The sequence below is a fragment of the Bombina bombina genome, chromosome 1, assembly GCF_027579735.1.
Source record: "Bombina bombina isolate aBomBom1 chromosome 1, aBomBom1.pri, whole genome shotgun sequence".
Lineage (NCBI taxonomy): Eukaryota > Metazoa > Chordata > Amphibia > Anura > Bombinatoridae > Bombina > Bombina bombina.
The window spans coordinates 71,855,296-71,999,474 of NC_069499.1; the positions used below are offsets into that span (position 1 = coordinate 71,855,296).

At 38.6% G+C, this 144,179-nt stretch overlaps 1 protein-coding gene across 1 annotated transcript; it reads right to left on the reverse strand.

Annotated features, from left to right (window-relative positions):
* Positions 1 to 44,432: 44,432 nt before the first annotated feature.
* On the reverse strand, positions 44,433 to 101,345 carry DLK1 (delta like non-canonical Notch ligand 1). The gene is made up of 5 exons (XM_053689310.1): positions 101,171 to 101,345; positions 91,429 to 91,492; positions 85,433 to 85,563; positions 58,348 to 58,489; positions 44,433 to 46,546 (listed from the first exon to the last, which is right to left on the reverse strand). Exons 1-5 carry the CDS (start codon positions 101,235 to 101,237, stop codon positions 45,811 to 45,813), a joined length of 1,140 nt encoding a protein of 379 aa, XP_053545285.1. The 5' UTR covers positions 101,238 to 101,345; the 3' UTR covers positions 44,433 to 45,810.
* Between the last annotated feature and the right edge of the window lie 42,834 nt (positions 101,346 to 144,179).

Sequence of the window (144,179 nt, forward strand, 5' to 3'; positions counted from 1 at the left end):
TACATGGCAAAGGTGGTGAATAATATTCTGGCAGCAGTATTAGTCAGACTACCTGAAATTAAAGGAAAGCAGTTAGCTCTGGGGGTAGATACAGAGCATACAGACGCTTTTAGAACCATGTATGATACTACCTCACAATATGCTTAGTCTGTGGGTGATTTTTTTTTTTTTTGACTCAGGGAAGATGATTTAACCTGATTCTGATATTTCTACATTTAAAATTTATGCTTGAGAACCTCCACTTGTTGCTCAGGGAGGCTTTGGCTGCTCTGAATGAATGTGTACAATCGCAGGGCCAGAGAAATTGTGTAGACTGGATAAATAATATGCAGTGCCGGTGTGTACTGATGTTTTTCCAATACCTAAAGAGGTTTACTAAAAAATTTTTAATAAGGAATGGGATAGACCAGGTGTGCCGTTCTCTTCCCCTCCTATTTTTTAGAAGAATGTTTTCTAATAGTTACCACCACACGGGACTTCTGGCAGACAGTTCCTAAGGTGGAGAGAAGAGTTTCTACTCTAGCTAAGCGTACCACTACCTCTGACGAGGACAGTTGTGCTTTTTAGATCCAATGGATAAAAAATGTTTATTCAACAGGGTTTTATCCTGCAGCCCCTTGCATACATTGCTTCTGTCACTGCTGCTGCGGCGTTCTGGGTTGAGTCTCTTGATGAGGCTTTACAGTTAAGCGACTCCATTGGATGAATATATTTGACAAGCTTATGCTAGCCAATTCCTTTGTTTTCTGATGCCTTGTTCATTTGACTAGACTAACGGCTAAGAATTCTGTTTTTTACTATACTGGCGCGCAGAGCGCTATGGCTTATATCATGGTCAGCTGTCGTGACTTTAATAAATAAGCTACTTAACTTCCCTTCAAGGGGCAGACCCTATTCGGGCCTGGTTTGAAGGAGATTATTGCTTATATCACTGGAGGAAAAGGTCATGCCCTTCCTCAGGATAGGTCCAAATCAAGGGCCAAAAAAAAAAAAAAGAAAAGGTCTAATTTTCGTGCCTTTTAAAAACTTCAGGGCAGGTGTGGCATCCTCTTCCTCTAAGGCAAAACAAGAGGGAATTTTTGCTCAGTCCAAGGCGGTCTGGAGACAATCGGACCTGGAACAAAGATAAGCAGGCCAAGGAGCCTGCTGCTGCCTCTAAGGCAGCATGAAGGAACGGACCCCTATCCGGTAACGGATCCTATAGGGGGCAGACTTTCATTCTTCGCCCAGGCGTGGGAAAGAGATGCCCAGGATCCCTAGGCATTGGAATTTATATCCCAGAGATATCTTCTGGATTTCAAAGATTCCCCTCCCAAAAAAGGGGAGATTTCGCCTTTCACAATTATCTGCAAACCAGATAAAGAAGGAGGCATTCTTACATTGTGTACGAGATCCATCCAGTTCCAAGAGAGGAACAGGGACAGTTTTTACTCAAATCTGTTTGTGGTTCCCAAGGAGAGGGAACCTTCAGACCTATTTTGGATCTAAAGATCTTAAACAAATTCCTCAGAATTCCGTCATTTAAGATGGAAACTATTCGTACCATCTTAACTATGATCCAGGAGAGTCAATAGAGGACTACAATGGATTTGAAGGATGCTTATCCTCACATTGTGATGCATAAAGATCACCATCGTTTTTTCAGGTTTGCCTTTCTAGACAGGCATTACCAGTTTGTAGCTCTTTCCTTTGGGATATCTACAGCCCCAAGAATCTTTATGGAGGTTCTGGGGTCGCTTTGGCGGTCGGGGCATAGAAGTGGCCCCTTATTTAGACGACATCCTGATACAGGCGTCAAACATCCAAATTGCCCAGTCTCATACGGACGTAGTACTGGCATTTCTGAGATCACATGGGTGGAAAGTGAACAAGGAAAGAGTTCTCTATCCCCAATCTCAAGGGTTTCCCTCCTAGGGACTCTGATAGATTCTGTAGAAATGAAAATTTACCTGACGGAGTCCAGGTTGTCAAAGTTTCTAAATTTCTGCCGTGTTTTTTTCATCCCATCCGCGCCCTTCGGTGGCTCAGTACATGAATGAAATCGGCTTAATGGTAGCGGCAAGGGACATAGTACCGTTTGCACGTCTACATTTCAGACCGCTGCAACTATGCATGCTCAGTCAGAGGAACGGGGATTACACAGATTTGTCCCCCTGTTAAACCTGGACCAAGAGACCAGAGATTCTCTTCTCTGGTGACTATGTCGGGTCCATCTGTCCAAGGGTATGACCTTCCGCAGGTCAGATGGGACAATTGTTACAATAGATGCCAGCCTTTTAGGTTGGGATGCAGTCTGGAACTCCCTGAAGGCTCAGGGATAGTGGACTTAGGAGGAGACCCTCCTTCTAATAAATATTCTGGAACTGGGAGTGATATTCCATGCTCTTCAGACTTGGCCTCAGTTAGCAACTCTGAGGTACATCATACTCAGTCGGACAATATACACGACTGTGGCTTACATCAGCCATCAAGGGGGAACAGAAGTTCCTTAGCGATGTTAGAAGTCTTACAATAATTCACTGGACAGAGACTCACTCTTGTCTATCAGCTATCCATATCCCAGGTGTTGAGAACTGGGAGGTGGATTTTCTAAGTCGTCAGACTTTTCTTCCGGGGGAGTGGGATTTCCTCCGGAGGTCAAGACCAAGCAGGAGAGGGCTTTGGTGTTTTTGACAGCGCCTGCGTAGCCACGCAGGACCTGGTATGCAGATCTGGTGGACATGTCATCCTTTCCATCACAGTCTCTGCTTCTGAGACAGGTCCCTCTACCTCAGGGTCCTTTCAACAATCTAAATAGAATCAATCTGAGATGGACTGCCTGGAGACTGAACGCTTGATGTTATCAAAGCATGGCTTCTCCGAGTCAGTCATTGATACCTTAATACAGACATGAAAGCCTGTCTCTAGGAAAATTGAACATAGATATGGTGTAAATATCTGATTGTTATGAATCCAAGGGTTACTCATGGAGTAAAGTCTGGATTCCCAGGATATTATCTTTTCTCCAAGATGTTTTTGAGAAAAGGGTTGTCAGCTAATTCCTTAAAAGGGGACAGATTTTTACTCTGTCTATTTTTTTGCACAAGCGTCTGGCAGGTATTCTAGACGTTCAGGCATTTGGGGCTCCATGTACTAAGCAGTCAGCGAGCTACCCGCAACAAATCTCGCGTCAAAACTCGCAAACTGATATGTACAAAGTCGTCAACTATGTTCAAACTCGCATCTTTAAAATTGCGAGCGTACTTATCCGCCAAACCTCGCTACCTCTCCATTTTTCACTGTAATTAGACACATTTGACCACCAACTCGCCAAAAACGAATGTACTAAAAAATCTATTTGTCCGCTCGCTACAATTTCCGCTCCCACCTCGTTATTTTTGCCTCGCCACCTTTTAGGTGGCGGGCAAGGTACAAAACAATAGGAAAGTCAATCTAGACGCCAGTCTAGACATATATAAAAGGCAGTAATATCAGCATTGTACAGCATAACTGGCGTCTAATTTGTCTCTCATTTCCATGTACATAAATTGCGCCAAATTTGTCGACTGTAATTAAAGAGTAATCTATATTTTAAATTTGTATTGTATAGTTGTCAATCTTTATAATTATTTTTATATTAATATTTATATATTATCAGATCCAGATGAAGCCATATCCAAATTGTAAATAAATATTACAAAAATAACGCTCTGTTATCACTCTTCAAAAAATTTAGAACAATAATAAAGTTGTTTAGATAAGTTGAACTTTTATAGGAGCAAAATTCTATTCCCGCGACTACTATGATGTTCGTGACACCTTGCATGTCACGTGTTAATAATTGGCCAGACAATTCAACTGAAAGTTAAAAGTACATCAGCTTAGTCGCGGCGAGCGAGACGTCAAATTTATCAATAATCCGCCACTGCTCGCGGCGGGCTAGACTTGTCTATTTATTGGGGGATTATTAGTACATAGTGACAGCGGACACCATTTCGCCCGCGGCGAGTAACGGCGAGTTTATCCGCGTCTAAAATGACGGATGAATTGACGGCTTAGTACATGGAGCCCTTGGTCAGGCTTTGGTTAGATCCAAGCCTGTGTTTAAAACTGTTGCTCCGCCATGGAGCTTAAACCTGATTCTTAAGGTTCTTCAAGAAGTTCCGTTTGAACCTTTTTTGTTCCATAGATATCAATCTTTATCTTGGAAAGTTCCTTTTGGGTAGCTAATTCCTCGACTCGTAGAGTCTCCAAGTTATCTGTGTTACAATGTGATTCTCCTTATCTGGTCCTTCGTACGGATAAGGTAGTCCTGCGTACCAACCTGGGTTTTTTCCTAAGGTGGTATCTAACAAGTACATCACTCAAGAGATAGTTGTTCCATGCTTGTATCCTAATCCTTCCTCAAAGAAGGAACATCTATTACACAATATTGGACGTGGTTTGTGCTTTAAAGTTTTACTTACAAGCTACTACAGTTTTCATCAAACGTTCACCTTGTTTGTTGTCTATTCTGGACAGAGGAGAGGTCAAAAGACTTCAGCAGCTTCTCTGTCTTTTTGGTTAAAAAGCATAATTCATTTAGCTTATGAGACTGCTGGACAGCAGCCTCCTGAAGGGATTACAGCTCATTCTACTAGAGCTGTGGTTTTCACTTGGGCCTTTTTTAAATGTGGCTTCTGTTGAACAGATTTACAAGACGGAGTCTTGGTCTGCGCTTCATACTTTTCAAATTTAACAAATTTGATACCTTGCTTCTTCGGAGGCTATTTTTGGGAGAAAGGGTTTTTTACAGGCAGTGGTAACTTCCGTTTAAGTACCTGCCTTGTCCCTCCCATCATCCGTGTACTTTAGCTTTGGTATTGGTATTCCATAAGTAATGGATGATCCGTGGACTGGATACACTTAACAAGAGGAAACATAATTTATGCTTACCTGATAAATTTATTTCTCTTGTAGTGTATCCAGTCCACGGCCCGCCCTGTCACTTTAAGGCAGGTAATTTTTTCATTTGAACTACAGTCACCACTGCACCCTATGGTTTTTCCTTTCTCTGCATGTTTTCGGTCGAATGACTGAATATGGCAGTTAGGGGAGTAGCTATATAGCAGCTTTGCTGTGGGTGGACTCTTGCAGCTTCCTGTTGGGAAGGAGAATATATTCCATAAGTAATGGATGATCCGTGGACTGGATACACTACAAGAGAAATAAATTTATCAGGTAAGCATAAATTATGTTTTTTTATAAATCCTCCCCGATAAAACACTGGGAAACCTCCCTAGCTCTTACACATGAACTACAGCAATGGAGGATCGCAACGCAGCTTACCAAAAAAGCCATACATTGTACAACCTTGTATGAGCTGTTTCTTAAGGTTTTGCTGCAATGGCACATGACGCCTCTCCGCCTATTTAAAATCTCGCCCGTCAACTCCCCCAAGTGTTGGAGAGGATGTGAGGCATTGGGGACCCCCATTAAGCCGCTTTGGCAAAAGGCACTCCAGTATTGCACCTTGAAAGGTATTCAGATACTTAAATCACCAAGCATCTGCCTATTCCACATTCTGCCCACATGCCTGACTTTACCGCAGAAACTATTTTGTATCTACCTATTTCTGGCTGTAAAATTGGCCATAGCCCGGATGTGGCTCCAGCGGGTCTCACCCTCTTGGGAACAAGTGGTTGATATTTTAAGAGATGTAAAGACAATGGAATCATATGTTTCCCATATACATGGATCGGAGGACCTCCAGATTATGATCTGGCAGTATGGCCCAGATTAAATTTAGCTGCGAATCCTACTGCCTCTCTAGTGCTCTCACACTGTAATAATAGCCCTGCTTGTCTCCATCCCCATCCTTTCCCTGATATGAAACCACCCTCCCCTCTACCCTCCCCCTTTTTTTTTTTCTCTTTCTTTTATAACTTGACACCGATATCAAAGGTCATTTTTGTATTTTATATTTCAACATACAATGGTTAATTTATGATGTTGGTAAGAACAGTTATGTCATGATTTTATGTAATATATGTACAATGCTGTTCCACCCAGACAATCGGGACTGAAATTGTCTTTCTATGGAAGATTGGTTCACAGCACTCCCACCTGGATTGGTGGGAAAAGTTTGGAAACTCATGGACAATAGATTGTACAACTCAGCATTTCTTCTTCTAGATATCTCCATTTTTTTCTTTTTCAAATTGTGACACAGCGAGATTATTATGTTATGTGATGATGTTATTCACTTGTTTGTTCTTGCTGTTATTATGGTCATTTATCTAAATAAAAAAACATATTTAAAAAAAAAAAAAAAAACTTTGTGAAGAACTCCACTATTTTTCTTTTTTTTTTTTATTGGAATGATTGACAGGTGACACAAGGCTCATAGGAGGCCGAAGCGATCATCTGGGGTTGTCATGTTCCTTGTTCAAAGGAGAATTGCCTGGTATTTTGGGGCTGGACTGACCTTACTTGGTGGGATCAGACTGATATGCTTCAAGAACGTTTTCCTTTGTGAAAAGCACAATTGGGCTAAAAGAGGCTGCTCCTAGGTGGTAACTCATCATAGAACAAGCTATTGAGCTGTTGTTTGTTCCTGGTAGAGCTCTTCTCCCTTTGTATGAATTAGGCACAAGGTGACATCCTTGTTCAATATTAAAGGGGCATGAAACCCCCCAAAATTGAATTAATCATATAGAGCATGCAGTTTTAATCAACTTTCCAATTTACTTCTAAAGTATTATCTAATTTGCTTCTTTCTCTTTGTGTCCATTACTGAAAAACATACCTACGTAGGCTCGGGAGCATTAGCTAATGTCCTTTGTTAAACAAACTTGGAAGTGATACATTTTTTATGACTGCTGACTAGGTACAAGCAGACATAGTTTTATTTCAAATAGATACACTGTATTACCAGTACTTTTTGGAGTTCAAAAGCACCAATGGATGGTCACATTATAGTAGAAAGATTTTATTGAAGGCTAGTGAATATCTCCTAACATGTGCCGGACTAGTGCTGAGCATTGTTCCCAACAAACTTCACAAATACATTTTGTTACAATATCTTAAAAAGAAGTTTATATCTATCCATGACCTTTTGAAAAAGGTTAAATACCACAAGTGGATAGAAACCTGGCATTCATCACTGCTTGATGTTCACCTACAACACATTTTATTGAAGTAATTGTATCAAGCAATTTCCTTTTAACACTTTCAGATACATTACACTGGGAGAAAATATTAAATATAAGTCATTATATTATATAAAATAATATATATATATATATATATATATATATATATATATATATATATATATATATACACACACACACACATTATTATACTCATATCAATAAAAGATTATAGATATGTTTTTGTTTGGTTTATGCAAAAGAATATGATACTTAACCCTTTGGTTGCTAAGCCATTTCCCACCTGGGTGCTAAGCTGGATTTGAGCTTTTTTTTTTTAATAAAAAAAAAATATATATATATTTTTTTTTTTCTTAGATCCCCAAGACATATATTATAATATTAGGCGATTACCTTTCCAATGGTGGGTCTTGGGGGTCTGTAGCTGCTTAGATGCCTGAGATACAGGCTTCTAAGCAGCATGCCCCCATTTCCCTATATTGTTCATTGAAAATTTTAAATAAAGTTGCGCTGTGACGTCATCACGTCATTCTGCGTGATGTCACCACACGAAATGTGAAGCCCTAGCAATGCCTGTCACTATACAGGCCAGATCGCCAGGGTGGGAGTTTGTGGGAGCCCCCAGATTACCCTCAAGGTGGGTGATTGCTAACGGCTCTGAGCCGTCGTCAGCACCTGACTGGGACAATTTGCGACGGCTCAGAGCTCAGGCAAACAATTCCTTCCGGCAAAGCAAATATCATGAAAAAATTTTTTCTTTTGTTTGTCTAATATTCATAAAGGGTGTGATTCAGAATTGGTTAATACAAATCAGTCTTCTATTTCCTATGTGAAACATTGCAGGGCAGCAGATACGTTGTAGTTTATGCTACTGCTACACACCTGCATCTGCACATTAAACAGATTTTTTTTTTTTTTTTGAAGGGATAAAGCTTGCACACCTATTAGCTGAAGCCAGAGTCAAATGACTGACAAGAAAATTATAGTTATTTATTAGTGTAACTTTTACATTTTAAGCCTTTTTTCATGTAAATAAAGTGCATTTTTTGCATGTATTTGTTTGTTTGTTTTCATAAAGAGCCATTTGTTTATCAATTTGTCATGACTGCAAAAAAACTGAAAAAGTTGTCTTTTTTTTTTTTTTTAAATTAGTCTAATAACTCTATTATAAGAATTTTGTCATCTCAATGAGTTGAGGATTGATTTATTTGAATGCAAACTACAAAACAGCCTGTCAATAATTTAAAAGTGTCTTTAACATATTCCTAGGTTTCTCATTTGTAAGCTTTTACATTGTATCAAGTCATTATGGCCATATACTACATATAAAGGTTTTAAATTATTTCTTCTCTATCTCGTTTCCACACTGTGAGCTTGATTACTTTTTTCGTAAGCGAAAAGTCCGCTAGGATTTTCATTTTTGCACTTTTCGGGTTGCTTTCATATTACAAGTTACAAAAGAACTTATTTTGCGCTTGCGTTAACCCAAACAGTGCAAAAAACCTAACTTACGTTTTTGCGTGCACTTGCATGTATTCCCCCTTAGAGATTAATGGAGAGAAAAAAGTAAAAAGAAACAACACCCGCGATCGTTCAGCCCCCAAGTGTCTAATCTATCTCTATATTCTACAGGCTGTTGTAGCTATAAAGCAACTGTAACATTACAGAAAAACAGATTACATTACCCAAAGCTCACTGTTATTTGTTGTTCTAAGTAAGTGAGACTGGCCTAGTGCCCACGTCACAGCAGGCATTGGTGTTGCCCAATAAACTGCAAATATGCAAATTCCAAATGTTGTTGCAGCTATAAAGAAGCTGTAACATTATAGGAAAATAGTTTTACATTACCCATGGCTCGCTGTTATCTGCAGTTTTCAGTGGGTGCAGCTGGTTGTGCCCAAAAAGGGGCAAGTGATATAACCGAAAAGTTGTGGCTTTATCTTGCTGCTACTCTAAAATTATAGAAATTCTTCACACACAGTTTATTGCTATCTATTGTTTTCTGTGGGCAAAACTGGCCTAGTGCCCACTTTGTAACTGGCATTGTTGTGCTACTGCTATATTCCAAACGTTGTGGGTGTATCTTCTTGCAAATATAAAATAACAGAAATAAAATTCACGGCTTACTGTTATCCATTGTTTACATTGTATGTGCTCATATCTCAGCTGCCACAGGTGTTCCCAAAAAGTGGCAATTGTGTCATTTTAAAGTTGTTTTGGCTTTAGTATTTTTGCTTATAAAATGTTAACATTGGAGTGATAATAACATAGATAATAACATGCACTCCTATGATAATGCACACACAAAACTGATAGAGAACCTGAAGAGGAAGCAGCAGTTTCCCCAAAGAAATCCACCCTTCCCTTATAGCCACCAGCCTCTGAATACCCTTGAATGGGGCAGAGTCAGACAAGCCCCAACAGCACGAGTTTACAGAAGTGTAGCCTACTTCCAATGGAAATTGTGTTAAAGCAACAGTCAGCAGTGACACTACATTGTGCATTTTAATAAATTGTATTTGACACTTTTGTGATTCCAAGTGTATTAACTGGGGTCTGGAGGGTGTTATTTGTCACTGTGGGAACCTTTGACATCACTTAATCGTTTGGGAGCTAGCTGGGAAGCTCCAAATTTTCCAGACTGCTTTATTGAGCACTTTGTGATAAGTGCTTGAAGCTTGTGAGTATAACTCCTATAGGGGCCATTTCATGTGGTTGGAGGGCTCATATCCTTGAGATAATACGCAATTGGAGCGCCTTCTCCTTTTTATATCATCCTATATTATTCAGATTCATTGTTCCAGTGAAGAGCTGCCCTTTGGTGGAATACCTGAATCACCAATTACCCTTGGGTGTCGCCTCTATGATTCTTCTTATTAACACTGTGTTAACAGTGTGAACTGAGTATCCATCATCTTCTATTAACTCCCGAGTCCTAAACCGACAGCCCCCCACATCACAAAAAAACTTGGATGAATTAGTGCCCGATTTTTAATAAACCTATTATAAACAAGGGCACTTTAATTCATCAAAATTGAAATTTCACTCCTTTTCTTCAAAAGCTTACCTTTTAATCCTGTCAGCCGCTGCAGCGCTTCCTCCGCCCGTCGCAAACCCTCTTCATGGGTCCAAAATGACGAATCTGGCTTCCTCCAATCACGGTGTTGCATCAGGCCATGGTCCCCCCATGGGGAAAGCCGTGATTGGAGGAAGCCGGATTCATCATTTCTGACATAAGAAGAGGCTTCTGACAGTCAGGGAAGTGCTCCAGCAGTTGACAGGATTAAAAGGTAAGTTTTTTAAGAAAAGGGGTGAAATGTCAATCTTGATGAATTAAAGTGCCCTTGCTTTTAATAGGCTTATTAAAAAACGGGCACTAATTCATCCAAATTGACCTTCACTTTAAATTAAAAGTACAATAGCCCTATCTTAAAATAAATAAAAACTTACCAGTGAAATTAAAAAAAACCTACGTTTAAACTAACAATTAACCTAACATAACTATTACACTAAAATTAAAATAAATACCAATTAAATTAACTAAATTACACATTAAAAAACCTAACACTACTAAAAAAATGTCTAAAATTACAAAAAATAACAAACACTAAATTACAAAAAAATAACAAACAAAATTATCCAAAATAAAAACAATTACACATAATATAATACCCTTATAAAAATACCCCCCCTAAAATAAAAAAACCCTAGCCTACAATAAACTACCAATAGCACTTAAAAGGGCCTTTTGTAGGGCATTGCCCTAAAGAAGTCAGCTCTTTTACAAAGACCCCCAACAGTAAAACCCACCACCCAACCAACCCCCCAAAATAAAAAAAACTAACTCTTACAAAAGCCTAAGCTACCCATTACGCTGAAAAGGACATTTGTATGGGCATTGCCCCTAAAAGGGCATTTAGCTCTTTTACATTGCCCTTAAAAGGGCAATCAGCTCTTTTTAAAAAGCCCAAACCCTAATCTAAAAAAAAACACCCCAAAAAAGTAAAAAAAAACTAACACTAACCTCCGACGATCTACTGACAGTTTCTGAAGTCCGGACATCGAGAAGTCTTGATCCAGGAGGAGAGGTCTTCATCCATCCAGGCAGCGTCTTCAATCTTCATCCAGGCGGCATCTTCTATCTTCATCCTGGTGGCATCTTCTATCTTCATCCCGGCAGAGTGGAGTGGGTCCATCCTTGAAGACATCCGGCGCGGAGCGTCCCCTTCATACGGACACCGCCATACACTGAATCTTCAATCCAAGGGAGCCTTTTCAAAATGGCGTCCCTTGCATTCCTATTGGCTGATTTGATTTTTGAAATTCAAATCAGCCAATAGGATGAGAGCTACTGAAATCCTATTGGCTGTTCAAATCAGCCAATAGGATGAAAACTACTGAAATTCTATTGGCTGATTTGAATAGCCAACGAATAGCCAATAGAGGTTTAGGGGTTAATAACTTTATTTAGTGGCGGCTATGTCGGGGAGCAGTGGAATAGGGGTTAATAGCTTTATTATAGAGACGGCAATGTTGGGATGTGGGAGAATAGGGGTTAATAACTTTAATATAGTGCTGGCGATGTCAGGGAGCAGCGGAATAGGGGTAAATAACTTTTTTTCCTCCATACATGCTAAACCCAAACTCGTTCACTATAGTGCCTTTCAAAGTTCTTTCACCTACATTACTGACACACTCATGACAGTGTTTGGAGGCACATTCCCTATAAAAACACAATGGCACAATCTTGTTTCAGCATTCTCGTAAGAAGATAAAATGCAGCAAGGCAGTGGTGTTACGAATTACAGGTTAAAATATGTTAGGTTTTCATTTGTGCAATATAAAAAAAAAAAAAGTTTGCAAATAGCCATGAAATAGTGTTAAAGTTGCCTAAAATGCCCATTCCAGGACTTATTAAGTGCCTTGAGGTGTCGAATTCGAAAAGCCAAAACTCTGCTCAAAAAGACATTGAAAAGTAGCTCAAAAATGTATTGTGATCGACAAGAGCTTTTTGGCTTCATAAGGAAAATAAGGGTTTCATTATGGATCTGAAAACCCTTTTGCAGCCAAAAACACACAACTGTTATCACATCAAATCAAAAAGTAGCCTTAGTAGCCTGAAAACTAGCTGAAAACCCAACTGCCAATAGATTATAATTCAGGCCAGAGTTAGGTAATATTTCTTCCCATTCATTGAGGTGAGCCAATAACATGAGGCATCTATGTGCAGCCACCAATCAGCAGCTCCTGAGTCTACCTAGATAGGGCTTTTCATCAAAGGATATCAAAAGAATGAAGCAAATTAGATAATATAAAGTTGTTTAAAATTGCATGCTCTTTCTGAATGATGAAAGAAAAAATTTGGGTTTCATGTAATATACATTGCATTTAATTTGGTACCAACTCTGTTGTTAAATCAGGAATCCTCATGTTTGGCTGGAACTATTCTGTAGTTCTGACTCTATTCTTGACTCTGCTCTACCTGTTTTAATACAATTGTCCCTCACCCGCCTTCTTCCTCTGTTACTCCACCCATATATATATCTTTTTTGCTCAATCCCTCTGCCACTTCATGGGCTCCATGTATGAATTGGGGATGCAGATTTGGAGCCAGAGCATTGCAGGCTCTAGAAATCAGACCTGAATATCTTAAGACCTGTTCAGCTCTGCTTCCCACTCAGTGCAGTGCTGGGAGGACCAGTTTCCCATATGGGAGTCTTGTCCCTCCGGTGTTTGATAAATGGGGGCCCCTATTTTAGCTTTCACTCTATTGCCTCTCTGTTATCTTCTGAATGCTCATCTTACCTGCATTTGTGTTACCCCTTTCTCTGTCAATGTTTTTGCTTGGACAAAAAAAGAACATCATAGTTGTGTACTTGTGTTTCAAGATATCGGGGCCAATTTATCATGTGTTTGACGGACATGATCCGCTGTTTCAGATCATGTCCGCCAAACATCGATAAATGCCGACATTTATCATTGCACAAGCAGTTCTTGTGAATTGCTTGTGCAATGCCACTCCCTGCAGATTTGCGGTAAATCGGCCGCTAGCAGGGGGTGTCAATCAACCCAATCATATGAGATTGGGCGGATTGATGTCCGCAGCCTCAGAGGCGGCGTATGAGTTAAGGTCTTTAGACCGCTGCTTCTAAACTAGATATGTGCAAGATCGAAAAATTTGTTTTCGAATTTCGTTTCGGATCGATTCGAATTCGGAAAACTTCGAATTAATTCGTTTTGAATTTGTTTCGGATTCATTCTGATTCGAAAAAATTTGGCTGGATTCGGTTTGATTCGGTTCGGAAATTCGGAATTTCGGTATGTGTGCGGTGTATTAGACTAGTATTATGTACTGTATATTAGGTGTAACCCATAGCAGAGTGATATAACCTAATATACTGTACAATACTAGTGTAATCCATGGCCATCCGAATTTACTGAATAAATCCGAACTAATTTGGATTTATTCGGTAAATTCGGCAGTATTTTAATTCGGAAATTCGGTTCGATCCGAATCTCCGAATTTTCCGAATTTCCGAATCAATCCGAAACGAATTGCACATATCTATTCTAAACTCCTGTTTCCGGCGAGCCTAAAGACTCGCGCGGAAACATATGTATTTGGCCTCATTCAGGCCATGATAAATCAAACCCATCTTCTCCAAATATTTGTAACTTTTGACAGAAAGACAGACAGATAGATAGATATATAGATAGACAGATGATAGATAAATGTAGCTTTATAAAGATAAATAAGGTATGTCCATTTCTTTACATCAAGATCTTGTTATTGCAAATCTAGTTTTGTTTCATACTGAATGACGATGTTCTCCGTGCAGTAAACCTTTAACCTGTGTGATAAAATCTGATTACCTGTGTCACCAAATGCGTCATACAGAATATGATGAGAAATTTAATTAATTATCAGGAAAAACTTATTTCCTCACACTCTATCATCTGCGGTGTTATTTGTACTTTACACAGGAGATGACTCTGAATCACTAAGCTTATGTCAGAATTAGTGTGTGGAGGGGTCATTTTTTAAGATTAAAAATTGATTTGTTCCATCATCTTTTTCACATTGAAGGTTAAGGTGCACAGCGGAAACTTGTGATATTTCAGTTTTTGTAGTATCATGAGATAATGAAAGGTCATAAAAGGACTATCTCTGTGGCCAGATGTTCGTAGAAGAATATTAAAGGAAGAGCAAACACCTTGCAAGTTTAACAGTTTAGAAATGCACAGGGAAACAACTTTGCAATATAATGTATTTATTTATTTTTGTCCCTTTACATTTTAACTCTTAAACATTTGGCTCAGAACTGAAAGAACACACTGTAGACTTCTCAAGGCCATGCTACATACATTTCCCTATTGGGCTTTAACAGATAAGAACTGCAAAACAATGCTGCTTATACTAAAATTATGACTGTGGTTAGCCTTATTAGCTGCTGACTGAAGCCCAAATTGGCTCCTTCAAACAAGGCAAATGCTGAATGGAGTTTGGCTATTGCCATTTTAGCAAACATGATGTTAATTTGTTTTTTAAAGTTTAGGTTTGGCTGATATGTTATTCTATAGCAAGACCTAATAACTACAAGGTATTTACAGTTCCTTTAAAAAAAGATACTTTGCACTTTGCACATGCTCAGTAGGAGCTGTAGCCTCATAAAGTGTGCATATAAATAAAGAATGTGCATGTTTTGATAATGGAAGTATATTTGAAAGCTTTTTATTAAAAAAAAATTAAATTGCGTGTTTTATCTGAATTATTAATCTTTAAAGAAACATGAAACCCAACCTTTCTTTCATGATTCAGATAGAACATACCATTTTCTTATTCTCTTGGTTACCTTTCTTGAAGAAACAGCAACGCACTACTGGGAGCTAGCTAAACATATCTAGTCAGTCAATGATAAGCAACAACTGTGTGTAGCCACCAACTGTACACATGTACGCAGACGACACAGTAATCTATGCAAACAATTCCGATCTGCCGCAGCTTGAAGAAAAATGGATCTCAAAAAACAAACTCTTCCTAAAAACTGACAAAACTGTCACAATGATCTTTGGAACGGGACCTAAATTGCACAAATTACAAAATTCCCATCTACGCATCAAAACAAAATCCAATTGCACGCTGACCGCAGTCCACTCTTTCAAATACTTGGGTATGTTGTTAGACCCCAATCTATCTTTTGGCCTCCACATAGAAAAACTTGCATCTAAACTTTACCCAAAACTAGGTGCCCTGTACAGAAACAAATCCTGCCTCAGCCCTAGAGTAAAGGAAAAGATTGTACAGCAAATGCTGATGCCTATCATGGATTACGGGGACGTAGTATACGCACCTGCACCGCAAACTCACCTTAATAAACTTAATACATTGTATAACTCATTCTGCCGCTTTGTGCTACAATGTAACTACAGGACCCACCATTGTGACATGCTAAAAGAACTAAACTGGCTGTCACTGGAATCCAGACGCACCCTCCATCTTTCCTGCCTTGTGTTTAAGAGCCTTTCTGGGAAGCTCCCACCCTACCTGAGCAGAATGCTCTCCCCGGCTATTCCCACCTCCTATAACCTCCGATCCAATACCAGCACATTATTTAGTTTGCCTCAATACAAAAAGAAAGCAGCTCGATCCTCCTTTTCCTACAGAGCACCACAATTATGGAACGACCTCCCGCACACTTTCAAACCTTCCCCAAGCCTAATATCCTTTAAGAGATCCCTCTCTACATATCTCAAAACAGAATGCACCTGTCATGGTTGATTAATTACCTGTTCATGTTAAATTTTGTATATATTGTGTATTAATATTGTTTTTGTATTTTATTGTACCCTATTGTATCAATGCAATGTCTTGTGGACCCAGGACATACTTGAAAACGAGAGAAATCTCAATGTATCCTTCCTGGTAAAATATTTTATAAATAAATAAATAAATAAATAAATAAATAAATAATTAGCAGCTAGCTTCCATTAGTTTAGGATATGCACATATTCTTTTTTAAAAAATAGATACCAATAGAAGAAAGTAAATTTGAAAGCAGAAATTAATTTAAAAGTGTCTTAAAATTGCATGCTTACTCTGAATCATGCACGTTTCATTTTGCCTTTCCTATCCCTTTAAATGTGTCCCTTTAAGAATAAACATAAATGATCTTTTGTACTGGCTAAAGGCTATTGGCTAGATTTAGAGTTCTGCGTTAGCCGTCAAAACCAGAGTTAGAGGCTCCTAACGCTGGTTTTGGGCTACCGCTGGTATTTAGAGTCAGTCAGGAAAGGGTCTAATGCTCACTTTGCAGCCGCGACTTTTCCATACCGCAGATCCCCCTACGCCATTTGCGTATCCTATCTTTTCAATGGGATCTTCCTAACGCCGGTATTTAGAGTCTTGGCTGAAGTGAGCGTTAGAAATCTAACGACAAGACTCCAGCCGCAGAGAAAAGCCAGGAGTTAAGAGCTTTCTGGGCTAACGCCGGTTCATAAAGCTCTTAACTACTTTGCTCTAAAGTACACTAACACCCATAAACTACCTATTTACCCCTAAACCGAGGTCCCCCACATCGCCGCCACTCTATTAAAATGTTTTAACCCCTAATCTGCCGACCGCACACCGCCGCCACCTATGTTATCCCTATGTACCCCTAATCTGCTGCCCCTAACACCGCCGACCCCTATATTATATTTATTAACCCCTAATCTGCCGCCCCCAACGTCGCCTCCACCTACCTACAATTATTAACCCCTAATCTGCCGACCGGACCTCACCACTACTATAATAAAGTTATTAACCCCTAATCCGCCTCACTCCCGCCTCAATAACCCTATAATAAATAGTATTAACCCCTAATCTGCCCTCCCTAACATCGCCGACACCTAACTTCAAGTATTAACCCCTAATATGCTGACCGGACCTCACCGCTACTCTAATAAATTTATTAACCCCTAAAGCTAAGTCTAACCTTAACACTAACACCCCCCTAAGTTAAATATAATTTAAATCTAACGAAATAAATTAACTCTTATTAAATAAATTATTCCTATTTAAAGCTTAATACTTACCTGTAAAATAAACCCTAATATAGCTACAATATAAATTATAATTATATTGTAGCTATTTTAGGATTAATTTTTTTTGAATCATAGGTTTTTATTGAGGTTTGATCATATAACATTGAAATGCAAAATATGTTCTAACATGAATATAACATTTACATGAGTATAGATTCTATAAAATAATTTTGAACAAGTTACGATACACATCCACTAAAACATATTTAGCTAAAGAACCTCAAGTTTTTCATTTTTTTATATACCCCCTAATCAATTCTGTAGGTCACTCTTGAACCCATCCCTGATATATTATGACGCTGGAGGTGAATAGTATGATATATAACCCCTTATGGGTATGAATTATAAATCTGAGTAAATGTGAGGAAGCGGGTTAATACCGCAAAAGAAAATTCACCACGTTGGGTGAATGGCTAATATAACCCCCCAGGAACTCGCGTTAACCCGGAGGGAGGGGGGGGAGGTGGTTTGAATATAGGCAGTGTAGATCTATCAGCTGTTTTTGGTCCCCAATGGCTCTATATATCTTATTGATTTACCTACTCTGTATCTAAGTACTAAGCACCAGCGAGGCCTTTCTATTCATATGACTTCATTTGTTCTGTACCCACACATTATTCTTTTAAGTACGCTAGTTGTGAAAACCTGGGTAGCTACACCCCCCAAAATACAATCGCTAACAGGGTAATAGAGAGGATGAATCACCCTCCTTGCAAGGGAAGGACACTCAACATACATATCTGAAAAGCATTAAGCATATAAAAAATAACATTTTGCAAATAAAAGTATGTATGCATTACAGTTTCCCGTACATATTAATAGCACGCAACTATCTCATTACAATAAAATAAAATAAAAATAAAATAATAATACAAGGAAAATATCTAGATAGAATCCCATGAGTAAGAGTAGAGGTAGTGTTAGAAGGGCATAATTCCATAATCACATAATGTTCTTTGACACCTGTGAACAATACCAAATCCGCTGGCTCGGCCGCAACCAGCGGGGCAGGTTTAGGTTAATATGCTGAACCCTCCCAAGGAGACACTCCATAGACCCAGGTATTATAGTGACCTAATATACAGTTGGCGTGTCTATAGTGGGCTTTCCAACTCAACAAAAATCAAAAATAAATACGAGAGTTGCATCTCTAAGGTTAGGGAAGTCTAAGTAAGGAGCTTGAGAGATACACAAATTAAGGAGTGTCTAATCCCAAGTAGCATAGAGATTCAAATGGGGAAAAAACATAGCCACCCAAATATAACAGAGTGAGTGAAAAGTGAAGGACTACAGTATAATGAAATAGTGACATAAGTGGCTCAAATACAATATGATGACCTAATATTTCATCTAGCACTCATCAGCGTACCATGTTTCCCAGCTAGTATGTAGTAAAGCACCTACTGATGGGGTTATATGTTACATATTATTGTATTGTTAAGGGTAACTCACTAGACTATCTGTTCACATTTGTGCCAATTTTTATTCACCTGCATAGTCCCATAATAACTGATAGGCTCAACTACTGAAACACCAAAATATAACAGGTGAACCAACTTGAACCTTGATAACTTTAAAACAACATGCACTGCCTAGCAGTAGAGTACATTTTGAGCCGTGAGGCTAGAGAAAGAGAATGAAGCGGCTTCGTATTTACTGGAGAATGTCAACCAGTGACACGTCCCCAGCAAGCTGAATGGAACTGTTATAAGGAGCACTGATTACCCCTCCTAAATCCTATAATAAAATAAAATAAAGTAAAGTTCTATGGAAGCAAGAAACAGTATAAACATAAAATCACTGTAACTACACCTCCATTAATGGCATCAGAGCTATCCATATTTATAGTTATAGTTTGGAGGGAGATAGAACATTTAAATTATAGTTCCAGTTATTACTCTATCTTCCATCAGACAATAAGGTTTGATGGTAAGCTAACTTAATATAATAATGGGGCTAAAGTGCATCTCCAGACAACTTTAAAGCTTGGGTAATAAACAATAAACTTGTTGTCACAAGTGCACAGTCACATGTATTGGAACGGTTAGTAATGTCAGCCGATACCCCTTTTCTGAGAATGTCCCACACCAGATGCATTAGGGAGCGAGTAGGTCAGTTTGTAAGCGTTCAGCAACTCTGGGCACCTGGGTTGAGAATTAGAGATTGCATGCCTGCGCTTGTAGCCATGAAGTTATATGGTAATCATCCTGTAATGACTTCATTGCAGTGAGACTCTGCAACTCATCGGTATGTATGATATCCAGAGCTTCGTTGAGGACTGGGATCCAGCTCCCCGGTAAGAGATATATGCCGTTGGCTTGCAGTGGAATAATAGTTATTCGTGACGGCCTGTCACCAACACATAGCTGATCTTTAACCGGCTCAGATGAGATTGGTTTCCTCTCAGCTGCAAAGCCCCCGTCTGCGCCGAGCTGTGTCTCCTGTACAGAGGAGCTCAAGTATGTCCACGGCAGTTCTAGTGCTGGGATTGTAGCTCTGTTATTGATCTGCGCGGTCCCAACTCTCTTGTCAGGATTAGGAGGAGCCGCCATTTTAGATAAGGTATTAGCCGCTGCATCACACTGGCCTCTGATTACGAGTGTGAGATCCTGGAAGTTAACGTCCATCTTCCGTGTCAATTTCTCTAGTGACTCTCTCACTAAGTCAATAAAGTCTGCCATGTTCGATGCTGTAGGTTAGAAACTAAAGCGGTATGTGTTGTGGCTATATATCAGGTAATCACCGCTGCCACATGGAGCTATCCTGTAGATTGTCGCCGCTCTAGGGTCAAAGTAAATGCTTAAAATTGCATTAAATAAGGTTGTAAGAAAGTTGCTTTCCCCCTTATGTTAAAGGGAATCTAGTGTTGAGTTGAAAAAATCAAATATTAAATGTCCCATATACTGGATACTTAAAGATTTTGGAGGAGCTCAAAATGTAAACGTCCTGTCTCCTCTGCAGTTGGCTCCGCCCCCCTTTAGGATTAATTTTTATTTTACAGGCATCTTTGTATTTATTTTAACCAGGTACAATAGCTATTAAATAGTTCATAACTATTTAATAGTTACCTAGTTAAAATAATTACAAAATTACCTGTAAAATAAATCCTAACCTAAGTTACAATTAAACCTAACACTACACTATCAATAAATTAATTAAATAAAATACCTACAATTATCTACAATTACACCTAACACTACACTATCAATAAATTGATTAAATACAATACCTACAAATAAATACAATTAAATAAACTAACTAAAGTACAAAAAATAAAAAAGAACTGTTACAAAAAAATAAAAAAATATTTACAAACATTAGAAAAATATTACAACAATTTTAAACTAATTACACCTACTCTAAGCCCCCTAATAAAATAACAAAGCCCCCCAAAATAAAAAAATGCCCTACCTTATTCTAAAATTAAAATAGAAAAGCTCTTTTACCTTACTAGCCCTTAAAAGGGCCTTTTGCGGGGCATGCCCCAAAGAATTCATCTCTTTTGCCTGGAAAAAAAAACATACAATACCCCCCACCAACATTACAACCCACCACCCACATACCCCTAATTTAACCCAAACCCCCCTTAAATAAACCTAACACTAAGCCCCTGAAGATCTTCCTACCTTGTCTTCACCCCGCCGGGTTCACCGATCCATCCACCGAAGTCTTGATCCAAGCCTCCGAAGTCTTGATCCAAGCCCAAGCGGGGGCTGAAGAGTGACGTCCATCATCCGGCTGAAGTCTTGATCCAAGCGGGGGCTGAAGAGGTCCATCATCCGGCTGAAGTCTTCTATCAAGCGGCATCTTCAATCTTCTTTCTTCCGGCTCCATCTTCATCCCGCCGACGCGGAACATCCATCCTGGCCGACGACTTCCCGACGAATGATGGTTCCTTTAAGGGACGTCATCCAAGATGGCGTCCCTCGAATTCCGATTGGCTGATAGGATTCTATCAGCCAATCGGAATTAAGGTAGGAAAATTCTGATTGGCTGATGGAATCAGCCAATCAGATTCAAGTTCAATTCGATTGGCTGATCCAATCAGCCAATCAGATTGAGCTCGCATTCTATTGGCTGTTCCGATCAGCCAATAGAATGCGAGCTCAATCTGATTGGCTGATTGGATCAGCCAATTGGATTGAACTTGAATCTGATTGGCTGATTCCATCAGCCAATCAGAATTTTCCTACCTTAATTCCAATTGGCTGATAGAATCCTATCAGCCAATCGGAATTCGAGGGATGCCATCTTGGATGACGTCCCTTAAAGGAACCTTCATTCTGTTTTAGGATGTCGGAAGAAGAGGATGGATCCGCGCTGGAGGTCTTGAAGATGGAGCCGCTCGTCATCGGATGGAAGAACATAGAAGATGCCGCTTGGATGAAGATGTTTGCTGGTCCGGATCTCCTCTTCTGCCCGGATAGGATGAAGACATCTGCACGATGATGGAATTCTTCAGCCGCCGCTTGGATCAAGACTTCAGCCGGAGGATGGACGTCACTCTTCAGCCCCCGCTTGGGCTTGGATCAAGACTTCGGAGGCTTGGATCAAGACTTCGGTGGATGGATCAGTGAACCCGGCGTGGTGAAGACAAGGTAGGAAGATCTTCAGGGGCTTAGTGTTAGGTTTATTTAAGGGGGGTTTGGGTTAGATTAGGGGTATGTGGGTGGTCGGTTGTAATGTTGGTGGGGGGGTATTGTATGTTTTTTTTTCCAGGCAAAAGAGCTGAATTCTTTGGGGCATGCCCCGCAAAAGGCCCTTTTAAGGGCTGGTAAGGTAAAATAGCTTTTCTATTTTAATTTTAGAATAGGGTAGGGCATTTTTTTATTTTGGGGGGCTTTGTTATTTTATTAGGGGGCTTAAAGTAGGTGTAATTAGTTTAAAATTGTTGTAATATTTTTCTAATGTTTGTAAATATTTTTTTATTTTTTGTAACTTAGTTCTTTTTTATTTTTGTACTTTAGTTAGTTTATTTAATTGTATTTATTTGTAGGTATTGTATTTAATTAATTTATTGATAGTGTAGTGTTAGGTTTAATTGTAGATAATTGTAGGTATTTTATTTAATTAATTTATTGATAGTGTAGTGTTAGTTTTAATTGTAACTTAGGTTAGGATTTATTTTACAGGTAATTTTGTAATTATTTTAACTAGGTAACTATTAAATAGTTATGAACTATTTAATAGCTATTGTACATGGTTAAAATAAATACAAAGTTGCCTGTAAAATAAATATAAATCCTAAAATAGCTACAATATAATTATTATTTAAATTGTAGCTATATTAGGGTTTATTTTACAGGTAAGTCTTTAGCTTTAAATAGGAATAATTTATTTAATAAGAGTTAATTTATTTCGTTAGATTTAAATTATATTTAACTTAGGGGGGTGTTAGTGTTAAGGTTAGACTTAGCTTTAGGGGTTAATAAATTTATTAGAGTAGCGGTGAGGTCCGGTCGGCATATTAGGGGTTAATACTTGAAGTTAGGTGTCGGCGATGTTAGGGAGGGCAGATTAGGGGTTAATACTATTTATTATAGGGTTATTGAGGTGGGAGTGAGGCGGATTAGGGGTTAATAATTTTATTATAGTAGCGGTGAGGTCCGGTCGGCAGATTAGGGGTTAATAATTGTAGGTAGGTGGAGGCGACGTTGGGGGCGGCAGATTAGGGGTTAATAAATATAGGGGTCGACGGTGTTAGGGGCAGCAAATTAGGGGTTCATAGGGATAACGTAGGTTGCGGCGGTGTACGGAGCGGCAGATTAGGGGTTAAAAAAATATGCAGGTGTCAGCGATAGCGGGGGCGGCAGATTAGGGGTTAATAAGTGTAAGGTTAGGGGTGTTTAGACTCGGGGTTCATGTTAGGGTGTTAGGTGCAGACTTAGGAAGTGTTTCCCTATAGGAAACAATGGGGCTGCGTTAGGAGCTGAACGCTGTTTTTTTGCAGGTGTTAGGTTTTTTTTCAGCTCAAAATGCCCCATTGTTTTCTATGGGGGAATCGTGCACGAGCACGTTTTTGAAGCTGGCCGCGTCCGTAAGCACCGCTGGTATTGAGAGTTGCAGTGGCGGTAAATATGCTATACGCTCCCTTTTTGGAGCCTAACGCAGCCCTTCAGAGAACTCTAAATACCAGCGGTATTTAAAAGGTTCGGGGGGAAAAAAGCCAGCGTTAGATACGCAGGTCGTTACCGACAAAACTCTAAATCTAGCCGTATGAATGCAGAATGCACTTTAGCTTCCAAGGGGGAGTGGGGAAAAACACAATTTTTCAGAACAAAATTGCAGGTAAAAACAGATCAAAACAGACATTTTAGTGTATTAACGTTCTGTGACCCTTTAAAATTTATTGGCTACACCTTATGGCTGTGAATGGAAAAAATATAACCCTGCAAAAATATCTATAGCTGTGAGTGTGCCTTTCTATTCATCATACTGTGATGTTGCTGATTTGGTGCACCTGGCAATCAAGACAGGGTTTAAAGGGACAGTCTACACCAGAATTGTTATTGTTTTAAAAGATAGATAATCCCTTTATTACCCAGTTTTGCATAAGCAACACAGTTATAATAATATACTTTTAACCTCTGTGATTATCTTGTATCTAAGCCTCTGCAAACTGACCCTTTATTTCAGTTCTTTTGACAGACTTGCAGTCTAGCCAATCAGTGCCTGCTCCCAGATAACTTCACATGCACGAGCACAGTGTTATCTATATGAAATACGTGAGCTAACACCCTCAAGTTGTGAAAAACTGTTAAAATGCATTCTGAAAAGAGGTGGCCTTCAAGGTCTAAGAAATTAGCATATGAACCTCCTAGGTTAAGCTTTCAACTAAGAATACCAAGAGAACAAAGCAAAATTGGTGGTAAAAGTAAATTGGAAAAAAAAATTTAAATTACAGTACATGCTCTATCTGAATCATGAAAGTTTATTTTGGCCTAGACTGTCCCTTTAAATGGTCAGTAAATTCACACATAGTAAAATCATGGGAAATGTTCGTCTTTGCCATTACATTTGAAACACATTATTTAATTTGAATAAACAATATTTTTTCAATGTTTTATTTGATCTGTAACTGTTAATGGCCGTTCGTTTACCAACCTCTCAATGTCATCTCTAATATGGGCGGTCTAGATCTATTCTGCTCTTCCCACATGCAAATTTTGCAACGCCTACATTTCCTCCCACTGAAGCTCGCTCACGCTTATGTCTTTACAGAACAGCTTTGTATGTAATTACAATTGCGCATGCATCAATATCGTAGCTATGCGCAATGGAAAAAAAAAGAAGGAGCATTCTCTGTTATATCTGATGTTCTAAGCATCGATCGCTTCACGTGAACGTCGGAAGTTGTGCATGTGCATAACTTAGTAAATAATAAACGAATCTAGCGCACGTTCACATATCTTATCCATAGCGCAACAGATAATTTTACTATAGGTGGATGGCAAATTATTGAAAATAGTGAAGAAAATGCGGCGGATCAGTAGGCGGACTGTTAATATACAAGAAGGGGTAAGTTTTGTGATAAAATGAATAGTTAAAAAAAAAAACTTATTTAAAATGTGATGAATAAAACTTATGTTTAATATATCATGCAAATGTAAAATCCCTTTAAACAAGAGAGGGATTTATTGCCAGGGCAAGTGATCTTCTTCTCTTCCCTCCAATCATTGCAGGTTATTGTATCTCACATATGTCATGTCACCCTGACAAATCTTTTCTTCTACCTATTCTGGGTTTCAGCTGACTTAAAGCTAAAAGCCTAAAATTATAACACTAATGTTCTCTCACTTTTTTTATGGACTGCTTCTTCTGTGAATGCCATTAACTATCACGAATACTTACGTGTCTCTTTCTATCATGAACATATGGGGCAGAGGAGTCTTAGGTAGCAATGTTGTGGTGGAACTTCAGAAACACTTTAGGATACACAGCAGGGGTCAAGTCCTACAAAAAAAGTGTGGGAACTCACCAAGACTTCCACACCTCCTCACAATTAATATTGTTTTATATACAGTATACACACACACACACACACACTGTATTTGTATGTATATAATCTATACACTTTGTTTAATGAAAGCAAATAAAATCCAATAAAGGGTTGAATGGTTGCCCTTGGGCCTGAGAATCCTCCTCTGTCATAGAGTCTCACCCACTTAAGGTGCAATAGTCCTATTTCTGCTGAGGGGAGCTAAATAACCCCAGAGCAAGCCATACAGAAATGTAAGCACCATGTGTTCCCCACAGTGCAGGGTGATCACACAGCAGGACCAGTGACAGGCTTGCATTTAGCATTGTAGAAAGTTTTACTGCCCATTACTAGAGGATGTCACTATCCCTCTAAACAGACTGTGCTCCATCTTCTCCCACCAGCAGCAGCATTGTTTACAAAAATAGTGCAGGAACTCCGTTCCCATGCATTCCTACTTGACTTGACCCCTGATACACAGATTTGTGGCACTAATAGTCGTTGACTGTGCACAAGCATACACATGAAGACAACAAGACCCTGTGTTATTACCTGTGCTCAGTTGTTAAGGATTCTGCCCCTATCATTTCGTTCTTGTAGTACTTGTCTGACTTTGGTTCTGACAACTTATCCAGATGCCATGTATGATGAGAGCAGGAAGTGATGTCACTAGTTTGGGGGCAGGGCTTAGGTCCGGTAGTCTGTGTCGCAGTTAGTTTAGTACAATCAACCTGACTAGATGTATGTTTCTATGCTCTGCAATAAAATAGAGTTGTACCATCATTGCTGTGTCCTGCATATGTCCTGCATCTCATGACATGTTGTCAGAAGTTCTGGCCTGCGCTTCTGTTCCTGATCGATGACAATGTCAAAGTTTACCCCACCTGAGCCTTTTGATTTCTCTCAGCCTGCAGCTTGGCCCACATGGCGTCAGCAGTTTCAGCGCTTCAGGATTGCTTCCAAACTGAACAAGGAGAGTGGTGATGTACAAGTTAATTCTCTTACATACTCTATGGGGAAAGATGTGGAGCCAGTGTTCAATGCTTTTACTTTCCAAGAAGGGGAAGAAGTTAACTTTGATATAGTTATGGATAAACTCAGTGCCCACTTTGTGCCCAAAAGAAATGTGATTCATGAGAGAGCTTGTGTTCACAAACGTAATCAGCGTGTGGGAGAATCTGTGGAGTCATTTGTGCGCAGCCTGTATGAACTAGCTGAATTCTGTTAGTTTGGTGTTGCTAAAGAAGAGCAAATCAGAGACAGAATAGTTATTGGAATTGCAGATGCTGAAGTCTCACTGAAGCTGCAGTTAGAGCCTGATTTAACATTAGATGGGGCTAAAGTGCTGATCTGAGGTTTGAGAGTATTGTGGATGAAGTGCAACAGTCCAGGAAAACTGCTAGTGAAAGGCACAGTGTGAGCGGTGGATCTAAAATAATGGAAAGGCCTAGAAGTGGATGGGCGCAGCATGCCCGAAGCACACGGTGCTACCGTGCCCATGATCAGAGTGTTATATGCCCGGCCAGAGATAAAAGATGCAGAAAATGTAACAGAATGGGCCATTTTGAAGTGGTGTGTAAAACTGAATACATTAAGGAGATGCAGGTGGACAGTGACCAGGAGGGTCAGGAAGTGTCTTTTGTGGGGTCCGTTGTGGAACGGCCAAGCTCAGAGGAAGATTGGAAGGTTACTTTTACTGTAATGGGAGCCAAAGTTGATTTTAAGATTGACACAGGAGCAGATATCACTGTAATGTCTTTTGCTGTATTTATGAAACTGCCTCGACAGCCCCAGCAGAGAAATTTCTTGCCAGCTGTGAGTACAAGCAAAGGAAGTTCACTATGTGGGTGCATGTGATTCGAGGTCAGTGTGTTAGCAATTTGTTTAGTAGAAAAGCAGCCTGTGACTTGGGCCTCGTGGCCAGAGTGAATGAGATCTCTGAAGATATGTTTGGCGAATTGGGCCTACTGAATTGCAAACCAGTCCATATAGCACTTAAAGGGACAGTCAAGTTAAAAAAAAGTTCATGATTTAAATAGGGCATGTCATTTTAAACAACTTTCCAATGTACTTTTATTACCAATTTTGCTTTGTTCGCTTGGTATTCTTAGTTGAAAGATAAATCTAGGAGGTTCATATGCTAATTTCTTATACCTTGAAGGCCACCTCTAATCTGAAAGCATTTTGACAGTTTTCCCCACTAGAGGGTGTTAGTTCATGTGTTTTATATAGATAACATTGAGCTCAGGCATGTGAAGCTCCTAGGAGCAAGCACTGATTGGCTAAAAATGCAAGTCTGTCAAAAGAACTGAAATAAGGGGGCAGTTTGCAGAGCCATAGATACAAGGTAATCACAAAAAGTATATTATTATAACTGTGTTGGTTATGCAAAATTGGGGAATGGGTAATAAAGGGATTATCTACCTTTTTAAACAACAACAATTCTGGTGTTTACTGTCCCTTTAAAAGTGACGCAGTCCCATACAGTATTTCTACTCCCCGTAGAATTCCGTTCTCGCTCATGCCTCAAGTGGAGAAGGAGCTTATGCGCATGAAGTCTATGGGAGTAATTGAAGAGGTTGTTGAAGCGACTGATTGGTGTGCCCCCATTGTTCCTGTTGCAAAGAAAAACGGAAAAGTGCGCATCTGTGTGGACCTGAAAAGGTTGAATGAGGCAGTGAAGAGAGAGAGATTTGTGCTGCCGACATTAGAAGATATAGCTCCAAAGTTGGCTGGGGCGAAGTTCTTTGCCACATTAGATGCTTCTAGAGGCTTTTGGCAGATCCTCCTGGATCCAAAGTGCCGCAAACTGACTACCTTTATCACACCGGTAGGTCGGTTCTGCTTCTGCAGACTCCCCTTTGGGATATCCTCTGCTCCTGAAATCTTTCAAAGGGAAATGAGTTCTCTCCTGAGTGACCACGTGGGCATGGCAGTCGTCATGGACGACATTCTAGTGTATGGGTCTACAGTGGAGGAGCATGATCAGCGTTTAAGTTGTGTGCTGCAGGCTATCAAAGAGTCTGGGCTGAAGCTGAATAAAGAAAAATGCCATTTTAAGGAAAACTGAATTATGTTACTTTGGGCATATCATCAATGGGGATGGCATCAAGCCAGACCCCGAGAAAATGTGTGCTATTGAACAGATGATAAGTCCTTCTGATGTACATGAGCTGAGACAGATATTGGGCCTTGTAAATTATGTGGGCAAGTTTCTTCCAGATTTATCAACAGTTTTACACCCTATCACAGAGTTGCTAAAGAAAGACGTTGCCTGGGTCTGGGGACCTTCACAAGAAAAAGCTTTTATGCAGGCCAAGTCCCTGCTGGGGTCTGCCCCAGTGCAGGGGTTCTATGATCCTTCCAAAAAGACTGTGGTTAGTGCTGATGCAAGCAGTTATGGGTTGGGTGCTGCTCTCCTGCAGTTAAATGAAAATAAACTACAGCCCATCGCCTACTATTCCCGCACACTGACGGCTGCGGAGTCAAAATATGCTCAAATTGAGAAAGAGGGCCTGGCTGAAGTTTGGGCCTGTGATCGCTTTCAGCGTTATCTAGTGGGTTTGGAGAAATTTAGTCTGGAGACTGACCACAAACCGCTAGTGCCTCTAATCAACTCTTATGATATCGACAAAACACCCTTAAGATGCCAGAGACTTTTAATGAGACTTCTCAGGTTCAATGTTCAGGCAGTGCATGTGCCGGGGAAACAACTGGTTGTGGCGGATACACTATCCAGGCTCCTGCTGGCTGCTGCTGAAGAATCCTCCACTGAATCTGATGTGAAAGTGTATGTTGATTCAGTTCTGGCCTCTAAGTCCATTTCTTCAAGGAAACTGGAGGAAATAAAGAAAGAGACATATTTGGACACAGATCTGCAAGAGGTTATAAAGTACATAAAAGAAGGCTGGCCCGAGAGCCGGGCAGCCTGGATGTCTTTAAGTTCTTACCAGCCAGAGAGGTCGCAGCTCATGGAGCTGGAGGGGTTGGTGCTGTTCCAAGACCGCATCGTAATTCCTGTCAGCAAGAGGAAGGAGATGTTAAATAGGATTCACGATGGCCACTTAGGCATTACAAAGTGCAAAGAAAGGGCAGCTACAGCTGTGTGGTGGCCTGGGATCAGCTCCGATATTGCAAATCACATGTCTAAATGTGCCTTTTGCAGGGAACGCCGGCCTACTCCGAGAAGGGAGCCCTTGATTTCTACTCCGCTGCCTGCGGGGCCGTAGCAGAAAATAGCTGCTGATTTGTGTGAACTGCATGGGAAAAAGTTCCTTGTTGTGATCGACTACTATTCCAGGTATTTGGAAATTGCACCTCTGAATGATATCACAAGTCAAGCCGTTATCATTCGTCTGAAGAGCTTGTTCGCCCGGTAGGGCATTCCAATGGAGCTGATGAGTGATAATGGTATGCAGTTTGCTTCTACAGAGTTCAGTGCTTTCAACAGGGAATATGACTTTGTACATTCCACGTCAAGTCCACATTATCCGCAGGCCAACGGAATGGCTGAAAGGGCAGTTCAAACAACAAAATTCATTCTAAAGCAATCTGAGCCGTGCCTAGCCCTCTTGTCATACAGGGCGACGCCCATTCAAGCCACTGGGTTTAGCCCGGCACAGCTGATGCTAGGACGCCAGATTCGCACCACTTTACCCTCAGTGGGTGTCTTCAAGCCGCCTGGCCCTGTTCCTCGGGACAAAGTCCTTAGAAGGGATGAAGAGGCCAAAAAGGGTTATTGTTTCTTCTACGACAGGAGACATTCTGTCAGGCCCTTACAGGAACTGAATGTGGGGCAAACTGTCAGAATTAAACTGGATGATGAGAAGAAATGGAAGATGCCTGCTACGGTGATTGGCCGCTCTCCAGAACCAAGGTCTTATGGAGGGACGGTTACACGCCATAACCGAAGACATCTTCAGCCTGTACCTGAGAGTCTGGAACTGGATGCCTCAGTACCACCGCAGGTGGAATCCCCTGTTCTAAAAGAGGTGCCTTCCCCTCAGCAAGATCAAAGCGGGGATATGTCTTTGCCTCCAGCGGACTCTTATTCACCATCTTCTGTATCAGAGGACAGTTCATGCAAAGTTACATCAAGCGGAAGAGTGGTGAAACTTCCGGCCTGATATAGGGACTGACTTTAGCTAGAACAGTGATGGAAAGTATGGGCAGAATAATCCCATGGTCACTGTGGTCTAGGGTAGTCTACCCCGATGTCCAAGTCAGGATGTAATTAATGTTGTTCATTTTTCTGTAACCAATTTACTATACACTGTTCAAAAATGTTGTTGTATGCTCTTTGTACACTCTGTTATTTGTTATATTTAAATGTATCCTTCGCCCTTCAAAAAGGGGGAAGATCTGATGAGAGCAGGAAGTGATGTCACTAGTTTGGGGGCGGGGCTTAGGTCTGGTAGTCTTTGTCGCAGTTAGTACAGTCAACCTGACTAGATGTATGTTTCTATGCTCTGTAATAAAATAGAGTTGTACCATCATTGCTGTGTCCTGCATATGTCCTGCATCTCATGACACCATGTATCCTTGTTGTCTGCGCCCTTTCTTTTACTGCAGTTTTGCTCTGACTGACCTCCTAAATACTGACCCTTTGACCAATTTACCAACTCTGATTATCTACCTGCAAAAAGCAATATTTGCACTCAACTAAGTAATACCAGTGCACACAAATGTGCACTGGTATTACAAGTAAGGTGCAATGCTGCTTTCATCCTATTGGCTGATTTGAATTTGAAGAATCAAATCAGTTAATAGGAATGCAAGGGTACCCCTATATAAAAGGGGTTACTTGCATTCAATCTTCAGTGTGCGGCCAGAGATCGCATAACGAGGAGCTCCTTGTCGATGCTCTGAAGAGGATCACCGATGTCGCCACTGTCCTCACAGAAGACATCACAGCTGTCACCGGGATGAAGATAGAAGATAGAGCGCCGCCCTTCATCATTGGTGAGTAACAATTTTGGGGTTAGTGTTAGATTTTTATTTTATTTTTGTGGTGGATTTTTTTTTTTTAAAGATTAGGACTTTTTTATTTTTAATAGGCAGCAAAAAAGCTGAATGCCCTTTTAAGGGAAATGCCTATCAAAATGCCCTTTCACGGCAATAGGTAGATTAGGGTTTTTTTAGTTAGGATTTTGTATTTTGGGGAAGTGGGGGGTTGTAATTTTAGGGGGTAATTGTTTTATTTTTTATGCAAAAGAGCTGTTAGCTTTAAGACAATGCCCTACAAAAGGCCATTTTATGGGCTATTGGTAGTTTATTTGTAGATTAGGGGAAGGGGGTTATTTTGGGGTTGGTATTTTTTTAGGGGTATTAGAATAGGAATATTTTTTTTTTGGATCATTTTGTTTGTTATTTTTTGTAAGGGTAGGTTTTTTATTTTCTGTAATGGTAGGTTTTTATTTTCTGTAATGGTAGTTTTTTTTTTGTAATGGTAGGTTGTTCTCTTTATATAATGGTAGTTTTTTTTTTATTTTTGTAATGTAGTTTTATTTTTTGTAATAGTTTTCTTTTAAAGTAATTTTTTTTTTTTTTAGTTTAAGCTTAGGTTTTAATTTTCTTTTACAGGTAGAATATTTTTAATTTATGTGTATTTTAATTGGGGTTAAGTTAGGAGCTGTTAGGTTAAGGGGTTTAATTATTAATTTAATACTTTGCGATGTGAGTGGATAACAGTTTAGTGGTTAATAGTTTTAATTAGTGTTTGCCAAGTGGGGGGATGGCAGTTTAGGGGCTAATAGTTTTATTTAGTGTTTGCAATGTGGGGGGATTGCACATAACTATAGCTCTTCGAGTGCGGAATGGATTGACAGGGGAAAGACTTACTACTTGTAATATTAAATCGATTAACATTACAAGCGCAAAGACAATATCGGGAACAGAAAAGCCATACCGCTTGACTTGTAATTTTTGTCTTAGTGAGCAACTCAGAAAGTCCCAAACAGATAATTACCATATTGTAAGTTTGTATCGGAGATGTCTGTAGTTGTATCGTGTCTCCTGCATATTATACGTTTGTATCATAGATTATATTTTCACCCCCGAATCCATTTTTTTTGTGTAACACAAATAGTGCCTGACATAAATCAAGTATTGCATCATTCCTGTACACATTCTAAGCATATTTATAAAAACCTTAAAGTCTAGTCTAAATTCTACATTTTAATCATTTTAAAAAACAAAAACTGTACTCAGCAACCTGGATTTCCATCACACTCACGCTGATTTATTTCAGATTATAAGAATATTTCATGCTGCTATTAGTTTATCATGAACGCTTGTATGTCCAGATCAATATTCAATTCTTTTGGAGATAGACAGATATATCCATTTAGTCTCACTACATCTTAACTGAATTAGGGGCATATTTATCAAGCTCCGTATGAGGTCCCTTGTTTCCGCCCTCAGGCTCACCGGAAACAGAAGTTATGAAGAAGTTATGAAGCAGCGGTCTAAAGACCGCTGCTCCATAACTTGTTCGCCTGCTCTGAGGCAGCAGACAGAAATCAACCCGATCAAACACGATCGGGTTGATTGACACCCCCTGCTAGCGAATCTGCGGCTGGCAGCATTGCACCAGCAGTTCATGCTGTCGGCATTTATCGATGGACAGCGATGTGCAGCGGACATGATACGCTACTTCGTATCATGTCCACTCGCACATTGTTAAATATGCCCCTTAGTCTTTATTCTTAAATTTTATCAGAGGGAATGTTTTCTAAGATACACATTTTCAGACCATGGGGTTTTTCTTGTGGTGTAATCTAAAATGTTCTGATATGCTATGTTGCTCAACTCCATTTTTTACATTCTCAACATGTTCATAGAATCCGTTCCAATTTGGGATGGAATCTCTTTTGTAGATCTGGTTGCATATAATGCAATTTGCCTTCCTGGGTTTATATGTTCCAGGGTTCATCCCTAGCCAGTTGGCTAGAATAGATTTTTTATCTTTTTTTAACTGGGAGCTTGGATGGCACTTATATTTTGTCCTAATATGGGATTATAGAGCAGCATGTTCCAATGTTTATTGTATGTGGTAAAGAAACTTGGCATCATTTGAAGTATTGTTAAGAAACCTATTTTTTCTTTGATGGTTAAATGGTTGATCACGTGACATTGTATAGTTGGACTGACGTGCTTTTTCCCCAAGATCCTTATAATATCCATTTTCAATAGGTTTTGTTTAAATATATCTGCTTCCTGCATATATTTTTTTATTTATACTAGGCATTGCTGACTATTGATAATAAAAAATTCAAATAATAATCTGAATATTAGAAAAAAACAGGATTAATGCTTCAAAATCAAATATTACACTTATGAAGCAGAAAGTCCAATCTGGGTACTGATAGTCTCTAAAATTTAGATGTTATGAAAATTCGATGTGTGTTCAATCTTCTAATAAAATGGCAGCTCCTCAAGTCGGAGTCCCATCATAGACCCATAAATAAAAGTACTGAAAAAGAAAAAGTTAGAAGAGAGCACAAATGCATCTAAGTGCAGATTAAAATTATCATTTATTGACCAATAACCCTATCCAAGAAAATCACTTGCAATGTGATATATAATAACAAGCATATGATATAACACATATATCGGCAAACCAGCTCCAGCGTCAGCGTCCACCGAACTGTGAAATCCTCCTCACATGAAGCGATCCAGAGGGTGGGTGTGTATCCGGATAGCCAATCGACTCCAAGCTGAGCAGGGCTGGATCCTCCTCCTCTATCTGATAGCTCAAAATGGCAAATGTGTTTCTTTATAGAGCTGACAAATCCAGAATTGCTTAAAAACAACCCTAGATATGTATGCACCAGCTCAATATATGATGTCCAGAGTTAACAAACGTAAATGTTCTAAAAATAATTATAATACACAGCTAATCCCTTGGCTCACGTTGTAGTCCAGCGGTAATGCTGGTACAAAACTGTAGCCTCACCGGGAACAATTTAAAAACATCAAGCACTCAACGTACGTTTCGTTCCAGCTCAGAACTTTTTCAAGAGTGACTACAATAACTTCCTTCCTGCCATTTATAGGCAGGGCTTGGGTAGGTTCTCCTGTTAACCCTTTCAGGCTCACACTTAAAGGGACACTGAACCCAAATTTTTTTCTTTCGTGATTCAGATAGAGCATGCAATTTTAAGCAACTTTCTAATTTACTCCTATTATCAATTTTTCTTCGTTCTCTTGCTATTTTTATTTGAAAAAGAAGGCATCTAAGCTTTTTTTTAGTTTAGTACTCTGGACAGCACTTTTTATTGGTGGATGAATCTATCCATCAATCAGCAAGAACAACCCAGGTTGTTAACCAAAAATGGGCCGGCATCTAAACTTACATTCTTGCATTTCAAATAAAGATACCGGGGGCGTGTCCATGCAAGCAACATGGCCGGTCGCAATTTCTAATGCTCCTAAGGAAGATCAAGTACTCCATCAAATATTTATAGAAATACTCAGTACTTCTCGTTCATGCAGTCATATCACGAAGCCTAAATATCTACTGCACAGACTGAGCTGAACATCTCGCCTGATTATTCATTTTTGAGCTTCTTTTGGACCCTTCCTAGACGACGGCCTGACAATCCTACCTTTTACCCTTACCCATCCACATGGGCTAAGTGGTAAACGCATTAACTCTCCATAAAGCGAAAGGAATCAATATAAGAGAAGAACCACAATATTGATGAAAGACATCTGTAACATAAGTGAATATGGAGGATACGCACTGCCTAATAGCTACTTTTATTCAGAACTTTGTGCAGGAATACTGTACGAGAATGACGGATTTAAGAACTGTGCTAAAGTCAGAGATGGGGATCACTTATGGACATCGGCACCAAATAGCTTCTATCACAGCCCCAACCATTCTAAACGAGCCACTTCCGGAGACCATTACATCCTCTAATTTCCCAACTGGGAAGCAGCTATACGTCTTACAGATCACTAAGCTGACTCAAACTGCCGCGGCCAATAGGGACCAGTCTTGGAGCGGTTCACGGCTTTTGCCTGATGCAGGTTCCGGGGAAAAAACACCTAAAAATGAGCGAGCTCTTCACAGGAGAGAAATAGCACGGACCTGGGAGGATGTGTCGGAGAAAGCAGCCGATCCTCTGATACACCGATTTGCTGCGTCTTCAATGAAACACCTCCCCAGAAGTTGGTATCGGACCTGGCGACACCTGCATTCAAATCTCCCATCAACAGTAGGAGGCTTCTATCTGACGGCGGTCTGTTTTCTCCCCTCCTCTATCGCTGCCCCGCTTGTGCACTGCATTAAGACCGGAGTAGGGTAATGCTCTCTGTGACACCACATTCCCTCATGGAACTTCACTTCTAGGACTTTTCTTGCTGACTTTTTAATGACGACTGTCATGTCTGCTTAGCACAATCAGCTGAACATCACAAAAGCATACGATCGGCCTCCTAAACATTATCGCTCACTAAAAGCTATATTGGTTCCTTTGTTGAGATTATCTGTTTGTTGTGTTTGTTTCTTTTTACTTATTTCTGGTTCAGCAAATATATATATATATTTATAGAAGTAAGAATATTCCCTATATATGGTATAAGTGTTCATGGCATGTACTCGAGTCAAATCATATTGACCATACTTAATATGAATCATTTGTAAGCAAACTAGCTATTTTGTGAATATTTATATTTCATGCTCCAACACACCCCTCTGCTTAAACCTCCACGACAACAACTATTTAGTAATTGGTGATCTATGTTATACAGTTACTATCTATATACAGCTGTCTATGCTTTGGAGTTAAAAGATGTACCAAATGTGACTATTCTATTGAAAGTTGTTCACACTTAATGTACCAAATGGTGATACTTCCCTGACTTTTTATAACTCGTTAGCATATTTCAAAATGGGTACCAACTGTCTCCCTTGCATGAGGGAGAACATCTACATTCCTCACAAATGTTAGAGGATAAATGGATTTAGTGTTCATAGACTGGTCTGCAGTACTACCATAGCTTACCCTGTAGCAACAACGTAACTATTACCCTATATCTCCATAAAACCCTTTCTATGACACTATGGTTACTGATTCTGTACCCTATGGATAAACTTAAAAAGTGTACCATAAACCCATGTGGTCTTTGGTTTGGGAGTTATTGATACCATGTTCGTAGCTAGTTATATACTAGTCAGTATGACAACTGTTTTCCCCCTTACCAGGAGGATAATCAGACATATTTGATGGGATTACATGGGCACTCAGTGTGTGCTTGTTTATTTAGATCTATATGCTATCTCCATTATGTTTTGCTACATCTTAACCATAACCCCCTATTTAAATATTATATAGTCTGAAAGTAACAAACCATCCCCTGGCTCCTACTTTGATTCCATACGCCCAGAGATATAACTTACATATTCTACACCTATTCATAAGCCCAACAATCAGAGCAGGGGTATGACTGCCCATACTTTACGTTAGGTTACCTATAATATTATTTGATCATTGCACTGTTTGTCTACTGGACTCAAGCTCAGTGATTTCTTACCTACATATAGCCCCTCTAAGAACCTGAGCTTTTGATTAAGCAATCTATTTTTCTTTTTTTCTTTTCTTATTAATATTGACACTAGACACTCACTATTTTGCAACCGCTCAGTCACCATATATTGGGGAGTATGTTATGTAATGTGTTTTGCTGACTCCAGATAGCTATTACCCCTTCTTTTTTCTGTTTACCTACCTCAAACTGATAGTACAGCTCTGTCATGTATTAATATATATAATAGTTTCATTTACAGTACCTGCTCCATATATGAGAATGCTGAGTCCCTTTCCACTCTCCCTAGTCAATGCAGATATACCCTTAATTTTAATACCTGCTTCCCCAAACTGAGCCTTCATTACTAACGGCTGTTACACCTCCAAGGTAGTTAAGCATTAGTTCATTTCAGTACAGCCTGAAAACTGGGGCAATAGTATATACTCTTCCCTCTATATTCTCATAACTAATATCCCCTTCATCTCACAAACCTCAACTATACTATGATTATAGGTAGTGTGTATCACATGAGTTAGTCAGTATCGTCTTATACAAGGCCTCGCTAAGACAGTTGGTACTACTCTTTAGCTGTTATGTTACTCCTATCTACGACTCCCATTAGACCCCTCTCCTCCCTTTCCCGCCGGAATTTACTACCTGCGGGTCATACCCCTACTCCTTTTACCCACATCGCTTATAGCTGGCATCTCCCCAGGAGAGGGGTTCATACAGTAGTCCCCTGCTCTACATATATACAAATACCTCCCCTTGTACATACTCCTCTCAGGGAGCTATACTTACACTTTTCTTGCATACAAAAAACTTAGAGGCACAAAGCTCTGCCAGTCAGCGTATCAGTGGCTAACTTCCAATCACTTTCCCCCTAGCCCAAATAATAATCACTTCGTATGCTAATCTCCCTTCATTTAGTTCCTAATTTCAGTAAGGCCTCAGAGTGGCCCTTGATGTTTTAGGAGGAAGACTTACTTCAACCACCTTTTTGCCCACCTCATTAAGGTTATAATGAGCTCAATAGAACTAAATCACAACAACAATACTGTACCTTTCACACACCTGGACGCGCCCCCCCCCCCCTGTTTCCCCTTTTTTTTTTTAACCAGAGTGGCTCTGGTCCACTGACTCCCCCTACCCCCGAAATAAAACCTTTTTTTTTTCTCTAACCCCATCTTACCTCAAGCCACATAGATACATTACTCTAAGGCTCTCACAGTAAGTTGGGGATCATTCTAACTCATAATAAGTCAAAGGTTATAAAATGAGGTCTCTCTACCATATGTACCAGTCAATCATCTCCACTGCACTCCACTTTTACCTTCACATGATCCACATTTTGGACATACTTTCGTACTCCTTGTCAAAACTTACCCTCTCCTCCCTAGACCTGTGCTTTGGTTATTATGTATAGTTTAAGTTTACATTTGCAGACTTGTTATGTATCTGGACATATGTTCTGTACCTATGTTATTGCGCATTACCTCAATAAAAAAATTTGTTTAAAAAAAAAAAATAAAGATACCAAGAGAATGAACAAAATTAGAAAGTTGCTTAAAATGTCATACTCTGTCTGAATCACAAAAGAAAAAAATTGGGTTCAGTGTCCCTTTAAGAGGCTAAATATCCTATCCCCATATATTCAAGGTTCCTAATTTAAAAATAATAAAACATGATTAAGACAATAATACAACACTAAATAAGTTTGTGAACAAATTTGTGAACATATTTCATGCAGCATAAACCAGTCTGTATTATTTAGAAATTGATTATGAAACTAAAAACAACCTTCTCTTATTCCTATTCTATATCACCACGTTTCATGTATTCAAAGAAACATCTATACATAAGATTAGATTTTTTCCTTCCATGATATACTTATGAAAGACCTAAAAAATGTAGGTTTAGATTTAGGGGGACCTATTGCTTAATATATCTTTCAATAAATGAATGGCAGTACAGAACCCTAAATTTTAGTTATAATATGCCTAAACAGATCTATTTCAAAGAACCCTATAGCATTTGAACAGTGGGCTTTTCCTTATATATTAAGGGGACAGCGTGAATCATACAAGAAAGGACTGAATATCTAAATCCACATTTAATTAAACCCTTCGGTTGTAGACAGTCCAATTTTTGAATCCAATACGTTTCACGTTGCCTCAATTTAACAATCTGTTAGTATCCCAGACATTCGGCACTATCCATTCAATAATTGTAATTTCTAAGTCCTTGGGATCCTTATTGTGGGCTATTGCAAAATGTTGCGAAACACTATGTGTATCCAGTCCTTTATCAATGTTAGTTAGATGTTCCCTGAAACAGTATTTGACCTTTCTTTTTGTTCGCCCTACATAAATTTAATTACATCTACATTTCAACTGATACACCACATAGGTGCTCATACATGTGCACCGACTTTTTGTCCTATATTTCCTAGAACTGTCAAAGTTAACAAAGAATTGTGTTCTGCTCCAATATGTGGGCACATTACACAATCTTTAGTCTTACATTTGTAAGTGCCTGGAGTGCTCCCCCAATCTGCAGATTTATTTCTCAATTTAGTAGGAGCCAACATATTTTTCAGACCCCGATTTTTTCTAAAAATTACCTCTGGTTTATCCCCTATAGATTTTTTAAGAATTGGATCAAGCTGCAATACCTGCCAATGCTTTCTTAAAATGCTTTTAATTTAGTGATAAATTTAGGATTTGAATTATTAATTTGTACTACCGTTTTTTTAACTAGATTTTTCTATTAGGGACCCCCTATCCATTTCGTCTACCCTCTCTTTGGTACTTGCCAACAAGCATCTATTGTATTCCTTCTCCTCAAACTTTTTAGTAAGTACTCCAGCCTTGTGAATGTAATCTTAATTTTTTGTGCAATTGCATTTTATACATTTGTACTGGCCAAGGGGGATGTTGTTCTTCCATTGTTTAAGGTGGCCACTACGTGCACTAAGCAGCCCATTCCTATCGGTTATTTTCCTATAATTCTTTACTGCTACCTTCTTACAGACCTGATCAATATAGAGGCCTCTAGTTATTATGGTCTGGCGGACCTGATCCGACACTGTGGATCAGGTCCGCCAGACCTTGCTGAATACGGCGAGCAATACGCTAGCCATATTCAGCATTGCACCAGCAGCTCACAAGAGCTGCTGGTGCAACACCGCCCCCTGCAGACTCGCGGCCAATCGGCCGCCAGCAGGGGGTGTCAATCAACCCCAGAGCAGGCGGACAGGTTATGGAGCAGCGGTCTTTGTGACCGCTGCTTCATAACTGCTGTTTCTGGCGAGCCTGCAGGCTCGCCAGAAACACGGGGCATCATGCTCCATACGGAGCTTGATACATATGCCCCAGAGTGTTAGATCCAAAAAATCTATTTGAACTTGTGAATGAGTAAAGGTAAATTTCAAATTATAATTATTTGTGTTCATATATTCCACTAATTTTTCTACATCTTGAGGTTTGCCTCGCCAAACCATTATGATATCGTCAATGAAGCAATAATACTTAATTATTTGTGATGAAAAGGATTATTATTCCATATTATCTCATTCTCGAAATTAGACATATATAAATTTGCGTATGATGGGACAAAAGTTGCCCCAATCACTGTTCCTTATATCTGTCTATCGAATCTATTTTCGAACATAAAATAATTATGTGATAAAATAAATTGTATGGAGTCTACAATAAATTTGATCTGTATTGGCAAAATCTCCTCTTTTAGACACTCGTCTCCTATCACTGATATACCTTTCTCATGTGGAATGCTCGTATATAGAGCTGAGACGTTGCATGTTACCCATGTATAATGTACTTCCCAATCCATCCCTTCAAATTTTCTAATGACATCCACAGTGTCTCTTAGGAACGCTGGTGTGTTCCTCACTAGAGGTTGTAGATAGTAGTCAATATATTTTGACAGATCATCACACAGAGAACCAATCCCTGACACAATTGGTCTACCTGGTGGTTGGGTGACACTCTTGTGTATTTTAGGAAGGTGGTAAAAACATGTGATTTTAGGGTATACTTCATATAAATAATTAAATTCATTCTGGTTTAGAATGCCATCCTGTTTGGCAGTTATTAGAAGATTTTACAGTTCTTTCTTATACGTAGTCGTCGGGTTAAATGTCAAAGGTAAATATGTCTCCCTGTCATTTAGTAGATTGTAGGCCTTCTTTAGATAATCATGTCTGTTCTGCCCAACAATCCCACCTCCCTTATCTGCAGATCTATATACTACCTCCACATCACTCTTTAGGTCTCTTAGGGACTTTCTTTCTCAACTTGTGAGATTGTTCTTTCTGTATCCTATTATTATTGAATAACTTGTTTATATCCTCACATAGCAATTTATTGAATGTCTTTATATACTCGCTTTGCATATTTTGCGGATAAAAAATTGATTTATGTTTGAGTGGGTAATGTTGCATATCATGAAGCGATATGCTTGTAGGCTCATCCTCTCCTTGAGAGAGCTGAAGCCCATTATCCCTATCTAGAGACTCTAACATTTCCAATGTATCTGAATAATTTTCGTTTATAGTATTTTTCCTGTACATATTATTTTTATCATAATACCTTTTAAGTGTTAACTTCCTGATATATCTTTGAATATCATTAAATAACTCAAACTGATTTGGTTGTGTAACCGGAGCAAAATTTAAACTTCTAGATAAGAGTCTCACTTCATTATCATTAAATATTTTATCAGATAAATTGAAAATTGCTTTCTCCCCTCTTTTTAGTTCCAGTTGTTTCTGTTCCTTTTTTTGTTGTTTCTTACCCCCTCTTGTACCTCTATATCGTCTAGTGTACGTTTGGGTTTTCTTGTGGTCCCTAATACATTTATTTGTGTCTCTCTGAAATCTGGTCATCTTTCCTGTTGTCGCCAGGGTGGTGTCCCTAAAAAATGCCCCTTCTTGTAACTATCTTGTCTTTTTAAAAAAGGGGAAGGGGGTTTTTATCTGTTTATTATGCCAGTTGCCTCTAAATTTAGGATTTGCCCCCTGTTGGTTCCATTTAGGACTGTCCTCTGTATTTCGGATCTATTGGGGGTCCCTGTATTCTGATTATTATAATTACCTGGTGCGCGTCCCCCTGTTCTTTCAACCTGTACCTTTCCTTTATATTGATTCTGATATCTATTTTGTTTCGTATTGCCCTTATTTTTGTTGGTAAATTGCTTGTTATTCCTGAAGTTAACCACTCAGTGTGAACCTGGGATACTCATTGGTGTATTCAATTCTTGTCCCTCATCACCCTTAACCCGTTTTTCATATTCAGCCTGAACATTGCCATTTTCTTGCTGTTTATATGTGTAAATTTTATTTGTTCTAAAGTCCTTCAAATCTCTTCTAAGTTTATTTGATTCCAATTCTTTAGAAAAACTGTTGATCTTTACTTGTATATTATCATTGAATTCTTTCCATTTCTCTATGCTTTTAAATGGTTGTATTTTGTCAACTACACTATCTATTTCAGACTTAAGACTCTCTAATTTTAATTCCCGGTATTTAATCAAGATCTTAATTAGGGTGATTGAACACTTATGTAGCGCCTACTGCCATTCGATTTGGAATTCCACCTCATCTAGTTCAAAAGCCGGGAATTTAAAAATTCTCAAACCTCTAGGTACAATATCATGTATAATATTATTGTTCAAAAGGACCAGATCTTGTCATTCCTTTGCATCCTTAAGTAATAGCTTCTCTAGTTCTCTAAATAGTTCTAAAGGGTTCTCTGTCTACATAGATTCAGAACTACCCACTAACAAATTTAAGGATCTTTGTCTGTTACACCTCAGAGGAACTTCATTAGTAATGACAGCTGTTGCTTCATGTATGACTGTCGTTAATACTAGAACTGATTAGTTACCAATAACAGAATATTAGTACAAACAATAAAATATAAGATGCTGCCCATATGGTTAAAGGTAATGGTTACAAGACATACATATAAAAAAAATATATACTAGGCGCTGTTGGAAGTCATCTATCCTGGAACAATTTCTATGTATTCTCTGAAACTGACCAAATGGAATGTTTGACTTCCAGCTGGGAATATGACCACTGCTAGCATTCAGAAATCCATTTCTGTCAGAGGGTTCTCTATACTTTCTCACCAAAACTGTTTTATTTAATGGATCATGAAACATAACCAGATCTAGGAACTCAATTTGCTCATTAGAAGTATTTGCTATGAATTTTATATTATATCTATTTTATTTATGTGACCCATAAACGCATTTGCCTCTGATTGAGTACCCTTCTAGATGATAATAATTTAATCAATATATCTTAGATATCTTATTAAGTTGTTCCATATATACTGGTCTTTAAATTGGGCCATATATAGTTTTGCATAAGTCTGGGTCATCATAGTACCCAATGCTGTCCCCTGTATTTGTATGTAGTGTTTATTTTTAAAGATGATATCATTTTGATATAAGACATATTTAATTTAATTAAGAAAGTTAATAAAGACTTCTGTATATATCCCCATTTATACACTGGGATAGATTTAACAAGCAGCGGATGCTGCTTTCTATGCTTAGCGTTTCAGGCTTGCCGGAAATAGAAGTTAGGAAGCAGCAGTCTTAAGATCAGGGATAGTTAACACCCCCTGCTAGCGGCTGATTGGCTGCCGGTGAGCAGGGGACGGCATTGCACAAGCATTTCACTAGAAATATGCTGTCAGCATTTAGCAATGTCTGGCGGACATGATTCGCTACATCACTTGGTTAATTGCGGAATACTTGTGTATAACGCTGAAATGTCACCGGAGATCTATAGAAAACTCTCTTCTCATACCAAACCTTCAAACTTTTACATCTGTCCTTTAGATACAATCTAATATTTATTATCATTGGCTGTAAGTATCAGTCGATGTAGATGGATACATTGCTACAAATAGGGGCCGATTTACCAAGCAATCTATTGGCCCCAATGCAGCTGTTTATGCACGAGCCTTCAGGCTCGCAGGAAACAGCAGTTAAGAAGCAGCGGTCTTGAGACCATTGCTCCCTAACTGGTTCACCGCCTCTGATGCGGCGAACAGCAATCAGCCAGATCAAATACGATTGGGTTGATTGACACCCCCTGCTAGCGGCTGATTGGTTGCGAATCTGCAGGGGGCGGCATGGCACAAGCAGTTCACCAGAACTGCTCGTGCAATGCTAAATGCAGACAGCGTATGCTTTCAGCATTCAGCGATGTCGTGAAATGTCTTGAAATAATGGGAAGGCCCGGAGGGTTAACAGAGTCTTTATGGACTTTATAGAGATGGTAGAAAATGGGAGTCCTTGGATTAGTTGTAAATATAAATTTAAATTCTTCCCAATTTATAACCTCTGTTTCCATTGCTTCTGCTAACAAGTCATGTAGTTCTTTTTTGTAAAAAAAATCCCAAAGATTTTGTGTGATTTCTCTCTATGCTGACGAGGTTTTGAATATCAGGCCCTCAATCTCAGTCTACCACCAACTCTATCAGCTAGGGGAACCCACCACATGACACTGCATAATGACCTGAAAAAAGTGGAGGGCAAACTTAGCGGCTGGGTTGTCACATAAAGCTGCATTATTTGAGTTTTGTACTTTTGTCTAATGGCAGATTCTGTCCTACCCGCCAGTCATATTTAAACCAGGAATTGAAAAAAATGAATGCACCCAACAATATAATAGAGTTGTTTAATAAAATTATTTCAATATTCACATACAGAAATCACATACAACTAAATGCTATTTTTTACAGAAAATAGTATATTTTTTATCAAACTTTTTCACTTATCATTTAATGCATCTTAGAATTTGACTTCAAATCTATTTCAATGAGAAGGGCTGGGAATGTTTATTCAACTTTCTCAAGTCATTTGAAGCACAGAGTCACAAATATATTTGTATTACTTTTACAAATAGAGTATTCAAGTATGAATCACCCCCTGCTGATGTTGTAATTTTCTTTAAAGAATTAAATACATAAAATTAAAAAAAAAAAATATTTAGAAAAAAAGTGCAAAGAAAAAAAAATTAGTTTAATAATATAAAAAGCAGAACAAAAAAAATATATATATTTGAAAATGTTATTCAGTATATGTTCACTTAGGTTAAAGGGGTTAGATGACATTTAATATTAAAAATAATGTATGTATGGATGTTTGTGTGTGTTTAAAAGTGGGGTTTTTTTCTTTAAAATTTTTAAAAAATGCAATAGATTGAGGGAGAAAAAGAAAAAGGCTAGAACAGAGTTATTGAAAGCATAAATTAAAGGGAAGAGGTGTTTAGAAGTAGGGGAGTGAGGAGTTGTGATTCATAGCTGACACATATAGGCAAAATGGGCCAATGAGAGAGAGAAGGAGGGAGGGGGGGAGGACAAAACAGGAAAAGGGAAACATAAGAGAGATAGATAGATAGATAGATAAAGAAATAGAGACAATTGAACTGAAGACACAGAGAATGTGCAATAACCCTGGGTTTGTGCTGAACTCATTTGATGTTTACTGCCCCAGGCCATATTGACATTAGTGAAAACTGAGAGCTATCTACTATACTGTATTTTCAAGGAATTCCATGACTTCGAAACTGTGTCCTACAGTTTCTCTTAACTTATTAATGTCCCAATTTCACATATTGAAATCAGTAAACTCATAAATTGAGCCCCACTGTCAAAATGCACAGCAGTACCCTTAAACTAACTAACTCCAGCAGCCATACTCACTAATTTAAACAACTTAGCTCTGCCTTCAGACAACAAGATCTCACGACTTTTTGGTTTCCACTCAAGCTGGTTGGACTTTTTTCTAAGGTGTAACAGTTAGGAGGTAAGAAAATGTGCCAGTAATATATTGTATTACCTTTTTGGCTATAGCAAAATGAAAATAAGCAAAAATGTACTGAATCTGACAACACTATAGCACGGTTATCACAATACAGCAAAATATGACCACCACACCTATCACATTTATTGTAGGAACGGCTTGATGGGCAACAGCTGATTTTTTTTTTAAATGCCACCTTAAATAAGGAGAACGCATAAAAATCAATAATTTTTAACATTAAATAGAAGTGTAATTTCTACTGTAGTTTGCAATCTTGACTTTCTCTGGAAATATTATTTTTACATCATGGTCCCCTTCAGTGCTGGTCTTCATGTAGAAATCCTTTTTTTTGCGTAGCAGGTGGCTGTATTTGGCATTGGCTATCCAGGTTTCGCACTTGGAGAAAAACACAATTCCAGTAGTAATCAGGACAATAAGGCAGGTGAGCAGGCCCAGAACAATGAAACAGACAACTTGACTTCGATTAAGAAAAGGGTCTATGTTATGAATGGTCTCCTTGACAGTGATCTTCAGCACTTCATGTCCTGGATGCTGCATGGACTTGTGATTTGAGCCTGGAGGGAAGAAGTAGGCATGTGTCTTTGATGAACCAATCGCATAGGTGCTCTTGTTTCTATTGATATAAGTACATGTGCTCCCTGTATACTCAGATGGACACATGCATTGAAATCCATCAGGTTTTTCATAGCATGTCCCTCCGTTTGAACATTGGTTACTCTTGCACAGAGGCATTGGGTCATTACAAGATTGTCCCGTGAAGCCAACTATGCAATGACACAGAAAACCTGAGTCAATATTTATACATCTTCCCCCATTGTGACAAGGATTAGGATTGCAGTTATCCCCGTCTATTTCACAAAAATTTCCAATAAAACCAGAGGGACACTGACAAGAGGGATGAGATGCAAAGCCATTGTCATCAATGCACGTCCCACCATTCTGACAGGGAGACCTGATACAAAATAAAGACACAATGTTAAAGCCATGTTAAATATACAGTGACTAAACAATTACTACAATAGAAGCAAGAGAGTTTGTAACACCAAATAATATTCTAGCATACAGTAGTATGTGCACATTGTTAATGTATTAATTTTTTGTATTATTAAATGACATTCTAGTGTAAATTATGCTCTAGATATTTAGCAATGTTATAAAGCTTTACAACAGGTTTCCAACGGAATTTTTTTTTTTTTTAAATGCTTGCTTAGAAGTTAGCTGGTGCACACAGTCAAGTTGGCACATTTCCAAGCTTACAGATAAGTTGACTGGCACTTACTACTACCACATAAAAACATGTGTTGTGCTTATTAGAGATGTACATAGGCAAAAAAAATATTTTTAGATTTTTCCTGTTTGTTTCATCAAAATTTCAATCATGCAGGTATTTTGTCATAATATTCAATACGAAATTTGTTTCTAATACTAATACTAATTTCAACAACAAAAATAAATATATATATATATATATATATATATATATATATATATATATATATATATATATATATATATATATATATATATATAAAATATCACCATCTGTAACATTTGTTTAAACTTGTTAGTGCTTTCTCTTTAGCTTTGTGCATTTGAAAGGAGAAAATGATTAGAACACTCCAGAATCACACAACTAAACTTTCCAATAGTTAAAAAGTAAATATCATTGAAAATGTATCAGCTTCACCTAGTCTCCAACCTCCCTATACTAGGTTAATGATTGATTGCACAAGCCTGCATTACTAAAATCAACAATTATTTCTTGACTGGCTGTCCCTAACATCAATCATTAGTACTACTATGGCAGGACTATATTAGGGACATTGGGCACATGAATGGACAGACAACCTGTGCATAATTGCAATTTAAGAAGCTGATTAACCAAACAATATCAGCCCCTTTTCCTGCCCCTTTGTATGGCGCCTAACGAAATAAGCAAACATATTGATTAGTTCACACATTTGCTTGTTTATCATTTTTTTCCTTTAGTATTTTATTCAGTGATTTAATTTTCAGAGAATACACCAAATCAGTATCAATTTGGAAAAATAATAATTCACATGAAGCTGAATGCACATGTTTAGAGAGTATACACAAATCCATACATAGGGGCCGATTCATCAAGGGCCGAATGGCCCCTTATGCCTTTGTTTCCACACGAGCCTTCAGATTTGCCGGAAACAGCAATTATGAAGCAGCGGTCTTAAGACCGCTGCTCCTTAACTGGTCCGCCTGCTCTGAGGCTGCAGACATCAATACGTCTGATCTCATACGATCGGGCTGATTGACACCCCCTGCTAGTGGCCGATTGGTCACAAATCTGCAAGGGGCGGCATTGCACAAGAAGTTCACAAGAACTGCTTGTGCAATGTTTAATGTTGATAAAGTATGCTTTTGGCATTCATCGATGTATAGCGGACATGTTGCGGATCATGTTGGACGGGCTGATAAATCAGCCCCATACACTCTGTCTGTCTAGATTTGGAGGTGCCAACATTTGATCGCAAATCTAAATATCAAGTGCAAAGTTAGAGTTGAAGGATCTCATCTTCAGCTGCATATTCCTATCTTTATAATATATTTATGTTTGAAATCTCCTACTATTACCTCTATTTCACCTAGATTTAGAGTTTGGCGTTAGCCGTCAAAAGCAGCGTTAAGGGGTCCTAACGCTGCTTTTTACCGCCCGCTGGTATTTAGAGTCAGGGAGGAAAGGGTCTAACGCTCATTTCCACACCACGACTCCAAGCTACCGCAGATCCCCTTACGCCAATTGCGTATCCTATCTTTTCAATGGGATCTGCCTAACGCCGGTATTTGGAGTCTTGGGAGAAGTGAGCGGTAGACCATCTACTGACAAGACTCCTACCGACAAATAAAGTCAGTAGTTAAGAGCTTTATGGGCTAACGCATGAATATAAAGCTCTTAACTACTGTGCTATAAACTACACTAACACCCATAAACTACCTATGTACCCCTAAACTGAGCCCCCCCCCACATCCCTGCCACTATAATAAAACATTTTAACCCCTTATCTGCCGACCAGACACCGCCGCCACCTACATTATACCTATTAACCCCTAATCTGCTGCCCCTAACATCGCTGACCCCTATATTATATTTAATAACCCCTAATCTGCCCCCCCAATGTCACCGCTACCTAACTACACTTATTAACCCCTAATCTGCCGACCGGACCTCGCCGCCACTATAATAAATGTATTAACCCCTAAACCGCCGCACTCCCGCCGCACTTAATTCCAGCGTTGTTTGAAGGGTGCGCTGGGAAAAAAAAGCAGCATTAGCTACGCAGGTTTTTACTGACAAAACTCTAAATCTAGCGGTTTGATCTGTGTAAAACATTAAAAAATTATTTAAAAAAAAAGGGAAAATGTTTAACAGTGCTACAGTAATGAATTTGCAGCCCCTCCCAAAACTTTCACTGCACAGCAATTATTATCTTTAAAGGTTTGGAAGTTAGCACTCACTATGGTACTAATTTACCCTTATTTTAACCCCTTATTATATTAACCCCTTACTAGTGAAGCTCCACATTTTCATATAAGGTGCCTCATTTCTTGCAAAGAGTTAACATAAGAGAACAGCTCTGAAGAGAGATGCAGGTACACTGTGTATGTGTGAATATATATATATATATATATATATATATATATATACACACACATAGGGCTAGATTACGAGTGGTGCACTATCTTTAGCGAGTGCAATATTGTTTTTTTTTAGGTTCCCTAGAGCATCTTTAGCCTCTCTAGCATCACCAGTCCTTCTGTTATTAAATAGTACTGGTGAGGCTAGAGAGGTTGAAGATGCTATAGGGAACCTAAAAAAATATTATATCACACTAGCGCTAAAGTTAGAGCACCACTCGTAATCTAGCCCGCAGTTAGGTCCGTAAATAATTGGACACTGACCAAAGTTTTGTTATTTCAGCTCTGTACCAAAATAAATTCAAGTTACAATTAAATAATGAATATGGGCTTAAAGTGCAATCTCTAAGCTTTAATTTGAGGGTATTCACGTCAAAATTGGAGGAATGATTTAGGAATTACAGCTCTTTAATATGTAGCCCCCTCTTTTTCAAGGGACCAAAAGTAATTGGACAATTGACTCAAAAGCTGTTTCATGGACAGATGTTTGCTATTCCTTTGTATTTTCATCATCAATTAAACAGGTAAAAGTTCTGGAGTTGATTCCAGGTGTAGCATTCTCATGCAAGTGAAACAGGCTATCATTAGGCTCATCAGCAAGAAAGCATTAGGAGTGGCCAAATCAACAGTTTGGTACATTCTGAGAAATAAAAAAACGCACTGGTGAGCTCTGCAACACAAAAAGGCATTGACATCCACAGAAAACAACAGTGTTGGATGATCGTAGGATCCTTTCCATGGTAAAGAAAAACCATTTCACAACATCCAGCCAAGTGAAGAACACTCTCCAGGAGGTAGACATATCATTGTCCAAGTGTACCATAAAGAGAAGATTCCGAGAGCAAATACAGAGGGTTTACCACAAGGTGCAAACCATTCATAAGCCTCAAGAATAGAAAGGCCAGCTTGGACTTTGTGACAAAATATCTAAAAAAGCAAGCCCAGTTCTGGAACAGCATTCTTTGTACAGGTGAAACTCAGATCAACCTGTACCATAATGATGGGAATAAAAAAGTATGGAGAAGGCTTGGAACGGCTCAGTGTGATGGCACGGGCATGCATGGCTTCCAATGGCACTGGGTCACTAGTGTTTATTGATGATGTGACAGAAGACAGAAGCAGCCGGATGAATTCTGAAGTGTATAGAGATATATAGTCTGCTCATTTTCAGACAAATTCAACAAAGTTGATTGAATAGCACTTCACTTTACAGATGGACAATGACCCAAATCATACTGCGAAACAACCCAGGAGTTTTTTAAGGCAAAGAAGTGGAATATTCTGCAATGGCCAAGTCATTCACCTGATCTCAACCAGATCGAACATGAATTTAACTTGCTGAAGACAAAACTTAAGGCAGAAAGACCCACAAACAAACAACAACTGAAGACAACTGCAGTAAAGGCCTGGCAAAGCATCACAAAGGAAGAAATCCAGCATTTGGTGATGTCCATGTATTCCAGACTTCAAGCAGTCATTGCCTGCAAAGGATCATTGACAAAGTATTCAAAATTAACATTTTATTTATGATTGTGTTAATTTGTCCAATTACATTTGAGCCCGTGAAATAAGGGGACTGTGTTTGAAAATAGAGGCAATTCCTATTTTGTTAAGACCCTTGAATTAAAGATGAAAGTCTGCACTTCAATTGCATCTTGGATGTTTAATTTCAAATCCATTGCGGTGGCATACAGAGCCAGAATCATGAAAATTGTGTCAGTGTCCAACTATTTACGAACCTAACTGTGTATATATATATATATATATATATATATATATATATATACTGTATATATTTTTTTTAGACAATCGTATTCATTTTCAGATGAATACGTTTTCTTCTGAATATTGGTCGATTCCGCAGCATACTGAGTGTTTTCACTAATTGTTATATTTGAGAAACATTCTCTCCCTCACAGTAGGGTAGCTATTTATGATATATCCGGCCTTAATATGTACCGGTGATTGGTTGTGGTCGGGTGTCCATAAGCTTGTATAGCTTTTAGCTCTGTCTGATATCCGATGTATGGCTTCATATAGTCGTTATGTGCTTGTGTACAGGTCTTTAAAAACACTTTTATAGATATAATGACACATTTCAACTATGTATTTGTTGCATTTTTTTGGGGCTGATTATCGCGAATATTGGTATATGATTTTAGGCATATTCACACTTTTTGCGTGTTGCTACTTTGGTGCACAAATTGTTATTAAGCGTTGCTGTTAGTTATACACTTTCCATATGGCGATAATGTTTTAAAACTGCCATTAGGTGTTATTGTGGTCTGATCGGCGCACATTCGTGTTCGCATATATTAACATAATGTTGTGGTATATAGGTTTATTTACAGTGGTGCACCTTCAAGTGCGACAGTAGGTGCCTTTAACGTAACTGGATTGGCTGATTAGTGGTATGTGGCTCCACAATGTTATCTGATTGGCGGTATCTATGGGCTGGCTGAGGGTGTATCTTATTGGCTGGCGGGCATTGACAGCTGTCCTATGTGGGTCTCGAGGCGCGGTCTCTTCACACAATTTGATTGGACCCGATGAGGGTGTGTACCGACTGTGGCCTCCCATTGGCTGGTGACGCCGTGTTTAGATTAGGTATTTCGGATAGTTTTGTCCCGATCGCGCTGGAATGCTATGATCTGATGAACTACGCAATCACACATGATTATGATTTATGCTGGTTATATTTTTAGCGTTGGGGGTTGCTGATGTTTATTTTTAGACACCGATTATACATCGATATAGGTTATAGCCACACAAAAGGGGTCTGACTACATACTGGTATAAGGTTTGCTCTTTTTGATTGGTCAACGATTCTTTGATTATGTATACACAGATCTGATTGGCCAATACGGCTATCTTCATGTTTTGTTATGTTCCGTGTTAGTACCTTATAATTTTGTTGTCCATACTACCCAGTGACACTCTATGGACCCAGAATGTGGAGTTTATTTTATTTACATATTCATTTGTTTGTGTATTGTGTTTATTTCACATTGTCACACTATTTTGTTCACTACTTACACGTTCACTTTTAGCCTATAAGAATGGCTCTTACAGCATCACAGACCTATCAGAAGTCTGGTTTCTTCTGTCCTCACACGTTCATCTATTTCATTGGTTTAACATTTGGGGGAGGGTTTCACTAGCCTTTATTAGGCTGCCATTTTCATTTGTTGTTTGTCTGAGGAAGGGACTGTGTGTTGTCCCGAAACGTCACAGAATAAAGCGGGTTGTCACTGATGACTGAAGTCCAGCGAGTGCTTATTTGATCTTTGAAACTATATATATATATATATATATATATATATATATACTGTATATATTTTTTTTAGACAATCGTATTCATTTTCAGATGAATACGTTTTCTTCTGAATATTGGTCGATTCCGCAGCATACTGAGTGGATGAATGAAAACGAGACCAAATTTGGAATGTAAAGACATTTTTCATGTTTATTAGTCACATTTGTTTTGTTTTCGTTAGGAAATTTCGGCTCCAAAACAAGGGGCAGAGAACACTTAAGATCATTTGAGAAATCAGCTCCTTTGTTTACAATGATGTTCAGGGGTTCTAGCCATTCATGTGTACAACTTCCTCTGTCCGTTCCTGACAGAGTATCACTAAATGATTGATGTTAGGGAGAGTAAGTCAGGCATTAAATAAAAATCAGACTTGTCCAAATGTGAGGGGATGAGGGTGTGTGAAACTCAAAATGCAGGAAACAGATACAAAGAACAAATTAAACTTTTAAAAAAAAAAAAAAAAAAAAAAAAAGCTAAAAACAATTTAAAAGGAACAGTTGGTAGTTCAGGTTGAAGATCACAGAAAAGACCTTATGTAAGGCACTAAAGTCTTTTAGCAGTAACTAAGTCCAATAGACATTGGTGTTTAAATTGAGTAGCAAAAGGTGAGATGGCACAGAATACCTGGTAGGAACAGCAGGCACAACTGGTTTAAAGAAGGCTGTCATTGGTATGGTAGACACAAGTTTTTCAGCAGGCATAGAATACCCAGCGGGTACTGTTGTTGAGACCACTGGATACCAAAAATAGATACAGCAGGCACAGCTGGTTTAATGAAGGCTGTCACTGGTATGGTAGACACAGGTTTCTCAGCAGGCATAGAATACCCAGTGGGTACTGTTGGTAAAACTGACACAGGATACAAGATAGGCACAGCTTCAGGAACAAGGCAAGCATACACCAGTATCAGGTTATTCTGCTTGACTTTCAAGATCCAGGTGACTATACATAGGTGCAAGGTATGTATGCTTGGTGTCAGGAACAAGGTGAGCATACACAGGTATCAGGTAAGTATACTTTGGTTTTCAGGAGTAAGATGAGCATAAAAGGGAATCAGGTAAGTATGCTTTAGTTTTCTGGAGCAAGGTGAGCATACACAGGTATCAGGTAAATATGCTTTGGATTTCAGAAGCAAGGTGAGTATTCATAGGTATCAGGTAAGTATAAATTAGTTTTCAGGAGCAAGGTGAGCATATACAGGTTTTAGGTATGTTTGCTTTGGTTTTCAGGAGCAAGGTGAGCATAGACAGGTATTAGGTAAGAATGCTTTGAACTCAGGAACAAGATGAGCATACACAGGTATCAGGAAAGTATGCTTTGGTCTTAGGAGCAAGTTGAGCATACACAGGAACCAGGTTACTGTGCTTTGGTCTCAGGAGCAAGGTAAGAGGGCAAAAACTCAGCCCAGAGTCCTCCATGTGGGAGTTCCTATAATTGGGACATGGCCCCTTTAAATTTAGGCAGCGTTCCTCCACGAGGGATGCCGAGAAGGAGAGTGGCACTCATCCTGACCCATCAAGGGTAAGTACACTTAGACCAATCCACTGTTAACGTAGCATAGGCAGGTGGTAGTCTAGTGAACATCAGCTATCTTCTAGAAAATTCGACTTCAGTTCATTAGAATGTCAGTGGTGTATGCCTGTGTCAGTTTGCTTTGTGTGCAGAAACATTCTATTTTCTTGCAGTTGACTGCACGTTTAGTTTACTAAATTGCTGTGGGGTAATAGCCTGTGACTGATAGGTAGGTCTGCTGGCTTATTTTGCGGGAAAAAAGTTTTAATTTAAGTTTAACCCTTTTTGAGAATAAACATTTCTATTTTCTTGCAGTTGACTGCATGTTTAATTTATTGATAATTATATTGTTGTGGGGACACACGCCTGTGACTGATTGGTAGAGGCCTGCTGGTTTTTTTGGGGGCTTAGAAAAGTTTTAAATTAAAGTTTAACCCTTTGTGTGCATAAACATTTCTATTTTCTTGCAATTTGTTTTCAATTGCATGTTTAGTTTATTCAAAATTAATTGTATTGCTATAGGGGCATATCCTGTGACAGATAGGTTAGCCTGCAGGCTTTATTTGGGGGGGGTTCAATTAAAGTTTAACCCTTTTTGTGCAGAAACATTCCTGTTTTCTTGCAGTTAACTACACATTTAGTTTATTAACAATTATATTGCTGTGGGGCACAGCCTGTGACTAATAGGTAGAGACCTGCACGCTTTTTTGGGGACTTAAAAAAAAAAGTTTTTAATTAAAGTTTAACCCTTTGTGTGAATAAACACTTCTATTTCTTTGCAGTTCATTTCAGGCACCACCTTCACCATCACAATGTGTTCAGCCAACCCTAGATGATTTTGTTGGGATTTCACTCTATGGGATATCCAGGATGCAGTCTAGAAAATTAACCCATCTGAGTGAGGCGCCCTTCCCTATTCTCAAAGGGGAGCCTTTCAAGCAGTTGATGGAAGCAGCTACTCCCCAATACTACCTCCCTACATGCAGCAATTTCCGCAGGAGCATAGTATGCTCATTATACCAATCCTGCATTGCTGTGTTGGAGGAAGAGCTAGTGAAGGCTTCTGGACAGTCAGTGCATTTTACCATTGACTTATGGAGTCCTCCTAGTTGCCATCAAGCCTTCCTCTCCCTTCCCGGGGCACTGGATGAGGATGAGAGTAGTGGTACTTCTAGTGTTGGTGCAGCTGTAGGCAGTCCTAGTCATGGCAGTAGCCAATCGGTAGGGCTACTGATCATTCCTCTTCCATGCTGAGGTGTTGGATGAGCAGCATACACTAAAAATATATTGCATGCTCTTAGAAGGTTGATGGTGCAGTTGGTAGGAAAAGGAGCAGGCACCAATGTGGAAATGGGATTCGTTGACACCAACGGAGCACCAAATTTGGCAAAGGCTCTCCATGAGGATCACTTTATCGGTGTGCTTTGTTTAGCTCACATCCTCCACCTGGTGGTAAAGGCTGCTATCCCTGCAGACAACACTAGGTTACCAACTTTCTACCTAGTTCAAAAACTCTGCTGCCATTTTTTTTTGCTCCATCGACATAGAGGAATACATAAACGTGCACGCAATATTCTAAGTTCAGCTTTTTGCGCTGGTTGGGTTAGCACGTGAGTGAAAACAGTTTACTTTCAAATCATAATACGAGTGCAACCCAAAGAGCGCAAAAAGCAGAACTTCTAGTGCAGTTAGTGCTCGAGCGGTAGCATTAATTAGCACTCCACTTGTAATCTGGCAATGTATATATTTAACAACAAAAAAAGTCGGGCAGTGACAGCTGATATAGCATAAACACATTTTCTGATTTTACAAATTAGTGAACTATGTGTTTTGGAATATTCCAGAAAGAAGGGTTGTTGAGACATCCTATCTGAATTGCAAATTTATATTTGAAGGACTAATGAGGAAACAGAATAATCAGTTTCCAAATGAAACAGCTGGCAGTATTATCATGTTAATAGTACCAACATCTGCCAAGATTTGACATTTCTATATGTTAAATATTCACTCTGTGTCAGGGAGCACAATTTAAAATGTGACAAATGGAGCTATGAAATTGTAAACAGATCTCCAATATGTGGATAATTATACATATTTCATGTGGCAAATGTCAGGCAATATGATCTGTTAGACAGCGTAATTAAGTGAGCGGTGTGAGTGTAACTATATAGACCAGTTATTAAATTTCAAGAGTAGCAAATCATTTATTTTATACTGCTTACTTTGCATTTTTCAGTACGCTACTTACTGACTGAGCACTAAATTTGTTTTGGGAATTGGTAACTTGCTTTGTTATTTTTTATTTTTTAATACAAAATTATATAACTGTTTTTGTATAAAGAAATTAAGACTCTTTCCAAAATTCTTAAGCAAGAAATGCTTTATAGTACCAGAACAAAACAAGGTATTTTAATGAAAAAACAAGTATTAACAGAGCAAATTGTAATAAAAATATTTTTAAAGATTCACGTACCCGTATCATAATTTAATTCAGGGACAAGCAACTGGAAACCTATGGGCACATGTGGCCCACTCTCTGCACTAATTACAAAAGCAGAACTAAGAATATGGCCCCATTTATGAAGCATCTTAAAGGGACAGGAAACCCCAACATTTTCTTTCATGATTTGGATAGAACATACAATTTTAAACAACTTTCCAATATACTTCTATTATCCAATTTGCTTCATTATCTTGTCATCCTTTGCTGAGGGAACAGCATTGCACTACTGGCAGCTAGCTGAACACATCTAGTTAGCCAATCACAAGAGACAAATGTGTGCAGGCACCAATAAGCAGTAGCTCCCACTAGTGTAGGATATGTGCGCATTCAATTTCAAAAAGGGATACCAAGAGAACGAAGCACATTTGAAAATAGTGAATTTATAAATGTCTTAAAATTTCATGCTCTATCTGAATCAAGCGAGTTTAATTTTGACTTTCCTATCCCTTTAAGCGGCCTTGGGGCTGTTTTGGTACAAGCTCACTCAAGCAAGCCCACAACTAAAACTTAAGAAGCTGTAGTCGCACGACCGCTGCTCCTTAACATATCTGCAACCTCAGAGGTTTGCGAACATCAGACAGTCTGGACTTGATCGTCTGGGATGATTAGTAAGCCCTGCTCGCGCGTAACCAATTGCTGAATATGTGTGGACAGCCTCTCTCCATGAGATCCTTTTCTTCATGGAGATTAGTAATAAGAACCTCTAATGAGGGCCTATGTGTCACAGTTTTGTGGCTCGAGGAAACAATAGAACTAGCGATGTGTGCTTTAAGGACATCTGATAGTTGGCCAATAAAAACGTGGTCAAAACTCAAAGGTCGCCCTCTGGAGGAAAGAACACCATATAGATCTCTGATTTCAATTTACAAAATTGTAAAAGGATTGAATAACTTTTTGGAACAATATTTTAGTACCAATTTTATGTGTATTTGAGTAGGAACAGTTCTGAATGGCTTCACTTTCTTAATTCTTTATGTCATGAATATTAACTGTGTGTGCATAATTGGCAATATTTGGCTTAAAGGGCCATTAAACTAAAATTGAAATACCCTATAAAATATTAATTATGCATAGTTCAAACAGGTTTACAATATATTTTCATTATTTATTGTTTTTCCTGTAATTTAACTGTGAACATTGCAGCTTTTCCTCTTCCCCCAGAGAATCTGTAGAATTCAGAACCCTGGTCCTCGAATATGGTACACAGTGATTGCTTGTTATGTGCAAGAGCACTTTTTACCAGTCCCTAATTGGCAAACAAGATAAGATTAACAAAACCCAACATGTGTTTCATAGGTTGTGTCAATATACTGCCAAGCAATGCATATTTTGCCAATACAATTATAGCTTTAAAAGTTTTTAAACTATTTTGTTTGCTGATGTTCTGCAATGAAATGATACATTTCTGACGCATATTTAAAAAAGTAATATTTAGTGCTGCCCCAGGCAGGTTGGAGTTATATTCTTAATTATATTTCAATATTTACGTCATATAAAAAGCACATAACTTCAACTAGACTTATACCTGGAGCAGCACTTAATATTACATATAAAAATAAATTTAACAACACATTAAAACCAAAAACAAATGACTGATCTTAATTTTACGGGTGCATAGGGCCTCACAGGATATGTGCATATTCCGCAGGCATAAACTAGCATCTCAGGACTGCAGATTAATAAATGGAGCCCGTAGTTATAATTTATCCATAGAGAAAAACTATAAAAATACAAAATGCCAATGATTATTTACCCATTTGTGACACATGGACCCTTTTTAAGAAGGCAGGTTTTTCCTGTAAATCCTGGGGCACACAGGCAAATGTATCCTCCATCCCCAGTTTCAATACAGGTGGAGTTGCTGAAGCAGGGTTTTGAAGCACACGGATGGATATCTAGAATAAAATAATATACATATTTAATCACACTCAATATGAAGAGACGCTTCAGCCCTTGAACTAATTAGTTCTACAAGTGACATTTTAAAGAACTCTCATGCAATTTCCAGTGCCTGCAATATGAACATTTCAATGCAATACGGAAACCAATTAAAATTTTAGTTACATCTTACTATTTGCTGATACGGTTACTTAAAGGGACATTGCAGGGTAATTTTTTTGTTTAACTATTACATTAATGTATTTTAATTTTAAATTATTGCTTAAAATATTTTACATGGGTTTAAAACCAGCAAAGATAAATGAAAGTTAAGTTTTACTGATGTAATTTAAAAAACAAATATGCTAAGAATAAAAATACCCATAGGCAGCTGCATACTGTGCATTAGGACGATTATCATCTGCTCATTAATCTTTTTAAATGTTATTACATATTTTAGGTATTTTAGTCTTAAAGGGACAGTCTAGTCCAAAATAAACTTTCATGATTCAGATAGGGCATGTATTTTTAAACAAGTTTCCAATTTACTTTTATTTCCAATTTTGCTTTGTTCTCTTGGTATTCTTAGTTGAAAGCTAAACCTAGGAGGTTCATATTCTAATTCATTAGACCTGGAAGGCCACCTTTTATATGAATGCATTTTGACAGTTTTTCACCACTAGAAGGTGTGAGTTCATGTGTGTCATATAGATAACACTGTGCTCACGCACGTGGAGTTACCTAGGAGTCAGCACTGATTGGCTAAAATGCAAGTCTGTCAAAAGAACTGAGAAAAGGGGCAGTGTGCTGAGGCTTAGATACAAGGTAATCAAAGAGGTAAAACGAATATTAATATAACTGTGTTGGATGCAAAACTGGGGAACAGGTAATAAAGGGTTTATCTATCTTTTAAAACAATAAATATTCTGGCGTAGACTGTCCCTTTAAATGTACTTTTTTTAATTTTTTTTTATTGTTTTTCAAAACTAGTGCAGCCGTGCCACCTGCACTCACACACAATCATGTGGAAGAAGGAGCTGTCAATCACGCTAAAAGGATCAAAGTTTAGGATGCAAAGGTCTTAGGATCTCTACTACTTAAAGGGACATTCCGGTCGAAATTGAACTGCACGGAGATGAATTACATTTTTGAATAGAAACATATTTGCAGTATACATGTATAGGCAAAAATGTTTCTAGTAAAAGTTATCACTGTTTTTAGTGATATTCTCAGTGCACCAGCATTTTAAATACGGCAGCTGCTCAGAGCACCAGGAGGGCTTGTAAGCATATCAGCAATTAACAAACTGACGGTGAGATTACGAGTTTTGCTTTAGGAGCTGTGCGGTGCTAACGAGCAGTTTATACTCACCATTCACTTACCTGCAGCGCTGGTATTACAGGTTTTCTGAAACCCGGCGTTAAAAGGCAAGAAGTGAGCGTAGAGCAAAATTTTGCTCCAAACTTCACTTCATTACCAGCGCTGCTTAAGTCAGCGGTGAGCTGGTCTTACGTACTCATGCACGATTTCCCCATAGACATCAATGGGGAGAGCCGCTGAGAAAAAGTCTAACACCTGTAAAAAAAGCAGCGTAAAACTCAGTAAACGCAGCCCCATTGATTCCTATTGGGAAACTAAAGTTATGTTTACACCTAACACCCTAACATGAACCCCGAGTCTAAACACCCCTAATCTTACACTTATTAACCCCTAATCTGCCTCCCCCGACATTGCCGACACCTGCATTATATTTATTAACCCCTAATCTGACGCTCTGGACACCGCCACCACCTACATTATACTTATTAACCCCTAATCTGCTGCCCCCAACATCACTGACACCTACATTATATTTATTAACCCCTAATCTGCCACCCCCAATGTCGCCGCAACCTACCTACACTTATTAACCCCTAATCTGCCGCCCCAACGTCGCCGCCACTATATTAAATTTATTAACCTCTAAACCTAAATCTAACCCTAACGCCCTCTAACTTAAATATAATTTAAATAAATCTAAATAAAATTACTATCATTAAATACATTATTCCTATTTAAAACTAAATACTTACCTATAAAATAAACCCTAAGCTAGCTACAATATAACTAATAGTTACATTGTATCTAGCTTAGGGTTAATTTTTATTTTACAGGCAAGTTTGTATTTATTTTAACTAGGTACAATAGTTACTAAATAGTTATTAACTATTTACCAACTACCTAGCTAAAATAAATACAAATTTACCTGTAAAATAAAACCTAACCTATGTTACAATAACACCTAACACTACACTATAATTAAATAATGTCCCTACATTAAATACAATTAAATAAATTAAATTAAATGAGCTAAATCACAAAAAACAAACCCACTAAATTACAGAAAATAAAAAACAAATTACAGATCTTTAAACTAATTACACCTAATCTAATAGCCCTATCAAAATAAAAAAGCCGCCCCCAAAATAAAAAAAACCCATAGCCTAAACTAAACTACCAATAGCCCTTAAAAGGGCCTTTTGTGGGGGCATTGCCACGAAGAAATCAGCTCTTTTACCTGTAAAAAAAAATACAAACACCCCCGCCAACAGTAAAACCCTCCACTCACACAACTAACCCCCCAAATAAAATACTAACTAAAAAACCTAAGCTCCCCATTGCTCTGAAAGGGGCATTTATATGGGCATTGCCCTTAAAAGGGCACTTAACTCTATTGCGGCCCAAAGTCCCTAATCTAAAAAATAAACCCACCCAATAGACCCTTTAAAAAATCCTAACACTAACCCTCGAAGATTCACTTACCGGGAGAAGTCTTCATCCAAGTGGCAAGATGTCCTCAACGAAGCCGGCAGAAGTGGTCCTCCAGATGGAGGACCACTTACAGACACGTACTTACAGACACGTAATACTGGCGCTATGGAAGTCCCATAGAAAAAAGACTTTACAAAGCTTACGTAAGTCGGTTTGCGGTAAGGCCAAAAAAGCGTGCGGTGCCCCTAAACCTGCAAGACTCGTAATACCAGCGGTAGTGAAAAAGCAGCGTTAGGACCTGTTAACGCTGTTTTTTGAGCTTACCGCAAAACTCGAAATCTAGCCGTGAGTCATTACCAGATGGTAGAAACACCTTAAGCCCTCTTAACAAGTTCTCTGTTTAAAATGCTTGTGCACGGTGCATACATAAATACACATTTGAAACAGCTATAGCTCTTATTAGAAACATTTTTGCTAATACATGTATATTACAAAAATGGTTCTATTCAAAACTGAAATACAACCGTGTGGATTCCAATTGTGGCTGGAATGTCCCTTTAACTTGCATAAGAGAGCCTGCACCGCAAGGGATCACTTTACTAAAAACATCATTTACTTTTTTTGTTCCAATATTACAAAACAGATAAAAAATACACATCTTAGAATATAAATAATTTCATGTTGGCATAATATAAATTTCAGCTCCTGCTCTTGTGCAATGATAAACTGGGCGTGTGATTGTTCTAGGACCATATGCAATAATGCCTTTTATTTTTGCCCCTGCCTTCTCTTGAATGTCCTATTTTAATCCAGAAAACATATATCAAAACGTCCTAACATTTGTATTTTTAATCCTGGAACATGAAAAAGTTGAACCCGTCACTGTGAGACAAGGCAGGGGTGAGTAGGGTGTTCTTAATAGTGTTTGGGTGGTCCCAGATTTCTATAAAAGAAAATATAGAAATAAGTCTAAGGGCATGGAACACTTTTGAGATTAAAATATATGTTTTGTTATCTGTAGTAAAAAAAGAATTATACTATTTAGTTTCATTATTAAACTTTCCCATTTTTGTGTAATTTACCTCTGATTTTATATTGGAACTGCTCTATATACACAATATATACTTCACACACCCAGTCCTGACACATAACAGTCCCTGTTTGGCCTCAGCAGAAATGATACGATAACAAACAAAACAAGGCAAGATGTGCTAACTAAATGTCACTGGCAAGCCTTGTTTGGTACAGTAAAACGTCCAGTTTGACTCCAAATTAAAAAAAGTGTTGGGTGGATTATGATCACTGAAAAAGAATTGCAGCAAACAAGATGTAACATGGGGGGTAGACATTTTGTATTATTATATTATTTTTTTTATTTTTTTTTAAATTAATTTTTATTCAGTTTTAGAATGAAAGGTAGCACTTGGGGACACGCAGGACCCCTGTTCAAACATACACAAACAAAAGGATCGGACATGCAGGTCCGGCTGCAATAGCTGTCAAAACATCACTACATCAGAAGTAAATTGCAGGGATTTGTGGTTAAAATAATTCACCAAGATTGAGCCCTAGTGTGGGCTCCAAGTATGGGGGGGGGGGGGAGGTGGTGCTTATAAATCAAATTTAATGCTCCAAAGAGCAAGTTAGAATAAGTTGCTTTAATATGTATTAATGGGCTTGTCCATATAGATTGAGGAGCAGGTTTGGTCAACATCCTGAAATGTAGGTAACAAAGAATTCCAGAGACAAGTGAGATGCACATTGTACCTAGTACACACTTAGCACCCCCTGTACCTAGCACTCATTGTGCCTAGCACACACTGAACCTAGCACACACTGAACCTAGCACACATTGAACCTAGCACACATTGCACCTAGCACACATTGCACCTAGCACACATTGCCCTAGGACACATTGCACCTAGCACACATTGCACCTAGCCCTCGCTGTACCTAGCACACACTGATCCAACACACGCTGTGTCTAGTACACATTATACCTAGCACACATTGTACCTGGCAAACATGATACCTAGCACCCACTGTACCTAGCTCGCGCTGTACCTAGCACACGCCGTGTCCAACACCCACCTTGCCTAACACACACAGTACCTAGCACACATTGAACCTAGCACACATGATGCCTAGCACACTCTGTACACAGCACACACTGCACCTAGCACTCATTGTACCTAGCACACACTGTACCCAGCACACACTGTACCTAACACTCATTATACCCAGCACACATTGTACCTAGCATACATTGCACCTAGCACACATTGTACCTAGCACTCACTGTATCCAGCACACGCTGTGCCTAGCACACATTATACCTAGCACAAATGATACCTAGCACAAATGATACCTAGCACAAATGATACCTAGCACCCACTGTACCTAGCTCAACTTGTACCTAGCACACGCCGTACCCAGCACCCACCTTGCCTAGCACACGCAGTACCTAGCACACATTGAACCTAGCACACATTGTACCTAGCACACATGATGCCTAGCACACACTGTACCCAGCACACACGGCACCTAGCACTCATTGTACCTAGCACACACTGTACCCAGCACTCATTATACCCAGCACAAATTGCACCTAGCACACATTGTACCTAGCACACACTGAATCTAGCACACGCTGTGCCTAGCACACATTGTACCTAGCACATATGATACCTAGCACCCACTATACATAGCTCAACCTGTTCCTAGCACACGCTGTACCCAGCACCCACCTTGCCTAGCACACACAGTACCTAGCACACATTGAACCTAGCACACATTGTACCTAGCACACATGATGCCTAGCACACACTGTACCCAGCACACACTGCACCTAACACTCATTGCACCCAGCACACACCGCACCCAACACACACTGCACCTAGCACTCATTATACCCAGCACACATTGCACCTAGCACACATTGTATCTAGCACACACTGTACCCAGCACACATTGTACCTAGCACACACCGAACCTAGCGCACGCAGTACCTAGCTACGCAGTACCTGGCACACGCAGTACCTGGCACACGCAGTACCTAGCCCACAAAATACCTAGCACACAAAGTACCTAGCACACAAAGTACCTAGCACACATAGCACCTAGCACAAACAGTACCCAGAGTACACAGTACCTAGCACAACCCGTACCTATCACACACAGTACCTAGTGCTCTCATGTCTGAAGTGTTCTAGGGTTACCCTATACAGGTACATTCTGTTGGTATAGACGTGTGATATGTTAAGCTCTTGGGATCTCTATAAAACATGTAAATGATAGAAACCTTGGGGAAAAATGGATAAAACATTGTCCAGATGAGCTAAATATAAACCAACACATGCTAAATACATATTTAGGAGTCACTTTACAAATGTTAAGAAACATATAGTAGAAGGGAGAAAAGAAAGGTTCTCAGTATATGTTTGAAGGACACTATATAATCTGATAACCCCTTAGGCTTAATTTAACTACGGTACATTTAAAAAAAAAAAACTTAGTAAAGTACATAAAATCTATACACATGTGCAACGAAAGATAAACAAAATTATTGAAAACTTTTACTTTGCATAACAAAATAATATTACTGAGCCAGTTTGTCTCCATGCCTGAAGAGCGTTTGTCGCCAAAAGTAATAGTTATCTTTCGTGTCTCCCTCTTAAAAACAGTCAGAGCGATAAATAAGATTGTGCGTGTCTCATTATGATAGCTCAGATCATCCTGAACAACCTTTCCCCAGCCTGTGATGTTTTAACTGACGCCGGCTTTTTGCGAGGCATGGAGGCCACCTAGATCAGTTTCAGTGGCCCTTTGCACAGCATGTACGGGTGAAGACATCTCAGTATTTGTGAAAGGGCTTGTGTTACGTCTCACATCCTCCACGACTCACAAACTTTCAATGTCGAATTTAGGGAAATAGAAAGATGTCAAGATTTCCCTGTGTACATTACAGGCTGTTGTCAGTACCTAATGTTGTATTTTCTGTGTCGTGCCATCAGGGAGCTGTGTGAGAGTACTCCACTCTCAGTTAGGCTGCTGTAGTTTAGCTTCTTCTTTAATGGTGAATTGCTAAGTCAGTCTGTGTTCAAAAGTTCTTTAAGGGCCTTCATTAGGCTTCCGTTTCACTACTAGGCCTCCCCTGCTCTGTAGTGCAGTGCTGCGTAGAAAAAAATCAAATGTGGTTTCCTAGACAATGTGGCAGGGGCACTGTATGCGATGTATGGAGGACTGTTTGATTTGCCTCCAATAGTAACAATTTGTGCTCCACTTACAGTCCCCTTTCACTTTTATGACCCAGGAGATCTCCGCTATTCCTATAGTATTAATTAATCTGGGTGTTAATTGATTTGCCTAGTGAGGGAGCTTGTGGCCACGTGTATGGGCAGCGTGTATGGGGTCTCCCAAAAAGTCAGCAGGGGCGCTTATGTGAAGACTGAAGACTCACCCGGTTATATAAAACAGACCCAAACTTACAATCTGGAGACTGTCCTGGCTTTTAGGGAACCTCTGGTGTGTTCCGGTGTGGAGGCTTGGTCTCCGCTGTTCTGCTATTACCGAAGTTTCTTAACAGCTTGCATGGGGTTTCTGAGCAGCTCAGCGGAGACGCTAGTAAAAGAGTCTCCCATCTGGTCATAAACGTCTCCATTTCTTTTCTAAGCTTCGATCCACATCCTCCATGTATTTAGACATGTTTAATTGACCTTTTTATATGTCACATTGTGCTGCGACCATTGCTATTTCCCCTAAATGTCAGGTTAGACACAGAGCTTCAGAAATATGCGGCCATTTCAAGCCATGGTTAGCTCCGCCCCCTATTATATTTATTTTATGATCACATAGTTATTATATAATTAATATGTTTATAAAATATTATTATAAAATATTATTAATATTTATGCAGGCCCATACATATCTTACACAGCAAAGGTCTTAGTAAAAATCAAGATGTGTTTTCTTAATGGAAAAGCATTTAATTGGTATTAATAGACTTCATTGTTAATTGAGTCCACTCCCCTGGTACAGAAGATGCCTATGTCTATTTTACAACTGTAAATCCTTTACATTAGGGGTGTCACATAATGGTGTGTGTGCCTATGTGTGCACGTGTTTTACTATCAAAATGTTTACTCATTTATCTTAAGAACATGGATATTGTATATTTTTCATTATTTATAAAATGAAACAAGAGTGACCCCTAGTGACTGGTAGAAACATAATAGTTTAGAAAATCTTAATAGATTAGAAAAAGTACCAGATTACAAATGGCGCATACGCATTAACAATTACGCACGCGCTAAAAGGGGTTTACCGAGGGTGTTTGCACTCATTGGGTTTACCGCTCTTATTACACGTTGAAAGTAAACATGATCGCTAAACAAAAAAGTGTTACGCTCATAATAACACTGTCTAATAAAAATAAATAAATAAATATTGCACAAAAAAGTTATAAGGGCTCAAAGGTCTCTGATGTTGAGAAAGAAAAGGCTCTGGTTTGCACGCGAGTATGATGTTTACACAGTTTTCTCCAACATTTTTGCTCCCTTGACTTCTATGGGGGAATACGTTATTGCGCGCACAATATTCTAAGTTCAGGATCAGGTCCGACAGACCTCACTGAATGCGGAGAGCAACGCTGCCCCCTGCAGAGCTGCTAGTGCAACGCTGCCCCCTGCAAACTCGCGGCCAATGGGCCGCCAGCAGGGAGGTGTCAATCAACCCGATCGTACTCGATCAGGTTGATTTCCGGTGATGTCTGTCCGCCTGCTCAGAGCAGGTGGACAGGGTTATGGAGCAGTGGTCTTTGTGACCGTTGCTTCATAACTGCTGTTTCTGGTGAGTCTGAAGACTCGCCAGAAACACGGGCCGTCAAGCTCCTTTTCGAGCTTGATAGATAGGTCCCATAGTGTCTATAAACTGTCCAATGAACTCCCCAACCTCCTCTTTCTTTTGCTGCTAAAATTCTACTCTTATTGTCATTAATTTAACTTTGTGGTATAATTAAAATTATTAGATTTATTATTATTATTATTATTATTTTGTGTTTTATATATACATTTATTTACTTATTATTTCTTATTTAACTTCTTATTTTATTTATTTTAAACTTTAATTTTTATTTTCATTCAGATTTTTTCTGTCTATTTATTTGACCTTCTTTCTCTATTATTTGGCCGGTTTCGCTTTCTTTATATTCTTGCTTGTTTTGTTAGCTGTGTCTTCCCTTTCTGATCCTTCCTACTGTGGCTGTTTCTGTCAGGGTTTTTCCCTGTTGTGTTTGCCATGTGCTGTTGGCAGCCATTTTACTCACCTCTCTTCCTGACTTGGTGCATTGTGGGGGATGCTGCTCACTTCCTGCAATTCCTTTTATGGCCAGACTGTTATGCATCATCCATGTGAGACAGGATGCAGTCTCAGGATTGTGATGTCATCATTTATTATTTATAGGGCCTCTGTTCAGTATGCTTTGCCTTTGCGTTGTCTGAGACCTGTTTGTGAGAGTTCCTGTGTATTACCTGGCTGCCTGATGTCCTTCCTGGTTCCTGATCCCCGGCTTGTTCCTGACTCTGCTGTTCTCCTTGTTCCTGATTCCGGCTCGTCTGACTATTTGCTTTGGCTCCTGAATCGGCTCGTCTGACTACCAGCTCTGGTTTTGACTCCTGGCTTGTTATTTGACTTGTGGACATTTATCATTTTTTGCTATTAATAAAGGTGTGATTATTTTTGCACTTCTCGTCTCAGTCTGATTCATGGCACCCTGACAGTTTCTTCTTATTGCACATGCACAATCATCACTATTTTCTGGGCTGTCTCGTGCCGCTTCTTCCCCCTCTTTCCCGCCCTTCCCCTCCTTACTCCACTCCCTCAGAGCAGTGTCATTGTTCTTCAGCTGGCAGTAACTTTTTTGTAACTTTTGGTAAATTTGTTCTAATAACCCCACTCCTTTGAATGAGCAATCTGTTCAGCACATGATATATGCTTCTTTTCATAAACTTATGGTTCATATTTCTAATCTCCACAATGCTAAATCTCAACAGTCTGTATCTAAGAAAGCTTTTAAGCGTTTATTTTGTTTATAAAATTGTATTTGTACTTTATGACTGATATTAACTTATATGATTAGCGTATCTGATTAAGCATGATTAAGGACATATAGTTCAAAACATCCATTGCTGCTTTATCTTCAAATACATTTGTGGATGGTAAAAATAAGTACTGCTGCTCTTTTGTATTTTATGGACTAGTGACCCTTTGGTGTAGGGGTTTGCAGATTTGCACATCTAATTGTATAAACACCAGTGCTGATTCTAGTTACAACTGGTATCATTTTATCATATGTTGGGGGCACACACACAAAATAGATTATTGGGGTACAAATCAGCCTTGGAAATGTTTGAAGATCAGCCCAGTTCACCCCCCAGCCTGCCCAACCTCACCCCAGACCCCCCACACCTCCTGCCATTTACATTTTTTAGCTTCAAGGAGCGGAGTGGCCTTGAATAGATGCGCTATGCTTTTAACAAGGCTCGCTCTGTGTCCTGGCTGGGAGTCTTCATCTGAAGACAACCGGCCCACCACCATATTTCCAATCCGGCACTGGGTACATATTCCATACACATAGTTTCTATTTTAAAGTAACTACTATCATGACAACATAAATACATTTAAAGCACCCGGTTCATATAATTTATACTACAGAAAATGTCTTGCATTTACAAGGATTTTTATTTTCTGTTAAATGGGAATCCATTACAGTTTCCATAACTCCCTGAACACAGTCACCGATTAGCTGTTTACTTTAGTTGTGTTCATTAAATTTGGGTCCTGAGAGCTGAAACCGATGAACTCTACTCTATTTTACAGCACACAACCAAACAATCTTTCTCAATGTTTTTACTGGTAAGTCAGGAAATAATGACTTGACGAATGCACTTTTTAGCACCTCTGAATCCCAAATTGTATCTCACCTAACCATAAAACACAGAGATAAGCCACAAATAAAACATATATTTTATTAAAAATAACAAGTGTTACTGTGTTTTATTTAATAAGTGATAATACAGAACACATCTTTCCAATGAGGAGAATCATTATAAATGATTAAATCAGCAATGAATCACACAAATAGACATTTATACATGTGTCTAATCCCATATTTTATTAAGAGGGATAACATCTTGAGTTATTAAATGTCATAGTGTGGATTTGTTAATATGTCAAGTTATTTGACTGACTGAGCCCCTTATTAAGATCCTTAAATAGTAAAGAAAAAAAAATAAATAGAATATTACTTGCCCTCCTCCCCATGCACTCTCTCCCAGACACACACTGGATTTAATGTTTTCCTTACGGATCTAATACAATTATGAAAATTACAGAGCTGCCCTTTGAGTCAAATTAATTACTTTTCTTGTCATCACTGCAGTCCATTTAAGAATTTTTTGTAATGATAGCATTATTTTACATTTCCACATGCAAGTTCATAAAATACTTGAACATATTTCATAAAATTATTAGATCACTATACACAAAAACTACACTTAAGTATGGTACAGTGGTTTATTTGCTATATGCCAAGATAATTTTGAATCAGAGCTTACAATTGTCCTGAATTTTTTGTGGAATTATCATGGTTTGGGAACTTGATGTGACATCACCTGGGGATCTCCAGTGTGCTATATATTTATGCACCAACCTCAAGCTTTATACAATTCTTGAACAACTTGAATAAAAGTAGCATCAGGACTCAACAAATCTTCACCATCTTTTAATATTTATTGCATATCAATAGTGATGTCGCAAACCTAAAAATTTGGGTTCGCGAACAGCGAACGCGAACTTCACCAAAAATTTGTGAACCGGCAAACCGGACGAACCCCCATTGACTTCAATGGGCAGGCGAATTTTAAAACCCACAGGGACTCTTTCTGGCCACAATAGTGATGGAAATGTTGTTTCAAGGGGACTAACACCTGGACTGTGGCATGCCGGAGGGGGATCTATGGCAAAACTCCCATGTAAAATGACATAGTTGATGCAGAGTCTGGTTTTAAGCCATAAAGGGCATAAATCACCTAACATTCCTAAATTGTTTGGAATAACGTGCTTTAAAACATCAGGTATGATGTTGTATCGATCAGGTAGTGTAAGGGTTACGCCCGCTTCACAGTGACAGACCAAACTCCCGCAGCGGGTACAACATCATCATCATCATCATCACACCGTACGTCCATGTGTGTAATGCTGCCTGACTGAGACATATCCCTGTTATCTACATCCTCTGGCAATAATGGTTGTGCATCACTCATTTCTTCCAACTGATGTGTAAATAACTCCTCTGACAGATCAAGTGAAGCGGCTGTGGTGCTAGTGTTAGTGGTGGCGGCAGGCGGGCGAGTGGTAACTTGAGAGGTGCCCGAAGCTAAGCTGGAGGAGGATGGTGCGTCAAGGTTCCGAGCGGAAGCTGTAGAAGATTGGGTGTCCTGTGTTAGCCAGTCAACTATGTCCTCAGAAATGTTCGAGTTCGGGGTACGTGGCCTCTGAACACAGGGCATTATTCTAGGGCCAAAGGGAATCACAGCACCACGAACACGACGGCCCCTGCGGGGTGGCCTGCCTCTGCCTATATTTTTTTTTTTTGATTGGTGGTACTATGTGTGCAAGCTACTGTGACAACAGATATGAGTAGCACTGTGCACTGGCAGAAGTTGGCAGAGTAGACGCTGTAGGCCTGACACACACGCTTGCAGACAACTAACTGCTATTCAATCTATTAGTCAAAATTGTATTTTTTTTTTTAAATCTACACTACTGTTACACCAGATATGAGTTGCACTGGTGTGACACTGTGCCCTGGCAGGCACTGAAATACACACGTGTGAAGGAAACTGACTGTTATTATTTAACACAGTCAAAAAAGTGTTGTTTTTTTAAAATCTACACTACTTTTACACCAGATATGAGTTGCACTGGGGTGACACTGTGCCCTGGCAGGCACTGAAATGCACACGTGTGAAGGAAACTGACTGCTATTATTTAACACAGTCAAAAAAGTGTTGTTTTTTTTAAATCTACACTACTGTTACACCAGATATGAGTTGCACTGGGGTGACACTGTGCCCTGGCAGGCACTGAAACGCACACGTGTGAAGGAAACTGACTGCTATTATTTAACACAGTCAAAAAAGTGTTTTTTTTTTTTAAATCTACACTACTATTACACCAGATATGAGTTGCACTGGGGTGACACTGTGCCCTGGCAGGCAGGCACTGAAACGCACACGTGTGAAGGAAACTGACTGCTTTTATTTAACACAGTCAAAAAAGAGTTGTTTTTTTTAAATCTACACTACTTTTACACCAGATATGAGTTGCACTGGGGTGACACTGTGCCCTGGCAGGCACTGAAATGCACACGTGTGAAGGAAACTGACTGCTATTATTTAACACAGTCAAAAAAGTGTTGTTTTTTTTAAATCTACACTACTGTTACACCAGATATGAGTTGCACTGGGGTGACACTGTGCCCTGGCAGGCACTGAAACGCACACGTGTGAAGGAAACTGACTGCTATTATTTAACACAGTCAAAAAAGTGTTTTTTTTTTTAAATCTACACTACTATTACACCAGATATGAGTTGCACTGGGGTGACACTGTGCCCTGGCAGGCAGGCACTGAAACGCACACGTGTGAAGGAAACTGACTGCTTTTATTTAACACAGTCAAAAAAGAGTTGTTTTTTTTAAAATCTACACTACTATTACACCAGATATGAGTTGCACTGGGGTGACACTGTGCCCTGGCAGGCAGGCACTGAAACGCACACGTGTGAAGGAAACTGACTGCTTTTATTTAACACAGTCAAAAAAGAGTTGTTTTTTTTAAATCTATACTACTGTTACACCAGATATGAGTTGCACTGGGGTGACACTGTGCCCTGGCAGGCACTGAAACGCACACGTGTGAAGTAAACTGACTGCTATTATTTAACACAGTCAAAAAAGTGTTGCTTTTTTTTAAAATCTACACTACTGTTACACCAGATATGAGTTGCACTGGGGTGACACTGTGCCCTGGCAGGCAGGCACTGAAACGCACACGCGTGAAGGAAACTGACTGCTATTATTTAACACAGTCAAAAAAGTGTTGTTTTTTTTAAATCTATACTACTGTTACACCAGATATGAGTTGCACTGGGGTGACACTGTGCCCTGGCAGGCAGGCCCTGAAACGCACATGTGTGAAGGAAACTGACTGCTATTATTTAACACAGTCAAAAAAGTGTTGTTTTTTTTAAATCTACACTACTGTTACACCAGATATGAGTTGCACTGGGGTGACACTGTGCCCTGGCAGGCAGGCACTGAAACGCACACGTGTGAAGGAAACTGACTGCTATTATTTAACACAGTCAAAAAAGTGTTGTTTTTTTTAAATCTACATTACTGTTACACCAGATATGAGTTGCACTGGGGTGACACTGTGCCCTGGCAGGCAGGCACTGAAACGCACACGCGTGAAGGAAACTGACTGCTATTATTTAACACAGTCAAAAAAGTGTTGTTTTTTTTAAATCTATACTACTGTTACACCAGATATGAGTTGCACTGGGGTGACACTGTGCCCTGGCAGGCAGGCACTGAAACGCACACGTGTGAAGGAAACTGACTGCTATTATTTAACACAGTCAAAAAAGTGTTGCTTTTTTTAAATCTACATTACTGTTACACCAGATATGAGTTGCACTGGGGTGACACTGTGACCTGGCAGGCAGGCACTGAAACGCACACGTGTGAAGGAAACTGACTGCTATTATTTAACACAGTCAAAAAAGTGTTTTTTTTTTTTAAATCTACACTACTGTTACACCAGATATGAGTTGCACTGGGGTGACACTGTGCCCTGGCAGGCAGGCACTGAAACGCACACGTGTGAAGGAAACTGACTGCTATTATTTAACACAGTCAAAAAAGTGTTGTTTTTTTTAAATCTACATTACTGTTACACCAGATATGAGTTGCACTGGGGTGACACTGTGCCCTAGCAGGCAGGCCCTGAAATGCACACGTGTGAAGGAAACTGACTGCTATTATTTAACACAGTCCAAAAAGTGTTTGTTTTTTTTTAAATCTACACTACTGTTACACCAGATATAAGTTGCACTGGGGTGACACTGTGCCCTGGCAGGCAGGCACTGAAACGCACACGTGTGAAGGAAACTGACTGCTATTATTTAACACAGTCAAAAAAGTGTTGTTTTTTTTTAAATCTACACTACTGTTACACCAGATATGAGTTGCACTGGGGTGACACTGTGCCCTGGCAGGCAGGCACTGAAACGCACACGTGTGAAGGAAACTGACTGCTATTATTTAACACAGTCCAAAAAGTGTTTTTTTTTTTAAATCTACACTACTGTTACACCAGATATGAGTTGCACTGGGGTGACACTGTGCCCTGGCAGGCAGGCAGGCAGGCACTGAAACGCACACGTGTGAAGGAAACTGACTGCTATTATTTAACACAGTCAAAACAGTGTTGTTGTTTTTTTTAAATCTACACTACTGTTACACCAGATATGAGTTGCACTGGGGTGACACTGTGCCCTGGCAGGCAGGCACTGAAATGCACACGTGTGAAGGAAACTGACTGCTATTATTTAACACAGTCAAAAAAGTGTTGTTTTTTTTAAAATCTACACTACTGTTACACCAGATATGAGTGGTGGCACTGGGCAAGTGGGCACAGTATACGCTGTGAGCCTGACACACACGCTGGCAGGCAGGCAACTTCAATTAGATTACACAGAAAAAAAAAAAAAGCAGACTGATGTTCTAGCCCTAAAAAGGACTTTTTGGGGTGCTGAATACACTAGCCTAGCTATCAATTTCCCTATTAAATCAGCAGCAGCTACACTGTCCCTCCTCTCACTAAGAATGCAGCTTCCAAATGAATCTAAAATGGATGCTGTCCAGCAGGTAGGAGGGTCTGGGATGGAGTGTCTGCTGCTGATTGGCTGGAATGTGTCTGCTGACTGTGAGGTACAGGGTCAAAGTATTACTCAATGATGACGAAAAGGGGGCGGATCGAACATCGCATATGTTCGCCCGCTGCGGCGATCGCGAACATGCTATGTTCGCCAGGAACTATTCGCTGGCGAACTATTCGCAACATCACTACATATCAAAGAATAGACAATGTTTCTGGCAATGCCCTTAATTGTGTCAGTATACACAATATGGCAAACTCACCTTCCAAAATAACTCTAAACCACTTCCCTCATTCAATTAACTATATTCATTCCATAAAACAGTTTAATTAATAACACTCTCTACTAGTAACTGAATTAAAAATAATGCCAAGTTTTTTTTCAACTTTAATAATCAATAAATACAATCACCACAAATCAGATACAATGTCCTAAGAGACAAGAAAACTAGAGGCGCCTGATGGTGTAATAACGTAAGGAACAAAAGGAGGATAAGTTATGTATACAGCTGGGTATTCACAAGATACGTTGCACATCCAGTGCAATATTAAACGAACCGAGCCTTCAGAGCTGCTCGGCTGACTCAAACAACCCAGGACAGCTGGGCCGTGGTAGAACTCCTCTCTGATGATGCATCCAAACCAAGGAAGGACTCAGCCAATCAGAAAGTAGCACCTATGATAGGTCTACTGCCAGCAGTAATATGAACTACAATCGTCAGTTCCAAAATAACTTGACTTTTTGTTTCCCTCCGGTCAAGTTATTTTGGAACTAACGATTGTAGTTATCCTATCTCTCACTATAGTGGTAGTTTTTCCAACATAACTGCCTCAGCACAAGCATTTAATAAGATAAATAGCATAGTTAGTATTGAATATAGAGAACGTTTAAACGTTTTCTTGTCCTAGGGCCATTATTCATAAATTTAAAGCAACTCAGGGACAGCTTTTTCAACATGAAATATGTCTGTTGGAAATTATTATTGGAACCTACATCCACTTAAATGAAACTTTATTTACAAATAATTAAAAATAAAAAAGTTTAAATATAGTTACAAAAATAAATGTAAATGATAATCCCTGTTAAGGTCTTTGGGAAAAAGGGTACACAATCTGTTTATCCATTTATGGTCACTTACTTGAAATCACAGGTGGCTCACATTATTATGACCTTTATCTTGTAGAAAATGGTCATAATGTGACCCAAATGCAATTTCAAGTAATTGACCATGTTCCTCCTTCGAGGAGAGGGGTCGATAAGGAGTTATTTTTAAAAGAAAGGAGGTAGGATGGATGAAAATATTGGTACCATTTTTGCCAAAGGCCTTAAAAGGGATTATGATTTAAATTTATTTTTGTAACTATGTATTTAAACTTTTTATTTTTAAGTATTTGTAAATAAATAATTGGTTTTATGTACTACATATATACTAATGTATGCTGCATTGTTAAAGGAGTTTGTTACCACTAGGTGTCAGTATGACTTAGGATATGTGTGTAGTTGTTACAGGTAACTACACAGGTGTATGCAATTAAGGTGCCATCGTTTTGGCTATAAATGTAGTATATATTCAGTGTTTATTGTTTTGGGAGTTTCACCTCAATATAGAGCAAGTTGTTGTTGAAATACACAGAAGTGTTGTATTCTTTCTTTTTTTTTGCATTCAATTTGATATGGGCAGTCCCTGTATTCAGGGCCATCTTTAATATTGACTGGACCCTGGGCAAACATTTTATTGGGCCCCATGCAATTTCGCTCTTCACCCCAACATCCCAAAAAAACAACTAAATCTATTTATTTTATAATACACATATATATATATATATATATATATATATATATATATATATATATTAGCCCAGCAGTGGGCTAATCATTTAAAAAAAAATGAAATAAATTGCAATATGTGAAACTGGACCTAAGCAGTACTAATAAGTAAATAAATATATAAATTCCTCCACTGTGGATTAATTTAATATGCTTTTGAATTTGATTCTGGTGTGAGGTTAGCTGGTTAAAGAGATTTAGGGCAACCAACAGGAGCAAAGTAAGGTAAAGACTGAGGAGGAAGGATGGAGGTGCAGACAAATATAAGTTTACTGACTGGAATAGCAGAACTACTATGGAAAGCTTTAAAATGTAAGACAGAGAGAAATGTGTTTTTTTATTTTTTTTATTAAACCTAACCTTAAAGGGACAGTCTAGTCCAAAATAAACTTTCATGATTCAGATAGGGCATGTCATTTTAAACAATTTTCCAATTTACTTTTATCACCAATTTTGCTTTGTTCTCTTCTTATTCTTAGTTGAAAGCTAAACCTAGGACGTTCATATTCTAATTCATTAGACCTTGAAGGCCACCTTTTATATGAATGCATTTTGACAGTTTTTCACCACTAGAAGGTGTGAGTTCATGTGTGTCATATAAATAACACTGTGCTCACGCACGTGGAGTTACCTAGGAGTCAGCACTGATTGGCTAAAATGCAAGTCTGTCAAAAGAACTGAGAAAAGGGGCAGTGTGCTGAAGCTTAGATATAAGGTAATCAAAGAGATAAAACGAATATTAATAAAACTGTGTTGATTATGCAAAACTGGGGAATAGGTAATAAAGGATTTATCTATCTTTTAAAACAATAAATATTCTGGCGTAGACTGTCCCTTTAAGTGTTTTTTTTTTTGTTGTTATTGTTTTTCAAAACTAGTGCAGCCGTGCCACCTGCAATCACACACAATTATGTGAAAGCATGAGCTGTCAATCACCCTAAAAGGATCAAAGTTTAGGATGCAAAGGTCTTAGGATCTCTACTTCTTAAAGGGACATTCCGGTCAAAATTGAACTACACAGAGATGAATTACATCTTTGAATAGAAACATATTTGCAGTATACATGTATAGGCAAAAATGTTTCTAGTAAAAGTTATCACTGTTTTTAATGATATTCTCAGTGCACCAGCATTTTAAATATGGCAGCTGCTCAGAGCACCAGGAGGGCTTGTAATCATGTCAGCAATTAACAAACTGACGGCGAGAATACGAGTTTTGCGTTAGGAGCTGTGCGGTGCTAACAAGCAGTTTAAACTCACCGCTCACTTACCTGCAGCGCTGGTATTACAGGTTTTCTGAAACCCGGTGTTAAAAGGCAAGAAGTGAGCATAGAGCAAAATTTTGCTCCAAACTTCACTTCATTACCAGCGCTGCTTAAGTCAGCAGTGAGCTGGTCGTACGTGCTCGTGCACAATTTCCCCATAGACATCAACCTAGGAGGTTCCTATGCTAATTTCTTAGACCTTGAAGGCCACCACTTTTCAGAATGCATTTTAACAGTTTTTCACCACTAGAGGGTGTTAGTTCATGTGTTTCATATAGATAACACTGTGCATTTTAACACATGCACGTGAAGTTATCTGGAAGCAGGCACTGATTGCAAGTCTTTCAAAAGAACTGAAATAAAGGGGCAGTTTGCAGAGGCTTAGATACAAGATAATCACAGAGGTTAAAAGTATATTAATATAACTGTGTTTGTTATGCAAAACTGGGGAATGGGTAATAAAGGGATTATATATCTTTTAAAACAATAAAAAATCTGGTGTAGACTGTCCCTTTAATGTGTGAAGTATCAGCATGATACTATACATCAGCCACAGCAGCACATGTCAGTTCTTTGCTAGTTCCCTCTCACCCTGCACTAGATGATGCAGCATTGGGCATGTGTGCACTCACTTATTCTTCCCACTGACACCTTTCTACAAAGCACTGTTCCGCTAACAAACTTCAGTTAGTTGATCTTAAGGAAACAGCAGAAAGAGAAGGGCTAAGGGGACCAGCAGACTGGATGCTGTCTGTCCAAGGCTGCATGGATACAGTGTGAGACGAGACACACAGCCTCAAGACTGAAGAGAGCAGTGTATGCAGCTGCACAGATGCTAAAATCCTCACATGCCTGCTGCATGCACCTATAGTCAGCCCTACCCATAAACAATCCCCACCACCAGAGCAGTTACTTGGTAATAGTGGTAACCCCAGCAGGACCTTTTCTGATGCAGTGGGATTGGTTGGATGCCGAGTTAGGGCTTAGCATTCAGTGCTGAACAGTGCACATCTAAAACCGCACATGGCACTAGCTTGGCATGTCACATGACACCGGCACGGTCTGGCACAGTTTCTCAAAAATAAATATAAGCAGATAACTTTTTACTGTGACAGTATTAGGACTGACTGTGTGTGTGTCCCATGTCACATGACATCAACAGTCTCGCATGAACCACAAGGGCAGTTGCCCCTCTTGCCCTTGTGTTAAAGACGGCCCTGTCTGTATTTAAGTCTTTAACAAAATCTTAACAATATCTTACATTTCCATCCAAATCTCCAACCGTTTGTCCATACAACATCACCCTGTACTGCCATATGGAAAAAAAAATGTGAATTGTATCCACCCTATTAATTTTAGCATTCAACAGATTCAATTAGTCAGAATTTACTTCAAATAGTGTTGAAAAGCAATAACTGTTTGTTTCAGGATGGTTAATTTTTACAACTACAAAGTATGGCCATAGGATTTCACATCACTCCTACCTATTTGGTATGGAGGAGCTATATAGACAATATTTATTTTTTTAGATTTATTTGTTCGATGCTAGATCCTTCTATGATTTTGTTGAGCATAAATCACCAATTGCACAACATTTTCTTTTTATGCAGGACATAGTATTAGTAGATTTCAAATTATCTAGCAGGCTAAAACAGACAACTTTTATTTAAACAACATAACTTATATTGGATTTTTCCAGTGGGCATGAATTAGGACTTTAATATGTCCAGTTCAGTTAAAGGGACATTAAACACTAAATACATGCTAGATAGAATGATACATTCAAAGAAAAAATTAGTCCATGACTATCATGTAGATTTTTAAAGTATTCATTAGTTGTTTAAAAAGTGACAAAATAAGTTTAAAGTTTTAGTGTCTATAAAACACTGGGAGCTGCCATGTTGTAACTTGTGTTACCTTCTCTGCTGTGGCCAATTAGAGACAGTTATAAATAGGTCACTAGAGTGTGCAGCCAATGGTTGTGCTGGATTTAACAGTGTTCTGCACTTCCATTTCTAACAGGAACTGAACAGCTCACAATTTCAGAATGGAATTACAGGCAAAGAGGACAAAATAAATAATGAAAGTATATTGCAGAGCTGTTTTATATATGCAATTTATCATTTTATATTACCATCTCAAAGTGTTTAATGTCCCTTTAAGGAGTTGCATGTTATTATTTTGTTGCATTAGCTATACACTTTTTATAAGAATCATTTTGTGGAGATACTATTTATTGAATATTTTAGTGCTTCTCTCATTTTTTTAAGAAGTTGGCATTGTTTTGATTTTTCTCGTTAAGTCAATTGTTTCCAGTAGGTGGCATAATTAATTGAAATGTTTTATGATATGGTAACAGTTAATTAAATTAAAGGAAGAGATTGAAATTATTTAATGGTGTGTATTGTGTATGATGGCATGACTAAGGGCATTGTATATTGTATCTTAGATATGTAAGAATTTATGGATTAGTGATCTTAAAGAACTTTTGAGTGCTTCTCTATATTCCCTTTTTCTGTGTAAGCCACAACATAATTGTGAAACATAATTTTATATAGCAATGCCTCTACTGATATTTCAGCTGGTATTCAGTAAACTATGATGAGCTCGGAGGTATAGGGAAGTATGGATACCAGAACTGTCATAAACATGTACTTTTCCACACAGCAGGTGATTATGATTGGAATTTTAGGTAGCAGATTTATTTATGTATTTATTATTTCAATACAAAGGGTAGTAGAAGCATGTAATAGCGGTCCAATAGAAGTAGATGGGGCAAATTCAGTAAATCAATTGAAGAATGTCTGGGATTTGCATAAATCTTTGCATAAAATTAATTGAAATCATAACATATGCCAGCAACTATGCACTCATTCCATAGCCTCAGGACTGTGCATGTGTCTTTAGCATTATGTGTATTACATTATTCCAAAAACAACAGAAAATCACCATTAAAGTTCTTAATGGATGGTTGTAGATAAATCAGTTAATAATTCTTTCTAAATGATTTCTAGGATTGTGATTGACCCCATGTTGCAAACACAGCTCCCTATAGCTCTCAAGACGTGCACGCTACTGAGATCACCTCAATACGATGTCATGCAAAGGAAGTGGTTTAACAAAGTATACCAAGAAAAAGAACTAAACTAGATTTTATATATATATATATATATATATATATATATATATATATATATATATATATATATATATATATGTTATGTCTAAATAATGAAAGTTTATTTTTTGTCCACCATGTCCCTGTAAAATTGTAGTCTTATTTTAGTCTAATCATTTAGAACAGGATACATCAAATGTATGGGGTTTTTTTTTAATTGCATGTTCCTGCACTGAATAAACTAACTTTTTTGGTCATGCACGCAGAGGCATTTCACTCTTCTACCAATAGTGTTGTGAGGGTTGTTCAGTGAGTTTTAAATTAAGTAAACAGCTGAAGCTTTCATGAAGATCTGCAGAAACTCTAGTAAAAATGTCAGTGAACAGGCATTTTGTATAGTTTCCTTATGTTTATTCAAATGAAATGTAAGACAATCAGGTGGTTCTGGTTATATTACATATATATAATTCAGGCAGCTTAATAGGTAATTTTAGTGATAAAATGAAATGCTCTAATCCATTAGAGCATGTAATTTTAACACTAGCGACGCTGTAATGCTTTGTGTTTAACCACCCTAAAGGAATTTTTCACATAGTTAAAGTCCCGCTTTGGAACTGCAGAGCACGTCTGGTCCTGAGTGGAAAATGCAGCTGTTCCACATCTGTGTCATGTGACTATCACTATTTCCCTTTGGGAGCAGCAGAAATATCTTTCCACACCTCATTTTAAAAGCACATTCCTGAATAAAATAAATTAATTTATAGCTACACTGACACTTGTGTTATTAATTAGCACAAAGTAAAACTCACTTAAAATCATCAGCAAGTAACAAATAACTTCCATGGTGTATGTATATGTTTAATATTTATGTGAAATGTACATATTTGATCTTAACACTTTTTAAAATATTTCCAGTGAGTGTTTATATTTCTGCCTGCAGGTGGTGCTGTTGAATACAATTTTGGAATTTGCAGAGCACAGCAAGATATATACAGCTAGATTACGAGTTTTGTGTTATGAGCTGTGTGTAACGAGCAGTTTTCTCTCACCACTCACTTACCTACAGCGCTGGTATTACAAGTTTTTACAAACCTGGCGTTAAAAGACAAAAAGTGAGCGTAGAGTAAAATTTATCTCACTCCAATACCAGCGCTGCTTAAGTCAGCGGTTAGCTGGTCGTACATGCTCGTGCACGATTTCCCCATAGGAATCAACGGGGAGAGCCGGCTGAGAAAAAGTCTAACACCTGCAATAAAGCAGCGTAAAACTCAGAAACGCAGCCCGATTGATTTCTTATGGGGAAATAAAATTTATGTCTACACCTAACAGCCTAACATGAACCCTGAGTCTAAACACCCCTAATCTTACACTTATTAACCCCTAATCTGCCGCCTCCGACATTGCTGACACCTGCATTATATTAATTAACCCCTAATCTGCCACTCCGGACACCGCCGCCACCTACATTATACTTATGAACCCCCAATCTGCTGCCCCCAACATCGCTGACAATTACATTATATTTATTAACCCCTAATCTGCCGCCCCCAATGTCGCTGCAACCTACCTACACTTATTAACCCCTAATCTGCCGCCCCCGTTGCCGCCACTATAATAAACATATTAACACCTAAACCGCCGCACTCCCGCCTCGCAAACATTAGTTAAATATTATTAACCCCTAATTTGTCATCCCTAACATCGCCGCCACCTACCTACATTTATTAACACCTAATCTGTCGCCCCCAACGTCGCCGTCACTATACTAAATATATTAACCCCTAAACCTAAGTCTAACCCTAACCCTAACACCCCCTAACTTAAATATAATTTAAATAAATCTAAATAAAAATTAATATTATTACCTTAATAATTCCTTTTTAAAACTAAATACTTATCTATAAAATAAACCCTAAGCTAGCTACAATATAACTAATAGTTACATTGTAGCTAGCTTAGGGTTTATTTTTATTTTACAGGCAAGTTTGTATTTATTTTAACTAGGTAGAATAGTTACTAAATAGTTATTAACTATTTAATAACTACCTAGCTAAAATAAATACAAAAGTACCTGTAAAATTAAACCTAACCTAAGTTACAATAACACCTAACACTACACTATAATTAAATAAATTAACTACATTAACAACAATTAAATAAATTAAATTAAATTAGCTAAAGTACAAAAAAAAACCACTAAATTACAGAAAATAATAAACAAATTACAATATATTTAAACTAATTACACCTAATCTAATAGCCCTATCAAAATAAAAAAAGCCCCCCCAAAATAAAAAACCCTAGCCTAACCTAAACTTCCAATAGCCCTTAAAAGGGCCTTTTGCAGGGCATTGCCCCAAAGTAATCAGCTCTAAACCCACCACCCACACAACCAACCCCCCAAATAAAATACTATCTAAAAAAAACCTAAGCTCCCCATTGCCCGGAAAAGGGCATTTGGATGGGCATTGCCCTTAAAAGGGCAGTTAGCTCTTTTGTGGCCCAAACCCTAATCTAAAAATTAAAACCCACCCAATACACCCTTAAAAAAAAAAAACCCCACTAACCCCCTGAAGATCGACTTACTGTTCTGAAGACCGGACATCCATCCTCAAGGAAGCGGCAGAAGTCTTCATCCAACCGGGCCGATGTCCTCAACGAAGCCGGGAGAAGTCTTCATCCAAGTCGGGCAAAATGGTCCTCCAGATTGCAGAAGTCTTCATCCAGACGACATCTTCTATCTTCATCCATCTGACGTGGAGTGGGTCCATCTTCAAGACATCCAGCGCGGAGCACCCTCTTCAAACGACGGCTTCTTACTGAATAATGGTTCCTTTAAGTGACGTCATCCAAGATGGCATCCCTTAGATTCCGATTGGCTGATAGGGGGTTAGTGTTAGGTTTTTTTAAGGGTGTATTGGGTGGGTTTTAATTTTTAGATTAGGGTTTGGGCCACAAAAGAGCTAACTGCCCTTTTAAGGGCAATGCCCATCCAAATGCCCTTTTCAGGGCAATGGGGAGCTTAGATTTTTTTTACATAGTATTTTATTTGGGGGGTTGGTTGTGTGGGTAGTGGGTTTTACTTTTGGGGGGGTTGTTTGTATTTTTTTTTTACAGACAAAAGAGCTGATTACTTTGGGGCAATGCCCCGCAAAAGGCCCTTTTAAGGGCTATTGGTAGTTTAGGTTAGGCTAGGGTTTTTTTATTTTGGGGGGCTTTTTTTTATTTTGATAGGGCTATTAGATTAGGTGTAATTAGTTTAAATATCTTGTAATTTTTTTATTATTTTCTGTAATTTAGTGGGGTTTTTTTTGTACTTTAGGTAATTTAATTTAATTTATTTAATTGTTGTTAATGTAGTTAATTTATTTAATTGTAGTGTAGTGTTAGGTGTTATTGTAACTTAGGTTAGGTTTTATTTTACAGGTACTTTTGTATTTATTTTAGCTAGGTAGTTATTAAATAGTTAATAACTATATAATAACTATTCTACATAGTTAAAATAAATACAAACTTGCCTATAAAATAAAAATAAACCCTAAGATAGCTACAATGTAACTATTAGTTATATTGTAGATAGCTTAGGGTTTATTTTATAGGTAAGTATTTAGTTTTAAATAGGAATTATTTAGGTAATAATATTAATTTTTATTTAGATTTATGTAAATTATATTTAAGTTAGGGGGTGTTAGGGTTAGACTTAGGTTTAGGGGTTAATAAATATAGTATAGTGGCGGCAACGTTGGGGGCGGCAGATTAGGGGTTAATAAATGTTGGTAGGTGGCAGCGATGTTAGGGACGGCAGATTAGGGGTTAATAATATTTAACTCGTGTTTGCGAGGTGGGAGTGTGGTGGTTTAGGGGTTAATATGTTTATTATAGTGGAGGAGATGTCCGAAGCGGCAGATTAGGGGTTACATTTTTTATTTTAGTGTTTGCGTTGCGGGAGGGCCTTGGTTTAGGGGTTAATAGGTAGTTTATGGGTGTTAGTGTACTTTTTAGCACTTTAGTTATGAGTTTTATGTTATGGCGTTGTACCATAAAACTCATAACTACTGACTTTTAAATGCGGTAGGACTCTTGACGGGGTAGGGTGTACCGCTCACTTTTTGGCCTCCCAGGTCAGACTCGTAATACCGGCGCTATGGAAGTCTCATAGAAAAAAGACTTTACAAAGTTTACGTAAGTCGTTTTGCGGTAAGGCCAAAAAAGTGTGCGGTGCCCCTTAACCTTCAAGACTCGTAATACCAGCGGTAGGGAAAAAGCAGCGTTAGGACCTGGTAACGCTGCTTTTTCAGCCTAATGCAAAACTTGTAATCTAGCCGATAGTTTGCTTATTTGTAGAAGTCAATTAAATTCTCATGCTTCCAGAATCTTGCCTCTCAAATGTTAGTCCGATAGCAATATTTTCTGCAAAGTTCTTTATTCTCCCAAAACTAATAATGGTTTATTCATAAATAGAAAAAGTGCACTGACATATTGCCTCACACAAACCAAAAGAGATCAGTTGTTTACACAAACTTTACTCAAACAATAAGCGCTTATAAAATTAACCAGAGATCAGATCTCTGATTTATAATTGCAAAAAGCAGTTATGGCGGGTGTTAGAAAAAATAGGCACTGTGTGTTCCCTGTAAATATATATGAAAATGTTTATAAACATATACTGTATATTGATGTGTTAATATGTGTAATATTTTCCATTGCATAATGGTTATGATTCATGTTAATGAGTTAAAAAAAACTTAATTTATCTTTTTTTATTGTATAACATTTTTCAACTAGATCAGAGGTTGAAAAATCCTTGGAACCAGGTAACCATGACAACTGACTACTAAAATCTTGTCTACATATGTATCTATTTACAATAATTTCCTGGTCCTCCATGTTCCAGATGACTTTCAAAATTAAGACAAATGTGTAAGGGCAGAATGAAATAATAAAGTTTCTAGTGTGTCCATCCAGTTATTTTTATTTGCATATTACAATTATACACACCTATGTCACAGAGGCTTCCAACCCATCCTTCTTCGCAGACGCATTGCCATGGCTGTGTGCAGTTGCCATGCAAACAGCCGGGAAATACAACACACTGGTTGCAAAACTGTCCTTTCCAGCCCGGTTGGCACCTGCAAAGTTAGGAAAAACATATTCAAATTTTGGCAAATTAGATCTGTTTATGTGCTGCAGAAAAAAAGCACACATATAAACAAGATCAACCAAATGTAAAAAGCAATATGTTATTTAAAGGAACGATAATATTTTTATGTATCAGAAATTATTGTCTACTGCAAGTACCAAGCAATTACTCAATCACATCAGCCTCTGACTAGAAACACTCCAATTTAAAAATAAAGGAACATGAGACCCAAAATGTTTCTTACATGAATCAGATAGAGCATACAGTTTTAAACAACTTTCCAAATTACTTCTATTTTGTAATTTGCTTTATTCTCTAGATATCTTTTGTTGAAGAAGTAGCAATGCACTACTGTGAGCATTGGGTCAGCCAATAACATAGGGCATAAATGTACAGCCACCTGAGCCTACCTAGGTATTCTTTACAACAAAGGATGCCAAGAGAACAAAACAAATTATTTTTTAAAAGTAAATTGTAAAGTTGTTTGAAATTGCATGATCTAGCTGAATGGTGAAAGAAAAAAAATGGGTTTCGTGTCTTTTCAAATTAGAATTAAAGCAAGCAAAAGAAATAATAAGTAATTATATGATATGAACTAGGGATGGGCGAATGTTTCGCAACATTCGAAAAATGAAACGAATTTTAACACATGCGTTCGTTCAAATCGAATTTTGAATGTTTACATAACATTCTAACATTCAATTTTCGAATGTTCGGTTTCGCATTTTATGATTACATTCGAAAATATTATTTTCGAAAAATTTGAATTTATATTTGTAATAGTATTTCTAATGCTTTCTTTAAATGTAATACTCAAATTATGCAATATTCTATATAGAAACATTCAAAATGATATATTTGTATCTATTATGTATCAATTTACTAGATTCCCTCCCTACCACATGAACTATTGAACTTCTAAATAGTATTTGTTAAATAGAATATTAAATTAGAAATTTCGAATGTGAACATTCGATATAATTATAAACATTCAAATTCGAAAGTGACATTCGAAAACTGTAAATAGCATTCGATTATAGAATTTTTAAGAATATTCGTTCTTATTAACATTCGGAATTTATAATTCGAATTTTGGTAATAACATTCGTTCTAACATTCGAAATTCGGAAATTTACACATTCGCCCATCCCTAATATGAACATTGCAAAGTTTTTAAATCATGCATAATTACATCTTTTTATGGGGAATTCCTTTTTTTTAAATAGCTTTTAGACATAATTTATTTATACAGGTCTATTAATTGATTATGTTCGGCAAAGCTGTTATCCCTGTCTAGATTGTTGAAATCAAAACTTCATAAAATTAAACAAAAAATTGTGCATACATTAGAAGTTGCTGTTTTCTCAAAAAGGATCTAATTTAGCATTTGTCTTACAATGTTATATGTCTTACAAAGTCAACTGACAAAGCAATTATAGTTACAGAAGTATATCTCAACCATGAAAATGGTTCCCAACAGTATATTCTTTGTTACAGCAAACAATTTTTCTGGTGAAAAAACCCCCATAAAATCAATCTACATATATCTGTCAATTACATAATTTAAAGGGACACTGAACCCAATTTTTTTTTTTCTTTTGTGATTCGGATAGAGCATGCAATTATAGGCAACTTTCTTATTTACTCCCATTATCAAATTTTCTTCATTCTCTGGGTATGTTTATTTGAAAAGCAAGAATTTAAGTTTAGATGCCGGCCCATTTTTTGTGAACAACCTGGGTTGTCCTTACTGATTGGACAGCACCAATAAACAAATGCTGTCCATGGTTCTGAATCACAAATTTGCTGGCTCCTTAGCTTAGATGCCTTCTTTTTCAAATAAGGATATCAAAAATTGATAATAGAAGTAAATTAGAACGTTGCTTAAAATTGCATGCTCTATCTGAATTATGAAAGAAAAAAAATTGGGTGCAGTATCCCTTTAATGTTTAAAACATTTTACGATTCTTACTGTGCAAAACAAAAAGTGAAAATTCAGTAGATATGAGCAGACAAGCTTTATGTGCTGCAGTATTAATCTAACTTTTAAATGCATGCTGACACTACAAAATGATGTGACATATACAGTTTGATTTGTGACATACGTTATTATCAAATATCTCCCAAAAGAGCCCAGTCCTAGCAGAAAAGTGTAAAAAAAAACTGCTTAAAGGGAAACTTGAATAGTTGATAGATCACTTTGATGTTTCTATGAGATAGTCAGTTCAGAGTAAGTTATGACCTCAGGTAGCAAAGATGTAGGTTCATATTCAAAATCTGGACATCTACAAAAGGAGATTCAACTGATTTTGAAGTTTCAGCCCCATCAAGTAAATAATATCTATTAATTTGTTTTATTTGTGTTCACCTTCATTTGTTTTATTTGTGTTCACCCCTCTTAAAATGATATGAAACTGAAAATATAATTTCTCTATCATATTTAATAATGAGTTGTCAAATAACTTGCAATGTACTTTTATAGACTTTTTTTTTGCATGTTTTTCATGTGTTTTCCCACTGTCTAGATAGAAGCTGAAATGTATCACAAATGATTCCAGAATGTGACCCTGTAACATGCTGCATAATGAACAGTGTAGTGACTGATTAGGAGAGTGTTTAGGGAAACTGATTAGGGGCTTGCAATATTTCTGAGCTGAGATAGGATGCTCCTAATTGTAGTAATGTTGAGGAGGTACTAAGGGGTTATAAAAGGAGGGTTAGGCAGGAACTCAGTCCCTTTTTTCATTGGTGCACATTCCTGTCCTTCCATCCCTTGTCAAGTTTATTTATTTTGCTTGCTAGTGCCTGGTGTTTCTTGTTGCAGGTGCCTTTAGCAGTGAAAACTTGGGCCGGAGGTGCGCTGGATAGGATGCAGGTTTTTAGTGGCTCCTAAATGTACTTATGAGTCAGTCGGTCGGTCCATTTTGGTGATGGAAGTGCCTTAAATTTTCTGAGGTCCGGTCATAGAAAAAGGCACTGGAGAGATGTTCTTTGGCCCTGTGATATTCTCTGTATGGACTTGCGGCTAACTGGGCGGAGGAAAAAATGCTGTGGCTGTTGGGTTAGGCCCCCGGAGGGTGAACTGTGCCGAAGGTTTCCAGTATTTTGTGTGACGCTGCACTGCAGATCCCAGCATTATTGGGTCGGAGACAGGCTTCCCAAGTGTGGGGGACCTGGTGCATTTAGTTGGTGAGGTTAGTGTACACCCTAATTATTTATAGCCGCAGACTTTTTCCTTGCAGTTTGTAGTTAGGGACTTGTGGCCTGACAACATTATATAAATAAAGTAATTGTTCTTCAAATCAGAAGTGTTGTTATTGTTGTTAGGGTTCTAATAGCAAAGTATAAATGTCAGTCAAGATCTTATAATTATAGTAATTTTTTTGTACATGTTTCTATCTGGTCGCGGTCAAGCAGAAAATAATATTTTTTTGAAGAAGTTTCTAGGGGTATTTCCATGGACTTTAAAACAATGCAAATTTTTCTTTCAAAATAACAATTGAATTATTTTAAAAGGATTTTGTTTAAGCAAATTGTCTGTTGTACAGTGCTTATCTTGTAATGTATATCTCCCTTTAGCACTTCCCTGTGAGAGACACTTGAAAACCCTCATTGGTAGCAAAGGGGTGAAACGGTAATAAAAGAATAAATAGCTCTAAAGCTGTTTTTTTTTTGTTTTTTTTTAAAGGGATACAAAAGACAACATTCAACTATCAGGATTTAGTAAGAGCACATTATTTTTTAAAAACTTTCCAATTCCCTTCTGTTATCTAAATGTGCACACTCTCTGAGGCTCCAGTTCAAAATGAGCATGTGCAAGAATTCACAGAATATACATAAGCATGTCTGTTACATGATGCATTAGGAAGGAAAATTACATTCAATTTTAAATTTGTCAGAAGAAAAATCTATTACTCCTTTTTTATATTAAAATATAGGGATGGATTCTATAAAATTCTATAAAGTGGGATGGTGAGATTCTATAAAAATGCTCGCTAGCCCTTTTATTTCCCTGGTAAAATTATATAAAGCCACTTTTTACCCTGAGAACAGGGGGGCATATGCTGCATTTTCATATGGGGAAATGCTTACATTACAAAAGTGCACAATTAAATTCCTAATTTATAAACATACAAAACGCATGATTAAACCATTCACACAAAAATATGCAGAAAAAAATGCATTGTGCATCAAATATTGTAACAAAATTGTACATTAAAAATCGTATTTAATCAAAAACTTTTGATTTGTATGCAAATTATACAAGAATAAATAGTATTAAATCTGCATAGCGTAAATTGTAATTTAAGTACACTGGATGTGCAAAAACACAAAGAAATTTGTAGTTATAAGTACAATAAACGTAATGGTTGTTGTTGTTTTTTGTTTTTGCTTTTTAAAAAGTCTGAACAAGGGCGTTACATGGGCCAGTCATTGCCAGCAGCAGATCAAGGTAGGACCATCTCCTTGATTCACTCATATCTCTCTAAAAGATCCTTCTCCGTCTTTTGCTGGTGACTCCTCCTCTCTATTGCCCCTGTCTGTTGGAGTACCTCAAGGCTCTGCCCTAGGTCCTCTACTCTTCTCTATTTACACTTCTTCACTGGGTAAACTTATCAAAGCTATGGCTTCAACTATCACCTCTATGCTGATGATACCCAGATCTACTTTTCCACCCCTGCACTCTCTCCTTCTGTCAATTCTCACATCAGCGACTGCTTATCTGGCATTTCCTTCTGGATGGCCTCTCACCACCTAAAAATAAACATGTCCAAGACTGAACTACTTATAATCCCCTCTCTAACTCTACTCCAGTTTCTAATTTGTCCATCACTGTTGGCGGCACCACTATCTCCCCATCACCCCAAGTCTGCTGCCTTAGAGTCACACTTGACTCAATTCTGTCCTTCATTCTCCACATTCAATTGCTCTCTTCATCCTGCCGCAACCACCTATGCAATATCTCCCAAATTTATCCGTTTCTGAGTGCTGAAACCACTAAACACCTAATCCACTCCCTGGTTATTTCCCAACTTGCCTACTGTAATAACCTACTAACTGGCCTCCCCTCTCCCGCCTCTCTTCCTTTCAATCCATCCTAAATGTATCTGCCAGGCTAATCCACCTCTCTCGACGCTCTGTTTCTGCTGCACCTCTCTGTGAGTCCCTTCACTGGCTCCCCTTTCACAACAGAGTTAAATTCAAAATTCTGACCATGATCTACAAAGCCCTCACCAATGCTGCCTCACCCTACCTGTCCTCACTGATCAACAAATATACTCCAGCCCGCCCCCTAAGATCCAACAATGACCTGCTCCTGGTGTCCTCTACCATCACCTCCTCTCATGCTAGATTACAGGACTTCTCTTATGTGGCACCAAGCCTCTGGAACGCACTTTCTCGAGCTGTCAGACTTTCACCTAACCTCTCCTCCTTTAAACGTTCCCTAAAGACCTTTTTGTTCAGGGAAGTTAATCACCCGACTCATTAACAAATGAACTTCACTTACCTAACAGTTGCCCTCATCTATCTCCTCACTAATATCATTCTAACCTTTGCAGTCCCCACCTCCTGTTTCCCATCCTCCTACCCATCTAGATTGTAAGTTCACACGGGAATAGAGCCCTAAATTCCCTCTGTATTTGTCTGTAAAATTTTGTCTTTTATTGTATTGTTTCTCCGTTGTACTTTTTCCTTGTACCCATGGGCAGCGCTGCGGAATCTGTTGGCGCTTTATAAATAAATAATAACAATAATAATAATAATAAAGGTAGGCAAATTGCTTAAGCAGTGTAAAATATTGTTAACTTTTAGTTTTCTATGCCCCTTTACATTTTAGCATGACGTCATGTACCTGCATTCTCCAGAAGTTTCACAAAACCCATTTTGAGGGTGACAGCCAGGTCTGCATACTACTCCTAAAATCATAAAACTGTATAAGTCATTCATAAATCAATGTTTTAATTCAATAATTATTTTAAAATGATAGACAAATCAAATTGAACTTTCTTGATTCAGATAGAGCAAGCCATTTGAAGACACTTTTTTTTAACTTACATGATCAAATTTACTTTGTTTTCTTGGCATCCTTTGTTGAATAGCATATGTACATATTCTCAGCAGGAGCAATGCACTACTGGTAGTAGGGTTCCGACCTCTGCCGTATTTTCTTTGCGAGTTATGAGTTACACATGCTGCAGGGTGTGAAGGGAGGAACATGCAATGTGCCTCTGGACATCACATGAATAGTGCTGCAGTTCATGTTCCTCCCCGCACACCCTGCATTATGTGTAAATCATAACACTCTCTAGAAAAACATGACTGAAGTGGCAACCACAACTGCTGGGAGCTATCTGGTGATTGGTGCCCACACACATTTGTCTATTGTCATTGGCTCACCAGATGTGTTTAGCTTCTTCCCAGTAATGCATTGCTGCTCTGGAGCTGACATTTTGTGCTAATTCCTTTTGCAAAGGTTAAAAACATTGTTATATGCAATCAGTAGTGCAAAAATAAAATGTTCTAGCATATTATAGCCCTTTAATAATTCACAGACAAATTCAGCAATTTGTGTAACATTTTGTGATAGTGTCTAACTTTCATGATTTTCCTAGGATAGTTCTGCCTTTTTGCCCTCTTTTTCATGGTATACAGGTGAAACTTGAAAAATTAGAATATCGTGCAAAAGTTCATTTATTTCACTAATGCAACTTAAAAGGTGAAACTAATATATGAGAGAGACTCATTACATGCAAAGCAAGATAGTTCAAGCTGTGATTTGTCATAATTGTGATGATTATGGCTTACAGCTCATGAAAACCCCAAATCCATAATCTCAGAAAATTTGAATATTGTGAAAAGGTGCAATATTCTAGGCTCAAAGCGTCCCACTCTAACCAGCTAATTAAGCCATAACACCTGCAAAGGGTTCCTGAGCCTTTAAATGGTCTCTCAGTCTGGTTCAGTAGGAATCACAATCATGGGAAAGACTGCTGACCCGACAGTTGTGCAAAAAAACATCATTGACACCCTCCATAAGGAGGGAAAGCCTCAAAAGGTAATTGCAAAAGAAGCTGTATGTTCCCATTAATAGAAATTTATGTGGAAGGGAAAAGTAAACAGGTGCACAAGCATCAGGGATGACCGCAGCCTGGACAGGATTGTCAGGAAAAGGCCATTCAAAAGGGTTGGGGACTTTCACAAGAGCCACCACACACAGACGGATCCTGGACATGGGCTTCAAATGTCGTATTCCTCTTGTCAAGCCACTCCTGAACAACAAACAATGTCTAAAGAAAAACAGACCAGGTCTGTTGCTCAGTGGTCCAAAGTTCTCTTTTCTGATGAGAGCAAATTTTGCATCTCATTTGGAATCCAAGGACCCAGATTATGGAGGAAGAATGGAGAGGCATACACTGCAAGATGCTTGAAGTCCAGTGTGAATTTTCCACAGTCTGTGTTGATTTGGGGAGCCATGTCATCTGCTGGTGTTGGTCCACTGTGCTTCATTAAGTCCAGGGTCAATGCAGCCGTCTACCAGGAGATTTTGGAGCACTTCATACTTCCTTCCACAGACAAGCTCTATGGGGATGCTGACTTCATTTTCCAGCAGGACTTGGCACCTGCCCACACTGCCAAAAGCACCAAAACCTGGTTCAATGACCGTGGGATTACTGTGCTTGATTGGCCAGCAAACTCGCCTGACCTGAACCCCATAGAGAATCTATGGGGCATTGCCAAGAGAAAGATGAGAGACATGAGACCGAACAATGCAGAAGAGCTGAAGGCCGCTATAGAAGCATCCTGGTCTTCCATAACACCTCAGCAGTGCCACAGGCTGATAGCTTCCATGCCACGCCGCATTGAGGCAGTAATTGCTGCAAAAGGGGCCCAAACCATGTACTGAGTACATACAGTATGCATGCTTATACTTTTCAGAGGTCCGATACTGTTCTACAGGTATGTACAATCCTTGTTTTATTGATTGCATGTAATATTCTAATTTTCTGAGATTGTGGATTTGGGGTATTCATGAGCTGTAAGCCATAATCATCACAATTATGACAAATCACGGCTTGAACTATCTTGCTTTGCATGTAATGAGTCTATCTCATATATTAGTTTCACATTTTAAGTTGCATTAGTGAAATAAATTAACTTTTGCACAATATTCTAATTTTTAGAGTTTCACCTGTAATTGACATTGTAAAAACCTGCCCTGGTGTGTGGGTTTGGCACAGATATCTGGGAATGTGTTTACATTAGAACAGCAGAATAATAAAATAATATATCTAATTCAGTGAATCTCCTGCATTTTATAAACTAGACAGAATGATATAAATGTACGTAAATATACACAGAAAAGTAAACAGTTTAAGAAAAATAAAAGGAAGACATGAACATAAGATAAGTAGAGTCTATTAATAAAACACTGGACGGACAAGGTCTGACCTACTTCCACTCTGCTTAAAGACACACACACACACACACATATATATATATTTATATATACAGAGGATCATTCTGCTTGTTCCTAAGGAGGGAAGACTTGGGGAAAGCCAACAAATTTTTAGGGCCAGTTATCAAATGTTGGTTTCCAATTCTTATTTTATTCAAACATTTTGTTTTTTACATATTTTAATACAATCATTGGTTCATGGCTGTCTAATGAAGTTTGTGATGTTCTAGAACCACCCTTCTACAAGACACAATGTACCTACCACCCAACTCAATTCCACCAATAAGAAGTTTAGAATATATATATATATATATATATATATATGTGTGGAAGAAAGGGGGGTCACCAGCGCTAAAACTAAGGTAGGAGAAATACCTAGTAAGTTATAGATTATGTAAACAAAATATTTCAGTAATTAAAGATGTGGTGATTTTGTTATTGTTAGACTGCACTCACTTGGTTGGTCAGAAATGCAACTAAACTTGTATGTAAAAATAAGTATAGGAACTAAGCGTGCAGCCTAAAGTGTGAGTCAGTGTACCCGTGTCACTGAATGGAGTGTGGATCGAAAGAGAATATTCTCAAAAGTAAATAGGCGCACTGCTAAACAATTATGAATAATGTAATAATAATAAACAAAGTTCAAAAACCAATCAGTTGGTACAGTTTAGTTCTTTCCCAGTAAAGTTCTGGTATAGGGTAAGTGATAGCGCTTACCAGAGCCAACCTCAATCCTATGAGGTAAGTGATCAGCAATGGAGTATAGATGATCCCTTTGGAACTGTGTGCTCTCATGGAAATCTTTTGGTATCTGTTGCTTCTTGTCAATGGAGATCCTGGACTCTCTTGTGTTTGCAAGAATGATTCTTTGGTTCTCTCTATGGTATTTGCTGAAGTACTGCAGGTTATTCCAGGAATTTGTTGATGAAATGGAAATCTTGGACTCTCAATGGATTCCTTCTTCTTTCAGAAGCCTGGATGTCCAATGTTCTCATAGATGGATAGAAAAAGAGAAAAACAACATAGAGTAGTACTGCAAAATGATATAAGCAGAAACTAAATGTATGTCCTGGTGTAGAGTAAGTATATTGCGCTTACCAGAGCAAACCTCAATCCTATGAGGTAAGTGATCAGCAAGGTGTTAGAGATGGTGTTTTTGATGTTTCGAGCAAAACCTGGTCTCTTTTCATCAGAGGGAATGGTAATCCTGGACTCTCTAATTGGAGTAGGAACGGTCCTTTGGTTCACTCGTTGTTGATATTATACAAGAGTGTCTTGAGTAACTTATATCGGAATGAAATCCTGGGCTCTCTATGTATTTATTCTCTCTTTTGTTATTGGGATGTCGCTTGTCCTCATGAGAGATTAGTTATAGAAAACAAAAAGCAGAGACATAGACATAGTGTGATACCGTAAAATATAAATAGCTGTTTATTACAGATAAATAATAAATACTAAAAAAGTGTTGACATTAAAAACCTTTTCTGACTTGGTATGAGGTTTAAAAAGCAATGGCATAGAAGTACCCTGACAAACACTCTATGTTCCGGGATAAGCTGCAAATGAATGTGTTTTAGAACAGCAAAAAATGGTTGTTCAGCTGTACTATCATGCTGCTAAAACAAAGGGTGACAGAGATAAGCAGCAGTAGGTAAATCTGTAAGATTCAACAATGGCAGATACCATATAATTCCTGATACAGAACCGGTGGCAAGTGAAAGAAATGAGGAATAAATGGATGTGGATGCAGATTCTAGCAGGACCTGTCAGCCCACTGTGTGGTAAGTAATCCTTACGCGTTTCGAAGTAATAACGATACTTCTTCTTCAGAGGAAAAAAGTGTTCTCACACTTTTTTCCTCTGAAGAAGAAGTATCGTTATTACTTCGAAACGCGTAAGGATTACTTACCACACAGTGGGCTGACAGGTCCTGCTAGAATCGGCATCCACATCCATTTATTCCTCATTTCTTTCACTTGCCACCGGTTCTGTATCAGGAATTATATGGTATCTGCCATTGTTGAATCTTACAGATTTACCTACTGCTGCTTATCTCTGTCACCCTTTGTTTTAGCAGCATGATAGTACAGCTGAACAACCATTTTTTGCTGTTCTAAAACACATTCATTTGCAGCTTATCCCGGAACATAGAGTGTTTGTCAGGGTACTTCTATGCCATTGCTTTTTAAACCTCATACCAAGTCAGAAAAGGTTTTTAATGTCAACACTTTTTTATTATTTATTATTTATCTGTAATAAACAGCTATTTATATTTTACGGTATCACACTATGTCTATGTCTCTGCTTTTTGTTTTCTATAACTAATCTCTCATGAGGACAAGCGACATCCCAATAACAAAAGAGAGAATAAATACATAGAGAGCCCAGGATTTCATTCCGATATAAGTTACTCAAGACACTCTTGTATAATATCAACAACGAGTGAACCAAAGGACCGTTCCTACTCCAATTAGAGAGTCCAGGATTACCATTCCCTCTGATGAAAAGAGACCAGGTTTTGCTCGAAACATCAAAAACACCATCTCTAACACCTTGCTCATCACTTACCTCATAGGATTGAGGTTTGCTCTGGTAAGCGCAATATACTTACTCTACACCAGGACATACATTTAGTTTCTGCTTATATCATTTTGCAGTACTACTCTATGTTGTTTTTCTCTTTTTCTATCCATCTATGAGAACATTGGACATCCAGGCTTCTGAAAGAAGAAGGAATCCATTGAGAGTCCAAGATTTCCATTTCATCAACAAATTCCTGGAATAACCTGCAGTACTTCAGCAAATACCATAGAGAGAACCAAAGAATCATTCTTGCAAACACAAGAGAGTCCAGGATCTCCATTGACAAGAAGCAACAGATACCAAAAGATTTCCACGAGAGCACACAGTTCCAAAGGGATCATCTATACTCCATTGCTGATCACTTACCTCATAGGATTGAGGTTGGCTCTGGTAAGCGCTATCACTTACCCTATACCAGAACTTTATTGGGAAAGAACTAAACTGTACCAACTGATTGGTTTTTGAACTTTGTTTATTATTATTACATTATTCATAATTGTTTAGCAGTGCGCCTATTTACTTTTGAGAATATTCTCTTTCGATCCACATATATATATATATATATATATACTGTATATATACTATATATATATATATATATATATATATATATATATATATATATATATATATAAACATTTGTGAGCATTCCTGATCTCACCTAGTGTTACAATTTTGGCATAGACATAATAGCAATCAGTTCTAGGGTTATCAAATTTGTCCAGCTGACAGTGGGTCATTAAAATGAGAACTTACAGTCAACCACCTTGGTTTGGCAGTATTCTTTATTTTTTTTTATTTATATATCTTTTATTTAGGTAAATATATACAGTACTAACACAGGAAAATTCAATAATCTTGTGGAAACACAAAAGTTAAAGGAAAAAATAATATAGGTTTATACACCAACATGTATATAATAAAACACCAACATGTATATAAACATATAAACATAGTTACAGTAAATTAATATATAACCTAATTTTCCATTTTATAAAAGAAAAAAGAAATAGAGGCATTACACATATATATCTAACTAGTCAAAAACAAATCTAACAAAGAACCAAATAATCAAATCATAATTATCATTATTATCCCTAAAGTAGAAACTTCTTATGATAAATGTCAGTATTCTTGATAGTCAGTTTACTTGGTTCTCTTAGCCAGGGAATATACTGAACATTATGATGCTTATAGTTTTCTTTTCGATTACACTGTAATTGATATCATCTTCATTTGTAACAGATTCTGCAGCACTATATACTGTAGGTTGTCCAAAAATATAGACAAATATGAGATAGCCCGACTGATACAGGTTTGACCCAGTATAACTTTAGAACCTATAGAAATATAATATTTTCTATATTGGTTAATAATAAATTAGCAATATTTGTAGTAAACATATATGAAGCATTGATTTTTTTGTTAATTCTTTAAAGATTTATGTAAAGGTCTTTATTCATTATTTTTTAGGCAATGCTTGATAGCTGTTTTGCTTTTTAACTAACTTCTATAATTTGACAGAGGATTTTGCAACTTCTTATATTGTTAAAGGGACAGTCTAGTCCAAAATAAACTTTCATTATTCAGATACGGCATGTCATTTTAAACAATTTTCCAATTTACTTTTATCTTGCTTGCTCTTTGCTTTGTTCTCTTGGTATTCTTAGTTGAAAGCTAAAGCTAGGAGGTTCATATGCTAATTTCTAATCCCTTGAAGGCCGCCTCTTCTCTCAGGGCATTTTGACAGTTTTTCACCACTAGAGGGTGTTCGTTCACGTGTGTCATATAGATAACACTGTGCTCATGCACGTGAAGTTCCAGTAAGCAAGCACTGATTGGCTAAAATGCATGTCTGTCAAAAGAACTGAAATAAGGGGACAGTTTGCAGAGGCTTAGATACAACATAATCACAGAGGTAAAAAGAGTATTTATATAACTGTATTGGTTATGCAAAACTAGGGAATGGGTATAAAAGGGATTATCCATCTTTTAAAACAATAACATTTCTGGTGTAGACTGTCCCTTTAACGTCTGTAGTTCTCTATATATACGAAAGATACTAAAATATAATGGCCTAAAACAGGGGAGCATGATTAGAGTTTATAGAGAATGGATCTGTTTTTTTTTTGTTTTTTTACTACGTCAAGTGCTGAATCACTATTGCCTTGAAAATTTCAGAATTTTTAGTTCTGCAACATAAACATCTGTATATTATCACTTCAGACTTTGGGTAAAATTGGAAATCCTGAAGAATAATGGTCTAAAACTGTTTTTGTTTGTTTTTATACATTTGTTTTTTGTCTAGATGTGTTGCATGAAAACTTGTAAATTTAAGATCTTACCCAGATTGTGCATTAATGCTATTACAGTTCTAGTGGTGAATCACTACTGACTTGGAAAATAGCTGTTTTTTAGTGCTGTGACATAATCATCTGTATATTATCACTACAGGATGTGGGTAAAATTGGAAATCACACAACATTGTGGTTATTTGCTGGACAACACTCACATGTCTGGTAGATTCTCATCTAGTTTTTGGGCACACCTAGGGTGTCCAAAACAAGCCCTTGGGCACAGATGGTTTGACTAGATTCTGGTACTTTGTCTAAACCAGATTGAGAATGGAAATTAATGTATAGAGTATGCACACCTCTGTTATACAGCTGATTAATTCAGTCAATGTATCATCAATATTATATGGAAATCAATTCAATTAAAAAACACATACCATGGGGTGCAAAAGCAAGCAAAAACATTGCTTTTCATTCATACCATCTATTTTATTGTTTATATATACAGTATATATATATATATATATATATATATATATATATATATATATATATATATACACACACACCATACATTCACACACACACACACACACACACATATCTCTCTTTCTTTCCACAAATAACCTATGCCTGTTTTTAAACCACTCACATATCATTGATCTCCTTGCTATATATTTTTTTTTGCAATGTTCTTGTTAAACTCTAACACAAAAGACCCGGATATAACTGCTAAAAGTACATACATAAAGATTATCAGAGGCCAAGATCTGTTTTTTGAAAATATATGACAAGGAAATGGAATTTCTATAGTGAAAATTATAGATTTCTTAATCAATTTCTTCCGATTCACTAACTGACACTAGATCAAATGTGGCACTTATGTTGCTAGAAGCACATTGTATCATAACACAAAATTAGTCTAAGCTTTTCCTCAATGCATGAAAACATTAACATAGTTTCCATGCTGGTTTAAAAAGGTTATAAGATTTGTCTACAAAATCTAAAAATTCCCTAAGGGTTAATGAAGATTTTTATTAAAATAAACAGTGTATAAGTTTCTCAAATGTATTACAATCTACACTGTTGTCTGCAATTTGTATGATATTAAACAGCCCATTATTTTTTGGAAGCCTTTTTCTTATGGCTTTGAAACTTTAAAAAAAATAAATAATAATAATTGTATTAATGACTATTTTCACACCATATATTTCAATCTTCCATTATACATTTTTATACAAACATCTCTGTAATAAAATATGTGTGAGTACAAATGATCTTGATCTTTACAATGAAGACATCCACAGGACATTATATTGACATAGTGCAAAAAATAATGAATTTGTTAACAGATACCTTGGCTGTGTATACACTAATGAGGGAATACATTGTGTTACATTGAATTATTTTAACATTCTTGAAATGTGTTACACAGAGATACACTTTAGGGCCATTCTTCTTAGATTTTGAGTTTATTATACAATGTACACATACTTATTGTATTATTATTTCCTATTTGCCAATTTAAAAAATAAATATGAATAAACAAAAATATGATTGATTCACACATCTCAAATTAGGGAGACCAAAAAAAAAACTAAATTTAAAAGTATATAAAACAATATCTGATTAGATAATTAAGACCTAGAAGCCTATACATATGTCCCCCCCAACAAAAGCAACAGACTGGCAATATATTTAAACTATACATTAACAATAATTATGTGCTTTATATTTATATTGCTTTTATTCTAGTTTCTGCTTATATAAAAAGAATTCACATACCACCTTGTGCTACCAGCACATTTTAAAAAGTATAACGCACAGTACAGATTATTAAATGAGATCAAACAAAATGTACATGTCATATTCTATTCTAAACTGTATTAAACCTCTACCTATTTGTATGTCTGGAGTATTTATAAATGTAATACAATATTCCTCTATTAAAACACACAGAAAAAGGTATTAATGTCAAGAGCTTGTAATCTATACTAAACTGTTTTAAACCCTACACATTTGTGGAGGGGGTTATAAATATTATCTAGAAGATAACTTAATTACACAATGAAAGCTCTTTCTTGTAAATGTAACATGGAATGAACACTCAATAACAGAACTTGGCAGAAGTATATGGCCATTATTATATATCATAAGGTTACAAAAATAAATCTTCTCTACAGAAAGAGAAGGCAGAGTTCAAAACATCAATCTATAAATATGGTGAAATATAAATGAATCCTGCTCACACACACATTTACCTTGAGTTGCTGTAGCAAGAAAATGAGACAGTACCAGGCAAAAGACGCATGTGATTGGGGTATCCATCACTGGTACTCTCCAGCAGACAGCTGGAATAAAATACAAGGAGTTACAGCAGATGGAAATTAAAGAAAATCCTTCTAACCTTCATTTGTGCAGTATATTATAAATGGAGCAAATCTACAGCCCTGTAACTCCTGCCTGGATGTTGCATGTATATTTCTACTGTATATTGATTTCAACAATAGTGTGGGGGTGTACTAACCTGGTGCTCTTACAGTTCACAGGATTGTCAGATGCTCATTATTCATCTTCTCCATAACAACTGCTGTGAAACAGAAAAGATGTGACTGTAAAGTTCCCCTGCTCACTTTCATACAAAGTCCTGCTGATGTGCAGTCATTCACTAGAAAAGAGAAAACAGGCTAATTAATAATAGAGAAGATCTGGTGAGATTTATATAGTCAGATGGCTTTCAGGAAGGACCAGTGCTTTGTTCCTGGGAGTTTGACATCCAGCGCAAGGGATTCATTATCCAGACTGGCTTTAGGGGAACTGAGCCATGCAGCAGTTCTGCGGTAACAGTGTACAGCGTTGCCAGGATCCATGCAGCAACTCTCCTGTTCTCACTGCTACAATTGCACCCTCATGCCCTCTCTCCAGAGCTAGGGGATAAGCACGCCCCCAAGTATGCTGTTAGTCATTCCTTAAGCTTTAGGGAAAACATGAAGTGGATTTTTTATTTTTAATATGCATTTAAATTAAATTGATTTTCCAATCTAATGTTCTTTATTAATACTCCTGTGAATTGCAATAATAAATCCCTTTTCTAACATATTAGAGACAATAATGTTCTTTTGGCATGTCCCTCTTGGCAAAATATAGGTTAAACATCTTCTTTAACTATTAACCAGCCACTCAGAACTGCAAACCATCGGGCTGGCAAGGGGTTAAATGTAATAAGCATTTAAATGTATGTGTCTATTTGTAGGAAACTTGGAGTTGAAAGCAAATAATTACATGTTTAAATAACATTCAATAATTGCCCTTCTCTTTCAAATAGCTACTGTAGCATGGCTTAATTGCTTCAGTGTAACCCTCTCATTCACCTGATTCTTATTCAAACCTGATCTATATAAACAGAAGTTATTTATTACAAAGAGTGCACATATGAATCTATTATAAAATTATATATATATATATATATATATTTATATATGTATAGATAGATAGATAGATAGATAGATAGATGATAGATAGATTTATCAAAAAGTGAGATATAAAAATAACCAATTATTTTCAATAATAAAAAAAACAGATGGGCACACTTTTGAACCCACATTCATGTTGTTTCTCCTTCAAGGAATGTGAGATCCTGCAGTCAATCTGCATAACAGAAATTTCATACATTTGCACTGTCTGATATCCCACAGAGAATGGGCCAGTTACAAGTGGAGCACTAATTAATGCTCCCTTTCGAGAGTTAATTGTGCTAAAAGTAAGCTTTTTGCACTCGACGGGTTGGGCTCGTATTATGAGTTGAAAAGAAACTGTTTTTGTATGTGGACTAACCAAACGAGCATGAAAAGCTGAACTTAGAATATCACATGCATGTTCACGTATTCCCGCATAAAAGCCAATGGAGAAAAAAAAGTGGAAAAACTCCCATTCTCATGCAAATCTGATTGCATATTCTCATGTGCGCTCACCTGACATGAAAATATGAATATTTTACATTCCAATGTTCTTCACATAGAATAAAATCTTCAATTAATTCATAAAAAAATATTTCAACATATATCTGAGTTTTTGTACAATATACAGGTGAAACTCGAAAAATTTGAATATCGTGTAAAAGTTCATTTATTTCACTAATGCAACTTACAAGGTTAAACAATATATGAGAGAGACTCATTACAGGCAAAGCAAGATAGTTCAAGCCGTGATTTGTCATAATTGTGATGATTATGGCTAACAGCTCATGAAAACCCCAAATCCAAAATCTCAGAAAATTAGAATATTGTGAAAAGGTGCAATATCTAGGCTCAAAGTGTCCCACTCTAATCAGCTAATTAATACATAACACAAGCAAAGGGTTCCTGAGCCTTTAAATGGTCTCTCAGTCTGGTTCAGTAGGCATCACAATCATGGGAAAGACTGCTGACCTGACAGTTGTGCAGAAAACCATCATTGACACCCTCCATAATGAGGGAAAGCCTCAAAAGGTAATTGCAAAAGAAGTTGGATGTTCTGTATCAAAGCACATTAATAGAAAGTTATGTGGAAGGCAAAAGTGTGGAAGAAAAAGGTGCACAAGCAGCAGGGATGACTGCAGACTGGAGAGGATTTTAAGGAAAAGGCCATTCAAAAGTGTTGGGGACTTTCACAAGGAGTGGACTTAGGCTGGAGTCAGTGCATCAAGAGCCACCACACATAGACAGATCCTGGACATGGGCTTCAAATGTCGTATTCCTCTTGTCAAGCCACACCTGAACAACAAACAAGTCAGAAGCATCTTGGAAACTACTGGACTTCAAGTATCTTGCAGGGTGTGCCTCTCTATTCTTCCTCCATACTCTGGGTCCTTCCTTGGTTTCAAAATGGCTTGACAAGAGAAATGCGTAGTGTGATAGGAGCGCCTAAAGGTGGATTCCTGCTGCTAAAAAAGTTCTTCCCTCAAAGAGAACTAAATGGTGGATAAGAAGAAAAAATGGGGTTTATTTAGCAGCGCTAAAAAAAGCTAGGAAATGATGATACCAATCTAATTTATGTTTTATACAATCTATTTTATTTAAAAATTCTTATAACACATAAAAAAACAGCAAATGCTTTTCCTAATTAATAAAGGGACGTCTCCCTTATACAACACTTATAAAAACAGACTAGAACCATATAATCCTAGAATTTCAGGTATAAAGGAATTAATTCTATAGATAACATATGGCAAGCAACAAATTTCTAAGATAAATGGTGAATTAAATATTTAAAAGGCACACATGTATCAATCCTAATAGCTTTACAGTTCTTCAGTAACAAATTCAGTTATAAAGTTACACAGTTACTTTCCTTGGACATATAATTGGCTCAGGTGTGCTGGATAGTTAAAAAGGCAAAAAACAGCCAATATTCTGATTTAGGTGCCAAAGCAATCGTGGTTAATGGAAATGGTTAATTTAACAGATGAATACCTTGATGTCTTTAAAGTTCAGTTTGCGTGTTTTAAAAAACGTAGTGCAAATTAGTGTAGAGGTACCTTAATCTGTCCTGGTTGCAACCGCTGATTATCTTCACTGTGAGGGATTCACAGACTGTTTGTTCCTGGTGCTTCTGATAAGTCACCTGACCTTCTCTTTGATTCAGAGGTCAGGGGTGATGATCCGTTCTGGTGATGTAGTTATCCTTTTTTTTGTTTTCCTTTCTTCTTATAGCCCAAATATTGTTTTCATCTGGGTTCCCTCAGACTTCTTAAGGTTTGAAGAAATCTTTGGTCAGTGTTTAGCAGTAACACCGTATTCCCTGAAGTTACCAAAGGTAGATTTTAACTTGCAGGGTCAGGAGAAAAGTTTAAAGTTGCAGGGTCACACAGCTTTGTGACAGTAGTAAATGAAGTTTAGTAGAGTTTCACCCTTCTGGGCTTTATCAAGAAATAAAGCCCAGAAGGGTGAAACGCGTTGAATGGGACCTGCTACACTCTACTAAACTTCATTTACTACTGTCACAAAGCTGTGTGACCCTGCAACTTTAAACTTTTCTCCTGACCCTGCAAGTTAAAATCTACCTTTGGTAACTTCAGGGAATACGGTGTTACTGCTAAACACTGACCAAAGATTTCTTCAAACCTTAAGAAGTCTGAGGGAACCCAGATGAAAACAATATTTGGGCTATAAGAAGAAAGGAAAACAAAAAAAAGGATAACTACATCACCAGAACGGATCATCACCCCTGACCTCTGAATCAAAGAGAAGGTCAGGTGACTTATCAGAAGCACCAGGAACAAACAGTCTGTGAATCCCTCACAGTGAAGATAATCAGCGGTTGCAACCAGGACAGATTAAGGTACCTCTACACTAATTTGCACTACGTTTTTTAAAACATGCAAACTGAACTTTAAAGACATCAAGGTATTCATCTGTTAAATTAACCATTTCCATTAACCACGATTGCTTTGGCACCTAAATCAGAATATTGGCTGTTTTTTGCCTTTTTAACTATCCAGCACACCTGAGCCAATTATATGTCCAAGGAAAGTAACTGTGTAACTTTATAACTGAATTTGTTACTGAAGAACTGTAAAGCTATTAGGATTGATACATTTGTGCCTTTTAAATATTTAATTCACCATTTATCTTAGAAATTTGTTGCTTGCCATATGTTATCTATAGAATTAATTCCTTTATACCTGAAATTCTAGGATTATATGGTTCTAGTCTGTTTTTATAAGTGTTGTATAAGGGAGACGTCCCTTTATTAATTAGGAAAAGCATTTGCTGTTGTTTTTATGTGTTATAAGAATTTTTAAATAAAATAGATTGTATAAAACATAAATTAGATTGGTATCATCATTTCCTAGCTTTTTTTAGCGCTGCTAAATAAACCCCATTTTTTCTTCTTGACAAGAGAAATGCGTCATTTGAAGCCCATGTCCAGGTTCTGTCTGTGTGTGGTGACTCTTGATGCACTGACTCCAGTCTCAGTCCACTCCTTGTGAAAGTCCCCAACATTTTTGAATGGCCTTTCCCTGACAATCCTCTCCAGGCTGCGGTCATCCTTGCTGCTTGTGCACCTTTTTCTTCCACACTTTTCCCTTCCACATAACTTTCTATTAATGTGCTTTGATACAGAACATCCAACTTCTTTTGCAATTACCTTTTGAGGCTTTCCCTCATTATGGAAGATGTCAATTATGGTTTTCTGCACAACTGTCAGGTCAGCAGTCTTTCCCATGATTGTGATTCCTACTGAACCAGACTGAGAGACCATTTAAAACTCAGGAGCCCTTTTCAGGTGTTATGGCTTAATTAGCTGATTAGAGTGGGACACTTTGAGCCTAGAATATTGCACCTTTTCATAATATTCTAATTTTCTGAGATTGTGGATTTGGGGTTTTCATGAGCAGTAAGCCATAATCATCACAATTATGACAAATCCCGGCTTGAACTATCTTGCTTTGCATGTTATGAGTCTATCTCATATATTAGTTTCACCTTTTAAGTTGCATTAGTGAAATAAATGAACTTTTGCACGATATTCTAATTTTTTGTTTCACCTGTATACATGATTATAAATAAGTATAGATATATACACAAAAATATAGGAATATCTTTTTATAAATACTTAGAACATTGGAATGTGAAATATTTACAGTAAATACACAGTATAACATGTTTTCATCTACTTTACCTCAAGGGCTATATATATGTATATATATGTGTATATATATATATATATATATATATATATTTATATATGAGCAACTGGAGAGCACTCTCACTTCCAAAGTCAATCCGCCAGGGTGCATGCAGGGGTTGAATACTATAATGAATGAAAGGCCGCACTCTCTGGTCCTTTACATATACAGTTTTATTTGTGACGTTTTGGGGACCGAATCCCCTTCCTCAGATTCGGTCCCTGAAACGTCACAAATAAAACTGTATATGTAAAGGACCAGAGAGTGCGGCCTTTCATTCATTATATATATTTATATATATATATATATATATATATATATATATATATATATATATATATATATATATATATATATATATATATACACACAGTATATTTATATTTATATACAATATATATATATGTTTGTAAATACATATATACATATATAAATACATAAATACATATGTACATACACACACAAAAAGGTATATATATGTATGTCTATGTCTTTGAACCCTAATAACTTCTGTGTGTAATATTTTTTTTAATAGTTTTTATTAGATGGTGTTATTTTGAGTGTTACTGTACTTTGTAATGTATTTTTTATGTGTTTTGTGATACTTTTTTTACTTTGCAAAGCACTGAGGTCGCAGTAATCATTCTAGCATAAATCACGATTGCGCTCAAGTGATAGCATTTACTTTAAACTCATAAAACGAGCAATAAGCCTGACGAGTGCAAACACCCGCGATAAACCCCTTATCACTTGCACACAAATGTTTGTGCTCCACTTGTAATCTGGCCCAATGTAAGATGCTTGTTTTATATAATGGGCAGAGGACCGGTTTAAAGTTTATTTTTAACATTGACTCCCCATGTGTGTTCAGCTAGATCTGGAGCTTATTCTAACTATGTGTTAACATCTTTGAAGGGTTAAACACATAGTTATATGCAAACAGTAGTACAATAATACAATTTTCTAACATAGTTCACAACATCTGACGGTGTTTTTGTCAAATTTTGCTACCCACCAGATTTTGCTACCTAACAAATGTGCATTCCTGAAATGTTTTTGCCCCACTAACTACGCACACACGTCACCAGGACTGCACATCGGATTTTGCTACCTGCCACACCGCGCAGCTATGTCACTGCTTCTGCCTATCCTATTTTGCTAACTGCCACACTATGCAGGTATATGACCGGCGTCGCACAACAGATTTTGCTACCTGCCACACTGGGCTTCTGATTATTTCATTGTGTACAAACTGTTACAATTACAGCCTTCTTGGTTGATTCTGAATGCAATGGAGTTGTAGAGTGTTAGAGAGCTGGAAACTAATCGGAGACTAAACGCTCAAAATCAACAAAATCCTTGAGTCTACATTAGAATTTAACAGCTTTGGGAATCCAAGAGATTACTGTCAACAAACTGCCTATATCATACCATATGCAGGAAACTGTTATAAGGATTATGTGAGGCTTTGCTTAGGAAGAATCAACCAAGTAGACTGTTATGGTAACCGTTTGTACACAGTGAAATAACCAGAAGTGAGGTGTGGCAGGTAGCAAAATTTTATGGGCAGAAGCAGTGACAGGCAAGCACAGTGTGGCAGGTAGAAAAGTCTGACGAGTGATGGCGCTGATGTTTTTGTGCGCATGCGCAGCTAGTGGGCAAAAACATTTCAGGAATGCGGTGATGTCTCTGCACTCATGAGCTTATTGTTTTGTAGCCTCTGACAGGTAGCAAAATTTGACAGAACATCAGATAATTTCTGGGATATGTACGGTAAACAGCTTTCCCACTAATTTGTGTGTAAGGCAGTGGATATGGGGGGCAAAGGTTATGGGCAGGGCTAGGTGACGGTCATGTCATGAGGATGTCTGGGAATTATTTGGGTGTGTCTGGACAGAGCTTGGGTATGGCTTCCTAGTCCCTTAACAATGTAAAGGTAATTTGAAGGGACATGAAAACTACCTATTTTTATTATATATTAGAAATGATGAAAAAAGTTTAAACAATTATCAATTATTTTCTGTTGTTTGTTCTGCTTTTGCTGCATATTTATTTTAAATGACAAACAGTTTCCAAATCCACCATGACTCACTATGTGGGATACATAGAGTGTTTTTCTAAAATTAAAAAAAAACAGATTATTCTCCTTCTGCAGTCTCATTTATTGAATATCTAGGCTCAGGAAACCTTAGCAGTACTCTGCTTGTAAAATTCACCAAATAACTTTACATCAGATGATATCATAGCCCAAAAAGGGGTGTGAACAATATTATAATTTCTGTAAGCATAAGAACTTATTTCTTAACACTTGTCCCTAGATGCTATGAGGCTCTTCCTGCAAAACAGCACTAAAAAGAATAACTACTGCAGATGCATTTAGGCTAATCAAAATATATTACAAAATGCTTCTATTTAAAACTAAAATGCACTAATGCACAGTCTAATTTTCTATATCTTTAACCCTTATGTGACCCTGTAACATAGTTTGTGACTCGTCTCAGCATGAAAGATTATTGTAGGTCAACATCCCAAAACTTACAAAAGCCAACTAGAACCTATAAAAATACATTCTGCCCTTCTCTCAGTAACCACAGCCCCTGCAAGCAAATTACAGTTATATAATAACAACTACAAATGCATAAGGGAGAAAGTGCTCACAAATAATATAGGACTTCTCATCTCAAATCTAAATAATGTTATTGGTATCAGAATCATATGAGAATGCTAATAGAAAACAGTCTGATCTTACTGCTGTCCTTAGCAAAAGGGCCAAAGCCAAATAATGTCAGTTAAGACATATTTATTGCATCAGCTGTTACCCACTTTCAGGCACCCTAGCCCCCTTACTAGACCACACCTGACCACCTTGCCCAATCACACCAGGAACCTAACTCTCCCCATCGACCCCAGCAATAATAATGATGCTGAGTGACGTTGTCAGATGGTACTGTTTAAAACTAATGTGCATGCTATTCTATATGTCCCCTAGTGTGCATGCATTCAGGAGCATGCACTGACCTCATAAATATGCTAATCTGGCATTTATTAAGGTGATATGATTGGCATTTGGTTCACCATGAATACATATGCGTGATAAATATTCCTAAACGAATATCTGAATGAATGCACTAACTAATTTAAAAAATAACAAATATATACTAACAAAATTAATCAGTATATATTTCTTATCCATAAAATTATTGTTTAAATGGTAAATACTTACCTATAGCATGTTGGGGGCCACACTAATTTGATAATTTTCGCAGTGGTAAAAGGAGTAGAAGGCCCTTTAGTACGGGCCCTGGGATCCGCTGAACTAATACTCCTATTAGCGCAGTCTTGGACTCTGTAAGGAATGGTCAGACTAGCTCAGCTACCCACTTTGCTATAGGTAAGTATTTAACCTATAGGTGACACTGCGCAATTTGCAACAAAGTAACATTTAGACAAAAATGGAAAAGGCACCTCCTTGTGCAAATTAGTACAGATATCACTTTCCACCATTCACAGGGTACTCACATAAGTGGCAGCACTCCGTTGTGCTGTTATTGGCAGGCCTGGGTATTTTGGTGTCTCAGTTCACTGACCACACGTGGCAAAATACTGTGCAATCTTCATCCTTTAAGAATTAAAGCTGAAGGTTGTTCTGGAATCTATCTTAGCCCCAAAGACAGAACTCAAACTCACAGGGTTTTAGTTGACTCAATAAAAATGTTTAATGAAATTTAAAACAAATAATAAAAATGCTCTATGTGCAAAGAATGCTACAGCCGCTTACTAAGTATCTTTGGATTCTGACACATTAATTGATGCATAATTACCATGTGTAACTTTGTACACACAGTGTATATTTATTTTATATTATACTTCATATTGGTGTTTCTTTGGCATCCCTTAGGACTGAATATTTTTCTAGACATTTATTGTAGATGTTTGAAAGTAACATTTACTATAATTTTAATGAAAATGAATGTAAATATTAACTGATATGCAGCATTTGTTTTGTTTTAAATAAAATGAACACCAAATAGTGCAGCGCACAAATATTCAGTGCTGCAAAAGTCTAATTGGCAGCGTGACTTGCAACGCGTTCAGCCTTAACTGGAGGCTGCCATTAAAAGGAAAAAAAAAATCAAAAGCATTAAGCAAGTTTTTAAATATAAATTAGCTTTGTTTTAAGTTAATAATAAGTGGGCTTTACTTGCATTAAGTTACTATTTCATATATAATACTTTATAAATATCTGATTTTCCTACATTTTATAACACTTTAACAAATAAAAGCAATTCATGATATGAACAAAGACACAAGTAAGAATTATATATCCCTTTTTACAATTTAGGGCAGATTGTGGCGTGCTATTGAGTGCTTTCGCACTCTAACTTGGGGACTTTGGATATCGCGACCATGTTAACTTCTTCTCCTCATCATAGACTTTATGGAGCACTCAAATGGGGGGGGGGGAAATCACTTATCGCTCGCACACTAAACCAACTCTGTGTTCAATATACTGTATATATTATAAATACATATTCCCCTAGTACATACACAGTAAAACAAATTACTAAATATTACAATTGAATAAAAAATATTTTAAATATTTTGTTATTTGAGTGACTTCAAAGTATATATACATATTTGTATTTATATGTGTAAATTTATATATATATATATATATATATATATATATATATATATATACATACATATATATTATTATCATTCCTCAGTCTTCTTCAGACTGAGGAAGGGGATACTTTGTCTCCGAAACGTCACATTAAATGTTTGGTGTTAAAAAGTCCAGTGAGTGCAAATTTTTGCTACATATATCTATTACCTACTAGCACCCTGGCTGCTGAAGTTTGAAGTGAGAGTGCTCATCCTGGTTCTATATATATATATATATATATATATATATATATATAAAATATTTTTTTATTAGATAGTGTATATTTGAGTGTAACACTTTATTTAATGTATTTATGTTGTGTTTGGTGCAACTTTTTATTTAGCCCTAACCCTTTATGCGAGGTCTTCAGCTGTGCAATATTTCAATATCGTGTGCACTGATGTTAGCGCGTCACTGTAATCTAGTCCTGTATCATTTACTTTTTTTTTAAAAAAAGACCAAACTCTTAATTTTAAACATAAACAAATTTTAACATATATATTTAGTTGTGTATAATTCTCAAGTTTTAAAATGTGATTTCAGCTATATATTTATTTTTTTCTATAAAACTAGAAATCTTTAAGATATAAATCAAGTCTGCCCCCCTCCAAAACAAAAAAGAAAAACCCTTAAATCCTTAAATCAGAACAGCTGTGAAGGTAGCCAAAAAATACAATCTTACAACATATTAGGTTTTCAAGAAGTCAGTGCTGTTTAGATTAATCCAAAACTCCTGCAAAATTGGCATGAAAGGTAATTTCTGATGGAGTTAAAATATTTAAATTGAAAGCACCAAGAACTCATGTAAATGTATTTTGATGATTTTAGTCAATTTTATACCTAATATCATAGCACTCCGTAACATGTTACTGCTTTATAAATAAATGATAATAATAATGATTGGAATGGCCTTAAATGTAAAACTGCACAAAAGACATGAGGCACTTAGCGTTACGCTCTTACTAATCCTTGTCAAAGCAACATCTATCTTAATATCCCCCTACAGATCCGCTTCACTGTAGGGCGCACAACCTCTGTTTGTTCTCTCCTGATACAAATCTACTTCCATGATCAGACTATGCTCCAGTTAGCAGACTGAAAGATGGATTCAAATAGCAATGGAAAACAAAAGTTAATTGTAACTTGTCTGTTATTTTGTTTCTTTCAAAATTAATCTATATTGATTGACTAGTTTGTAGAAAGGGCTGCAACACATTGCCCAGCATCACTCTTAAGACGCTAATGTGTAACCACAGGTGCAAAAACTACAGCAAGTAATCTGTTCAACCAATGTAATTAATCCCATCTTCAGCACCACTCTGGGGGACAGCACCATCAAAATTCATGATTCAGATAGAACATGCTGTTTTAAGAGACTTTCTAATTTACTTAAATTTTTAAACTGTGCACTCTTTTTATATACACACTTTCTGAGGCACCAGCTACTACTGAGCATGTGTAAGAGTCTGCATTGTATATTTATATGATTCTGTGATTGACTGGAGGCTGTCACATGATACAAGGGTCCAGCAAAGTCTATTTTGAAAGTTGTCAGAATAGAAAAAGTGCTAATGAATTGTATTTTTACTATGCGCTTGTTGATGATGCAATTATACTGTATTTAATGATCTTTTAATCTGCTGTTTATTATACTAAATTCGCAAAATAAGGTCAATCACAACCAGATCAGATGCACTGCCAAAACCATTATCCTGGGGCAATTTATATATTTATATTTTGTGCCCCATTTATTAAAAGGCAAGGAACCTTGTCTGCCCAGCATCGCAACAAGCATCCACTGCCCACAGTTAGCATTGCACAAGCAATTGCTTTTGCATCCGTGCCCCCTGCAGCTTCGCAGGACTTGTCAATCAGATCGGATCGGGATGATTTCATTCTGCCACCCTTGAGGTGGTGGAGAAGCAAAGTAGTTGCAGTCTTAAAACTTAACTAGAGGTCTTAAAGACTTAGCATTACATATAGTTTTCATGTACTGCTTGAAAAAAAAATTCAAGCAGCAATTGAAAAAAAAAAATCGCATAGAAATTGGAAGTTTTTATTTTTTGTGTGTTTTTTTATTTTTTGCTTTTAAGCACTTTTTTTTCTAATTTTTCAGTATTAATTAAAGAGTTATTAGTGTGCCTTTATGGTTTGTCTTTACTCTGTTCTTGGATTCTGATTCTCCTGCCTGCTTAGATTGTTCCTGACCTTTGACTTCCCAAACCTAGATTTCAGACTCTGATTTTACCTTGTTGTCCAGTGCTGATTGGCTCTTGGTTTGTTCTTGATTGCTCATTGGTTCTGATTTGCTCACTTGCTTTGGATTGATTAGAACTGCATGACTATGCTTTATCTGTTGGTCAAGTCCTGAGGTATATCCAGTGTGTTGTGAAAGTATCTTTCAATAATTTCTCAGCAATTGGGTCCATTACCTCAACTAACATTTACCTCTCAGCCTGATACAATGTTATGGGGATGCTGTTGTTTCTGGGTGTCCATTTTTAGAAGTTAAATTTCAGTATAGTGTTCCTGCAGAACATTTGTCTGAGCAAAGAACTTTGTCATCCCCTATATATAAAGAGGGACAAATCACCAACACTACACAAACACACACTCAACATGCACATCATTTACACACATGTTTTATAAAAATAAACCTGGAAAATGAATGTGCAAAACTTATATTAATGCTAGACTTTTTAAGTAAAAGATTAAAAACCATTGCAATTCTGAAATTAAATTTCCCCAATAAAAATAGCTTAATAATATATATATATATATATATATATATATATATATATATATTTATATATAAAAATAATTTAATATATTAAATAATAATATAATGCATATCATATAACTCTATATTCTTTCATGCAGGAGTTTAATTTCAAAATGCCTACTTGACATTTCCACACCTGGATTAGAGAAACTAGAAAATATAATATAACTGAAGGAATTATTCACATTTTTTTTTTTTTTTTTTTTTTGAAGGACCATAAATTAAATCTGATTACCATAGTCAATTTCATTTTTTGAGGTATAACTGACAATATTTGAAACATCCATAGAACAGAATGCATAGTAGCATAGTATATGAGTATTTTTAAAGAAAACCGAAGTTCGTCCTATACAGATCCTACCAGTTTTACAATAAAGGAGCTACCAACATTAATTAGAAAGCCTATCCATTTAATACAAGCAATCGTATTACTGAATTCTGTTTCTAGCCAGAAATATATATGTCACGGATATCAGACGGCTAAGGCAACCCCCCACCCCCCTACAACCTCACCCCTGTTATTTCTCAGTGGTTTTGGGCTCCTCAGAGCAACCACCATCTCTGGAAGCTGTTTGTTTGCTTTGTGTTGGCTTATTTTTGTGTTCAGAGAAAAGTTGGTTTATGACCAGGAAAACCCTCCTAGGCTGGCCGGGCTCCTGGAACTCCCGGTCAGCCGCCTTACAACGGACACCCGTCTAACCCCTCTCAGGCTGGACAGGCTCCTGGAACTCCCGGTCGGCCACAGGACAGCAGAACACCTGCAAACTTTAACCCAGGTCGCTTCAGCAACCATGTGCCCCAGAGCTCCTCTCTTTTGGGGATTAGTAGCCCCTGGGGAGTACAAGGGGTGGGGGAATTGCCGGAGGGGAGCTCCTTTGGGAACCGGGGGTTTTGGACACCCCTAACCCGATAACTTCATTGGACTGTAACTCCGGTCCCCAGTAATGAATCATCATTTTTGGACTGTGAAATCTGGGGACTGAGAGCTTTAAAATGACACCCTGGAAGTGCCGCCGCTCCACCAGGATCACCCCAAAACCGCCACCCATATGTATTGGGATTATGTGGGACTGTGGCTCCTATGGAGGTGCCGGGCTGTCTGGAGGGGCGGGAATGACGGGAAAATAGTGGGATTGTCCTGGGTCTTATCAAGATGTATAAAAGGAGTGTGTGCTTTCAATAAAATAAGTTCCTGTGTAACCTGAATGCTAGTGTGTCTAGTTATTTGGGTGAGCTCCAGCTAAAATCACTATCCTGAGCTACATAGCAGCCTGTTCCAGGCAGAGGAAGGACACACTGGAAGAGCTACCTAGTCTGGGTAGCTGGAGTCTGCCACAGGGTGGGACCCTGAGTACTGGTGCTCTCAGGCATCAGGGGTGTCTACAGGCTGTGGTCACTTGCCAGCTACATAGCTGCAGTTGGCAGGGAGGAAGCAGGACCCCTTTTGGCGGAGCTACCCAGTCGGGGTAGCTGGGGTATCCGTCACATTGGCTGGCAGCGGTGGGATCTGCTTCTTTTACAAGGTTCCTGCTGACAGAGGAGACGTTCCACAGTAGCCGGTAAATATGGAGGCAGAGTTCCTAGGGAGAGTACAAAAGATGCTGACTGGAACAAAGGATCCTTGTTCAGAACAGGACGTTCTGACATGGAGGAACCTTGCCCTCCGAGACCTTTGGTGGGAGGCTCTGCAACAGGAGCAGGAAAATGGAAAGGTCCTCCCTACGAATGACACGAGATTCCAGGTAGGTGGACCATGAGGCTGCCTTTCCTAGGAGAACAGCCAAAGAAGGAATGGCTAGCTGTTCTACATAGACTGATCCAGCAAGAGATGTGGTTGGAGGACGGCTATCAAGTCCTCCAATGGCTTGCTATGCAAGCGCAGCCATGGCTGGAGGAAGGATCCCCCACAGAGGGCTTTGGCTTCGGCGGCCCTGGATTGTTGTTTACAAAAATGACAGAGGACCCACAGTTTGGGAGCGAGACAGACCAGGGTCTAGAGAATATCTCTTGGCTCCAAAAGGAACTGCTGGATCTCTTGGAGGAGACCTGGTGTGGTACTGTGAGCTTTGTAAATCTGGATACAAGTATTTATGGCAATAGTTATGAAGGTTAGCTCTAAAATTAGAGCTTGTTGCTCTTTTTTGTATTAATCAGAAAACAACTTCTATGTAGCCTGATTAAACAATATGAGACATTTAATATATGATGAATTTTAGTATTAACTACAAACTTATGTGTTAATAAAAATAAGCATATAATGATGAGATACATTTCATATGTTCAATATATATCAAAAGGAAGCCACAGAAGGAGTAGATATACTGACATGGTCTGAATCAGTAACGATAGTAACAAAAATAGAACTCCTTTACTTCACGCAATCACACACATCCTAAAATATTTACAAGTTCAGACACTCCACAAACATACATTGTTTGCTTGTAATGGATATTGCATATAATGGGATTTGCCCAATAATTCGGAATGGTGACAACAACATGCAGGTAAGAAGCTTAAAGGCTTTAGTTTGGTTCGTGTACGTTACCACTTTAGGGACCGTGAGTGTTCCGTCACCGCATTGGGAGCTCCGTGTCTGGGACAGGCAGAGTGTGTGAGTGCGGCTTACTTCCGGGTAGCGGTAAAAAAGTAGTTCCGGTCGTTGAGTGATCCAGACTCGGTAATAACAAAGTTGCAACAAAACATATGCGATTCAAAAAGGTAACAAAAGTAATATTTGGAACGATACTTAGCACAGAATACAAGTGATAGGAGACCTGAAATAGGAATAGCTACATCAGAGTAGGTATGACTTCAATAATCAGGCAGTAAATGAATGCAACAGGTAGTCCTTAAATAGGAAAGAGATCAGATAGGAGGAGTTAGAGTTAAAGGTATACCACATCTCCCCCCCTTCAAGGAAGCACCCCAGGGGATTACAAACTAGGTTTCTCAGGATAGCGGCGATGAAAATTCCGCAGAAGACGGGGAGTGCGAAGATCAGAATGAAGTTGCCAAGAGTTATCCTCTTAACCATAACACTTCCATTTCACAAGGTACTCCAACCTCCGTCTATGGATCCTAGAATCCAACACAGCTTCAACCTCATACTCTTCTCGATCATCAATGACTATCGGAGGTGGTCTAGACAAGGAGAGGGACTGAGGTGTAGGAAGATATGGCTTCAGCAAAGAGACGTGGAAAGAGGGGTGAATCTTAAAATCCTGAGGAAGCTCCAATCTCAAAGCATTTGGGTTGATTATTTTAGACACTTTAAAAGGACCCAAATATTGATTAGCTAGCTTTTTGCTAGGAACGGAAAGTTTAAGATTCTTTGTTGATAGCAGAACCAAATCTCCAACTTGATAGGTAGGACCTGCTGTATGATGGGTATCATACAACCTCTTCTGATATTCTTTGGCTTCTGAAAGATGTTTTTTCAGGATGTCCAGCCTTTCATGTAAATTATTCGCAAAATCCAATGCAGAGGGTGAGTTTACTTGTTGAGAACTCAAAGAGATGGTGGTAGGATGATATCCATAAGTAACAAAGAATGGGGATAATTTAGTTGATGAAGAAGTGGTATTATTATAACAGAACTCTGCCAAAGGTAGATAAGATGACCAATCATCCTGAAGATGAGATATGTAGCAGCGAAGATATTGCTCAAGGGTTTGGTTAAGTCGTTCTGTGAGACCATTTGTCTGGGGGTGAAATGCAGTCGAGTATCTTGAATCAATCTGAATTAGCTTGCATAAAGATCTCCAGAAATTAGAGGTAAACTGAGTACCACGGTCAGTTATAATAACTTTAGGCAATCCATGTAAGCAAACTATATTGTCTAAGAAAACATGAGCTGTTGTGAAAGCTGTAGGCAGACCTTTTAATGGAATGTAATGAGCCAGTCTTGTTAAATGGTCAATGACAACTAAGATAGTATTGTATTGATGGGATTCAGGTAATTCAACAATAAAGTCCATTGATATGGTACTCCAAGGTTTGTCAGGAATAGGCAGAGGAGACAAAAGACCTGATGGTCTTTTGTGAACTAACTTATTTCTGGCGCAGGTATCACAATGTTTTACATAATTTGTTATATAAGCATCCATGAGTGGCCACCAATAATTTCTCCTAGTTAGGTCAATAGTTTTGGAAATACCTGGATGACCCGCAAGAGTCCCATCATGGGTTTGTTTGAGGATGGAAGATCTCATCTGTTGGGGAATGTAAAGTTTAGAATTATGGTAAAAAAGACCAGTATTGGAATCTTTCTGACAGTCTATTCCATGTGGTGGTTCATGCTTTAATTCTTTTAATATATCTTCTTCCAAAGGTGTAAGTAAACCTATAATCTTTTCTTTTGGAATGATTTGGTTGATTTGATCTTGAGTGTCTTGATCATGTTGTCTAGAGAGAGCATCGGCTTTGGTATTCAAGTGTCCCGGTCTGTATGTTAGAAGAAAATTAAAACGATCAAAAAATATCGACCATCTTGCTTGGCGTGCAGACAAAGTCTTACTTGTCTTTAGGAACTCAAGATTTTTATGGTCAGTAAAAATCTTAAAAGGCAGTTTGGAACCTTCTAATAAATGTCTCCAGTGTTCAAGGGCACGTTTTATAGCTAGAAGTTCTTTATCTCCTATGCTATAGTTTTTCTCAGCGTTAGTCAACATCTTCGAATAAAAAGCGATAGGATGAATCTCAGTCATGTTTTTATCCTGTTGTGACAATACTGCACCGATACCTGAGTCAGATGCATCTACTTCAAGAATAAATTCCAAATCAAAGTCTGGCATAGCTAAGATGGGTGCTGTGGTAAAATATTCTTTCAACTTGTTGAAAGCTTGACTTGCGGAATCTGTCCATTTAAATCTTTGTTTTTCACTAGTAAGTGCTGTTAATGGTTTAACGATTGAAGATAAATTTTTAATAAACTTTCTATAAAAGTTCGCAAAACCAATGAAACGTTGTACAGATTTTGTTGAAGTGGGAGTAGGCCAATTTAAAATTGCTGATACCTTCTCCGGATCCATTTGTATTTTGTTGGGACTGATGATGTAACCCAAGAATTTTATTTCTGTAACATGAAAAGAACACTTTTCCAATTTAGCATATAATTTGTGTTCTTTTAAACGAGTTAACACCCAGCGTACATGTTTTTCATGTTCTTGTGGTGTTCTAGAATAAATTAGGATGTCATCAAGGTATATTATGACACAGACGTCAATAAGGTCTCGGAATATCTCGTTTATAAAAAACTGAAAAGTTGCTGGGGCATTACTCAGACCGAAAGGCATTACGTTATACTGAAAAAGGCCATATCTAGTCCGGAATGCCGTCTTCCATTCGTGACCCTCTTTGATTCTAATCAAATTATAAGCCCCCTTTAGATCTAGTTTGGTGTAAATAGTGGCACCAGTTAGACGCTCCAAAAGTTCTGGTATTAAAGGTAAAGGGTATCTGTTTTTTATTGTGATGTTATTTAATGCCCTATAATCAATAATAGGTCTTATGGTACCATCCTTGTTTCTTACTAGAAACATTCCTGCAGCTGCAGGGGATGTGGAGTGGGAAATGAATCCCTTACGTAAATTTTCGTCTAAGTAATTTCTAATATATTGAAGTTCCTCTTGAGAGAGAGGATAGATCTTACCATGAGGGATTTTAGAACCAGGTATTATATCGATAGGGCAGTCAAAATCCCTATGGGGTGGAAGGTTTTCTGCCTCTTTTAAATTGAATACTTCTGCCAAATCCTGATAACACGAGGGTAAACCATTATCAAGTGACGCTATGGTTTGATGTGGATAACAAGTCTTTAAACAAAAGGCAGAATCTAATGTTACCTTACTTGAAACCCAATTTATGTTTGGGTTGTGTTTCTTCAACCAAGGATACCCTAAGATGAGAGTATGCTGATGTATGGATATGAGATCAAAAGATAAGTATTCAGTGTGTCCTTGGAATGATGTTACAAGAAGGGGAACAGTATGATGTGTGAGTGGTCCTTGTTCTATGAATGAACCATCTATTAACTTAATGGAGACAGGGTTTTGTTTGCATATAACTGGTATTTTATTTTTATATACATAGGTGGAATCAATGTAATTGCCAGATGCTCCTGAATCAATTAATGCCTTGGTTTGGATATTTTTCTGGTCCCACTGTAAAGAAATGGACAAAGTCATATGGGTATCATTTGTAATGCTGTAAATAAAGTCACTGGTTATTGTCTTACCATTCTTTTGTTTTTTTAACATAGGACAAGTGGATACTGAATGTTCCTTGTGTGCACAGTATAAACAGAGGTTTTCCAACCTCCTTCTAATTTTTTCCTCTGGTGGCAGAGGTCCTCTAAGAACTCCAATCTCCATGGGGGTAGCACTGCCATGAGCTCTGTCATGACTTGTAGTGACTTGGTAAGGTTTCCTGGATGGATTATCATAAGAGGCCCTCTCTGCTCTCCTTTCTCTCAAACGGCGATCCAAAGAGATGCTTAATTTGATAAGCCCCTCAAGAGTATCAGGAATCTCCAGACGTGAAAGTTCATCTTTGAGTGATTCAGACAACCCCAGACGATATTGATTCTTTAAACTGATTTCATTCCACTGAGAGTCCTCTGCCCACATCTGAAACTCAGTGGTATAATCTTCCACATTTCTCTTACCCTGTTTTAAAGACCTTAATCTCGTTTCAGCATTTATTTGAGTATTTGAATCTTGATATAGACTAGTCAAAGCAGAAAAAAAATCCTGTAATGAATCTAAGATAGGGTTATTGTTTTCGAAAAACCTATTAGCCCAAGTCCTAGGTTCACCTTGTAAAAAAGATATTGTGGTACATACTTTAATCCGCTCAGTGTGATAAGTCTTAGGTCTAAGGGAGAATAATAAGTTACAGGCATTCTTAAATTCCCTGAACTCAGAACGTTTCCCTGAGAAGGGTTGTGGATAATTAATATGAGGTTCAGGTGGATCATGAGGTTTTTGTGAAACATAATCTTTAACTATAGTTTTAAGTGCAGCATTTTCAGTTTGCACTTCAGTTACTGCTCTTGCCAAATAATCAAGTTTGAGATAGACATTATTAAACTCCTTCTTTATTTAATTAGGATCCATAATAGTAAATGTTCCAATCAAAAAAGATTTTGATTGTCTTTTGGGCCTGATTATTATGTGGTACTGTGAGCTTTGTAAATCTGGATACAAGTATTTATGGCAATAGTTATGAAGGTTAGCTCTAAAATTAGAGCTTGTTGCTCTTTTTTGTATTAATCAGAAAACAACTTCTATGTAGCCTGATTAAACAATATGAGACATTTAATATATGATGAATTTTAGTATTAACTACAAACTTATGTGTTAATAAAAATAAGCATATAATGATGAGATACATTTCATATGTTCAATATATATCAAAAGGAAGCCACAGAAGGAGTAAATATACTGACATGGTCTGAATCAGTAATGATAGTAACAAAAATAGAACTCCTTTACTTCACGCAATCACACACATCCTAAAATATTTACAAGTTCAGACACTCCGCAAACATACATTGCTTGTTTGTAATGGATATTGCATATAATGGGATTTGCCCAATAATTCGGAATGGTGACAACAACATGCAGGTAAGAAGCTTAAAGGCTTTAGTTTGGTTCGTGTACGTTACCACCTTAGGGACCGTGAGTGTTCCGTTACCGCATTGGGAGCTCCGTGTCTGGGACAGGCAGCGTGTGTGAGTGCGGCTTACTTCCGGGTAGCGGTAAAAAAGTAGTTCCGGTCGTTCAGTGATCCAGACTCGGTAATAACAAAGTTGCAACAAAACATATGAGATTCAAAAAGGTAACAAAAGTAATATTTGGAACGATACTTAGCACAGAATACAAGTGATAGGAGACCTGAAATAGGAATAGCTACATCAGAGTAGGTATGACTTCAATAATCAGGCAGTAAATGAATGCAACAGGTAGTCCTTAAATAGGAAAGAGATCAGATAGGAGGAGTTAGAGTTAAAGGTATACCACACCTGGCTGCTGGACAATCTGGATTTTATAATTGACCAGGAAGAGGCACTGGTCAAGGAATACAAGAGGCTGCTGGATTTCACTAAGCAGCGTGCCAGGGGCATACAGATCTGGGGTGCAGCCCTGTGGGATTCATGGAGCTTGACTGTGGAGGAGTGGCAGCAAAGAGAAAGGGAACCAGGGCTCCTGGATCCTGATCAGCAGTCTGGCTCTGAGATTATAGACTTGGACAAGGGAGAGATGGATGTTGATAACTCTCCTTAGCAGCAGAATCCCTTCCTGGGAGATGATACAGTCGGTCTCTCTCCCCAGCAGCAGAGCCATCCCCTGGGAGCGGAGGTAGTCGTCCTCCCTCCCCGTAAACAGAACCGCTTCCTGGGAGATGAGAAAGTCGGTCTCTCTCCCCAGAGGCAGAGCCAGGAGCCGGGAGAGGAGACAGTCGGTCTCTCTCCCCAGCGGCAGAGCCATCCCCTGGGAGCGGAGGTAGTCGTCCTCCCTCCCCGTAAACAGAACCACTTCCTGGGAGAGGAGACAGTCAGTCTCTCTCCCCAGCGGCAGAGCCAGGAGCAAGGAGAGGAGACAGTCAGTCTCTCTCCCCAGTGGCAGAGCCATTCCCTGGGAGCGGAGGTAGTCGTCCTCCCTCCCCGTAAGCCAAACCCCTTCCTGGGAGAGGAGCCAGGAGCTGGGAGAGAAGACAGTCGGTCTCTCTCCCCAGCGGCAGAGCCAGGAGCCAGGAGAGGAGACAGTCGGTCTCTCTCCCCAGTGGCAGAGCCATCCCCTGGGAGCGGAGGTAGTCTTCCTCCTTCCCCATAAACAGAACCCCTTCCCGGGAGAGGAGACAGTCGGTCTCTCTCCTCAGCGGCAGAGCCAGGAGCCGGGAGAGGACACAGTCGGTCTCTCTCCCCAGCTTCAGAGCCAGGAGCCGGGAGAGGAGACAGTCGGTCTCTCTCCCCAGTGGCAGAGCCAGGAGCCAGGAGAGGAGACAGTCTGTCTCTCTCCCCAGCAGCAGAGCCATCCCCTGGGAGCTGAGGTAGTCATCCTCCCTCCCCGTAAACAGAACCCCTTCCTAAGAGAGGAGACAGTCGGTCTCTCTCCCCAGCGGCAGAGCCAGGAGCCAGGAGAGGAGACAGTCGGTCTCTCTCCCCAGCGGCAGAGCCATCCCCTGGGAGCGGAGGTAGTCGTCCTCCCTCCCCGTAAACAGAACCCCTTCCTGGGACAGGACACAGTCGGTCTCTCTCCCCAGCAGCAGAGCCAGGAGCCGGGAGAGGAGACAGTCGGTTTCTCTCCCCAGCAGCAGAGCCATCCCCTGGGAGTGGAGGTAGTCGTCCTCCCTCCCCGTAAGCCGAACCCCTTCCTGGGAGAGGAGAAAGTCGGTCTCTCTCCCCAGCGGCAGAGCCAGGAGCTGGGAGAGGAGACAGTCGGTCTCTCTCCCCAGTGGCAGAGCCTTCCCCTGGGAGCGGAGGTAGTCGTCCCCCCTCCCCTTACAGAGAAGCCCTTGCAGGGAGAGACGGGTATCGATATCTCTCCCCAGCGGCCGAACCCCTTCCTGGGAGAGGAGACAGTCGGTCTCCCTCCCCAGTGGCAGAGCCAGGAGCCGGTAGAGAAGACAGTCGGTCTCTCTCCCCAGTGGCAGAGCCATCCCCTGGGAGTGGAGGTAGTCTTCCTCCCTCCCCAGCTTCGGAGCCAGGAGCCGGGAGAGGAGACAGTCGGTCTCTCTCCCCAGTGGCAGAGCCAGGAGCCAGGAGAGGAGACAGTCGGTCTCTCTCCCCAGCGGCAGAGCCATCCCCTGGGAGCTGAGGTAGTCGTCCTCCCTCCCCGTAAACAGAACCCCTTCCTGGGAGAGGAGACAGTCGGTCTCTCTCCCCAGCGGCAGAGCCAGGAGCCAGGAGAGGAGACAGTCGGTCTCTCTCCCCAGCGGCAGAGCCATCTCCTGGGAGCGGAGGTAGTAGTCCTCCCTCCCCGTAAACAGAACCCCTTCCTGGGACAGGACACAGTCGGTCTCTCTCCCCAGCAGCAGAGCCAGGAGCCGGGAGAGGAGACAGTCGGTTTCTCTCCCCAGCAGCAGAGCCATCCCCTGGGAGTGGAGGTAGTCGTCCTCCCTCCCCGTAAGCCGAACCCCTTCCTGGGAGAGGAGAAAGTCGGTCTCTCTCCCCAGCGGCAGAGCCAGGAGCTGGGAGAGGAGACAGTCAGTCTCTCTCCCCAGTGGCAGAGCCATCCCCTGGGAGCGGAGGTAGTCGTCCCCCCTCCCCTTACAGAGAAGCCCTTGCAGGGAGAGACGGGTATCGATATCTCTCCCCAGCGGCCGAACCCCTTCCTGGGAGAGGAGACAGTCGGTCTCCCTCCCCAGTGGCAGAGCCAGGAGCTGGTAGAGAAGACAGTCGGTCTCTCTCCCCAGTGGCAGAGCCATCCCCTGGGAGTGGAGGTAGTCTTCCTCCCTCCCTCCCCATAAACAGAACCCCTTCCCGGGGGAGGAGACAGTCGGTCTCTCTCCCCAGCGGCAGAGCCAGGAGCAGGTAGAGAAGACAGTCGGTCTCTCTCCCCAGTGGCAGAGCCATCCCCTGGGAGTGGAGGTAGTCTTCCTCCCTCCCCATAAACAGAACCCCTTCCCGGGAGAGGAGGCAGTCGGTCTCTCTCCCCAGCGGCAGAGCCAGGAGCTGGGAGAGGAGACAGTCGGTATCTCTCCCCAGCGGCAGAGCCATCCCCTGGGAGCGGAGGTAGTCGTCCTCCCTCCCCTTACAGAGAAGCCCTTGCAGGGAGAGACGGGTATCGATATTTCTCCCCAGTGGCCGAATCCCTTTCTGGGAGAGGAGACAGTCGGTCTCTCTCCCCAGCGGCAGCACAGTTTCCCATGGAGCGGAGGTAGAAGACCTCCCTCCCCAGCAGTAGATCTCCTTCTCGGGAGAGGAGACAGACGGTCTCTCCCCTCAGTAGCTTGGCAGGGTCTATACCCTTTTCTTTTCCTGGAGTATATCTCACAGGGGGCAGGCCAGGGTGGTACCCTCTCATGCAGTTGGTGCCACAAGTTTGGGCACCCGAGTTTTGCCTGTCCCACCAAGGAGCAACTTCCACCAACAGTCTGGGGTGGGTATATAGCTGGGAAACCGGTACTGGCTTTGTTTGTGGGTGGGTCAGCTGGTACTCAACAGAGTGTCACAGAGGGAAACAGTTTAGCCATGGAACTTAAGGACACTGGAACTTGTGGAACAGCAATTGTTTGGGAGCCGGCCTTAGCAAACTTCTTTGGGACTTTCCATTTTGTGACTATCCCTGCGCCCAGGGCGCAGGGTATAAACGCCAGCAGAAACCCCCCAGGATGCCCCAAGCTCAGGAGAGATGGGATAACCTCTCTCAGCAACCGAGAAGTGGAAGGCCACTGTCGGACAGCCCCAGGCCGACCCATTAAGGGTCTAGCCAAGTCTGCTGAACTGGAGGGGGGAGATGTCATGGATATCAGACGGCTAAGGCAACCCCCCACCCCCCTACAACCTCACCCCTGTTGTTTCTCGGTGGTTTTGGGCTCGTCAGAGCAAGCACCATCTCTGGAAGCTGTACTTGCTTTGTGTTGGCTTGTTTTTGTGTTCAGAGAAAAGTTGGTTTATGACCAGGAAAATCCTCCTAGGCTGGCCGGGCTCCTGGAACTCCCGGTCAGCTGCCTTACAACGGACACCCGCCTAACCCCTCTCAGGCTGGCCAGGCTCCTGGAACTCCCAGTCGGCCACAGGACAGCAGAACACCCGCAAACTTTAACCCAGGTTTCTTCAGCAACCATGTGCCCCAGAGCTCCGCTCTTTTGGGGATTAGTAGCCCCTGGGGAGTACAAGGGGTGGGGGAATTGCCGGAGGGGAGCTCCCCTAACCCGATAACTTCATCGGACTGTAACTCCGGTCCCCAGTAACGAATCATGCTGATTTTTGGACTGTAAAATCTGGGGACCGAGAGTTTTAAAATGACACCCTGGAAGTGCTGCCGCTCCACCGGGATCACCCCAAAACTGCCACCCATATGTATTGGGATTATGTGGGACTGTGGCTCCTATGGAGGTGCCGGGCTGTCTGGAGGGGCAGGAATGGCGGGAAAAAAGTGGGATTGTCCAGGGTCTTATCAAGATGAGCTGACTGTATAAAAGGAGTGTGTGTTTTCAATAAAATAAGTTCCTGTGTAACCTGAATGCTAGTGTGTCTAGTTATTTGGGTGAGCTCCAGCTAAAATCACTATCCTGAGCTACCTAGTCTGGGTAGCTGGAGTCTGCCACAGGGTGGGACCCTGAGTACTGGTGCTCTCAGGCATCAGGGGTGTCTACAGGCTGTGGTCACTTGCCAGCTACATAGCTGCAGTTGGCAGGGAGGAAGCAGGACCCCTTTTGGCGGAGCTACCCAGTCAGGGTAGCCGGGGTATCCGTCACAATATATATATGACATTTTTAAATGTATCTATTTGCAGTCACTACCTCCTTAATCATGGTGTTCAGAAATGTCATTGCTCTTAAAGTGAAAAAAAAAAACATTGAAGTTACTGGAGATTAATTCTCTGTTACTCTAGCCTTAAATTGTGACCTTTTGTCAAAAACAACTGCTTTGGAATAAACAGCTCTTCTGCCAACTCTGTATATTGCCCTTGGATATATTTATACAAAATAATCATATCACCTCTCAAGCCCCTTTTTATAGAGAAAACAGACACAATTTGGCTAACCTGACTTCATAGTTTAAATCTTCCATTATTCCCTTATTAGTTTTGTGGTCCGTCTCTAAACATTTTCTTATTCTGCAAAGTCCCTTTTTAAAATTGGTTCCCATATGCACTCCATACTCAATATGAGGTCTTACCCTAAATTTATATAGTTGAAGAATTATGCTATTTTCCCTTGCATCTATGCCACTATTAATATATGCAAGTATCATATTAGCCGTAAAAGTCGCTGACTAGCATAACACACTCATTCTTAGCTTGTTATTTATAAGTGTGCATAAATTATTTTCGTTCTCTTTTTTTTCCAGCTCTAGTTCCATTTAAATATTACGTAGCCTGCATATTTTTACTTCCATAATGTAGAACCTTACATTTACCAGTATTAAATTGCATTTGCCATTTACCAGACCATTCTTCCAATCTTTGTAAATCTCTTTGCAAAACAGTTACATCTTGTACTGACCTAATCACTTTACACAACTTTGGATCATCTGCAAAAATAGAAATCTTGCTATTTAATCCTTGCTCCAATTCATTTATAAAAAAATATTAAAAATAAAAGGTCCCAGTACTTATTCTTGTGGGGTCCACTAATTAATTTTATACAATCTGAGAATGATCCATTTATTATAACATGTAGCTCCATCTCATTTATCCAGTTATTTATCCATGAACTAACATTTTCATCTATACTGAGTCCCTTAATTTTAATCTCTCATGTGACATTGTAGCAAAAGCCTTTGTGTTAGACATTGTAGCAAAAGTCTTTGTGTTACTATAAATGCTGCATTTCTATCATGTAATTGGCAAGAGTCCATGAGCTAGTGACGTATGGGATATACAATCCTACCAGGAGGGGAAAAGTTTCCCAAACCTCAAAATGCCTATAAATACACCCCACACAACACCCACAATTCAGTTTTACAAACTTTGCCTCTTATGGAGGTGGTGAAGTAAGTTTGTGCTAGATTTCTACGTTGATATGCGTTTCTCAGCTTTTTTGAAGCCCGGTTCCTCTCAAATTGCAGTGAATAACAGAGGGGTGTGAAGGGAGTATTACTTATTGAATACAATGGTCATCCTAACGGGGATCTATTTCATAGGTTCTCTGTTATCGGTCGTAGAGATTCATCTCCTACCTCCCTTTTCAGATCGACGATATACTCTTATATACCATTACCTCTGCTAAATCTCGTTTCAGTACTGGTTTGGCTATCGGTAAGTATGTTTCCTTTTTTTAAGACACTCTCAGCTATGGTTTAGCACTTTATATGTAAAGTTCTAAATATATGTTTGTACTTATATTTGCCATGATTCAGGTTTATCAGTACATTTCCTTTTTGCAGACTGTCAGTTTCATTTCTGGGAAATGCATATATAAAAAAATAAAAATAAAATAAAAAAAATTTGTTACCTGAAATTTTCAAATTGACTCTCTTTTCTAAATTGTGGGCTGTTAGGCTCGTGGGAGTGCAAAATGCTATAATTTATTGCGTCATTCTTGGCGCGAGTCTTTTTTGGCGCGAGAATTATGTTTGTTGACGTAATTTCGTCATTTCCGGCATCTTAGTTGGCGCCGAGAGTTTTCACGTGGTTGCTTCATCTATGATGCTCGTGTTTGTTGCAGACGTTTTTGGCGCCAAAAAATATTTTGTCAGTTGTGGGCGTCATACTTGGCACCAAACTTTTGACATTATTTAAGACTATTTATTTCTTTTTGCTTCTGGTTTCCAGAGGCTTATTTTGTTTGCATTTTTTTCCCATTCCTGAAACTGTAATACAAGGAAATTGATAATTTTGCTTTATATGTTATGTTTTCTCTTACATATTGCAAGATGTCTCAATCTGACCCTGTCTCAGAATCTACTACTGGAATCCTGCTGCCTGATGTCGGTTCTACCAAAGCTAAGTGCATTTGTTGTAAACTTGTGGTAACTGTTCCTCCGGCTGTAGTTTGTGATAGTTGTCATGACAAACTTTTACATGCAGACAATATTTCCTTTAGTAGTAATCCATTACCTGTTGCTGTTCCTTCGACATCTAATGCTCAGGATATTCCTGTTAATGTGAGGGAATTTGTTTCTAATTCCATTCAGAAGGCTTTGTCTGTCATACCACCTTCTAATAAACGTAAAAGGTCTTTTAAAACGTCTCATAAGATTGATGAATTTTTAAATGACCGACAACATTCTGATTTACCTATCTCTGATGAGGATCTATCTGGTTCAGAAGATTCAGCTTCAGATATTGACACTGACAAAACGTCATACTTATTTAACATGGAGTATATTCATTCCTTATTAAAAGAGGTGTTGATTGTATTAGATATGCAGGAGACTAGTCCTCTTGATATTAAAACTAGTAAACGTTTAAATTCGTTTTTTAAACCTCATGTAGTTATTCCTGAGGTTTTTCCAGTTCCTGATGCTATTTCAGATGTGATTTCTAGGGAGTGGAATAGACTGGGTACTTCTTTTACTCCTTCTTCAAGGTTTAAGAAACTGTATCCTTTGCCGTCTGATAGATTGGAGTTTTGGGAAAAGATCCCCAAAGTTGATGGGGCCATTTCTACTCTTGCTAAATGTACTACTATTCCTACTGCAGATAGTACTTCTTTTAAAGATCCTTTAGATAGGAAACTTGAATCTTATCTAAGGAGGGCTTATTTATGTTTAGGTCATCTTCTTAGGCCTGCTATTTCTTTGGCTGATGTTGCAACTGCTTCAACTTTTTGGTTGGAAACCTTAGCGCAACAAGTACCAGATCATAATGTGTATAGCATTGTTAAGTTAATTCAACATGCTACTAATTTCATTTGTGATGCCATTTTTGATATCATTAGAAATGATGTCAGATATATGTCTTTAGCTATATTAGCTAGAAAAGCTTTTTGGCTTAAATCTTGGAATGCGGATATGACTTCTAAATCAATGTTGCTATCTCTCTCTTTCCAAGGCAATAAATTATTTGGTTCTCAGTTGGATTCAATTATTTCAACTGTCACGGGGGGGGGGGGGGGAGGGAGCTTTCTTGCCTCAGGATAAAAAATCTAAGGGCAAGTTTAAGGCTGTTAACTAGTGATGTCGCAAACATAAAAATTTGGGTTCACGAACGGCGAACATGAACTTCCTCAAAAGTTTGCGAACCGGCGAACTGGGCGAACCCCCATTGACTTCAATGGCAGGTGAAATTTAAAACCCACAGGGACTCTTTCTGGCCACAATAGTGATGGGAAAGTTGCTTCAAGGGGACTAACACCTGGACTGTGGCGTGCCGGAGGGGGATCCATGGAAAATTACATAGTTGATGCAGAATCTGGTTTTAATCCATAAAGGGCAAAATCACCTAACATTCCTAAATTGTTTGAAATAACGTGCTTTAAAACATCAGGTATGATGTTGTATCGATCAGGTAGTGTAAGGGTTACGCCCGCTGCACAGTGACAGACCAAACTCCCGCAGTGGGTACAACATCATCATCATCACACCGTACGTCCATGTGTGAAATGATGCCTGACTGAGACATATCCCTGTTATCTACATCCTCTGGCAATAATGGTTGCGCATCACTCATTTCTTCCAACTGATGTGTAAATAACTCCTCTGACAGATCGAGTGAAGCGTCTGTGGTGCTAGTGTTGGTGGTGGCGGCAGGCGGGCGAGTGGTAACTTGAGAGGTGCCCAAAGCTAAGCTGGAGGAGGATGGTATGTCAAGGTTCCGAGCGGAAGCTGTAGAAGATTGGGTGTCCTGTGTTAGCCAGTCAACTATGTCCTCAGAACTTTTCGAGTTCAGAGTACGTGGCCTCTGAACACTGGGCATTATTCTAGGGCCAAAGGGAATCACAGCACCACGACGGCCCCTGCGGTGTGGCCTGCCTCTGCCTGTCATTTTTTTTTTGATTAGTGGTACTATGCGTGGAAGCTACTGTGACAACTGATATGAGTGGCACTGTGCACTGGCAGAAGTTGGCAGAGTAGACGCTGTAGGCCTGACACACACGCTTGCAGACAATTAACTGCTATTCAATCTATTACAGTCAAAATTGTATTTTTTTTTAATGTACACTACTGTTACACCAGATATGAGTTGCACTGGTGTGACACTGTGCCCTGGCAGGCCCTGAAAAATCTGTTACACATCTACAACCACCAAAAAACAACCATGCTAAATAGTTTAAAAATTTTGTCCTGAGTTTAGAAATACCCAATGTTAACATGTTCTTTGCTTTTTTTTGCAAGTTATAGGGAAATAAATACAAGAAGCACTTTGCTATTTCAAAACCACTTTTTTTCAAAATGAGCGCTAGTTACATTGGAACCCTGATATCTGTCAGGAATACCTGAATATCCCTTGACATGTATATATTTTTTTTTAGAAGACATCCCAAAGTATTGATCTAGGCCCATTTTGGTATATTTCATGCCACCATTTCACCGCCAAATGTGATCAAATAAAAAAAAATTGTTCACTCTTTCACAAACTTTAGGGTTCTCACAGAAATTATTTACAAACAACTTATGCAATTATGGCATAAATGGTTGTAAATGCTTCTCTGGGATTCCCTTTGTTCAGAAATAGCAGACATATATGACTTTGGCGTTGCTTTCTGGTAATTAGAAGGCCGCTAAATGCTGCTGCGCATTACACGTGTATTATGGCTAGCAGTGAAGGGGTTAATTAGGTAGTTTGTAGGGAGCTTGCAGGGTTAATTTTAGCTTTAGTGTAGAGATCAGCCTCCCACCTGACACATCAGACCCCCTGATCCCTCCTAAACAGCTCCCTTCCCTCTGCCAGTACTAAAATAAATGGTTTAAAAAAAAAATAATATTTACATATGCTGTGGTGTAGCATCCCCCCCTTAGCCCCCAACCTCCCTGATCCCCCCCAAAACAGCTCTCTAACCCTCCCCATCTGCCTTATTGGCGGCCACCTTGGGTACTGGCAGCTGTCTGCTATTATTTCACTGTCAAAAAAGTGTTGTTTTTTTAAATCTACACTACTGTTACACCAGATATGAGTGGTGGCACTGGGCAAGTGGGCACAGTATACGCTGTGAGTCTAACACACACGCTGGCAGGCAGGCAACTGTAATTAGATTACACAGGAAAAAAAAAAAAAGACTGATGTTCTAGCCCTAAAAAGGGTTTTTTGGGGTGCTGTCCTTACAGCAGTGATCAGATGAGTCCTTCAGGACTGTAGTGGACACTGAATACACTAGCCTAGCTATCAATTTCCCTATTAAATCAGCAACAGCTACACTGTCCCTCCTCTCACTAAGAATGCAGCTTCCAAATGAATCTAAAATGGATGCTGTGCAGGAGGTGGGAGGGTCTGGGAGGGAGTATCATGTAATGTGTCTGCTGACTGTGAGGTAAAGGGTCAAAGTTTACTCAATGATGAAGAATAGGGGGCGGATCGAACATAGCATAATTTCGCCCGCCGCAGCGAACGCGAACATGCTATGTTTGCCGGGAACTATTCGCCGGCGAACTATTCGCGACATCACTACTGTTAACCTTTTTCGTTCCTTTCTACTAAAATAAGGAACAGAAACCTGATCCTTCCCCTAAGGGAACGGTTTCCAATTGGAAGCCTTCTTCAGTCTGGAATAAATCCAAGCAATTTACAAGATTTAAATCAGCCCCCATGTCCGCATGAAAGTGCGGCCCTCATTCCTGCTCAGCGTGGAAGGGGCAGACTAAGATTTTTCAAGGATGTTTGGATCAATTCAATCCAAAATCATTGGATTCAGAATATTGTTTCTCAAGGGTACAGAATAGGTTTCAAAGTAAGACCGCCTGTGAGAAGTTTCTTTCTCTCACGCATTCCAGTGAACCCAGAAAAGGCTCAGACTCAGATGTCCAGTTGCCAACCTTGTCCACTTCCGTTAAGGCCAGACCTATCTCAAGGCCCGTTTTTCCATCAGGATCTCAAATCATTAAATTTGAAGGTATGGAGATTGAACGCTTAGTGCTTAGTCATTGAGGTTTCTCTGACTCAGTGATTAATACTATGTTGCAGGCTCGTAAATCTGTGTCTAGAAAGATTTATTATCGAGTTTGGAAGACTTACATTTCATGGTGTTCTTCTCATAAATTTTCTTGGTATTCTTTTAGAAATCTTAGAATTTTACAGTTTCTTCAGGATGGTTTAGATAAGGGTTTGTCTGCAGGTTCCTTGAAAGGACAAATCTCTGCTCTTTCTGTTCTGTTCCACAGAAAAATTGCTAATCTTCCTGATATTCATTGTTTTGTACAGGCTTTGGTTCATATCAAGCCTGTCATTAAATCAATCTCTCCTCCTTGGAGTCTTAATTTGGTTTTGAAGGCTTTACAGGCTCCTCCGTTTGAGCCTATGCATTTTCTGGACATTAAATTACTTTCTTGGAAAGTATTGTTCCTTTTGGCCATCTTTTCTGCTAGAAGGGCTTCTGAATTATCTGCTCTTTCTTGTGAGTCTCCTTTTCTGATTTTTCATCAGGATAAGGCAGTTTTGCAAACTTCATTTAAATTTTTACCTAAAGTTGTGAATTCCAACAACATTAGTAGAGAAATTGTTGTCCCTTCGTTGTGTCCTAATCCTAAGAATTATCTGGAGAGATCTTTACATTCTTTGAATGTGGTAAAAGCTTTGAAATATTATGTTGAAGCTACTAAAGATTTCAGAAAGACTTCTAGTCTATTTGTTATCTTTTCTGGTTCTAGGAAAGGTCAGAAGGCTTCTGCCATTTCTTTGGCATCTTGGTTAAAGCTTTTGATTCATCATGCTTATTTGGAGTCGGGTGAATCCCCGCCTCAGAGGATTACGGCTCATTCTACTAGGTCAGTTTCCACTTCCTGGGCTTTTAAGAATGAAGCTTCTGATGATCAGATTTGCAAAGCAGCAACTTGGTCTTCTTTGCATACTTTTACTAAATTCTACCATTTTGATGTTTTCTCTTCTTCAGAAGCAGTTTTTGGTAGAAAAGTACTTCAGGCAGCTGTTTCAGTTTGATTCTTCTGCTTATAATTTCAGTTTTTTTCATTATAAAGATGAAAACTTTTGATTTGGGTTGTGGATTAATTTTACAGCGGAATTTGCTGTCTTTATTTTTATCCCACCCTCTTTAGTGACTCTTGCGTGGAGTTCCACATCTTGGGTATTTGCTATCCCATACGTCACTAGCTCATGGACTCTTGCCAATTACATGAAAGATAAATTCATTTCTTTCATATTGGCAAGAGTCCATGAGACCCACCCTTTTTATGGTGGTTATGATTTTTTGTTTAAAGCACAATTATTACAATTCCTTGTTGATGCTTTCGCTCCTTTCTTATCACCCCACTTCTTGGCTGTTTGTTAAACTGAATTGTGGGTGTGGTGGGGGGTATATTTATTTATAAGTATTTTGAGGTTTGGGAAACTTTGCCCCTCCTGGTAGGATTGTATATCCCATACGTCACTAGCTCATGGACTCTTGACAATATGAAAGAAATGAATTTATCAGGTAAATTCTTACATAAATTATGTTTTTTGGGTTAATATTAAAAATATATTAAAGTGCAAAAAGAAATATGTTAAGAGCATTTTATTATTGCACTAATGCTTGTATTTAAAGGTGTATTAAACCCTGCAAAGGGACTAAACAATTAGTTAAATTCACCTCCAGAGCAACAATGCACCACTGGGAGCTAGCTGAACACATCTAGTGAGCCAATGACAGAGACAAATGTTGTAGCCACCAATCATCACCTAGCTCCCTGGAGTTTAGGATATATAAATATTCTCTTGCAACAAAGGACACAAAAAGAACGAAACAAACTTGAAAATCGAAGTAAATTTACATACAACTTGATTAATTGCAGAATTATACAACACTAATACAACAAAATAACAAACATACTGCTGAGCATATCTCTTCTCCCTTTTCTATATCTTACAGTTTTACTGTGACACACACATGTTGAAAATCAGTTCACAAATCTGATCAATCAATTTATCTGCATCGCTTTAAACAGAAAAAAAAAAAAAATTGAAAAGAAAAAATATGATTTGTTTTCTCCCAGAGACATCTCTTAAAGAGACAGTTTAGTCAAAATAAAACTTTTATGATTCACATAGGGCATGCAATTTTAAACAACTTTCTAATTTATTTTTATTTTTATTGGACATCCAGAATAAAAACAATAACAATATCCGATATCCATTTACATAAATAAAGTATGCATTTTTGAAAGTACAAAAGTAGGGGCCATTGAGGTAGGAAGTCTGGACATTATTATTGAATTTTTGTAAATAAACATTATAACATTTTGAAACTATAACTGCAGGCTAGACATGTCATTCTATGAAAAGAATATTTAGTTCATCACATGTTCTGATCATATACATACTCCGATTCTGGTACAGTTCTTATAACCCACCTAAACCTCAATTCCCTCCTAACCGGGTGTTGTGCGATAGTGACCCTCTTGTAAATAATTTAGTGTTGTTTGGGAAATCTCTGCGCCACATAAGCATCCCATAGTGAATGTATCTGAGTATACAAATTTAAACATTTTAACTTCAAGTAATGATACTCTTCCAAGCAAAGCATTTCAATTTCGTGTTTTAAATTTCTGGGCCAATAGCAATTTCATGGTGTTACTTAAAATATTAAACATTGTCTTTTGTGCTGTTTTACATTTTCTAGGTGTGCTGTGAAATAGCCATAACTTAGGGTCTACAAATAGTGGTCTACCTATTACTGCTACACTTTCCCATAAAGGGGCTATATTGGTACAGGTCCACATAATATGGTTCATCGTCCGTGTCTCCAGGCCACACCTCCAACATTCATTACTTTGTGTATGGAATAACTTTTGGATTCTAACTGGAGTCATGTACCACCAGTGCATTTTTTTTTAAGTTAAGCTCAATCAAATTAGCTGATACCGATGATTTCATAACATTGTGAAAAATTCCCCTTGCCTCCAAGTGATGTCTGTGCCCAACTCACTGTTACAGCTTTCTAAGTAATAAGGGACATTTCCCAAAGGGGGTTGTTGTAATAGTTTATATTATATAAGAGATAAGGAGTGTTGTATCGGGCTTGTAGCTATGCACATGTTTCCAAACTGGGTCAAAGGCCTGATAAGATTTCTCCTGTCTCTATGTTTGGAGATGAAAGAGATGCACTGGTGGTGGAACAGCCAGTTCCTAAAGACAGAAAGACAGACCCCCGTCAAGCAGCTCTCCAACCAAAGGGAGTTTAACTTAGTTACCCAATTGAAAAAAAGTTTAACACCTGCAATAAAGGAGCGTACAGCTCCGTAATGCAGCCCCATTGATTCCTATGGGGAAATTAAAAGTTATGTTTACACCTAACACCCTAACATAAACCCCGAGTCTAAACACCCCTAATCTGCCGCCCCAACATCGCCGACACCTACATTACACTTATTAACACTTAATCTGCCGCCCCAACATTGCCGCCACCTACAGTACACTTATTAACCCCTAATCTGCCGCCCCCAACGTCGCCGCCACCTACCTACACTTATTAACCCCTAATCTGCTGCCCCTAACATCGCCACCTCCTATCTACATTTATTAACCCCTAATCTGCCTCCCCCAATGTCGCTGCCACTATACTAAAGTTATAAACCCCTAAACCTAACCCTAAGTCTAAACCTAACACCCCCTACTTTAATAAAGTTAAAATAAATCTAATAAAAAATTCCTATCATTAACTAAATAATACCTATTTAAAACTAAATACTTACCTATAAAATAAACCCTAAGCTTGCTACAATATAACTATTAGTTACATTGTAGCTAGCTTAGGTTTTATTTTTATTTCACAAGCAAGTTCGTATTTATTTTAACTAGGTAGACTAGCTTTGTTTTAAGTTAATAATAAGTGGGTTTTACTTGCATGATGTTACTGTTTAATATATAATACTTTATAAATATCTGATTTTGCTACCTTTTATAACATTTTAACAAATAAAAGCAATTCATGATATGAACAAAGAATCAAGTAAGAATTATATATCCCTTTTTTACAATTTACGGCAGATTGTGGCGTGCTATTTAGTGCTTTCGCATGCTAACTTGGGGACTTTGGATATCGCGACCATGTTAACTTCTTCTCCTCATCATACACTTTAATGGAGCACTCAAACTGGGGGAAAAAATCACTTATTGCTTGCGCACTAAACCAACTCTGTGTTCAATATATACAGGGAGTGCAGAATTATTAGGCAAATGAGTATTTTGACCACATCATCCTCTTTATGCATGTTGTCTTACTCCAAGCTGTATAGGCTCGAAAGCCTACTACCAAATAAGCATATTAGGTGATGTGCATCTCTGTAATGAGAAGGGGTGTGGTCTAATGACATAAACACCCTATATCAGGTGTGCATAATTATTAGGCAACTTCCTTTCCTTTGGCAAAATGGGTCAAAAGAAGGACTTGACAGGCTCAGAAAAGTAAAAAATAGTGAGATATCTTGCAGAGGGATGCAGCACTCTTAAAATTGCAAAGCTTCTGAAGCGTGATCATCGAACAATCAAGCGTTTCATTCAAAATAGTCAACAGGGTCGCAAGAAGCGTGTGGAAAAACCAAGGCACAAAATAACTGCCCATGAACTGAAAAAAGTCAAGCGTGCAGCTGCCAAGATGCCACTTGCCACCAGTTTGGCCATATTTCAGAGCTGCAACATCACTGGAGTGCCCAAAAGTACAAGGTGTGCAATACTCAGAGACATGGCCAAGGTAAGAAAGGCTGAAAGACGACCACCACTGAACAAGACACACAAGCTGAAACGTCAAGACTGGGCCAAGAAATATCTCAAGACTGATTTTTCTAAGGTTTTACGGACTGATGAAATGAGTCTTGATGGGCCAGATGGATGGGCCCGTGGCTGGATTGGTAAAGGGCAGAGAGCTCCAGTCCGACTCAGACGCCAGCAAGGTGGAGGTGGAGTACTGGTTTGGGCTGGTATCATCAAAGATGAGCTTGTGGGGCCTTTTCGGGTTGAGGATGGAGTCAAGCTCAACTCCCAGTCCTACTGCCAGTTTCTGGAAGACACCTTCTTCAAGCAGTGGTACAGGAAGAAGTCTGCATCCTTCAAGAAAAACATGATTTTCATGCAGGACAATGCTCCATCACACGCGTCCAAGTACTCCACAGCGTGGCTGGCAAGAAAGGGTATAAAAGAAGAAAATCTAATGACATGGCCTCCTTGTTCACCTGATATGAACCCCATTGAGAACCTGTGGTCCATCATCAAATGTGAGATTTACAAGGAGGGAAAACAGTACACCTCTCTGAACAGTGTCTGGGAGGCTGTGGTTGCTGCTGCACGCAATGTTGATGGTGAACAGATCAAAACACTGACAGAATCCATGGATGGCATGCTTTTGAGTGTCCTTGCAAAGAAAGGTGGCTATATTGGTCACTGATTTGTTTTTGTTTTGTTTTTGAATGTCAGAAATGTATATTTGTGAATGTTGAGATGTTATATCGGTTTCACTGGTAAAAATAAATAATTGAAATGGGTATATATTTGTTTTTTGTTAAGTTGCCTAATAATTATGCACAGTAATAGTCACCTGCACACACAGATATCCCCCTAAAATAGCTATAACTAAAAACAAACTAAAAACTACTTCCAAAACTATTCAGCTTTGATATTAATGAGTTTTTTGGGTTCATTGAGAACATGGTTGTTGTTCAATAATAAAATTAATCCTCAAAAATACAACTTGCCTAATAATTCTGCACTCCCTGTATATTATAAATACATATTCCCCTAGTACATACACAGTAAAACAAATGACTAAATATTACAATTGAATAAAAAATATTTTAAATATTTTAAGTTATTTGAGTGGCTTCGAAGTATATATACATATTTGTATTTATACGTGTAAATTTATATATATATATATATATATATATATAAACATAAATACACGTGCATACACATATATACATACACATATTTTGACATATAGCGCTGCTATTAAAGGTTTGAATAAACCCGGAGTTAGCAGGCAAGATGTGAGCGTTGAGCAAAATTGAGCTCCATACCGCACTCCAATACCAGTGCCGCGGTGAGCTGGTTTTACGTGCTCGTGCACAATTTCCCCATAGACATCAATGGGGAGAGCCGGCTGAAAAAAAGTCTAACACTTGCAATAAAGGAGCGTAAAGCTCCGTAACGCAGCCCTATTGATTCCTCTGGGGAAATAAAAAGTTATGTTTACCTCTAACACCCTAACATAAACCCCCAGGTCTAAACACCCCTAATCTGCCGCCCCTAACATTGCCGACACCTACATTACACTTATTAACACCTAATCTGCCACCCCGACATCGCCGCCACCTACAGTACATTTATTAACCCCTAATCTGTAGCACCCAACTTCGCCGCCCCCTACCTACACTTATTAACCCCTGATCTGCTGCCCCTAACATCGCCGCAACCTACCTATATTTATTAACCCCTAATCTGCCGCCCCCAACGTCGCCGCCACTATACTAAAGTTATAAACCCCTAAACCTAAGTCTAAGTCTAAACCTAACACCCCCTACTTTAATATAATTAAAATAAATCTAATAAAAAATTCCTATCATTAACTAAATAATACCTATTTAAAACTAAATACTTACCTATAAAATAAACCCTAAGCTTGCTACAATATAACTAATAGTTACATTGTAGCTAGTGTAGGTTTTATTTTTATTTCACAGGCAAGTTTGTATTTATTTTAACTAGGTAGACTAGCTTTGTTTTAAGTTAATAATAAGTGGGTTTTACTTGCATGATGTTACTATTTAATATATAATACTTTATAAATATCTGATTTTGCTACCTTTTATAACATTTAAACAAATAAAAGCAACTAGCTAACTAGTTAGTAAATAGTTATTAACTATTTACAAGCTACCTAGCTAAAATAAATACAAATTTTCCTGTAAAATAAAACCTAACCTGTCTTACACTATGTCAATACTTTTCTAATATACATTAATATTCTTTTGTAGCTCTTAGATTATACTTACCCAGATAATACATTTGTGGCAATTAGTGGGTTATATAACGTAGAGCGTTATACTCAGTGAAGTATATCTGCAGGTATATGAGCAAAAGTACATATAAAGCTTAGTTGCAGAGTATAAAAAATCTTAGAGTTTGTTGAAAAGATACTTGGATATAGTTTGCAACAGAAGTCATATAAGTATAATAGGCTAGTTATGTTAAGCTTTGTGGTACATAGGCAGTCCAATCACCTTTTGAGGATTAACTTGCAGAGTACAAATGCATTTTTACGGTATTACCAGATAAGTTATTAGTGTTATAATACTTGCGGTCTGATGCGGTGAGTAAGACTGAGATTTGGGCAGCTGTTACCAAGAGCCGATGTCGTCTCCAAGCTGAGTGATGTTATGCAGGAAACAAACTTGGCGTTCAGTGTTACCGGAACAGAGGTTTGATGAGAGGTCATGTGATGAGCCATATAGGCGATGAGTTCTATAGCTGAGCAGCGAATCCAAATGAGAAACAGTGTCCTTACGACTACAAAATATATTCTGACTCTGCCAAAAATTTTAGCCTAGATGGTAAATAAGATACTTGCGACTTCGAGTCCAGACGAATAACGGAAATACTTCACTATAGTAATGAAGTCTAAGTTGAGCAGGTCCTAATAAACAAAGTGACTTTAAGGAGAAAACACAGAGCAATGTTAGAAAAGGGGATGTTAGAAAAGGGGATGCGGCAATAAATACCTGTGAGACAGGTAGTGGGAGCAGAGTTCTCTTAAGGTGTGCAAGACTTAAAGGTATATTACACACTAACACCTAACCTTACACTACAATTAAATAAATTACATTAATTAAATACAATTAACTAAATTACAAAAAATAACAAACACTAAATTACACAAAATAAAAAAAGAAATTATCAAATATTTAAACTAATTACACCTAATCTAATAGCCCTATCAAAATAAATAAGCCCCCCCAAAATAAAAAAAAACCTAGCCTACAATAAACTACCAATGGCCCTTAAAAGGGCCTTTTTGCGGGGCATTGCCCCAAAGGAATCAGCTCTTTAACCTGTAAAAAAATATATATAAATAACCCCCCAACAGTAAAACCCACCACCCACACAACTAACCCCAAAATAAAATCCTAACTAAAAAACCTAAGCTCCCCATTGCCCTGAAAATGGCATTTGGATAGGCATTGCCCTTAAAAGGGCATTTAGCTCTTTGTCGGTGCCCAAAAGCCCTAATCTAAAAATAAAACCCACCCAATAAACCCTTAAAAAAAACTAACACTAACCCCCGAAGATCCACTTACAGTTTTTAAGACCCGACCTCCATCCTCAGCGAAGTGGCAGAAGTCCTCATCAAAGCCGACAGAAGTCTTCATCCAAGCGGGCAGAAGTCTTCATCCAGATGGCATCTTCTATCTTCATCCATCTGGCGTGGAGAGGCTCCATCTTCAAGACACCCGGTGTGGAGCATCCTCTTCTTTCCATGGCGACTGTGTGCAGCTAAAGACTCGTCCAGGAATGGAGTTTTGTCCGATATGGCCTGAAATAATCTTAATAACTGTGGTGTGGGGATGTCTATGTATTTATTGTAATAATATGTCGTAAAGCCATCTGGGCCAGGAGATTTCTCTGAGGGAAGATTTTTAATTATCCTCTTTATTTCGTTTTCTGTAAACGGTTCATTAAGGCAAGCCCTGTCTATCTCTTCTATGTAGGGTAGGTCCAACTGGTCTAGGAATTTATTAATGTTTTCTAATGGGGCTTCCTGTAAATTATAAAGTTTCTCAAAATATGTTGTAAATGCCTCGGCTATATGCTCAGATGAGGTCCTTTCTTTTCCATTGGAATCAGAGACCCTGAGAATGTATGTTTTATTTGTTTTACGCTTCAACTTTCTAGCGAATAGCTTACTGCATTTATTATTCCCTTCATAATTCTGTTGTTTAAGTTTAAGTGCAGAATTTTTGCATTCCCTATCCATTATTGCATTAAGTTTTCCTCTATATTCCACCAGCATGTCCAGAACTTTTGAGTCAGAGGAATCCCTTTTATGCTCTTTCTCTAAATCTTCTATTTTATTTAAGACTGTGTTAAAGTAGGCTCTTTGCTGTTTTAATTGATGTGACTTCACACTCATTAGCTCCCCCCTAATGACAGCCTTATGGGCTCCCCAAGACTGTCTAATGTCCATTTCAGGGTCTGAATTAAACTGGAAATAACAGTGTAGTGCTTCCTCTATTTTTTGTGCGTAGATTGGGTCATCTAATAAACTATCATCCAATCTCCACACATAATTTGATCTATGTCTAGTGTCCCAAAGCATGTAGCAGCCTACCATTGAGTGATCTGTGATTGAGTGAGTGGGAAATATAGTGCAACTTTCAGATAGTGATTAGTGATGTCGCAAACCTAAAAATTTCGGTTTGCGAACAGCGGACTCGAACTTCCACAACTGTTCGCCAACCGGCGAACCGGGCGAACCCCCATTGACTTCAATGGGCAGGCGAACTTTACAACCAACAGGGACTCTTTCTGGCCACAATAGTGATGGAAAAGTTGTTTCAAGGGGACTAACACCTGGACTGTGGCATGCCGGAGGGGGATCCATGGCAAAACTCCCATGGAAAATTACATAGTTGATGCAAAGTCTGGTTTTAAGCCATAAAGGGCATAAATCACCTAACATTCCTAAATAGTTTGGTATAACATGCTTTAAAACATCAGGTATGATGTTGTATCGATCATGTAGTGTAAGGGTTACGCCCGCTTCACAGTGACAGACCAAACTCCCCATTTAAAGGTACAGTCTACTCCAGAATTTTTATTGTTTTAAAAGATAGATAATCCCTTTATTACCCATTTCCCAGTTTTGCATAACTAACACATTTATAATAATATACTTTTAACCTCTGTGATTATCTTGTATCTAAGCCTCTGCAAATTGCCACTTTTTTCAGTTCTTTTGACAGACTTGCAGTCTAGCCAATCAGTGCCTGCTCCCAGATAACTTCTCGTGCACGAGCACAATGTTATCTATATGAAATACGTGAACTAACACCCTCTAGTGGTGAAAAACTGTTAAAATGCAATCTGAAAGAGGTGGGCTTCAAGGTCTTCAAGCATATGAACCTCCTAGGTTAAGCTTTCAACTAAGAATACCAAGAGAACAAAGCAAAATTGGTGATAAAAGTAAATTGGAAAATTGTTTAAAATTACATGCTCTATCTGAATCCTGAAAGTTTATTTTGGCCTAGACTGTCCCTTTAACGCACCGCAAACAACCGCAAACAGTTCATTTGCACAATGGCAAACTCCCCATTTGCACAAGGTTGGATACCAAGCTAGCCATGTCCCGTTCCTTGTCCTCACTGATGTCATTGAAGGTCTCTTCCTCCACCCAGCCATGTACAACACCAAGGGTCCCCGAAAGGTGATAACAAGCTCCCTGGGATGCCTGCTGTGTTTGGTCTTCCACCTCCTCAAAGCCACCTTCCTCCTCTGACTCCTCTTCTTCAGACTCCTCTCTCTGCGTTGCCTCTCTCTGCATTATTATAAGGTGTGTTAAGTAGTACTATTCCTATCAGTTTCATCCCTGTGGTGTCCCCTATCAGGGGACGTGTATATGGCATGGATTTTAGGAACCGGGAGATGGAAAAAAATGCTTGGTCGGTCCTCCTACTTCAAATTTGGGGCACTGCGCGTGCAATCTACTGTGCCACCAGATATGAGTGGTGTGTTAAGTAGTACTATTCCTATCACTTTAATCCCTGTTACGTGAATTTTTTTGTTTTGTTTTTTGAAGCCACAGTGCAGCTCCAGAGGTCAGAAAAATTTGGCATGTACACATGCCTGAAAAATTAGGTATTGTTGCAGCCGCTGCTGTAGCAGCGGACAGAAAAATTGATGTTTGTTTCCCTGGCAGAAAGTGCCCTAAAACATTGCGGCTTGAACACTAGTTGGTGGCGGATAAGTCATGCAAGTCATCCGGCATTCGAAGATAACATACAGCAGCTTGTGGACCATTTATAGCCCAAGGCAGATCATCTCATTAGGCCTTTTTTACTTGAATGTATCGCCCAATGTTAGTCCCTTCTGGATCCATCCCTCATTCATCTTAATAAAGGTGAGGTAATCTAGACTTTTTTGACCTAGCCGACTTCTCTTCTCAGTGACAATACCTCCTGCAGCACTGAAGGTCCTTTCTGACAGGACACTTGAAGCGGGGCAGGCCAGAAGTTCTATAGCAAATTGGGATAGCTCAGGCCACAGGTCAAGCCTGCACACCCAGTAGTCAAGGGGTTCATTGCTCCTCAGAGTGTCGAGATCTGCAGTTAAGGCGAGATAGTCTGCTACCTGTCGAGTCGTTCTCTGAGGGTGGACCCCGAAGGGCTGTGGAGATGCTTAG

What these genes read in the sequence shown, in the direction of transcription:
- DLK1 (XM_053689310.1), bottom strand. Translation starts at nt 101,237, where the DNA reads ATGGATACCCCAATCACATGCGTCTTTTGCCTGGTACTGTCTCATTTT. An exon ending in TGGAAGCCTCTGTGACATAG is followed by an intron (nt 58,490 to 85,432) that starts GTGTGTATAATT and finishes ATTTTATTCTAG; the next exon opens with ATATCCATCCGTGTGCTTCA. An exon ending in GGTCCATGTGTCACAAATGG is followed by an intron (nt 46,547 to 58,347) that starts GTAAATAATCAT and finishes ATTTTGTATCAG; the next exon opens with GTCTCCCTGTCAGAATGGTG.